Source organism: Pristiophorus japonicus, chromosome 14, assembly GCF_044704955.1.
Source record: "Pristiophorus japonicus isolate sPriJap1 chromosome 14, sPriJap1.hap1, whole genome shotgun sequence".
NCBI lineage: Eukaryota > Metazoa > Chordata > Chondrichthyes > Pristiophoridae > Pristiophorus > Pristiophorus japonicus.
Window position 1 is genome coordinate 118,969,264 of NC_091990.1, and position 121,896 is coordinate 119,091,159.

Consider the following 121,896-nt stretch of genomic DNA (forward strand, 5'->3'; position numbering starts at 1 on the left):
GCTAAGTTCCCCAGGGTGCTGGAAGCAATACAGTGCACTCACATCACCATGCGGCCACCTTCTCGGAGCTTTTTCGTAACAGAAAAGGATTTCACTCTCTGAAGGTCCAACTAGTTGTCGACCACAACCAGATCATAATGGCAGTGAATGCTAAATGTCCGAGCAGCTTCGATGAGGCTCACATCCTGCGTGAGAGTGCTGTCTCTGTCATGTTTAAGAGTCAGCCACAAGGACAATGCTGGATGCTTGGTGACAACCGATATGGCCTAGCCACCTGGCTGATGACCCCACTGTGTGACACCCACACCGAGGCCGAGAAGCAATACAAACAGAGCCACAGAGACACACGCAATGTGGTCCAGAAAACAATAACTGTTCTTAAGCAGCGCTTCAGATGCCTGGACCACTCAGGAGGGGAGCTACAATACAACCCTGAGCAAGTAGCTAAATTTGTGGTCGTGTACTCCATGATGCACAACCTGGCTATCAGGATGGGCCAAGAATTGCCAGAAGGTACTGATGCTCCAGCTTAGGAGAGAGAGGAAGAGGAGGACAAGGGGCTGGATGCTGACCTAGGGCCAGACAATCAGGCTGGCTATGCAACCATGCCCATGCCCCCCGCCAGACCACAGGAAAGGGCCCGTGGTGGCTACATAGCTGCAAGACTCTTACATCAGGAGCTGATATCGGAACGATTCGCCTGAAAGAATGTTGCTGTGAGTGACAACGCTGACACATTGCTGTGTGTGTGCAGCTCAGACCTCAATAGTGGCCATCACCTTGGTGCCAGTTAAAGTTGACGTTGATTGAAGTTACGTTTTATTTAACCCTTTCATGTTAACGAATCGCCAGTGTGCAATGGTCCAGCTATCTGAGACAATGCCCAACAAGGTTATGTTTAATTTTTAAAAATTGGTCTGAAATTATAAGTATCACGGCCAAAAACACCCCGGGCCTGCCCACGCCCCACTTTTTCGACCATTGACATCAATCAAATGGTCAACATGTCCAGCAACACAGAATACAAATGCAAAGCAGGAGGGTGGCCCCCTCCCCCCATATATTACAGCAAATTGCATACAGCCAGATGGCGATATAACACAGCCATCACCTGCAGACATGCACCTCACTTTCCTTCCCCCCTCCTCTTCTTCTCCCCACCTCTACCCTTTCCCCTCCTCGCTCCATGGTGCCTGGCCGAGGAACTCCTCAGGCGGTGCCTCATTGGGGGGGATAAAGGCAGAGGCGGTGTTTGGACGGGTACTGATGCAGAAGCAGGATCTTGGTCCTGCCTCTCATCTGTTGTTCGCAGTGGTGGTGCGGAACCTAGGGGTGGAGTGCCGCACTCTGGGACCACTGGGAGGCCTGAGCCAGCAGTGTTCCTGGCTATCGTCTCCAGGGCCTCCGCTATCCACGGAATGTACTCGATCATGGTGGCCAGCTGTCGGGATATGCTCCCCAATTGCATCGAGGATCTGGTCACCAATGTCTACAGTCCTCCTGGACAACTGTACCATCTCTCCTCTCTCATGTCGAGCTTGTGGACCAGACCAGGTTCGTCCACGAAACCTCCTCGGGGTCGGCGCTGTCCTGGGGACAAATGGGATGCCCTGTGGCGATGTGCTTGGGGCTGGTACCTCCAGAGTGGAGGCGGGAATGACCAGAGGACTACTAGAGGACCTTGGGGTGGAATGGCTTGTGAAGCGTGACGAAGTCCGCACTCTCATCAGTAGAGAACAGACCCAGTGGATTGATGGGCAAGAATCGGAGCTCCTCAGCACCAGATGTAGGATCGTCCGGTGAGTCCAGCCCCGTGCCCCCACCTTCTGGCCTCTGTGGTCTTGCCTGGGGCCAGGCTGCTGGCTGAGCTGCAAAACGCAAATGAGGTTATTAGAGGAGAAGGGGGTGCTGGGGCCACAAGGTGCTTCCAGAGCTCCACACTGCATATGCACGACAAAAGCACCACCGCTATCAAGATCATCACAGGTATCACATTTCATGACAATGACATTGTGCATTGCAATGATTTTCATTAGGCCAGCATTATTTATAGGACAATTTTAGAAATCATCGATCATATATGATTGTTCGGAAATGAGTGGGTGTGGCATCAATTGACTTTACATCATGCAATGGTGTAAACTTTACTCACGTCGCATCACTTCAGGGTCTGCAGATGCTTGTGTGGCCATCCGGGGTGCTTCCCCACGAGTGTGAGCACACGCTCCTCCTTATCAGTGATGCCGCTGATGACTGGTGGCCCCCCCCACCCATTCGCCTCTGCACGGACCTCATCGTCGATAGCTTCTTCTGTAAAAGGTGACAGGACGACATGGCATGAGATTATTGCATGAGATCATTGCTAGATACTGGCACAGAGACTGATACAACACATAACCGACAGATGTAATCATGATTATTATGATAATTATCATTCTTTACCTAAAGACGTGCACCGTGACCGCAGGCTTTGACTACAACATTCCCGGTAATAGTGCAAGACCTCACATCTGCTGATAGTCACTCATGACTGTTACAAATCAAATTATATAAATACATAAGTACATGTAAATAAATGTAATACTTACTCTTGCGGATCCCACAAGGTCATTCCATTGTTTGCGGCATTGGTTGCCCTCATGCACCTCATCGGTCGCTGTCGAGACCACCTCTGCTATCTCGGCCCATATCTTCTGGTAGGCTTTTGGGGTGGGCTTCCCACACCCTCCCTAGGTCAAATCACCCCAGCGTAACTCAACCTCCTGCAGGAGGGAGGCATTTGCCTTGTCCGAGAACCTCCTCGCTCTTTTGCGCCCTCCAATGTGCTCCTTTTCCAGCTCACTGCTCTCGCCAGCGTCAGTCTCCACAGCATGCTGTGACACCGCCTCCTCTTACTCCATTATAGGCCAAATTCGGGCAAATATCTGGCTGGTTGTTTCCCTGTTTGCTCTAAAGCTCTAAACTCTCCCTCCTTCCTCCCAAAGCAGCCACACCACACCCACATATGCCTTCAGTCCCTCTCAGCTCCCTCTCTATCTGTCTCCTCTTCTGTGCATGTCATGATGACCCTTGACCTCCTGAATCGCGGGAATCGAGCGTTGCCATGCCGTTACTAAGGTCGGCGACACTTTACAGCAGAAGGTCAGAGATATTTAATACTACCGCCCATTTCATATCGCTCGTGGTAATGCCCAATTTCAAAAATGGTGACTGGGACCTTTGAGAATGGGCGACAAGCCGGCGATCTGGAAACCCATTTTTACTGCCCACGCCAGTAATACCGCCCATTTTTGGGCAATCTGCACAAAAGTGTAAAATCTAGCCCATAGGTCTATCTTTCATTTCTTAATCATTTATTTAGTCATTCTTTGCTGGCTTCTAAAAGCTTCCCAATCTTCTGTCCTCCCACTAGTTTTGGCCACTTTGTATGCCCTTGTTTTTAATTGGATACCATCCTTTATTTCTTCAGTTAGCCACGGATGGCTATCTTTTCTTTTACACCCTTTCCTCCTCACTGGAATATATTTTTCTTGAGAGTTGTGAAATATGTCCTTAAATGTACATCATTGTTCATCAACCATCCGACAATTTAATTTATTTTCCCAGTCCACTTTAGCCAACTCTGCCCTCATACCTTATTAGGCTCCTTTATCTAAGCTTAGTATGCTGGTTTGAGATCCAACTTTCTCGCCCTCCATCTGAATTTCAAATTCAATCATGCTATGATCACTCATTCCAAGGGAATCTTTACTCAGAGATTGTTTATTAATCCTGTCCTGTACACAGGACTAGATCGAAGATAGCCTGCCCCCTGGTTAGTTCCATTACCTACTGCTCAAGGGACCCATCCCTTATGCACTCTATGAACTCTTCCTCAAGGCTACCCTGACTAATTTGATTTGTCCAATCAATATAGAGATTAAAATCACCCACGATTATTGCTGTTCCCTTTTTACAAGCCCCCACTATTTCCTGGTTTATACTCCGACCAACACAGTTGCTACTGTTAGGGGGTCTATAGACTTGACGGAGAACAGTACAGCAGGAGAACTGGAAACTGGAGAACAGGAGTACTGGATAAAAAGAGAACTGGAGAATAGGAGAACTGAAGCACTGGGAAACTTGTGAAAGGAGAACTGGAGAACTGGAGCACTGGAGAACAGGAGCACTGGAGTACTGGAGCACTGGAGAACTGGAGCACTGGAGAACTGGAGAACAAGAGCACTGGCGAACTGGAGAACAGGAGAACTGGAGCACTGGAGCACTGGAGAACTGCAGAACTGGAGAACTGGTGAATTGGAAAACTGAAGCACTGGAGAACTGGTGAACTGGAGAACTGGGGCATTGGAGAACTAGAGAACAGGAGAACTGGAGAACTGGCTAATTTGAGAACTGGAAAACTGGATCTCTGGAGAACAGGAGCACTGATGAACTGGATCGCTGGAGAACAGGAGCACTGGAGAACTGGAGAACAGGAGCACTGGAGAACTGGTGAACTGGAGAACTGGGGCATTGGAGAACTGGAGAACAGGAGAACTGGAGAACTGGCTAATTGGAGAACTGGAAAACTGGAGCACTGGAGAACAGGAGCACTGATGAACTGGAGCACTGGAGAACTGGAGCACTGGAGAACAGGAGCACTGGAGAACTGGAGCACTGGAGAACAGGAGAACTGGAAAACAGCTACACTGGAGAACTGGAAAACTGGAGAACAGGAGAATTAGAGAACTGGAGCACTGGAAAACTAGAGAACAGGAAAACTGGAGAACATATGGGTGAGCAGGACTTGGTGCGAATTAGCACATGGGCGGCAGAGTTTTGGATGACCTCAAATTTATGGAGGGTAGAACTGGCGAGGCTAGACAGGAGTGCTTTGGAAAAGTCAAGTCCAGAGGTGATAAAGGCATGGATGAGGTTTTCAGAAACAGATATTTGAGGTAAAAGCGGAGACAAGCGATATTACTACGCGTAAATGCGCAGTCTTAGTGATAGAATGGGTGAGGTAGGAAGCTCAATTTGTGATTAAATATGACACCAAGGTTGCGAACAGACTTGGTCAGCCTTAAACAGTTGCCAGGGAGAGAGACCGAATCAGTGGAATAGAGTTTGTGACGTAAACCGAAGGCAATGGCTTCGGTCATCCTGATATATAATTGAAGGAAATTTCTACTCATCCAGTGCTGTATGATGGACATTCAGTCTGATAATATAGAGACAGTGGAGGGTTTGAGAGAAGTGGAGGAGAGGTAGTGCTGGGTATCATCAGCGTACATGTGAAAGCGATGTGTTTCCGGATGATGTCACCAAAGGATTACAACTCTTGTTTGTGTAATCACTCCTTGAAATCTGGATATCATTTTGGTAAATCTATGACACACTCCCTCCAAGGCCAATATATCCTTCTTACGGTGTGGTGCAGAGAAAAGCTCACAGTACTTCAGATGTGGTCTAACCAGGGCTTTATATAGCTGTAGCATAACGTCTACCCCTTTATATTCTAGTCCTATAGAATATAAGCCTACATTAGCCTTTTGTTATTTTCGGAACCTGCCCATGACATTTTAATGATCTATGTACAGGGACCCCTATGTCTCTTTGGACCACCACTGTTTCTAGCTTTTCACCATTTATAAAGTACTCTGTTTTATCATTTTTAGTTCCAAAGTGGATGACCTCACATTTGTCTATATTGAAATCCATTTGCCAGAATTTAGCCTATTCACTTAATCTATTAATGTCTCTTTGTAATTATACGCTTCCATCTACACTCCTTACAATGCCCCCTATCTTTGTGTCATCGGCAAACTTGGATATGTGGGTCCCTAGACCATCATCTAAGTTGTTAATAAATACAGTGAATAGTTGAGGCCCCCACACAGATCCAAATGCAGCACTGTCAGAGGTGCCATCTTTTGGATGAGATGTTAAATCAAGGCCCCATCTGCCCTCTTGGATAAAAGATCCCATGACACTATTTCGAAGAAAAGCTGGGAAGTTCTCCCTGGCCAATATTTATCCCACAACCAACATCACTAAAACTGATTATCTAGTCATTATCACGTTGCCATTTTGTGGAAGCTTGCTGTATGCAAATGACTGCTGCATTTCTCACATTACAACAGTGATTACACTTCAAAAAATACTTCATTGGCTGTAAAGCACTTTGAGACGGCCTAAGATTGCGAAAGGCGCTATAGAAATGCAAGTTCATTCTTTGTTTCAGCCATCCCAGTGCAGTCATTGGTATTGAATCTTTGAACAATTGCAGTGTTTGAAATGTGAGAAATTCTATTTTTATTTTCATGTGAATTCAGTGGCTTTTCTTGACCACTTTAGGGACGATCCAAGTAAAAAAACATGTTCTTTTGCATCTATTCTGCCCTTGTCTACTCTTTCTGTTATTTCTTTAAAGAATTTCAGACAACTGGTTAAACATTTTAAAAATCGATGCTGTCTGTTTTCTTATATTCTCCACCTTTAGCTGTTTTTGTTATCCTGATTCAAAGATATTGGCCTGTATTTTGCGGCCCCTTGTGTGACCCTTACGCCTGTAAGGGTCACACAAGTTCCAGGTTTTCGTATGCAAAGCACAATCATGAAAACCCTGAACTTGCGATCTGCCAAGAATCTTCTCGACAGATCCAACGTATCCCCGGGAAAAAGGCATCTACGGGCGGGCGCTACTCGCCCAACGTCTGCCCAGTGAATGCTGTTTTTACCAGCATAAGAGTTTCAAAAAACATAAAAATAAATGTTTTTCAATCATTTATACATTAAAAAACTTGCACAATAAGATAAGTTTATTTTAGTCCCTTTAAACCATTTACATTTTTATTTCAAAAAATTACATTTTTGTTTTAAATGTTTAATTAAATGGCATTCTAATTCATTTTAAATATGTAATTTTTTTATTTATTTAAGGTGTAGATTTATTTTGGGGGTACATACGGAATCCCCATAAGCATTATTGGGGATTTTCTTCTTTTATTGGTTGTGCTGACCCACATGATCCTAGGGGCGCTTGCGAACCGCATACACATCTGAGATATGTGGGCCTCTACCCGCGGAGACCTGGAGAGGTCTAGAAGTGTGAGTCTCCATACCTCCCGGACCACCAGATACGCGAGCATTTAATATGGGGATCGGAAGTCCCCGATCGTAAATTCAGGGCTGTTGTTGGCAGAATCCTAATACATTGAAAATTGTTACTAAATTGTAGTCTTGTTCGTTCTGCAGTTCCAGTTATATCTGAAGTGCCCAAACTATGGCCTGAAGGTCAATTTTATTTTTATTCATTCACGGGATGTGGGCGCGCTGGTAATGCCAGCATTTATTGCCCATGAGTCTTGGCAATCCAGCCCCGGAAACTCGGTTCTATCTGGGCTTCTATATCTTATTCACTAGTTTTTCCTGTTTTAATTGTAAGGAGACTTAATTAACTCTATAAAGAGACAGCACACCAAGCACATTAGAGACTTTACCTAGTTTTCTTTAGATGAGTACTCAAGACAACATACTTGCAATACCTGATGCATGTGAGATATTTTCAGCACTGTATATAAGGGTAATATCAATGCTTTGATATGTAAAAGTTATTAATTGGACGTCTGGATTTCCTGGTCCTCGAACTTCTTTACATGATGTGTTACATGGTATAATGGTTATATCATTACAAACCAGTTTAACCACCGATTCCCCACGAGATACACCATACGCATCAGTATAAATTAAAGACTGAACGCATTTATAGAGTACTTTAGCATGTCTTTTACAAACATTTCACAGTGGATTAATTTTTGATGTATAGCACCCTCTGTTGTGTAGGCAAATGCAGCAGCCAATTTGCACACAGCGAATGCTCACAAACAGAAAATGAGAGAAATTACAAATGAATTAGCTCCTGATGGTGTTGGTTGAGGAGGAATGTTGGCCAGGATACGTGGATAACATACTTGCTCTTTGAATAGTGAAATAGGATCATAAATATCTACCTGAACAGGCAGATGGGAGATCAGTTTAACATCTGGTTCAAAGAATGGAACCTCCCAACAATGCATCACTCCCTCAGCAATCATTTGAGGGGGTGGAGCTACCTCCGATCCTCATTCAAGTTCAATTCACCATTCTGGTTCCAGTTCTGCCACACCTAGGGTATCCTCTTTTCTTCAGTTCTTCCTGATCTTACCCCACCTGGGGTCTGTTCTACGTAGCTGTGGAATTGCGTCATTAATTTGTTAGTACCGTTAGTCTTGATTATAGATATACATTTGCCTTATGCATCAAAGTAAAAAGGGGGTTCTTTCCTTCACCTAATTTCCTTTCAGAGTTGAGGCACATCCAGCTGTTCAGTGTGGCGCTTGTCTTTTTAACATATTTTTTACTACATGGGTTACATATATCAAATACACTATCACCGCAAGCTGCAATACTACCAAAGCGTGTCAAATTATACGAACCCAAGGGTGAGCTGATATATTAAGCCCAACATCCCACCAGTATAAATCATCCCCTATACTTTCAATTTCGACATCTGTTCTCGAGTTGTCTTGCTCCAGCACATAGAAATGCTTTAGGGAAGAGTTCAGCCACATCACGAGCTCACTGAAATCCTCAGGCAACAGAGGAATTCATACCCGAATCGTGCCATATAGTGGTGAAACTCATACTTGAGTATCTCGTTTATTATTAAATTTGAGTATACTCAAATTGCAGTTACAATAATGCCAATTAGAAAACCTATACTTCTATCTCTCAGGGGAAGGATATTCCACTTGCTAGCAGAGCTCCAAGTCTGATGTCACAAGACAAATACGGATGAGGACGGTCATTTGTCCCACCTTAATTTTTCCAACCAAAAATCACCCTAAAGTCCTTCTCCCCCTACATCAGCATCCAATTGGTTCTTAGATAATCCCAAGGTTGTCACCACCATTACTCTTTCTGGAGTCCATTCCATGTATTGATCAGTCTGTGTGTGAAGAAGCACTTCCTAGTGTCAGTCTTTAAGTTGCTTTTAACTAGTTTGAGTCTGAGCCCTACTCTTGCAACTTAATTTAAAGTTATTTTCTGGATTTTACCATTGCATTTTCCTGCAAATTTCCCTTATGGGCATTCGTGATGCTGTAGGTAATAGTGATCTGCAGCTTATAGAAAAAAGACTTCCATTTCTATGGCGTCTTTCATAACCTCAGGACACCTTAAAGCACTTTATAGCAAATGAAGTACCTTTTCAAATGTATTCACTGTGGTAACGTAGAAAACGCAGCAGCCAATTTGCACACAGCAAGCTCCCACAAATGGCAATCAAATAATCTGTATTTTTATTTAGGTGTTGGTTGGGAGATTTAATATTGGCCAGGCTACTGGAATAACTCAATACAATAGCAAAATATGGTGGATGCTGGATTCCTAAACAAAAATAGAAAATGTTGGAAACACTTAGCAGGTCAGGTAGCATCCGTGGTGAGAGAAACAGAGTTAACATTTCAGGTCTCAGACCTCTGACTACCATGTTAGCTGACATTGTTAACGATTCTCTTTCCTCAGGTACTGACCTCCTTTCCCTCAAATCTGCCATCATCACCCCTCTATTTAAAAAAACAACCCTCGATGCCTCCGTCCTCACAAACTACTGCCCCATCTCCAACCTCCCCTTCCTCTCCAAAATCTTTGAACATGTTGTTGCCTCCCAAATTTGTGCACACCTTTACCACAATTCCATGTTTGAATACCTCCCATCTGGTTTCCGCACCTATCACAGTACCGAAACAGATCTCATCAAAGTCACAAATGACATATTTTGTGACTGTGACTAAGGCAAACTGTCCCTCCTTATCCTTCTTGACTTGCCTACAGCCTTTGACATGGTTGACCACTCCACCCTTCTCCAACGCCTCTCCAATTGGGTGGGACTGCACTTGCCTAGTTCCATTCTTATCTATCTAATCGTAGCCAGAGAAACAACTGAAGTGGCTTCTCTTCCTGCCCCGCATCGTTACCTCTGGTGGCACCAAAGGATCTATCCTTGGCCCCTTCCTATTTCTCATCTACATGTTGCCCCTTGGCGACATCATTTGAAAACAACAGCATCAACTTCCACATGTACGCTAATGACACCCAGCTCAACCTCACTACCACTTCTCTCGACCCCTCCTCGATCTCTAAATTGTTAGACTGCTTGTCCAACATCCAGTTCTGGATGAGAAGAAATTTTCTCCAATTGAATATTAAGAAGACCAAAACCATTGGGGTTGGAATTCCGATGACCCGGGCCCGTACGAAATTTCTCCGGACCCGGGAAGGCATTGGAAAAGCCGGTTTTCAGCGTGTAATGCGCATGCGCTGAAAACTGGCTTTTCCAATCTGTCAAGCAGTCTAACAATTTAGAGACTGAAAAGGGGTCGAGAGAAGTGATAGTGAGGTTGAGCTGGGTGTCATTAGCATACATCTGGAACTTGATGCTGTTGTTTTCAGATGACTTAGACATCTCAGGAGCGAGGACATTTGCATGGGCAAGGTTGCGGGATTTACCCATATCTTGCCCGGCAAATATCCTCAAAACTATTGCGCCTGATAAAAGCAGGCGCATAGCCTACTTTTACAGGTGTAAGAGTTTAAAAACCTATTAAAAACATGATTAAAATAAAATTTTTAAAACATATTTATGTTAAAACCCTGCCCACTCAGGTAATGTTATTTTAAACCCTAACCCTAACTTTTTTTTTAAATCGGCAAATTTTTATCTTTAAAAAACATGTATATCAACTTTAATTTCTATTAGTGTATTATGTGAGGTGTTGTTAAAATGTTTTATGTAGTGTTTGTGCATTTTGGGGTTTTTCTCATTCATAGTAGTAGGAGATTCGTAACTTAGAAATCTCCTATTGCTATGAATGAGAAAATAGTTGTGATTGGGTGTCCAGGCCCAGGTGACTCCCTAAGAGCACGCGCTGCGACGCATAGGGAGACGAGGCCTGTGGACCGGGATCTTGAGTGGGCGCAGCAACTTCAGGTAAGTGCGCATTTTATCTCCATTATTTAGTGCTTTGCCTGCAGGAAGTCCTCGAGAGGAATTTCTGCTCCATTGTTTTCAGTCCCCACCACAAATTCCATTCCCTAGTCACTGACTCCATCCCTCTCCCCAACTTCTGTCTGAAGCTGAACCAGACTGTTCGCTACCTTGGTATCATATTTGACCTTGAAATGAGCTTTCGACCACATATCCACAGCATAACTAAGACCACCTCCATAATATCGCCTGTCTCCGCCCTTGCCTCAGCTCATCCGCTGCTGAAGCCTTCATCCATGCCTTTGTTACCTCTAGACTTGACTATTCCAACTCACTCCTGGCTAGGCGCCCACGCTCTACCCTATTTAAACTAGGTGATTCAAAACTTGGCTGCCCATGTTCCAACTTGCACCAAGTCCTGCTCACCCATCACCCCTGTGCTCGCTGACCTACATTGTCTCCTAGTTGAGCAATGCCTCGATTTCAAAATTCTCATCCTCATTTTCAAATTCCTCCATGGCATCGCCCCTCCCTATCTCTGTATTATAATCACTCCACCATTGGTGGCCATGTCTTCTGTTGCCCAGGCCCCAAGTTCTGGAACTCCTTGCGTAAACCTCTCTGCCTCACTACCTCTCTTTTCTCCTTCAAGACGCTCCTTGAAACCTACCTCTTTGATCAAGTTTTTGGTCATCTGCGCAAATTTCGGCTCGGTTTCAAATTTTTAATCTCATTATACTCCTGTGAAGTCCCTTGGGATACTAAAGGCATTATATAAATATAAGTTGTTGTTATATAGCACCTGGGGCGTAGATGGTCATGGATTTGGGAGTTGACAACAAGTTCAATGATTTTGGAGAGGAAAGGGAGAGTTTGGAGATGAAGCACTAGTTTCAAGGATAGCGGGCTCAAGGGTGGGGTTTTGAGGAGGAGGATGATGATGGCAGTTTTGAATTTAGGGGGGGGGGGGAACAGGTGTGATGGTTCCCTCCCCATCAGGTATATCCTTTCGCCATTATAAACGCGGGAGTGACAATGAAATAAATCTGCGGCTCTCCAGAAATGTTGCATGATGACTGAGGAAGCCCCCACACCCCGCGCATGCGCGTTGGAAGGATAAAAGCGCCTGTCGATACACTGTATCAACAAAGAAACACGTGATACAATGTATCAACAATGCACTTGCCGGTTGATACATTGTATCCAACAAACAATTGAAACAAAGGGCAGCGCGAGGCCGGGGGTGGACGGAACTGCAGCCGCGCCTGGGCAGGGGAGGAAGCGCTGCTCCAAACCCTTCCCTCCCTCAATCACTCCTCCTCCAAACCTCCCTCAATCCCTCCCCTAATCAATTCTCCTCCAAATCCTCCCTCCCTCAATCCCTCCTCCTCCCTTAATCACTCCTCCTCCAAGCCATCCCTTCCTTAATCCCTCCTCCTCCAAAACTCCCTCAATCCCTCCCCTCCCTTAATCAATTCTCCTCCAAATCCTCCCTCCCTCAATTACTCCTCCTCCAAACCATCCCTCCCTCAATCCCTCTTCCTCCTCCAAACCTCCCTCAATCCCTCCTCCTCTAAACCTACCTCAATCTCTCCTCCTCCAAACCTCCCTCAATCATTCCTCCTCCAAACCTCCCTCAATCCCTATCCTCCCTCAATCACTCCTCCTCCAAACTCCCTCAATCCCCTCCTTCAATCACTCCTCCTCCAACCCCTCCCTCAATCCCTCCCCTCCCTTAATCACTCCACCTGAAAACCTCCCTCAATCCCTCCCCTCCCTCAATCATTCCTCCTCCATTCCTCCCTCAATCCCTCCTCCTCTGAACCTCCCTCAATCCCTCCCCTCCCTCAATCATTCCTCCTCCAAACCTCCCTCAATCCCCTCCCTTAATAACTCCTCCTCCAAACCCTCGCTCAATCCCTCCCCTCCCCAATCACTCCTCCTCCAAACCCTCCCTCAATCCCTCCCATTCCCACGGCCTCCAAACCATCCCTCCATTCCCACTGTGTGCAAACCCTCAGCTCCCTCCAAACCCTCCCCTTCCTCCTCCCTCCAACCCCTTGATCAATCCCTCCCCGTCCCATTGCCTCCAAATCCTCCCTCAATCCCAACTTCCTCCAAACCCACCCTCAATCCCTCCCCCTCCTACTGCCTCCAAACGCTCCCTCAATCCCCACTTCCTCCAAACCCTCACTCAATCCCTCCCCTTTGCACTGCCTCCAAATCCTCCCCCAATCCCTCCACTTCGCACTGCCTCCAAACCCTGCCTCAATCCCTCCCACTGCCTCCAAACGCTCCCCCAATCCCTCCCCTTTACACTGCCTCCAAACCCTCCCTCAATCCCTCCCCTTCGCACTGCCTCCAAACCCTCCTCAATCCCTCTCCTTCATACTGCCTACAAACCCTCCCTCAATCCCTCTCCTTTGCACTGCCTCCAAACCCTCCCTCAATCCCTCCCACTGCCTCCAAACCCTCCCCTTCACACTGCCTCCAAACCCTCCCTCAATCCCTCCCCTTCGCACAGCCTCCAAACCTCCCTCAATCCCTCCCACTGCCTCCAAACGCTCCCCCAATCCCTCCCCTTCACACTGCCTCCAAACCCACCCTCAATCCCTCCCCTTCGCACTGCCTCCAAACCCTCCTCAATCCCTCTCCTTCATACTGCCTACAAACCCTCCCTCAATCCATCTCCTTTGCACTGCCTCCAAACCTTCCCTCAATCCCTCCCACTGCCTCCAAACCCTCCCCTTCGCACTGCCTCCAAACCCTCCCTCAATCCCTCCCCTTCGCAGCCTCCAAACCTCCCTCAATCCCTCCCACTGCTTCCAAACCCTCCCCCAATCCCTCCCCTTCACATTGCCTCCAAACCCTCCCTCAATCTCTCCCCTTCACACTGCCTCCAAACCTTCCCTCAATTCTCCTTTGCACTGCCTCCAAATCCTCCCTCAATCCCTCCCCTTCGCACTCCCTCCAAACCCTCCCCTTCCTCCTCCCTCCAACCCCTCGATCAATTCCTCCCGTCTCGCTGCCTCCAAATCCTCCCTCAATCCCAGCTTCCTCTAAACCCTCCCTCAATCCCTCTCCTTCGCACTGCCTCCAAACCCTCTCTCAATCCCTCCCCTTCATACTGCCTCCAAACCCTCCCTCAATCCCTCCCCCTCCAACTGCCTCCAAACCCTCCCTCAATCCCTCTCCTCCGCACTGCCTCCAAACCCTTCCTCAATCCAGCTCCTTCGCACTGCCTCCAAATCCTCTCTCAATCCCTCCCACTGCCTCCAAACCCTCCACCTATCCCTCCCCTTCACACTGCCTCCAAACCCTCCACCTATCCCTCCCCTTCACAGTGCTTCCAAACCCTCCCTCAATCCCTCCCCTTTGCACTGCCTCCAAATCCTCCCTCAATCCCTCCCACTGCCTCCAACCCCTCCCCCTCGCTGTGTGCTGGGTTGGCATCGCGCTGATTTGAAAGCTCTGTGAGCGGGGGTTGGCTGCCTCCCGGAACCGCCCATCTGCGAACCGCTGCACTCTGCACCAGCTGCTGTCGACGAACGGCTCCGGGGCTCACTGGCCAGGTGAGTGCAGACGGGCCCCGGCGGATCGGAAGGGATATGGGGTGTGGGTGTGGCTCGGTATTCCCCTCCTTTCCAGGATAAGAACCGGGAAGATGTCCAAGTGTCGCATTTACAGGCTTTCTATTCAAGGGAAAGCCATCAAAGAATCGCGGGAATTCGGGAAAGCTCTCTCCCGCCCATATTCTTTGTTAAATTATAATTGGGTTTATTTTGTGTCATGGTTTGGTGTGTTTGCAAAGTGGCGTAAATTCAGAGAGCGAAACCCATCTGCGTGGATAATCGCCTCTTCACCTCTAACGCACAGTGCAAATGGCGCACATCTAAACTGCAGTGTCTGGTTTCCTTAACAACGCCGTGTACATCTGGCTGGAAGTGAAAGGAGCCACTTTTCTAAAGTGCCGGAAGCCTAAGTGAGGTACAAGCTCGGAATTATTTTGCATTATCGAACCCTTCTGGCAAAGCCGTGTGGGAATTTCAGAGTCCACTTGCAGTCCAGAACTTAAGCATCCGTGGAAAGTACTATCGGTTTCGCATTTAACTTGCAGTCTAAACCCGGTATTAGCAGGAGTGACTTCCAAGTGGAGTGAGACTTTAATACAAAAGCAAATATGGGGTGCGGTGGCACAGTTTTTATCAGAACATAAGAAATAGGAGCAGGAGTAGGTCATTCGGCCCCTCGAGCCTGCTCCACCATTCAATAAGATCTTCTACCTCAACTCTACTTTCCTACACTATCCCCGTACCCCTTAATATTCAAAAATCTATCGATCTCTGTTTTGAATATACTCAAAGGCAGAGCCTCCACAGCCCTCTGGGGTAGAGAATGCCAAAGGTTCACCTGAGTGAAGAAGTTTCTCCTCTCCTAAATGGCCAACCCCTTTTTCTGAGACTGTGGCCCCTGGTTCTAGACTCCTCAGCCAGAGGAAGCATCCTTCCTGCATCAAGCCCTGTGAGAATGTTGTATGTTTCAATAAGATCATGTCACATTCTTCTAAATTCTACAGAATATAGGTCTTGTCTACTCAATCTCTCCTCATAGAATAATCCCCCTATCCCAGGAATCAGTCTGATGAACCTTTGTTGTACTCCCTCTATGGCAATTATATCCTTCCTTCGGTAAGGAGACCAAAACTCTGCGCAATACTCCAGGTGCGGTCTCACCAGGGCCCTATATAATTGCAGTAAGACATCTTTACTCTTGTACTCAAATCTTGGACTCAAATGTTACAGGACTGGTAATTCAGAGACCTGGACCAATGATCCAGAGACATGAGATCAAATCCTGCCACAGTAGCTGGGGAAAACTCATCTGGTTCACTAATGCCCTTTAGGGAAGGAAACTTGCTGTCCTTAGGTCTGGCCTATATGTGACTTCAGACCCACAACAATGTGACTCTTAACTGCCTTCTGAAATGGTGGCTCACCACCACCTTCTCGTGGGCAATAAATGCTGGCCTTGCCAGCGATGCCCAGCACGAATAAAAAGAAAATACTGCAGATGCTGGAAATCCGAAATAAAAACAGAAAATGCTAGAAATATTCAGCAGATCAGGCAGCAACTGTGGAGAGAGAAACAGAGTTAACGATTCGGGTAGATGACCTTTTATCAGAAATGGAAAAAGTTCGAGGTTTTAAGCAAGGGCAGGAAAAGGGGGGAGGAAACAACAAAAGGGAAGGTATGCAATAGGGTGGAAGGTTAAATGACAACAGGGATGATGGAGCAAGGCAAAAGGGGATGGTAATGGGACAAGTAAAGAAACAAAAATGTATCTAGAGGAGGTATAAATGGGAATAGCAGAATTAGCAATAACAGCCGTCCGAAAAAAATGGGGGAAGTGGTTATGATCTGAAATTGTGGAACTCAATGCTGAGTCCGGAAGGCTGTAAAGTGCCTAATAGAAAGGTGCTGTTCCTCGAGCTTCTGTTGAAATTCATTGGAACTGTATAGGAGGCCAAGGGTGGAGTGGAGTGGAGCGGAGAATTAAAGAGAAAGGTGACCAGAAGCTTACGGACTGAACGGAGGTGTTCTGCAAAGCGGTCGCCCAATCTGGTTTTGGTCTCTTCAGTGTAGAGGAGACCACATCATGAGCAGTGAATACAGTATACTAAATTGCAAGAAGTGCAAGTAAATTGCTGTTTCACCTGGAAGGAGTGTTTGGGGCCCTGAACGGTGGGAAGGAGGAGATAACAGCAGGTGTTGCATCTCCTGTGCTTGCGAGGGAAGTGGATGTTGGAGTGATTGTTCAACACCCTGGTCCGCTCCTCCGAGAGCGGTCCCTTTGGAATACTGAAAGAGGTGAGGAGGGGAAGATAGATGCATTTGTTTTTGTATTATTCTCAGAAGTTTCTCTTGGAGATTCCCCATGGGCTGGAATTGTATTTTTTTAATCTATTATGTGGCAGCAAATGCCTTCTGCCCGCTTCTTAAAACCTCCTGTTTGAACAAGCTTTTGGTCATCTGCCCTAATTTCTCCTTGTGTGGCTCAGTGTCAAATTTATAATGCTCCTGTGAAGCGCCTTGGGACATTTTACTATTAAAGGCGCTATATAAATGTAATTTGTTTCTTAAATCTGATCCCATGCCAGAAAAATGTAAATAAAATAAAAGGGGAATTGGACATTATCCCCTCCCCCTCACCTGAAGGAAAATAAAATGTTCTCTAGAGGTCATCGCACTGTAAGGTTAAAGAAAGAAAGAGAATTTGCATTTATATAGTGCTTTTTACAACCTCGGGTCGTCCCAAAGAGCTTTACAGCCACTTAAGTACTTTTTGAAATATTAGCCACTATTGTAATCAATGCTCCCGCTAATGTTTTTTTGTGCACAGCACTTTTAGCGGACTACATGGCCCATTCAGATTATCGCGCACATTTAAAAACCAGTGAGCGGGACCTCCAGATCGCTGTGCAGCTGCGCAGCTTAGCGTAAAAGTTGGTTGTAATGTAGGGAAACACAGCACCCAGTGGGTGCACAGCAAGCTCCCACAAACGGCACTGAAATAAATGACCAGGACATCTGTTTTTAGGCGTTGGTTGAGGGCTAAATATTGGCCAGGACACCGAGGAGGAACACATTTGTGCACATAGTTGAGTAGCTAATATCCAGATGTGTTGAAGTACTGAAACTGCAAGAGAGTTGCAAGATAAAAGTAAATAGCTCGAAGTGCACAATAAGTGCATGGTATTATCTAGTCAGAAGAATGGCACCACTGTATTATGGAGCCTCTCGAGAGGGTCAGTATCAGGAGCAGCCTGCTGTAAAAGCGCTGCTCCGAGCTAGCATGGTTGAATGCCCATATAGTCATACTGCGCAAAATTCATCCACTTTATCAAAAGATTTTAACACATTTTTCACTATTTAGAATTAAAATTACAAATATTTGTTTTAACTTTCATTTATATAAGGGAATTGGATATACACTTAAAGTTTTTGTTTAAAACTTGCAGGGCTATGGGGAGAGAACAAGGGGAATGGAACTAATTGGACAGCTCTTTCAAAGAGCTGGCAAAAGTGCAATGAGCCGAATGGCGGCCTCCTGTGCTGTATGATTTTATGATATAATGCCTTTAATTTACTAAAAAGTCCCATGGAACTCTTGCTGAGCAGCAGAAGGGATAGGGAGGTGTCGGATGGCATGGTCAATAGGGTATGTCTTGAGAGGACCGTTTGAAGGTGAGAGAGTTAGTGAGACGGAGGGGTTGTAGGGAGCACTTTGCAGATGCATTTCATACATTGGTGATCAAAGAGGATGCGAGATTTATTAATCTGCTGAACTGTCTGGCATAAAAACATAAGAAATAGGAGTAGACCATTTGGTCCCTCGAGCCTGCTCCGCCATTCAATAAGATCATGGCTGATCTGATCTTGGCCTCAACTTCACTTCCCGCCCGCTTCCCATAACCCTTAACACCCTTTTTTTGGATGCGCGGCAAGCACATTCTCCATAAATGTCACTGTTGCAAAAAGATTTTTAAAGCATTTTTGCTCTATAAAATTAAAATGTGAACTTTCCATTTTTTTTTTAAATGTTCTGTATACATTTCTAGTTCTGGTTCCCAACATGTTGTGTTCAAAAAATATTTTTATTAGAAACTGTTTCACTCTGTATGCACTTATAAATCTATGGCTGTCTATTTCTGTTTAATTGGTGAGTTTCCCTGATATCGCTCATCGCCAATCTGTACCTCGCGTCCATTTACATCCCTTGGCTCCATGTGCCTCGATAACAATGTCCCCTTTAATTTTGTTTTGATTCAAAATACCGCGCATGCCTGGCTTTTCCTAATTAAAAGACAGTGAGCCAGCTGCATGGGAACTGCAGAGCGTTGCACAGCCGCATGGGAATATTTCTTGATACCCTTGCCTAAAAAAAAATCTAGCGATCTCAGTCTTTAAATTTCACTTATCTCAGCATTTTGGGGGAAGAGAGTTCCAGATTTCAACCACTACATGGGGGGGAAAAAATGCTTCTTCTTTTCACTCCCAAATGGTCAAGCTGTGATTTTAAAATTGTGTTGATTTGGTCGTAATTCCCCGGTCAGAGGAGATAGTTTCTCTATCTACCCTATCGAATCCATGATCAGGCTCTAATTGAATGGCAGCGCAGGCTCAGGAGGCTGAATGGCCTACTCCTGTTCCTATGGTGTTCCTTTTTATTTATATCTAGCTGGTATTGTCCTTGGAACAACGAGAAAGTGATATTGGTGTGTAGTTGTGTCAATTGTTTTTTTTAAAATATTTGTCAATCATATTTATAGATGTAATATTTTGGTGTTAATGCAGTTCTCTGTTAGCAGGAGTACAGTCATGTTCCATCTGCTGTTGCTCATCGGTCAGCTGCCTATCCTGACTAATGGACTAGCTGGATGTACTGACATGTCAGAAGCACAAACCAGTAATACTCCAAAACCACAAAGAAAAGGTACATTTTTATTACTAATGCAATTGTAATGACTGTTCTACCTCTTCCAGTATTGTAGTAGACTCTTGTCCAATGTAAGAATGTTAAACACCTATCATCATCATCATCATCGGCAGACCCTCGGAATGAGGAAGACTTGCGTCCACTCTTAACATAAGTTCTTAGGTGGCTGTACAATCCAATACGGGAACCACAGTCTCTGTCACAGGTGGGACAGATAGCTGTTGAGGGAAGGGGTGAGTGGGACTGGTTTGCCGCACGCTCTTTCCGCTGCCTGCGCTCGATTTCTGCATGCTGTCGGCGACGAGACTCGAGGTGCTCAGCGCCCTCCCGGATGTACTTCCTCCACTTAGGGCGGTCTTTGGCCTATAAGCCATCCATGATTATCTGTTTCTATTTAATTGGAGAATTCCCATGACAATGTTCATGGTTGATCTGTACCTCAATTCTACTTACCTGCTTTAGCTCCACCCGGTTTATTCAACAACAGGTCATTAAATTGTTGCCTTAAAATTAACTTAATATTCTTGCCCTGGTGTCCAATTTTGATAAAGCCTGAAAGATTAACTCATCTTTTTATTTACACATCATGATGGACCTGCTGTGTATTTCCAGCATTTTTTCATTTTATGTCCCACTCAAGATTCTTGAACACAAAATTTAGGCTGACAATCCCAGTACAGTGCTGAGGGAGTGCCGCACTGTTGGAGGTGCCGTTTTTTGGATGAGATGTTAAACCAAGGCCAGGTCTGCCCTCGCGGGTGGACGTAAAAAAATTCCATAACAGTATTTTGAAGAAAAGCGGCGGAGTTCTCCCTGATTTCCTGGCCAATATTTATCCCTCCGCTAACATCACTTTAAAAAAAACTGGTCATCTTGCTGTGTGAAAATTGGCTTCCTCATTTCCTACATTACAACATTGCCTACACTTCAAAAAAATTACTTAATTGACTGTAAAACTCTTTAGGACGTCCTGAGGTCGTGAAAGCTGCTATAGAGATGCAAGTCTTTCTTTAATTTTATTTTAGCTTTGCGGTTTTTATTTCAGTCAAAATTGCTGCTTGTGGGCGGAACACAGTTCTCTACCCGAGGCAGTGCTTTTTGGCATTAACTATTTCGGTAGCCGTTTCATATAATGGCAAATAAATATTAAGCAGCCAAGTATCTGCTCTTGACACATATTTTCATCGGTACACCAGAATTCCGTAGCAGTGAGTGGGAGGGAGTGGCTTTATAATACAGAGCAAACATTCCACATTTCCTTCCGAAAGTTAAGGGGTATGGGTTTAAGTTTAAAATACGATTGCTTTCTAGATCCTATTTGGGTCAATTATGTGTAAAAACACTTTTCATTTTTTTTTTAAATTGTATGTTTGTAGTATCTGACCTAAGTTATGTGAGCGGCGTTTCTGTGGAATATTGGCAGTGCTGCTGCAGGCGGGATGCTAATGTGAAAGGAATCAAATTCCACTAATAGTGTGTGGGCACTGCTTCACTGTGAACTCTGCACCCTCCTTTCATTGTACACCAGAGGCAGCTTAGAAACCGGGGGTGGATGCCAGGGAAGGAATTCACAGTCCGCTCATTGATTTGACCCAAGGTACAAATGCGCTTGTGCTACAAATGCAACGCAATCCATTGAAGGTGCAAACTTGGCAAACTGTTGTACCTGCAGTTTTCTCGTAAAAGCTGGCATTAAAACAGCAACTGTTTTTATCGCTTTTATTACAGTGCAGTAGGGCACCAGTAATTCCAAGGAAACTTTCCAAGTACAACACATGTTTTTTGTGACTCTTGCATCACAAGTTGGTTATCAAAGTACTGCAGAGCGTCAGTAACTGGTACGCAGGCCCACTTGTGGTTATCTTCATTTCCAGTGTAAATAATGTTTGTAACCCTAAAGATAAATGATTTAAGATCACTGGCCCACTATTTCCTGGTTGAGGTTTAGGGAACCATTCTGTTCCCATGCCTGTAAAAGAAAGACTTGGATTTATACAGCACCTTTTACTGCTTCAGGATGTCCAAAAGTATTTTACAGCCAATGAAGTACTTTTGAAGTATTGTCACTGCTGTAAAGTAGGAAAACATGGTAGCAATTGTGCGCACAGCAAGATCCCACAAACAGCAATGAGGTAACAACCAGATAATGTTTTTTTTTGTGATGTTGATTGAGGGATAAATATTGGCAAGGACACCAGGGAGAACTCCCCTACTCTTCTTCGAAATAGTGCCATGGAATCTTTTAGATCCATCTGAGAGGGCAGACGGGGCTTCAGTTTAATGTCGTCTCCGAATGACTGCACCTCCATTAGTGCAGCACTCCGTCAGTACTGCACAGGAGTGTCCGCCAAGATTGTGCTCAAATCTCTGGAGTGGGACACGAACTCATAGCCTTCTCAAAATCATGAGTGGTCGAGACAGAATAGATAGAGAGAAACTGTACCCATTGGCAGAAGGGTCGAGAACCAGAAGACACAGACTTAAGGAGATTGACAGAAGATCCAAAGGTGACATGAGGGTTATGATGTGGAATGCACTGCCTGAGAGGATGCTGGAGGTAGATTCAATCGTGGCTTTCAAAAGAGAATTGGATAAGTACCTGAAGGAAAAAGAAGTGCAGGGCTATGGAGAAAGGGTGGGGGTGTGAGACTAGCTGAAGTGCTCTTGCGGAGAGCCTGCACGGGCTCGACGGGTGGAATGGTCTACTACTTACTGTGCTGTGACAGTTCTATGATTCTGACTCGGAGGCAAGAGTGCTACCCACTGAGCTACGGCTGACATCAAAGTGGTGTAGTAGAGCAGATGAAGGCACATTTACCATGGACTTCAGTGTCTGTGCTGTTAAGTTTTGAATAAAGCAATGTGACTGAGTACTATAGACGTGAGTAAGTGTGACCTTAGTCTTTTTATTCTAACTCCAGAGTACTGGTACATCATGGGAGGCCTGCTAATATACAGTGCTCCCAAGGGACTCAAACAGATACGCCCTCTGGTGGCAGTAGTGTGCATAGGGTTGTATACATAACATCACTCCCTCCCAAAGTCAATAGTATGCTTATTTACAGAGCGAGACGATCTGGGGCTTTCTGCTCCCTAGTCGATCGTCTTGGTGCAAATACAGGTGCAGATGAGTTGGTTAGGCCTTTGCTGGGCTGCTGCGCAGCTGGCCTTGCTGGGCTGCTGGGGATGATGAGTTCAGCTTCGTGGTCAACCGTGATGTCGGTTGTGTGTGTGTGTGTGTCGGAGGGTCGAAGTTCACGATGTCCTCTTCAGGTTGCTCGTGGCAGTCTGTGAATCGCAGTTCGGTTTGGTCCAAATGCTTTCTGCAAGTTAGTCCATTTGCAAGTTTGACCTGAAACACTCTACTCCTTTCTTTGGCTATGACAGTGCCAGCAAGCCATTTGGAACCATTTCCATAGTTGAGTATTGACTTCAATATCGCATGACAAATTTGCACGATCATGGTACATGCTTTGTTGATGCCGCCTGCCCTCGACGTGATCATGGAGATCAGGGTGGACTAGAGAGAGCCTTGTTTTGAGCGCCCTTTTCATGAGCAGTTCGTCTGGGGGATCCCCGGTGAGCGAGTGGGATCTTGTGTGGTAGCTGAGCAGGACTTGGGACAGGCGGGTCTGCAGGGAGCCTCCCAATACGCGTTTCAAGCTTTGCTTGATGGTTTGGGCTGCCCGTTCTGCCTGGCCGTTAGATGCGGGCTTGAACGGGGCAGATGTGACGTGCTTGATCCCATTGTGGGTCACGAATTCCTTGAATTCAGCACTGGTGAAGCACGGCCCATTGTCGCTGACAAGGACAGCGGGCATGCTGTGCCTGGCAAACATGGCTCGTAGACTTTCGATGGTGGCAGTGGACGTGCTTACAGACATTATTACACACGCAATCCATTTTGAATAAGCATCCATAACAACCAAAAACATTTTGCCTAGAAACGGGCCAGCGAAGTCAACGTGGATCCTAGACCAAGGTTTGGAGGGCCAGGACCACAAACTTAGCGGTGCCTTTCTGGGTGCATTGCTCAGTTGAGAGCAAGTGTTGCATTGGCGCACGCAAGACTCCAAATCTGAGTCGATGCCGGGCCACCACACATGGGATCTGGCGCTAGCTTTCATCATTACTATGCCTGGGTGGGTACTGTGTAGGTTGCGAATAAACGTTTCCCTGCCTTTCTTAGGCAAAACCACGCGATTACCCCATAAAAGACAGTCCGCCTGTATGGACATTTCGTCTTTGCGCCATTGGAACGGCTTGATCTCTTCTTGCATCTCCGCTGGGACGCTGGACCAGCTCCCATGGAGGACACAGTTTTTTACAAGGGACAATAAAGGATCCTGGCTGGTCCAGGTCCTGATCTGGCGGGCCGTAATGGGTGACTTTTTTTGTTTTCAAACGCATCCATCACCAAGAGCAAGTCTGCAGGCTGTGCCTTTTCTACCCCGGTGGTGGGCAATGGTAGCCGACTGAGGGCCTCAGCGCAGTTCTCTGTGCCTGGCCTGTGGTGAATTACATAGTTATATGCAGACAGCGTGAGCGCCCATCTTTGGATGTGAGCAGAGGCATTGGTATTGATGCCTTTGCTCTCTGAGAATAGCAATATGAGCGGCTTATGGTCAGTTTCTAACTCTAACTTAAGCCCAAACAGATACTGATGCATTTTTTTACCCCGTAAAAGCATGCCAGAGCTTCTTTTTCAGTCATGCTGTAGGCCCTTTCGGCCTTGGACAAGCTCCTGGATGCATAAGCAACCGGTAGCAATGTTCGTAGCAATGTTCCTGATTCGTTTGCTTGTTGCAACACACACCCGACTCCGTCCGAAGATTCATCGCAAGCTAGCACTAAATGTTTACAAGGATCATACAGGACAAGCAGTTTGTTGGAACATAACAGATTTCGGGCTTTCTCAAAAGCCTGTCTCTTGTGATTTCCCCCGTACCAAGTCATCTCCCTTGCGTAGCAACACATGTAGAGGTTCTAGCAAGGTGCTTAACCCAGGTAGGAAATTACCAAAATAATTGAGTCCCAGGAACGACCGCAGCTCCGTCACGTTCTGTGGTCTCGGCGCGTTCTTGATGGCCTCCGCCTTGGTGGGTCTGATGCCATCTGCCACGATTCTTCTCCCTAAGAACTTGACCTCTGGTGCCAGGAAAACACACCGAGCGTTTCAACCTGAGTCCCACACAATCTAGCCGACTTGGAACCTCTTCCAGGTTCTGCAAGTGTTCGATGGTGTCCCGACCTATGATCAATATGTCGTCCTGGAAAACCACAGTGCGCGGAACCGACTTTAGCAGACTCTCTATGTTCTTTTTGAAAAATAGCCGCTGCCAATCGAATCCCAACCAGGCATCTATTGTAGATGAACAGACCTTTGTGCGTGTTGTTGCAGGTGAGGCCTTTCGAGATTCCGCCAGCTCCTGCGTCATGTAGGCCGAGGTCAAGTCCAACTTGGTGAACGTCTTCCCTCCTGCCAGCGTCGCAAATAGGTCGTCTGACTTGGGTAGCGGGTACTGGTCCTGCATTGAAAAACGGTTAATCGTTACTTTATAGTCCCCACAAATTCTGACCGTGCCATTGCCCTTGAGAACTGGAACAATCGGACTGGCCCACTCGTTGAACTCCACTGGCCTCTCGTTGCAGCCTGTCTAGCTCGATCTCCTTCTCTCGCATGGCACCTTGTGCCTTGTGGTGGATGGGTCGTGTCCCGGGAATCAAGTGGATCTGCACCTTTGCCCCCGAGAAACTTCCAATGCCCAGCTCAAACAACGACGGGAACTTGCTCAGAACGTGGGCACATGAGGCGTCGTCGACGGACGAAAGCACTCGGATGTCATCCCAGTTCCAGCGGATTTTTCCCAGCCAGCTTCTGCCGAAGAGTGTGGGGCCAACTCCTGGTACAATCCATAGTGGTAATTCATGCACTGCTCCATCATAGGAGACTTTTACTGCTGCACTGCCAATTACAGGGATCAGCTCTTTAGTGTAAGTTCTCAGCTTGGTATGAATAGGGCTCAGCTTGGGCCTGTGTGCCTTGTTGCACCACGGCCTGTCGAAGGCCTTTTTGCTCATGATGGACTGACTTGCACCCGTGTCCAATTCCATGGATACTGGAATGCCGTTCAGTTCAACTTTTAACATGATCGGTGGACATTTCGTGGAGAAGGTGTGTACCCCGTACATTTCTGCCTCCTCGGTTCGAGTCTCTAGTTCAGTTTGATCCGCTATGGATCGGACTTCCTCTGCAACTTGGTGGTTTGCAGCGTTTGCAGCTCGTCTGCACATTCGCTGGCGGTGTCACATTGTTCCACAGCCTTTGCACGCATAGTGTTTGAAGCGGCATTGATGGGCTCGATGATCACCTCTGCAGCGCCAACAAGGTGTCAATTGCCTCGCATTAAAGCTTGATGGCAGACTCTGGGTCTTCTGAGGTTGTGCAGCTGCAGGCGTGTACATTCTGCCATATGCATTCCTGCCTGTAAACGACGTTACTTTGTGTACAGTACTTGCCGAAACATCTTTATGCTGCGAAATTTGTTTGGTGTTATCGCTGGTGGACATAAATGCCTGGGCTATCGTTATGGCTTTGCTCAGATTCGGTGTTTCAACAGTCAATAGTTTGCGGAGGATAACCTCATGGCCAATGCCAAGCACAAAAAAGTCTCTTGGCATTTGCTCCAGGAGTCCATCGAATTCGCAATGCCCTGCAAGGCGCCTTAGTTCGGCGACATAGCTTGCCAATTCCTGGCCTTCAGACCATTGACATGTGTAAAATCGATACATTGCCATCAGAACGCTCTCCTTCAGATTTAGGTGCTCCCGGACCAGCGTACACAGTTCTTCATACGATTTGGTTGTTGGTTTCACCGGAACAAGAAGATTCTTCATGAGGCCATAGGTTGTTGCTCTGCAGACGGTGAGGAGGATCGCCCTTCGTTTGGCAGCATTCACATTCCCTTCCAGCTCATTGGCCACGATGTATTGGTTCGAGTCGCTCCACGAAGGCCTCCCAATCGTCCCCTTCTGAGAATTTCTCCAGGATACCAACATTTCTCTGCATTTTCGCGTGATGGTTCGTTATCTCATCGCTAGTTGTTAAGTCTTGAATAAAGCAATGTGACTGAGTACTGTAGACGTGAGTAAGTGTGACCTTAGTCTCTTTGTTCTAACTCCAGAGTGCTGGCACAGAATGGGAGGCCTGCTTATATACAGGGCTCCCAAGGAATGCTGGGATTCCTTGGGACTCCAACAGATACGCCCTCTGGTGGTGGTAGTGTGCAGGTTACATAGGGTTGCATACATAACATGTGCGAAGCGGGTATAAAAGCTAAGTCTTTGGAGAATTGGTGAGAGACTCCTTCGAGAGGATGGTCTCATACCATTTTGTTTTGACGTAGTGTCAACTTTAACTTCAGTGTGGTGTCAACCCAGGTGTGAAAACCAGGTGCTCTTCCAAACATCCTTGCATTCAGAGGTCTGGGAACAAGAAGTCCCTTAAACTGTTGAGACCTACCTGCAGTTAGACAATGCCGAAAACCCAATTTATTTAACTGTGGGGAGGAGAGTTCGACACGTGCAGAACCTTCCCTGGATTTTACTTTAAAATGCTAGACTGGCATCTCCATAAGGAGCTCTGGAGATTTTCATTTCTATCCATGGAAATCTCCAGCCATCCTCTGCCCTTTCCCTCCCAAATCTCATTGCTTCCACTTTCAGGTTCCCCTGACTTCATCAGTTGATGCATTTTAGCCCCAACTACATTAACTACTTTAAACTGTCATCACCCATCCTCCATCCCCCATCCCTGCTGTCTGCTTCTCAAATTTGGTTTCTGAATTCCTGGACTTCAAGGGACAACAAGACTACGTTCCTACATTGGACTACACCACTACACTTCAACACTGGAATACATCATAAGACTCATTTGCTGTGTGAAAAAGTCTGCTGCTAAAACAAAAATTAGCTTCCTCATGGTGGCTGTTTCTCTGCTGAACTGGATGACTCGTTCCATTGGTTTTCCAGCCCTGTTGGTCACTGCTCAACATCATAGGCAGTCCCTCGGAATCAAGGAAGACTTGCTTCCACTCTTAGCATGAGTTCTTTGGAGGGTGTACAGTCCAATACGAGAACCACAGTCTCTGTCACAGGTCGGACAGATAGTCGTTGAGGGAAAGGGTGGGCGGGGAGCCTGGTTTGCGGCACGCTCCTTCCGCTGCCTGCGCTTGATTTCTGCATGCTCTCTGCGACGATATTCGAGGAGCTCAGCGCCCTCCTGAATGCACTTCCTCGTCTATGGCCAGGGACTCCCAGGTGTCAGTGGGGATGTTGAACTTTATCAGGGAGGCTTTGAGGGTGTCCTTGTAACATTTCCTCTGCCCACCTTTGGCTCATTTGCCGTGGACGAGTTCTGAGTAGAGCGCTTGCTTTGGGAGTCTCGTGTCTGGCATGCGAACTACGTGGCCTGCTCAGCGGAGCTGACAAAGTGTGGTCAGTGCTTCAATGCTGGGGATGTTGGCCTGGATGAGGACGCTAACATTTGTGCCTCTGTCCTCTCAGGGGATTTTCAGGATCTTGTGGAGACATCGCTGGTGGTATTTCTCCAGCGACTTGAGCTGTCTACTGTACGTGGTCCACGTCTCTGAGCCATACAGGAGGGCGGGTATTACCCAGGCCCTGTAGACCATGAGCTTGGTGACAGTTTTGAAGGACTGGTCTTCAAACATACTTTTCCTCAGGCAGCCAAAGGCTGCACGGCGCACTGGAGGCGGTGTTGGATCTCGTCGAAGCTCCCGAGATAGGGGAAGTGGTCCACATTGACAAGGGCCACGCGGTGGATCTTGATGTCTGCGGGGCAGTGCTGTGCGGCGAGGACAGGCTGGTGAAGGACCTCTGTCTTACTAATGTTTAGCGTAAGGCCCATGCTTTCATACGTCTTGGTAAATACGTCGACAATGCCCTGGAGTTCAGCCTCAGTGTGTGCACAGACGCAGGCATCGTCTGCGTACTGTAGCTCGACGACAGAGGTTGGTGTTGTCTTGGACCTGGCCTGGAGATGGCGAAGGTTGAACAGCTTCCCACTGGTTCTGCAGCTACTTGGATGTTGTCTCTGCTGAGTTGGGTGACTCGTTCTACTGGTTTGTCTGCTTTGTTAGTTGCTGGCTTATGTGGTTTTACATTTGTTCGGCTACTTCTGATCGACAGTCACCTCCAACTTCGCATGAACTTCGCCGTCATCATCCTGCACCGAAACAGACTTTCATTACCATGGCAATAACCTCCATCCTTCAATTCTCTAACCTTCAAATAGTTTCTGGATTTCTCTCGCCTGCTACACCTGTCTCCAAACTTGGATAACAGTTTGTTGATGCTCCATACTAACTCCATCCCACCGTGTCAACTTTTGCCCTCCACGGGACCTCCAACGTTAAATCTGGACTCCTTACTATTGTCACCAACCTATTCCCTGTTGCTACCAGGAAATATGTATCCCTATAATTGCTACCAGGCCTATAACGTGAGTTTTTCCCTTTGTCCATTTGTGTGCGCATTTTGGCTGCCACTCCGGACCCGAGTTCACCACTTCTATTTCCATTTCTTTCGCCCCCTTTTTCTTTTCTCTCTCCCTCCCTGACCACTCTCTTTTGTCGTCCTGCTGCATTTCATTTCTCCTCTCAGATACTCTTCCCTCTCAAATCCCTAGGCCAGCCCTTCATTACTCATCGACCTTCCTGCTCTCCTGCCATAGTCCCAGACTTGACTCCCTTTTAGACAAGCTTGCAACTTCCCTCTGTGCAACTTCTCTTGGCATTCCCCGAAGGGCTCACCGTGGCTCTTGCCGCTGTCTCACAAGCAGCAACCCCAACTGTCCCATCCTACTCTCTCACCGACCTTCCTAACCAGCGTGCGGTGGGGGGGCTAAACTTGCCAATCTCCTCCCCGTCCAACTCGCCCCCCCAAGCAATGACCATGTGTATGCTGGCAGTGGATCAGCCATCATCAATCCTCTCCGCATCTCCTTGCAGAATGTCCATTCACTTGAGAACAAGGCCCTTGCCATCTATGAGCTTATCGTGGATGATTGCATCGACATCATGGCTCTGACGGAAACTTGGCTGAGGGATGTTGACACCTTACCCTTAATGAAGCCTCTCCACCTGGCTATACCTTCCACCACTTGCCCTGCTCAGACCGCCGTGTTGGCAGTGTGGCTCTCATCAGCAAATCATACCTTGGTCTGTCCCCCTACTCTTCCAGCACTTTCTCCTCCTTTGAGCATCTTGGCTTATTCCACCCCTCTCACCTCTCATTTAAAATTCCAGTTCTCTACCACCCAACCAAGTATGATAAAAATGTTATCATCGGGATATCTTCACTGCTTTCCTACCTCAACCTCTGCACCGAGCGACTTCTCATCATCGGTGATTTCAACCTCCATCTTAATTCATAGTGCTCTCTCTCCTCTGAGTTCACTACCCTCCAATCCTCCCTTTAATCTCTCCCTCCATGTGAACTCCCCACCCCATATTCACGGCCCTGTCCTTGACCTTGCCCTTTCAATCTCTCGTGGTCTTGCTATTCCTACCATGTCAATTGCAGATAAGGCTACATCTGACCATTTCAGAGTATCGCTCTCCACCCACATCGCCCTTCCCCCACCCAATCCTACTTCCTTCTGCGTCCGCCTCTGGAAGAAACTCTCAACATTCTTGCAACTGCACTAATCAACTCCAGCCCTTGGCCCTCCATTCACCACGATATTTCTGCAGCCATCGATCTGCTCAACCACACCCTCACCACCACCTAGTCCCTATTAAAACCATTACTCTCTCTCACCCAGGCTGTTCCCCCTGGTACAGCCATCATCTTTGCTCCCTCAATTTTGACTGATTCCTGGGAATAGGGGATTGTCCTAAGAGGACAGATTGAATAGATTAGGTCTATATTCTCTGGCGTTTAGAAGAATGAGAAGTGATTGAAACATATAGTTTCCTGCCAACCTCTCTCCTGTCCCTCCCTGCACTCTCACCCCATGTGTCCACCTCTCCACTCCTACCCTACCACTCCACTCCTTCACCCCCACCTCACCTCTCCACCCCACCCCTGCAGTTATTGATTAACTCCTTCAACATCACAAAAAAATATATTATTTGGTCATTACCTCATTGCTGTTTGTGGGACTTTGTTGTGTGCATAATTGCTGCCATGTTTCCCTACCTTGCAACACAAGTTCCTCAAGGCAACAGCTGAAATTTGGAATCAGTACAGCACTGCACTGCATAATCCGATGCTCCATTTTTTGTCATCAAAAAGAAATCTAGTGGAGACTTTGTATCCTGTGGACGGCTATTTTCAGCTGCAGAAGTATTGTCGCAACCCATTTATCTGTAGGACCAGGACGACTGGGGGCCTGCTCTGCTGCACGTACCTAATGTGTACATATCTCACAGTGTGGGCTGGCCTGTGCTGGTTAACCCTTGCCATTGGGTAAAGTCTAGCTCTGTCAAGCCTGTGTGATGACTGATGAGCAACGGTCACCACACGTTTAAAAAAAAAAAAAATCCAAACACGGGCATCTCCCACCCCTTCAGTCAGAGTTCAGGACTGGAATATCGGGTCCTTCATTGAAACATCTGTGAGCTCATGTGGAAACAAGTCATCCTTGTTCGAAGGACCGCTATGATGATGATCTTTAGGAACAGAAATAAGCCAGTGGTATATCAGTGACACTTACCTGGCTGTCTCTATGTCTCAGTCCCTCCTTGTCTCTTTAACGCTTCAATAGCCTGTTATCCTTTGGGTGAAAATGTTCTGCCCGTCCTCCCTGCTGGCTCTTAACTTCCTAATTTAAACTTGTGGTGTCCACTGTTTGAACTCCCAACCAGAGTGAGCAATTTGCTTGGATCAACTTTCTCAGCTTCCCTCCGTAATCTTGAAAACTTTAATTAGATCATTTCAACATCCCTTTTCCCAGGAAAATGAGTACGGAAATGTTGGGGTGAATAGGGGAAAGACTATTTCCTCTGTTTGGAGTGTCTGCGATGAAGAGTCATCCATTTAAGATCACGACTGAGAGGCTAGGAGAAATCACATAGGTGGTTGTTGGAGTATGGAATGTTGACAGACGGGGGCTGGTTGAAGCAGAGACCACTGCATCTTTTGAGGGAAAATTACATAAGTATTCGAAGCAGAGGCATAAACAATGCAGCCGGGGAGAGCAGGGCAGTGGGATTAGCTTTAGATTGCCAACAAGAAGGCAGCACAGACATGATGGGCCAAATGGCCTCCTCTAGTGCAGTAAGCTTCTATAGTTGCTGTATAATCTCTCCTTGGCCTTGCCCCTCCCTATCTCTGTAATCTCCTCTAGTCCCACAAACCCATGAGATGTCTGTGCTCCTCTAATTCGGCCCTCTTGAACAGCCCTGATTATAATCGCTCAACCATCAGTGGCCGTGCCTTCTGTTGCCTAGACCCCAAGCTCTGGAACTTCCCACCTAAACCTCTCCGTCTCCCTACCTCTCTTTCCTCCTTCAAAAGACGCTCCTTAAAACCTACCTCTTTGACCAAGCTTTTGGCCACCTGCCCTAATTTCTCCTTGTGCGGCTAGGTGTCAAATTGTTTATCTCGTAATACTCCTGTGAAGCGTCCTGGGACGTTTCACTACACTAAAGGAGCTGTGTAAATACAAGTTGTTGTTGTGTTTGTATTAGCTGAAGTGATTTATCGTGTCTCTGTTCATGCTGATGGTTTTACTTTGTTACTTTGGTAGCGTTTATTCGGGGAAATGAAGCTCGCAGTTTTCTGGGACGCCGCCTCCTGTACAATCGATGGGATTTTGAAATATTTACTCAAGGAAATCTCGAAAGGGAGTGTTATGAAGAAATATGCAGTTTTGAAGAGGCACGAGAAGTTTTTGAAGATGATAAGAAGACAGTTGAGTACTTCGTACTTGTATATGTATCCAGAGCGGTATAAATTATTTCCCATCATACAGAAGGAATAGCACTTAATAATTGATGCTCTTTTCAAAATTTGGTTAAAGAAATTACTAATTCAATGCAATCCATTAATTTTTTTAAAAGAATCTCCCCGCCTACCTCCTAAAGGTTACTTGCGCCACGATACAGCGTTAAGTTGCTGGCTGTTCTCCGATGATCTGCCCACGTGCGTGCAAGAGGGACTGGACAGCAGCGTCGGCAGAACATAAGAAATAGGAGCAGGAGTAGGCTGTTCGGCCCCTCAAGCCTGCTCCACCATTCAGTAAGATCATAGCTGATCTCTACCTCAGCTCCACTTGCCTGCACTATCCCCATATCACTTGATTCCTTTAATATCCAAAAAGTCTATCGATCTCTGTCTTGAATTTGCTCAACAGCCCTTTGGGGTAGAGATTTCCAACGATTCACCATCCTCTGAGCGAAGAAATTTCTCTTCATCTCAGTCTTAAATGGCTGCCCCCTTATTCTGAGAATGTGATGCCTGGTTCTAGACTCTCCTGCCAGGGGAAACATCCTCCCTGCATCTACCCTGTCAAGGCCTGTAAGAATTGTGTATGTTTCAATGAGATCACTTCTCATTCTTCTAAACTCTAGAGAATCTAGGCCTAGTCTATTCAATCTTTCCTAAGGACAATCCCCTATTCCCAGGAATCAGTCTGGTGAACCTTTGTTGCACTGCCCCTGGCAAATATATCCTTCCTTGGGTAAGGAGACCAAAACTATACACAATCTCCAGATGTAGTCTCATCAGGGCAGGCTATTTAACCATGCGAGTATCACAGCCTAATCCAATCACATCCTCGTCTCCAACATCCACATTTTGCAATTCCCATCAAGGGGCACAAAATATCGTTTGGAAACTCCAGCATTGACCTGATTGAGGTCACTCCAAACTCAGCACAGAGCAGGGATCACACCTGGACCTTTCTTGGTCTGTACGGTTGAGTAAAATGAAACACTTTACTGAGTTGTTTCAATTGTGATTTTAATTGCATCTCCTGATATCGGAAAACTGATTTTTTTTTTCTTTTAGAGTACCTTTTGGAAACAATATACAACAAAGGGTCCTTACGCCAAACCAGGTAGGACATTTTATTTTTACAAAAGTGATTTATTACAGTATGGGATTATAACTCATTCTTGTTGAAAAGGGACTGTACGGTTTCTCACAAGCCTGTGAATTCCCAAGCTTGTCGCTACCTGAAATGCAATTTTGATGACCTGATATGAAGCTATTTTGGTGTTGAAATTAAATTCTTGGCCTAATTGAATCATGGTGAAGTACACTATAAATCTGCCCTGCTTAAAGTTAACCATAAGATATGTAGGATTATGTAAAATGATAAGCACAGAAACAGGCCATTCGGCCCAGCTGGTCCGTGCCGTTGTTTGTGCTCCACACGAGCCTCCTCCCATTCTATTTCATCTCAGCCTATCCGCATATCCTTTTATTCATTTCTCCCTCGTGTTTATCCAGCTTCCCCTTAAATGCATCAATGCTATTCACCTCAACCACTTCCTGTGGCAGCAAGTTCCACATTCTCACCACTCTCTGGGTAAAGAAGTTTCTCCTGAATTCCCGACTGGATTTATTAGTGACTGTCTTGTATTGATGGTTTCTAGTTTTGATCTCATGCCAGTGTAACCCAAATGAACTCGAGTAGAAAAGTGAATTTACATCACTACATTTGGATGAAGATTTGAAGGATTATGTTTGAGCAAAATTGGGAATATTAGGACGGCTTTGTATCACATGAGTGTTGTGTGTGAAAAGGAATCAAAACTCTCCGTATGTAAAAGTTGTAATTCAGACAATTCTGTATATAGTTTAGGGTGTAAGGAACTGCTGGATCGCGACTGTTTTATAATTTCAGTGAATACCAAAACATTTAAACTTTGAAGCTCTATTTCACTTCTTCCCTTTGGTGTGGCTCACTGACTGTGAGGTCTTGTATCTCATTTTCCCAATTTCCGTTACAGAAGTCACACTGCAGACATCACATTTTTATTTTACATCTGCATCAATCTTAAATTGGTATTTGTTTTTTCACTGGAGCCTGAAATTATCATGCACATTGCAATTTGAAAGAAAGACAGACAGACAAACTTGTATTTATAAGAACATAAAAGCATAAGAATTAGGAGCAGGAGTAGACCATACGACCCCTCGAGCCTGCTCCGCCATTCAATAGGATCATGGCTGATCTTCGACCTCAACTCCACTTTCCCTCCCGATCTCCATATCCCTTGATTCTCCTAGAGTCCAAAAATCTATCGATCCCAGCCTTGAAAATACTCAAAGATTCAGCATCTACAGCCTTTTGGGACAGAGAATTCAAGAGATTCACAGCCCTATGAGTGAAGAAATTTCTCCTCATTTCAGTCTTAAATGTCCAACCCCTTAACCTGAGACCGTGCCCCCTAGTTCTAGACTTTCCATCCAGGGGAAACAACCTCTCGGCATTTACCCTGTCAATCCCCCTCAGAATCTTGTATGTTTCAATATAGGCCGAATCTACTCGATCTCTCCTCGTAAAACTGCCCTCTCATCCCAGGGATCAATCTAGTGAACCTTTGATGCACTACCTTCCTCAGATAAACAGACCAAACCTGTGAGCAGTACTCTGGGTGTGGTCTCACCAAAGACCTGTACAATTGTAACAAGAGTTTCTTACTTTTGCACTCCTATCCTCTTGCAATAAAGGCCAACATGTCATTTGCCTTCCTAATTGCTTGCTGTACCTGCATGATAACTCTGTGTATCCTGTACAAGGACACCTAAATCTCTCTGAACACCAACATTTTATAGTTTCTCGCCATTTAAAAAATATTCTCTCTTTCTACTCTTCCAACCAAATGAAGAACCTCACAGTTCCCCACATTATACTCTTATCTGCCACCTTATTGCACACTCACTTAACCTGTCTATATCCCTTTTCATTCACTCCTACAGCTTACTTTCCCACCTAACTTTGTATCGTCAGCAAACTTGGATACATTACACTCGGTCCTTTCATCTAAGTCATTAATATAGATTGTAAATAGCTGAGGCCCCAGCACTAATACTTGCAGCACTCCACTACTTATAGCCTGCCAACCAGAAAATTACCCGTTTATCCCTACTCTCAGATATTTGTCCGTTAACCATGCTAATACATTATCCCCAATCATGTGCGCCCTTATCTGGCGTAATTACCTTTTGCACTTTACCAAAAGCCTTTTGGAAATCCAAAAATACTACATCCACTGGTTCCCTTTTATCTACCCTGCTCATCACATCCTCAAAATACTCGAATAAATTTGTCAGACATGATTTTCCTTTCATCATAACATGTTGACTCTGCCTAATCATATTATGATTTTCTAAGTGCCCAGTTACCATTTCCTTAATAATGGATTCCAGCATTTTCCCAACGACTGATGTCAGGCTAACTGGCCTGTAGTCCCCTGTTTTCTCTCTCCCTCCTTTTATATAGCAGCTTTCACAAATTTGTGATGTCCCAAAATGCTTTGCAGCCAATGAAGTACTTTTAGAAGTACAGTCACTGTTGTAATGTAGGAAACCTGGCGGACATTTTGCGCACGGCAAGATCCCACAAACAGCATTGAGATAATAACCAGATAATGTGGTTCAGTGGTGTTGGGTGGGGTGGGGGGGGTCAAAGTTGGCCAGGGCACTGGGGATAGCTCCCCTGCTCCTCTTCGAAGAGTGGCCATAGGATCTTTACATTCACCTGAGAGGGCAGAGGGGTTCTCGGTTTAATGTCTCATTCAAAAGACTGCAGCACCTATTGAGAATTTGCAGCAGTGTTGATGGCTGCGCGATAAGTCCATATTTGAGCTCTCTGAAGTTTTATTGGCAGAAAAACTTGGCTCATTTAACTGTCTCATCTGGCTATACCTTCCACCAGTTGCCCCGCTCAGACCGCCATGGTGGTGGTGTGGCTCTTGGCAGCAAATCATACCTTGGTCTGTGCCCTACTCCTCTAGCACTTTCTCCTCTTTGAGCATCTCGCCTCAATCTATCCCTTTCACATTTAAAATTCTCATTCTTTACCACCCACCCAAGTACCATAAAAATGTTATTACCGATATTTCTTCACTGCTTTCCTCCCTCAGCCTCTGCACCAAGCGACTTCTCATCTTCGGTGATTTCAACTTCCATCTTAATTCATAATGCTCTCTCTCCTCTGAATTCACTACCCTCCAATCCTCCCTTAATCGCTCCCTCCATCTAAACTCCCCAACCTATATTTGTGGCCTCCCCCTCGATCTTGCCATCTCTCATGGCCTCGCTGCTCCCATCGTGTCAATCGCAGATAAGGCTATCTTTGATCACTTCCTTGTATCACTCGTCACCCACATTCCACTTTCCACCCCAACCCTACCTCCTTCTGTGTCCGCCCCTGGAAAAAAAAAACTCTCCTGAATCTCTTACAACTGCACTTATGAACTCTCAACTCTCCAGCCTTTAGCCCTCCATTCACCATGACATTTGTGCAGCCACCGATCTGCTCAATCACACCGTCAGCACCACCTTTGATGCCCAAGTCTCTGTTAAAACAATTACTCTCTCACCCTGGCTGTTCCCCTGGTACTGCCCTCATCTTCGCTCCCTTAAGTCCAAGGGAAGCAGACTTGAACGGATCTGGCAGACAACTGGTTTAGCCATTCACCTCCAGATCTGGCTGGACCACATAAAACACTGTTGGGTTCTCCTTTCGTCTGCCAAAATTGCTCACTATTCCAGAATCATTCTAGAATGCAAAGATAAACCCTGGCTTCTATTCTCCACTGCAAACCGTCTTCTTACACCCCCCTTCCCAGTCTCCACCCTCACCTCCGACAATAAGTGTGAGGAGCTCATGGACTTCTTTGTCTCTACGATTGAGACCATCCGTTCAGCTGTCTCTTCCCTTCCCTCACCGGGCCAAACCTCCTCTAAGGATCCCCCTGCCCTAGTCCTAACCTCGCATCTTTCTCCGATCTCCCCTCATGATACCTCCGAGCTCATCTTGTCCATGAGACCCACTTCCTGCTCCCTTGACCCTATTCCCACCAAACTACTGACCACCCAACTTCCTTTTCAGGCTTCCATGTTAGCTGACATTGTTAACAATTCTCTCTCCTCAGGTACTGTCCCCCTCTCCCTCAAATCTGCGGTCATCACCCCTCTCCTCAAAACACCAACCCTCGACCCCTCCGTCTTTGCAAACTACCGCCCCACCTCCAACCTCCCTTTCCTCCAAAGTGTTGTTGCCTCCCAAATCCGTGCCCATCTTTCCCACAACTCGCTGTTTGAAAGCCTCCAATCTGGATTCTGTGCCTGCCACAGAACTGACATGACTCTCATCAAAATCACAAATGACATCCTTTGCAACTGTGACAAAGGCAAACTATCCCTCCTCATCCTCCTTGACTTTTCTGCAGCCTTTGTCACGGTTGACCACTGTCCTTCTCCAACACCTCCCCATCATTGTCCAGCTGGGTGGGACTGCACTCGCCTGGTTCTATTCTTATCTATCCAATCTTAGCCAGAGAATCGCCTGCAATGACTTCTCTTCCTGCTCCCGCATCACTACCTCTGGTGTCCCCCAAGGATCTATCCTTGACTCCCCCCTCTATTTGTCATCTACATGTTGCCCCTTGGCAGCATCATCTGAAAGCACAGCATCAATTTCCACATGTACGCTGACGACACCCAGCTCTGCCTCACTACCACCTCTCTCGACCCCTCCACAGTCTCTAAATTGTCAGACTGCTTATCCGACATCCAGTTCTGGATAGCAGCAAATTTCTCCAATTAAATATTGGGAAGACCAAAGCCATTGTTTTCAGTCCCTGCCACACACTCAGTTCCTTAGCCGCTGACTCCAGCCCTCTCCCCAACTTCTGTCTGACACTGTTCACAACCTTGGTGTTATATTTGATCCTGAAATGAGCTTTCAACCATATATTCGCAGCATAACTAAGACCACCTATTTCCACCTCCGTAACATCTCCACCCTTGCCTCAGCTCATCCTCCGCTTAAACCCTAATCCATGCCTTTGTTGCCTCGAGACTTGACTTTTCCAACGCACTCCTGGCTGGCCTCCCACATTCTACCCTACCTAAACTAGAGGTGATCCAAAACTCAGCTGCCCGTGTCCTAACTCGCACCAAGTCCCACTCACCCATCATTCCTCTGCTTGCTGACCTACATTGGCCTCCAAACTCCATTTTCTCTCAAGTCCTTGAACGTGTTGTCGCCTCCCAAGTGTGTGCCCATCTTTTCCTGACCTCCATGTTTGAATCCCTCCAATTCGGATTCTGTGGCTGCCTCAGTACCCGATTAAGCAACGCCTCGATTTCAAAATTGTTTGCAAATCCCTCCATGGCCTCGTCCCTCCCTATTTTTGTAATCTCCTTTAGCCACCCCCCCCCCCCCCCGGAGATGTCTGCACTCTTCTAATTCTGCCCTTTGAACATCCCTGATTATAATCGCTCAACCATTGGTGGCCTTGCCTTCTCTTGCCTAGGCCTAAGCTCTGGAATTCCCTGCCTAAACCTCTCCGCCTCTCTACCTCACTTTCCTCCTTTAATACGCTTCTTAAAACCTACCTCTTTGACCAAGCTTTTGGTCACCTGCCCTAATTTCTCCTTCTGTGGCTCAGTGTGAAATTTTTTGTCTCATAACATTCCTGTGAAGCACCTTGGGATGTTTTACTACATTAAAGGCGCTATATGAATACAAGTTGTTGTTGACTGTACAATAATGTTTGCAGGTTGAAATATCTGTGCAATGTTAGCCCCCCCCAACTATCATAGAATCATAGAATAGTACTGTCTGCGCCAGCTCTTTCGAAGAGCAATCCAGTTAGTCCCACTCCCCCCAATCTTTTCCCCATATCCCTGCAATTCTTTTCCCCTCAAGTATTTTTCCAATTCCCCTTTGAAAGCTATTATTGAATCTGCTTCCACAAGCCTATCAGCAAGTGCATTCCAAATCCTAACCAGTCATTGTGTAAAAATGTTTTTCCTAATGTCGCATCTGGTTCTTTTGCCAATCACCTTAAATCTGTGCCCTCACACTATCGACCCTTCAGCCATTGGAAACAGTTTCTCTTTAAAATCAGGAAGGATTTAGCTAGTGTAAATAAACACCTCTAACAGATTGAGCCCACAATCAAAATAGTCTACCTTTGGTCTATACTTTGTGAATGTGCTGGACTATATATTGAGATTGTGTAAGCAAGAAAGAAAGACTTGTATTTATATAGAGTCTTTCACGACCACCGGTCTCAAAACGCTTTACAGTCGGTTATGAACTTTTTTGGAGTGTAGTCACTATTATAGGGCCCAAGTTTCCACACGATAAAAAACGGGCGCCCCTCCGAGCTGGGCGCCCGTTTTTCGCGCCTAAAATGGCGCCTAAAAAAAAAAATCGCGATTCTGGAGCGTTCTGCAGCTCCTTGTCTGCCTGGCGCGGCGCCCAGGGGGGCGGAGCCTACACTCGCGCCGATTTTGTAAGTGGGAGGGGGTGGGTACTATTTAAATGAGTTTTTTTCCTGCTGGCAACGCTGCGCGTGCGCGTTGGAGCGTTCGCGTATGCTCAGTGTGAAAAAAACATTGGCACTCGGCCATTTTTGTAGCTCTTTGTAGCTGTTTAATTTTTGAACATTTTTTAAAATAAAAGCACATTGCCATCAGCACATCTCACTGCAGCCTTCTCACTGTCTCCTCCCCACCCGGCGGGAAGAACGGGCGCCTCCCCCCCCCCCCACCCCCTCCCCCCGGCGGGAAAGAACGGGCGCCTCCTCTTCCCTCCCCCCCGCCCCCCACGGGAAGAACGGGCGCCTCAGGCTGACTGCAGAATTCTCCGTGCCTGAAGCACTTTCACACAGGTAGGAAGATGGTTTATTTAATCTTTTCTTTGCTTATAAATGTTTATTCAGGTTGGATTTATTTGTATAATATTTGTAGAAGTATAAATAAGGATTTATTGTAGAATTTAATGAGTTCCCTTCCCCCCCCCCCCCCCCCAACCTCGTTCTGGACGCCTAATTTGTAACCTGCGCCTGATTTTTTAATGTGTAGAACAGGTTTTTTCAGTTCTACAAAAATCTTCACTTGCTCCATTCTACTTTAGTTTGGAGTACGTTTTCACTGTGGAAACTTTGAAATCAGGCGTCAGTGGCCGGACACGCCCCCTTTTGAAGAAAAAATTCTGTTCCAAAGTGGAACTGTTCTACCTGACTAGAACTGCAGAAAAAAAAAATGTGGAGAATTGCGATTTCTAAGATAGTCCGTTCTCCACCAGTTGCTCCTAAAAATCAGGCGTAAATCATGTGGAAACTAGGGCCCATAATGTGGGAAACGCACAGCCAATTTACGCGCAGCAAGCTCCCACAAACTGCAATGTGATAATGACCAGATAATCTGTTGTTGTTATGCCGATTGAGGGATAAATATTGGCCAGGACATCGGGGATAACTTCCTTGCTCGTTTTCAAAATAATGCCATGGGATCTTTTACGTCCATCTGAGAGAGCAGACGGGGCCTCGGTTTAACGTCTCATCCGAAAGACAGCACTTCCGACAGTGCAACACTCCTTCAGCATTGCACTGGGAGCATCAGCCTAGATTTCTGTGCTCAATTCTCTGACATGGGACTTGAACCCACAACCTTCTGACTCGGGCGAGTGTGCTATCCACTGAGCCACAGCTGACACTTCCAAATCCTAACCACTCGTTGCATAAAAACAGTTTTTCCTAATGTCGCTTCTGGTTCTTTTGCCAATCACCTTAAATCTGTGCCCTCCCATTATCGGCCCTTCAGCCATTAGAAACAGCTTGGAACAGGAATAAGCCATTCAGCCTTTCAAGCCTCTTCCGTCATTCAATGAGATCATGGCTGATCTGCAATCTAACTCCATATACCCGCCTTTGGCCCATATGCCTTAATACCTTTGGTTAACAGAAAACTATCAATCTCAAATTTAAAATTAACAATTGATCCAGCATCAATTGCCATTTGCAGAACATAGTTCCAAACTTCTACCAACCTTTGTGTGTAGAAGTGTTTCCTAATTTAAATCCTGAAAGGTCTGTCTCTAATTCTTAGACCTTTATAAAACACTGGTTAGATCCCAGCTGGAATATTGTGGCCAATTCTGGGCACTGCACTTTTAGCAAGGCATTGGAGAGGGTGCAAAGGAGATTTACTAGAATGGTACCAGGGATGAGGGACTTCAGTTACATGGATAGACAGGAGAAACTAGGGTTGCTCTCCTTGGAGCAGAGAAGGTTACGGGGAGATTTAATAGAAGTGTTTAAAATCATGAAGGATTTTGATAGAGTAAATAAGAAACTGTTTCCAGTGGCAGAAACATAGAAAAACATAGAAAATAGGTGCAGGAGTAGGCCATTCAGCCCTTCTAGCCTGCACCGCCATTCAATGAGTTCATGGCTAAACATGCACTTCAGTACCCCCTTCCTGCTTTCTCTTCATACCCCTTGATCCCCCGAGTAGTAAGGACTTCATCTAACTCCCTTTTGAATATATTTAGTGAATTGGCCTCAACTACTTTCTGTGGTAGAGAATTCCACAGGTTCCCCACTCTCTGGGTGAAGAAGTTTCTCCTCATCTCGGTCCTAAATGGCTTACCCCTTATCCTTAGACTGTGACCCCTGGTTCTGGACTTTCCCAACATTGGGAACATTCTTCCTGCATCTAACCTGTCTAAACCCGTCAGAATTTTAAACGTTTCTATGAGGTCCCCTCTCATTCTTCTGAACTCCAGTGAATACAAGCCCAGTTGATCCAGTCTTTCTTCATAGGTCAGTCCCACCATCCCGGGAATCAGTCTGGTGAATCTTTGCTGCACTCCCTCAATAGCAAGAACGTCCTTCCTCAAGTTAGGAGACCAAAACTGTACACAATACTCCAGGTGTGGCCTCACTAAGGCCCTGTACAACTGTAGCAACACCTCCCTGCCCCTGTACTCAAATCCCCTCGCTATGAAGGCCAACATGCCATTTGCTTTCTTAACCGCCTGCTGTACCTGCATGCCAACCTTCAATGACTGATGTACCATGACACCCAGGTCTCGTTGCACCTCCCCTTTTCCTAATCTGTCACCATTCAGATAATAGTCTGTCTCTCTGTTTTTACCACCAAAGTGGATAACCTCACATTTATCCAGATTATACTTCATCTGCCATGCATTTGCCCACTCACCTAACCTTTCCAAGTCACTCTGCAGCCTCAGAGCATTCTCCTCGCACCTCACGCTGCCACCCAACTTAGTGTCATCCGCAAATTTGGAGATACTACATTTAATCCCCTCGTCTAAATCATTAATGTACAATGTAAACAGCTGGGGCCCCAGCACAGAACCTTGCGGTACCCCACTAGTCACTGCCTGCCATTCTGAAAAGTACCCATTTACTCCTACTCTTTGCTTCCTGTCTGACAACCAGTTCTCAATCCACGTCAGCACACTACCCCCAATCCCATGTGCTTTAACTTTGCACATTAATCTCTTGTGTGGGACCTTGTCGAAAGCCTTCTGAAAGTCCAAATATACCCCATCAACTGGTTCTCCCTTGTCCACTTTACTGGAAACATCCTCAAAAAATTCCAGAAGGTTTGTCAAGCATGATTTCCCTTTCACAAATCCATGCTGACTTGGACCTATCATGTCACCATTTTCCAAATGCACTGCTATGACATCCTTAATAATTGATTCCATCATTTTACCCACTACTGAGGTCAGGCTGACCGGTCTATAATTCCCTGTTTTCTCTCTCCCTCCTTTTTTAAAAAGTGGGGTTACATTGGCTACCCTCCACTCGATAGGAACTGATCCAGAGTCAATGGAATGTTGGAAAATGACTGTCAATGCATCCACTATTTCCAAGGCCACCTCCTTAAGTACTCTGGGATGCAGTCCATCAGGCCCTGGGGATTTATCGGCCTTCGATCCCATCAATTTCCCCAACACAATTTCCCAACTAATAAAGATTTCCCTCAGTTCCTCCTCCTTACTAGACCCTCTGACCCCTTTTATATCCGGAAGGTTGTTGGTGTCCTTCTTAGTGAATACCGAACCAAAGTACTTGTTCAATTGGTCTGCCATTTCTTTGTTCCCAGTTATGACTTCCCCTGATTCTGACTGCAGGGGACCTACGTTTGTCTTTACTAACCTTTTTCTCTTTACATACCTAGAGAAACTTTTGCAATCCGCCTCAATGTTCCCTGCAAGCTTCTTCTCGTACTCCATTTTCCCTGCCCTAATCAAACCCTTTGTCCTCCTCTGCTGAGTTCTAAATTTCTCCCAGTCCCCAGGTTCACTGCTATTTCTGGCCAATTTGTATGCCACTTCCTTGGCTTTAATACTATCCCTGATTTCCCTTGATAGCCACGGTTGAGCCACCTTCCCTTTTTTATTTTTACGCCAGACAGGAATGTACAATTGTTGTAGTTCATCCATGCGGTCTCTAAATGTCTGCCATTGCCCATCCACAGTCAACCCCTTAAGTATCATTCGCCAATCTATCCCAGCCAATTCACGCCTCATACCTTCAAAGTTACCCTTCTTTAAGTTCTGGACCATGGTCTCTGAATTAACTGTTTCATTCTCCATCCTAATGCAGAATTCCACCATATTATGGTCACTCTTCCCCAAGGGGCCTCGCACAACGAGATTGCTAATTAATCCTCTCTCATTACACAACACCCAGTCTAAGATGGCCTCCCCCCTAGTTGGTTCCTCGACATATTGGTCTAGAAAACCATCCCTTATGCACTCCAGGAAATCCTCCTCCAACGTATTGCTTCCAGTTTGGCTCGCCCAATCTATGTGCATATTAAAGTCACCCATTATAACTGCTGCACCTTTATTGCATGCACCCCTAATTTCCTGTTTGATACCCTCCCCAACATCACTACTACTGTTTGGAGGTCTGTACACAACTCCCACTAACGTTTTTTGCCCTTTGGTGTTCTGCAGCTCTACCCATATAGATTCCACATCATCCAAGCTAATGTCCTTCCTAACTATTGCATTAATCTCCTCTTTAACCAGCAATGCTACCCCACCTCCTTTTCCTTTTATTCTATCCTTCCTGAATGTTGAATACCCCTGGATGTTGAGTTCCCAGCCCTGATCATCCTGGAGCCACGTCTCCGTAATCCCAATCACATCATATTTGTTAACATCTATTTGCACAGGATCGGTAACCAGAGGACATGGATTTAAGGTGATTGAGAAAAGAACCAGAGGAAGCATTTTTTTACATAGCAAGTTAAGATCTGGAATGCACTGCCTGAAAGGGTGGTGGAAGCAGATTCGATAATAACATTTAAAAGAGAATTTTTGAAGGGCTAAATATTTGAAGGGAAAATATTTGCAGGGCTATGGGGCAAGAGCAGGGGAGTGGGACTATTTGGATAGCTCTTTCATAGAGCTTGTCGAAATCTCGACTCTCAATTTAACTAAAAAAGTGAAACTCGGACATAAACAGCTCGGTAGATGTTCCTTTAATACTATTTTATTTGCTACAAGGAAAAGCCTTGCTGAGTCAAAGGCTCTGCGAAGACTTCCACAATTGTATGAAATTACATTATCTTTATACAGAAGAACAAACAAAGAAATTATGGTTCCATCACGTGTATCAGTTCTGCCCTTGCGGTCAGCAAATACAGATGAGGAGTTCTTCAATCACTTAATTAACATTACATCCTTGTTTTAATTTCCTACTTATCTATACAGCCTTTATCTAATACTTCTAAGGTTCAGCACAGCGACAATTATTTAGTAGGGAGTATAGTTTTAACAAGACAGGGAGGGTAAATTCAAGGTTCCCTCGCTCACACAGCTCTAAATTAGTTGGCTATCAATCAACGTTAACATGTTTATTCGGAGGCAGGCTGTCTGCTGTAGGGACTTCTGGGAGAATTGAGATTCCATTTTGTTTTATTACAAAAGGGTACATTTAACAGAAAATGTAACTTTAAAAGTAAATTTCCACAAGCTGGCACAGACATGATGGACCAAATGGCATCTTTCTGTGCTGTATCATTCTATGATTCTATCTACTCTATCAAAACATTGATAATTTTGAACAATGAATTGTTACATCAATTACTGATGTAGATTTCTCAAGTTGCAGAATGTGTTGTAAATGAAGACCTTATGATACAGTACTGTTAACAAAGTTAATAAATGTCTTGCTAATATATGAAAAGAAGGACAAGAAAAGAAAGACTTTCAGGCCCAACAGTGCTCACCCATGTGCTTCAGTGTAATCTGGTACATCGCCCACCCCCACATCTAATATTGTTAACTCCTTCAGTGCGGCATGGAGGGAGTGCCAGACTGTTGGAGGTGGAATCTTTTGGATGAGATGTCAGGTGGACATGAAGAGCAGTATTCCAGAAAGAGTAGAGGAGTTCTCCACAGTACTCTGACCAACAGTTAGCCCTCAAGCAACATCACTTTTATAAAAAAAAAAAAAAAAACAGGTCATCTGTGATCATTATCACATTACTGCTTGTGGGATCTTGCTGTGCATAATAAGGCTGCCATGTTTCCCTACATTACAACAGTAAAACACGTCCAAAACAAATAAAGTACTACAGCTGTGAAGCACTTTGGGATGTCCTGAGGTTGTTGAAAGGCGTTACAAAGATGCAAGTTTGTTTGCTTGTTCAATATTTCCTGAGGCTAGGCAAAGTAGCGAAGGAAAACATAAGAGGTTTCAGGAAAATCTCTGGGGAAATTCCACCTCGACTTTATAAAGCAACCAAGCCAGCTCCGGGAGACTACAGTCATTTTTGACGCATCACTAGGTCAACTTAACTAAACCACAACCTCTGCTGTACTGCAATCTCCCTCGACTCGGGAACTTGCCAAGTCCTTGCTTAAAATATTGAGTGGTATACTCCCACCTACTGTGGTGCACGCCTACATACCAAAGATTCTGGCAGTGCGATCAAGGGAAACGGTTACACATAATGACATGCATTTTATTGAGTTTGAGGGGGGGGGGGGGGGGGCTGTGTTTACAAAGATTGCTGACCCACGACAGAAGAATAATGCAGAATCTGTGAGCGAGCCAAAGGCCAAAAATTGGACAAGTGAGAGGGCTTTAAAACTTGAACTGCTGATTTTGCAGTCGGAGGTAACTCGAGCAAGCGAATTCCAATCCTGCCTTACAACAAACAAAATGTGTGTCAGCCGTGGCTCAGTGGGCAGCGCGCTCGCCTCTGAGTCAGAAGGTTGTTGGTTCAAGTCCCACTCCAGAGACTTGAGCACAGAAATCTAGGATGACACTCCCAGTGCAGTTCCAAGGGAGTGCTGCACTGTCGGAGGTGCCGTCTTTTCGGATGAGATGATAAACCGAGGCCCCATCTGCTCTCTCTGGAAGACATGAAGATCCCATGTCGCTATTTCGAAGAAGAGCAGGGGAGTTCTCCCCGATATCCGAACCAATATTTGTCCCTCAATCAACGTCACCAAGTAATCGATTACCTGGTCATTATTACATTGCTGTTTCCGGGAGCTTGCTGTGCGCAAATTGGCTGCCGCATTTCCTACATTACAACAGTGACTACACTCCAAAAATACTTTATTGGCTGTAAAGCGCTTTGAGACGTCCTGAGGTTGTAAAAGGAGCTTTAGAAAGGCACATCTTTCTTTTTTTAACACAAAATGGCATATAATTAATCACGGATTTTACCAGAATCTCATCTCAAGCATTGATTGTTTTTTTTCTCGCCGATTTTTCTCCTGACTTCTCCTATGCCAAGTTCCACAGGCACCTTTTCTGTGGCCAGTGTTCAGTGTGAACCTGGTCAGTGAGTGTTAAAGTAATCAACGCCAATCCTGACCTTGGTCTTAACCGATGTCGACTCGTGCATAATATTTATGCAGATCGATAGATTTCTCCAGAATAGAGAAGACTGAGCGGTGACCTGATGGAGGTCTTCATGATTATGAAAGGGTTGACATGGTGAAGATGTTTCCATTTGTGGGTGAGACCAGAACTAGACGGGGGTAACGATGACTCCGGGATAGTTACTGTAGCTGGGGGCGTTTTTCGTGTTCTCACCATGCTCAGTGAGTCGTACCTCCTTGCTGGTCCCGCTGGTAACAACGATTTATCGTTGGCAAAAGCGACCACGAAAGGAACACGAGGTGGATTCTGATCTGCATAGATCGGTGACCGATCAGACTAGGGCAAAACCCAAAATAATGCATTGTGGTTAACCTTGAGGGGTTGAACCATCTGGATGGGACTGGGCCCAGGTAAAAACCTGTGGATGTGTTGGCAGAGACACAAGTACATCTGCTGCACTATTGCTAGATCCATGTATGACGGACTAGACAAAACATCCTCATCCACTCCGACATAAGAAACATAAGAAATAGGAGCAGGAGTAGACCATTTGACCCCTTGAGCCTGCTCCACCATTCGGTAAGATCATGGCTGATCTGATCTTAGCTTCAACTCTACTTCCCTGCCTGCTCCCCATAACCCTTTACTCTGGAGATGAGGATCAGAGACACATAACCTCCTACTACCTGCCCTATTGGCAACAGATTCCCGCAGCCAGAGTCCAAGGAACAGATGAGCCAAAAGGCGATGGGGATGGAATGGCGGATGAAGAAGACCCCATTTATTCAAAAGTGCAGCGGGAGATGGGGGAGCACCACCTAGCATCCAAACCCAATCATACTATAATAAAAACCTATATGCAAAGGGGGAACAGAAGCATGTACAGTCGCAAGCCATCGCCTCATGGGTCCCGGCAGGTACATCTGACAATAACGCCTATCGCGAAGGTGTACGGATCGAGCCCTCTTGTGACCGTAACAGCCCGGCAGACCCAACGATCCATTACCCAACCCATGGCTTGTTCTGCTGCGGATGCAACAAGGTGTATCAAACCATCGGTCTGTTCAGAACTCTCCTCCAGAGACAACACCAGATCAAGTCTCGAGAAATAGCGTGCTCTAAATGCAGCAAATCCGACCACTACGCCAAAGGCCAGGTCTCTGCCCAAACAAGAAGGCAGTTTCTCCTGCGAGGAATGTCAGGCGAAGTTCACAACTGAAAGGGCTCTCTGTCAGCATGAGAGCCATGAACTTACTGCTCTGAGGAATAAGAAAAGAATAGCAGCACCCATTCCCCAGGAGAAACCCGGCAGAAAAGACTATTTGGTTGGAGGAGGAGACAGCCCTGCTAATGCAGCTAGAAGAGTTGTTCCAAGGTTACTGAGACTAGAGAGTCGGCAGCCTACTGAAATCGAAGACCAGCAAACGGATTTTAGATAAATGTCACCTCCTACAAAAAGCGGCCGAAAAAGCAGCAACAATGTCTCTGAACAACCCCACACGATGGTTGGTGACGATCCCAGGCGCCCAGCCGCGGAGGCAAATGCTGACACCGACCAAACTGAAGTGCAACCCGTCCGGCAGAAACAGGGTACTGCGCCCACTGGGGGGGAGAGCCCCTAAACTCTTCTGTGACAGCAAGGCCTTGGGTCTTGGTTTAATTGAAAGAGTCACTGAGTTGGCGATGGAGAAAGCGACCACCAGGACAGAAGCGGGCACGAGAAGAAAAGCACTGAGACAGGACAGCTTTTAACTCCGGCGCTAACAAAAGATGGGCCGGTGAGAAGGCTGCGTACAAAAGGATACAGGCATTGTATCAAAGTCCGTAACAGGTCAGTGCAACCAATCACTGGGGCACCAGCCGCAGCAAGCTGCCTTCTAAAGAAGAGAAAGACTTGCATTTATATAGTGCCTTTCTCTACCACCGGACATCTCAAAGTGCTTTACAGCCAATGAAATATGTTTGGAATGTATTCACTGTAGTAATGTGGGAAACGCGGCAGCCAACTTGCGCACAGCAAGCTCCAATAAACAGCGATGTGATAATGACCACATTTTGTTATGTTGATTGAGGAATAAATATTGGCCAGGACACCGGGGATAACTCCCCTTCTCCTCTTCGAAATAGCGCCAAGGGATCTCTTACGTCCACCTGAGTGGGCAGAAGGAGCCTCGGTTTAGCGTCTCATCCGAAAAACGGCACCTCCGACAGGGCAGCACTTCCTCGGCTAAATCAGTCTATATTTTTTCATGCACAAGTTCCTGGAGTGGGACTTGGAGGTGAGGGTGCTACCCACTGAGCCACGGCTAAGCAAGCCTAATAAGGCAACAACTTTGCAGCATACACAGGCCGGAAAAATCAGTGAACTAATGAGAGCCATAGAGAAAAGGAAGATTGAACAAGCACTCGTGGACATAAATGGAACAAGCGCAGCCGGGCCTGATGGCATGAAAATCAGCAACATCACCGATATAACGGGAGACAATGAAACCCAACTCCCTCGACTCTTCACTCTATGCAGTAATACCGCAGACAGTGAAGAAAAGTCGCACAGTGTTGATCCCCAAGGCCGAGAATGCTGATGACTCCTTAAAAACATTGACAACTGGTGGCCGACTATTATCACACCAATGCTGCTGCGACTCTTCACTAAAATGAAGGCCAAAAGGCTAAGCAAAGCCAGGGAACTCCACCCTCAGCAGAAGGGCTTCATAGCCCCGGATGCAATGAAAATATTGCCGTCCTACAGAACAACATGAAAGGGAGCAAAGAAGGAGCTGGCAATTGTCTTTGTTGATTCATAGTGCACAAAATGGTTCCCAAGGCACTTGGGAGGATGGGCCTGCCCAGAGGGTTCATTCACCCGGTTGAGGACCTATATACACCGATATTTCAACAGTGATAGAGAATGACCGATCCAAGACTGATCCAATCCCCATAAAGAAAGGCGTCAAACAAGGCGATCCCCTCTCTCCAATACCGTTTAATATGACGATGGATCCCCTCCTATGCTCGCTAGATCAAGCTAATATGGTGAAGAGATTGAATAACAAGTCTACTGCTCATAGCTTGTTTTCACAGACGATCTATCGATCCTCCGTGACTGCTACGCCGGAATCTCCAGTAACCTTAAAATTGTCCAGTCATTCTGTGAAAACATGAGGCTCGATATCAGGCTTCCACTTCATCAGTAAAGCTAAGACCTTCCTGTACCTGGACAACCACCGCGATGAACGGAAGCCCTGTGAACTACATCCGTGCCCCCTCCACCAGGGGAGACTGAAAAATACCTGGGTGGACGAATAGATCCATGGGCAAGAGTCGCTGAGGCTAAATGGGCTGACAAACTCAGTACTTGGATTGAAAGAATCCGAACTGAAACCCACCCAAAAATTCAAGATTCTGAAGACTGACTTCATTCCAAGCATATGCTACCATCTTATCCTTACTGAGGTGTCTCAAAACACCCTCACCATAGGAGGCGGTCCATTGTCATATTAAACGGTATTGGAGAGAGCGGATTGCCCTGTTTGACGCCTCTCTTTATGGGGATTGGATCGGTCATCCTCTATCACTGTTGAAATATCGGTGTATATAGGTCCTCAACCGGGTGAATGAACCCCCTGGGCAGGCCCATCCTCCCAAGTGCCTTGGGGACCATTTTCAGCTAGATCAGCTGATTTAAAAAGGCGATACTGCACCTCCCTACCGAGGTCAAGGATGGAATCCTGTTCTCCGCTAATGGAGACAGAGACCTGGACCCCACCAAGTTGGAAATTCAAATTCCTTCTGCTATCATCCGGAAGCTCGAGTCACTTGAGAGCTCCAACGATGAGGTAATAAAGTCATCTTTCCAATTCTGTGCAATGTGTCAAAACTTAGGAAGCTGAAAGCCCTTGGGGAGGTGGAGAAATTTCGTAAGAACCAAGCAATGTAACACCACAGAAAGCAGCGATCTGCCACCCATACCTGAAGAAGTAAGGTACATGCGTGCCTGCATCCGTCCTCCTAGTGAGAGAGCAAAGCCCGGAAACAGATATGCAAGTTGGAGAGAATGGGAGTTTGAGAGGTGGGCGAACCTCCCAAGATATCACGGTTCATTAAAGGACTGCTACTGAGGTGAAAGCTATCCCACGGCCGAGTGAACACGATTAAAACATGGAGGTGTAACCGGGCAAATGAGACTCTGGCGAACATCTCCGGGAGATGTCTGTCCGTCAAGAATGCCAGAATTGAGCACCTTAACAGGATCTTGGTAAACCTGAAAGACCTATGGGGGGGAAAATTTGGTCGGGCCTCTGTTGCGGCATTAATCCAGGGGGAGCGGTACTTTTAGCGCCTTGAAAAAGTTTGGTTGAAGAGCCGACGGGCGATAAATCAGATCAGCCATGATCTTGTTGAATGGCGGAGCAGGCTCAAGGGGCTAGATGGCCTACTCCTGTTCCTAATTCTTATGTAATCAGCCGATGCTCACCAGACTTGGGGGGGGGGATGCTAACAAAAAATACCGGCGCTAAAATTAACCGAGTCATTGGACATGCGCCAAACTCCGATTCAGATCCTGGGAAAAGCCGAGTCTTAAAGGTGTCGCATAGTAATGCACCCATTAAAGTTTTCAAAATCACTTTCTCGAGCTGAATTCTTATGTCTCTCTGCTGCTGCAAACTCACACACCATGCATGTTGCACTGACTGACCTCTGAGAGAAGCGCTTCCTCATTCTTTAAGTAGCCACCAGTTAACGACTCTGCAAACCTGTTTTTCCAGATGTTGTTCTTGGCGGCCGCTAAATGTGGCAGCCACGCCAAATTTACCAACCGGTGCGCAAGCATGGGCGTTTCATCCGGAAGACATTAGAATCGCACTAACCGTCAGTAGCCAGGCGCTAATGGTTTGCCTCTAATGAATTTTCGGTCGGGGCGCTAAAAGTTGCGCTCCCGATCGGTAACCTCTTATGCTCCCATTACCGCCCCCTCTGGCTGCTAACTGAACTGAGGCATCAGGCAACCGCAACTCTAGCCCCTAATATCTAAATACGGATGGACGGCATATGTGGATCATCACAATGGACGGAACAGTGTGGAATGCCGGACATAATATTCAAGGAGGAGTCAGAGGTGGTAGTGGTCAACGTTGTGGTGAGATTGGAAGACAACAATATGGCACGTGAGAAAGCGTGGGAGGAAAAGAGCGAGAAGTATGGTCACCTAACTCAGCAAATCATAGACCTAACCAAAGGCACCACAGTCAAGTACTTTGGCTACTTTATGGGAGCCAGAGGGAAATGGCTCGAGAAAAATAACCCACTCATGAAGTTTCTGAAAATCGAGAGGTACATGGCCTCCTTGAAGAAAATATCCAGGCTTACAATAGCACTCGCCCTGGAAATATTACAAGTCTTCAGTAAGGTCTGCACCAGCAATTAGATAATATGCGCACTAACCGAGTCAGCAAAACACATCAAATGATAAACAGGGGTGATGACGGCTCCCCAACTTGAAGGTATACAAGGCCCCATAACTCTCCACCCCCTGCTTGTAGCAGGCCCTGCCTGCCCCAATCCCCCGCCCCTGCTGCCAACGCCCCTGCCCCTGCTGTGGCACTGACTGGACTTGCAATGTGGATGAGCCACTTAAAAATTCCCAAAAAAAAGCACTCGCGTAATGGTCTGCCGACCCAGAGTGTTCTTAAATAGTCACTAATAAATCCAACAGGGAATTCAGGTGAAACCTGGAGAGTGGTGAGAATGTGGAGCTCACTACCACAGGGAGAGGTTGAGGTGAATAGCATAGATGCATTCACTGAGAAGCTGAGTAAGTACAGGAGGGTGAAAGGAATAAAAGGATATGTTGATGGGCTGAGATGAAGAGGGGTGGGAGGAGGCTCATGTGGAGCATGGACCTGCTGCACTGGATGGCCTGTTGCTGTGCTGTAAATACTTTAAGATGCTGTCTTGTACATAATAGGTCTATTATATAAAATATCTGCAAAATGAAAAAAAAACACAAATTACACAGCTAAACTTGATGTGAATCAAATGTCTTTCCATAAAGTACAAAAATTCAATTAAAGATATCTCTCAAATAATATTGTGTGTGGGCGATTAATTCAAAATGCATGTTAAATCTCTATCTCTGTCTAATCTCCCACCTCACCGCCCCCCCCTCACTTAACCCATGGGTGCTGACCTCAATTGGAGGGCACTTACTGCCAACCGGACTGAGATCAGATAACTCTGCGTATTCTGCAGTTAATCCCAGGTCAGCTGCTGCTTGCTGGGTAAACATGCTGTGAGCCATCAGAAGGGACTCATCAACTGATCGCTTTGTGTTCCAAATCTGTACTGATCCTGCCATTTGCTGATTCATTTGATTTTATAAACAACTGGTTATTTGCAGGCCTTTGTTCTATTTGATCTAATATTTTGAATGGAGCAACATAAATAACATTGCAAATTGGAAATGTTGCGCTTTTGAGGAAAAAAAGGAAGTAATGTGAATCAAATAACTTTGAGTTGCGAGAAGTAGACTGCATAAGGTAGCACTTCCCGAACCCGTGACCTCCACCATCTAAAAGGGCAAGGGCAGCAGGTGCATGGGAACATCACCACCACCAAGTCACGCACCATCCCGCCTTGTAAATATATCGGTCGTTCCTTCAGCGCCGGGTCAAAATCCTGGAACTCCCTCCCGAACAGCACCTTCACCACACAGACTGCAGCGGTTCTCGAGGGCAATTAGGGATTGGCAATAAATGCTGGTCTTTCCAATGACGCCTACATTCTGTGAATTTTTATTTTTTTTAAGTGGCAAAAGTTATGTACAAAGTTAATGCTTTCAGTACTACAATGGTTGAATGGGCCAAGATAGTGACCCTGAAATTCCGGTCGGAAACTTCCCACGGGCATTTGCCTCCGGCCAAAGAATTTTTCTAAAAGTACCGGGTGGTCCCGGAGGAGCGTGAGATTCCGGTGGGGGAGGCCTTCTCTTCCCGCGCTGCAAAGTGCGCTCCCGTCCTCGAGGTTTTCCCACACAAAAGATGCGGTCACGTGTGACTGCTCAACCAAAGTATTCTCAATTGATAGCAATGGGAACTCCATATCTACGAGTTCTCATTGCTATTAATTGGAAAAAAAACAAACACAATAACGCCAATTAAAAAAAATAAAAAACACACCTCATATAATTAAAATTAATTGAAATTAAAATTAATAAATATCTTGGAGAAAATGTTTTGAGTTTTAAAAAGTTTTTTAAATTATGGTTTAAAATAAATTTAGTGAGCGGGGTTGTTTAAAAAAATAAAATGTGTATTAATTTTATTTTTTATGTTTTAAGTGTGTTTTAAGACGCTTACGCCTGTAAAAGTAGGCTATGCGCTTGCTTGCGCAAGAGTTTTGAGGACATTTGCTGGGCAAAATATGGGCAAATACCGCAATCTTGCCCATGCAAATGCCCTCACTCCTGAGATGCGGATGATCTGTCGAGCTGGTTTTCGGCGCATACACATTGTGCACTGAAAACCGGCTTTTCCGATGCCTTCCTGGGTCCATAGAAATTCCGTACGGACTCGGGGAGGCCGGAATTTCTGGGCCATTGACCTCTGACGCCCATTTGTAAGAGTAAAAGTATCACCACTTGATACAAACCACTGAGACACACAAAGGGAAGAGCTCAAATCATTCATAACGGTGGTCACTAATTGTATAGCGGCTTCAAAAAATAGGGTTCAATGACGAAATGAGAGTTGCTATTGTTCATATTGCCCATTTCTCTCTCTCTCAGGCATTTCAACTGATATAACTACCATTCTGACAGCCTTCTTTGGCACCGTGATATTTTTACTTGCACTGGGGTTGTTTATCTGGTATTACTGCAAGCGGAGATACAAAGACCGAAGTCGCTCAAGGTAAGTTTCCCCACGTTGGATTATTCTTTGTGTTATCACGCGCAGTGGCTTTTTGTAAAACAGTCACAATAAAGTTTTCGATTTTACGACAGTCTCGGTGCAGTCGTTCTACATGTATTGAAATGTTGCGATGGGGGCGAATCTACGCTCGGGTTTGTATGATATATGAAATGTTAGTGCTGAGAGATAGAGGAATGATTTCCAAGCCTGTGCTCTTAATCCTCAATTGCCCAGCCTGTCCTTACTTGGAAGACACAACTTTCTTCTCAAATAAGATGTTTGTGCGCCCCCAGGTTTGCTATGTACAATCTAAGCCAGCACAAACAGACCAGCCTACACCGAGTATTCACGCTAATATGTTTTCTGTCTGTTTTTCTGTGAACGACAGCAATTTTCATTTATATAGCGCCTTTAACGTAGTAAAACATCCCAAAGCGGTTTCACAGGAATCATAGAAATTTACAGCACAGAAGGAGGCCTTTCAGCCCATTATGTCTGCCGGCCGACAAAGAGCTATTCAGCCTTATCCCACTTTCCAGCTCTTGTTCCATAGCCTTGTAGGTTATGGCACTTCAACTGCACATCCAAGCACTTTTTAAATGTGCCTCCACCACCCTTTTGAGGCAGTGAGTTCCAGACCCCCATCACCCTCTGGGCGCGCAATCAGATAAAAATTGACACAGAGCCAAAGGAGGATACATTAAGACAGGTGACCCACAGGCTTGAGCAAAGAGGTAGGCTTTAAGCAGCTTCTTGAAGAGGTTTAACATAAGAACATAAGAAATTTTCTATGTAAATAGGAGCAGGAGTAGACCATTTGGCCCCGTGAGGCTGCTCTATCATTCAATAAGATTTTGGCTGATCTGATCTTGGCCTCACTTCCCTGCCCGATGCCCATAACCCTTGACTCCCTTATCATTCATAAACTGTCTGTCACCACCTACAATATATTCAATGACCCAGCCTCCACAGCTCTCTGGAGTAGAGAATTCCAAAGATTCATGACACCCTGAGAGAAGAAATTCCTCCTCATCTCAGTTCTAAATGAATGACCCCTTATTCTTAAACTATGCCCTCTGGTTCTAAATTCCCCCAAGAGGGGAAACATCCTCTCTGCATCTACCCTGTCAAGCCCCCTCAGAATCTTCTTTGTTTCAGTCAGATCACCTCTCATTCTACTAAGCTCCAATGAGTATAGGCCCAACCTGTTCAACCTTTCTTCATAAGACAACCCCTTCATTGCTGGAATCAGCCTTGTGAACCTTCTCTGAACTGCCTCCAATGCAAGTATATTCCTCTATAAATAAGGAGACCAAAACTGTACGCAGTACTCCAGGTATGGTCTTGACAATGCCCTGTACAGTTGTAGCAGGACTTCCCCACTTTTATACTCCATCCCCCTTGCAATAAAGGCCAACATTCCATTTGCCTTCCTAATTACTTGCTGAAACTGCATGCTAACTTTTTGTGTTTCATGTACAAGGACCCCCAGATCCCTCTGTACTGCAGCATCTTGTAATCTCTTCCCATTTAAATAATTAGCTTTTTTCTTTTTCCTTCCAAAGTGGATAACCTCACATTTTTCCACATTATACTCAATCTGCCAATTTTTTTCCCATGCACTTAGCCTGTCTATATCCCTCTGCAGATTATTTTAGGGAGGGAATTCCAGAGCTTGGGGCCTAGGCAATTAAAGGCATGGCTGCCAATGGTGGAACGATTGAAAATTAGGAATGGACAAGTGGTCAGAGTTGGAGGAACCAAGAGATCTCGGAAGGTTGTCGGGCTTGAGGTTACAGAGATAGGGAGGGAACACGAACATGAGAATTTTAAAATTGGCACAGCGATTTAAGAGCAGCAATATCACAAATACAGGACCTTCCAGCAATCAGATTGGCAAGGCTGAGTTTCAGATTAGGCCCAATAGGGCGTTTCTCCGACCAATAGAATGCTCTCCCTAAGTAGGATGCAAAGTTGCTGCAGCCTGAAATATTTCACTACACTTCTGCCAATCGCTGTCAGCTATTTGAAAGTCTGTGGCATGTGCTGCCTGAATGAAGGAGGCTGCTTTTCATGTGTAACTGTGTGAAAATATATTTTTAAACTTCTGTTGTGTGTGTGTGTATATATATATATGTGTGTGTGTGTGTGTGTGTGTGTGTGTGTGTGTGTGTGTGTGTGTATAGAACTGTTCACTAGAATTTAAATGAAATTCTAGTGGAAGGCATGTATGTGTTGGTAATTTTAAAATTCCTTTAAGAAGCTAAGATGTAGGCCACCCCGACATGCGAGAGGACACCACCGCAGGTCGGGGGGATAAAAGAGCTGGAGCGCAGGCCCTACAACATCATGGCATACCACTACAACTTCCAGCGCAAGCTGTTCCAAGTATGCAACAACTTCGAGGTGGGCGACTGGGTGACATCATCAAGACCCAGTTTGCCATTTGGAGCATGGGCAGGAACATCGGCCAGTGGTGGCCCAGGCAGAGCGGAGGAGAGAGAAGGCCATGGCGGATGAGTGGCGAGAGATTGTGGTGGAGGAGCAGCGAATGCTTGTGGCAGAGGAGTGGTGAGAGCTCGTGACTGAGGAGCAGCGAGAGATCGTGGCGGAGGTGTGGCAAATGAGGGTGTGGGGCCCAGGGCAGCACGGGCCAGCCCACACTGCGATATGCGTACGCACTAGGTCTGTGCAACAGAGCAAGTCTCCAGTCATCCTGGTTTACCCTTGCCACTGGATAAAGGCCGAGCTCTGTCAAGCCCGTGTGGTGGCTGATGTGCAACGGTCAGCACACGTTTTAAAAAAAAAAAAAATCCACGCACAGGCATCTTCCACCCCTGGAGTTCAGGACTGGAAACATCAGTGAACTCATGCCTTTTGGTATGGAAGCAAGTTATCCTCGTTCGAGGGGCTGTCTAATATGATGATGAAGATGTAGGATTTTTAAAATTCATTTCTGGGATATAGACGTCACTAGCAAGGGCAGTATTTATTTGCCCATCTCTAGTTGCCCTTTAGAGAAGGTGGCAGTGAGCCGCCGCCTTGAACTGCTGCAGTCTGTGTGGTGAGTTGAGATGGTGTGTGACTTGAAGGGAATTTGGAGGTAGTGGTGCTCCCATCCACCTGCTGCCCTTGGAGGTCACCGGTTTGAGTGGTGTTGAAAAGAAGACTTTGTGCGTTGCTGCAGTGCATCCTGCAGATGGTACACACTGCAGCCACGGTGCGCCAGTGGTGGAGGGAGTGAATATTTAAGGTGGTGGATGGGCTACTGAGCAAGCAAACTGCTTTTTCCTGGATGGCATTGAGCTTCTTGTGCGTTGTTGGAACTGCATTCATCCAGGCAAGTGGACGATATTCCATCACACTCCTGACTTAAGCCTTGTGGGTGGTGGAGAAGCTTTGGGGAGTCAGGATATGAGCTGCAGAATACCCTGCCTAGTAGGTATAACATTTATGTGGCTGGTCCAGTTGAGTTTGTGGTCAATGGCGACCCCCAGGATGTTGATGGTGAGGGGATTTGGCGATGGTTGTGCCAACAGAGTGTCAGCCATGGCTCAGTGGGTTTCACTCTCGCCTCTGAGTCAGAGGATTGTGAGGTTCAAGTCCCTGAGAGTTGTGGGTTTAAGCCAAGAGTCTTGAGCACAAATATCTGACTCATACTCCAGTGCAGCTCTGAGGGAGTGCTGCACTGTTGGAGAGGTCACCTTCAGATGAGACGTTAACCTGAGGATCCGTTTGCTCCCTCAGGTGGACATAAAAGTTCCGATGGCACTATTTCAAAGAGCAGGGGAGTTATCCCTGGTGTCCTGGCCAATATTTAACCTTCAATCAACATCACTAAGATGGATTACCTGGTCATTATCACATTGCTGTTATTGGGAGCTTGCTGACTGCAAATTGGCTACTGCGTTTCCTACGGTACAACAGTGACCACACTTCAAAAGTACTTCATTGGCTGTAAAGCACTTTGAAACATCCGGTTGACACAAAAGGCACTATAGATGTGTAAGTCTTTTCTTTATTCGAATTAAAGGGGAGGTTGGTTAGAAAATGGGCTGGATTTTCTGGTCCTTTGCACTCCAGGTTTCGCCCCCTGATGCAGGGCCCAGATGCCCAAACTTCTTTACCGAAGCGTAAACTATTTCCGGCCGGTAACTTTCCCGCCCCGCTTCAGTTTTCACCCCAAAAACAGAAAAGCTTAAAATCCAGCCCCCTTACTCATTTGTTGGAGATGGTCATTGCCCGGTGCTTGTGTGTCGCAAATGTTACTTGCCACATAACAGCGCAATCCCGGATGTTGTAACTACAAGCCACTATAGCACTGTTTAGGCTATATAGAAGGAGTCAATGATTAACTTTATAGATCTGAATTGGAAGTGTAAATCAGATCGAAGGAATGGATACACTCAGTCCAACTTGGGTTGCAAACAGAAAATGCTGGCAACACACAGCAGGCTGGTCAGCATCTGCAAAAGACAGGTTAACACTTCAACTGTGAGCCTCATTGGAACTGAAAACTAAAAGATAAAGAGAAATTTTATAAATTGTAGACAAAAATAGAAAGAAAGGATGAGGGGAAAAAAACGCAGTAACTATTTGTACTAAATCTCCCTTCTGTGCATTGTCCCCCGCAGCGCCATTCCCACTAACCTTTTTCTGCACACGCAACCAACACCACGTTGCCTCCGATCTATCCAGTAGCAGCCCCGAGGCCCAAGCAGCCGAACGCATCTGCCGAGCCTCCCATGGCACCTAGCCCCAAGTCTCCCGCAGCACTGGGGAGAGCAAGAGCTGGGCGGGGGGAGGGGTGAGGGAGGAGTGAGGGAGGAGAGAGCTGGGATGGCGGGGGGGGGAGAAAGAGAGCTGGAATCAGCCTTGTGAACCTTCTCTGAACTGCCTCCAATGCAAGTATATTCCTCTATAAATAAGGAGACCAAAACTGTACGCAGTACTCCAGGTATGGTCTTGACAATGCCCTGTACAGTTGTAGCAGGACTTCCCCACTTTTATACTCCATCCCCCTTGCAATAAAGGCCAACATTCCATTTGCCTTCCTAATTACTTGCTGAAACTGCATGCTAACTTTTTGTGTTTCATGTACAAGGACCCCCAGATCCCTCTGTACTGCAGCATCTTGTAATCTCTTCCCATTTAAATAATTAGCTTTTTTCTTTTTCCTTCCAAAGTGGATAACCTCACATTTTTCCACATTATACTCAATCTGCCAATTTTTTTCCCATGCACTTAGCCTGTCTATATCCCTCTGCAGATTATTTTAGGGAGGGAATTCCAGAGCTTGGGGCCTAGGCAATTAAAGGCATGGCTGCCAATGGTGGAACGATTGAAAATTAGGAATGGACAAGTGGTCAGAGTTGGAGGAACCAAGAGATCTCGGAAGGTTGTCGGGCTTGAGGTTACAGAGATAGGGAGGGAACACGAACATGAGAATTTTAAAATTGGCACAGCGATTTAAGAGCAGCAATATCACAAATACAGGACCTTCCAGCAATCAGATTGGCAAGGCTGAGTTTCAGATTAGGCCCAATAGGGCGTTTCTCCGACCAATAGAATGCTCTCCCTAAGTAGGATGCAAAGTTGCTGCAGCCTGAAATATTTCACTACACTTCTGCCAATCGCTGTCAGCTATTTGAAAGTCTGTGGCATGTGCTGCCTGAATGAAGGAGGCTGCTTTTCATGTGTAACTGTGTGAAAATATATTTTTAAACTTCTGTTGTGTGTGTGTGTATATATATATATGTGTGTGTGTGTGTGTGTGTGTGTGTGTGTGTGTGTGTGTGTGTGTGTATAGAACTGTTCACTAGAATTTAAATGAAATTCTAGTGGAAGGCATGTATGTGTTGGTAATTTTAAAATTCCTTTAAGAAGCTAAGATGTAGGCCACCCCGACATGCGAGAGGACACCACCGCAGGTCGGGGGGATAAAAGAGCTGGAGCGCAGGCCCTACAACATCATGGCATACCACTACAACTTCCAGCGCAAGCTGTTCCAAGTATGCAACAACTTCGAGGTGGGCGACTGGGTGACATCATCAAGACCCAGTTTGCCATTTGGAGCATGGGCAGGAACATCGGCCAGTGGTGGCCCAGGCAGAGCGGAGGAGAGAGAAGGCCATGGCGGATGAGTGGCGAGAGATTGTGGTGGAGGAGCAGCGAATGCTTGTGGCAGAGGAGTGGTGAGAGCTCGTGACTGAGGAGCAGCGAGAGATCGTGGCGGAGGTGTGGCAAATGAGGGTGTGGGGCCCAGGGCAGCACGGGCCAGCCCACACTGCGATATGCGTACGCACTAGGTCTGTGCAACAGAGCAGGTCTCCAGTCATCCTGGTTTACCCTTGCCACTGGATAAAGGCCGAGCTCTGTCAAGCCCGTGTGGTGGCTGATGTGCAACGGTCAGCACACGTTTTAAAAAAAAAAAAAATCCACGCACAGGCATCTTCCACCCCTGGAGTTCAGGACTGGAAACATCAGTGAACTCATGCCTTTTGGTATGGAAGCAAGTTATCCTCGTTCGAGGGGCTGTCTAATATGATGATGAAGATGTAGGATTTTTAAAATTCATTTCTGGGATATAGACGTCACTAGCAAGGGCAGTATTTATTTGCCCATCTCTAGTTGCCCTTTAGAGAAGGTGGCAGTGAGCCGCCGCCTTGAACTGCTGCAGTCTGTGTGGTGAGTTGAGATGGTGTGTGACTTGAAGGGAATTTGGAGGTAGTGGTGCTCCCATCCACCTGCTGCCCTTGGAGGTCACCGGTTTGAGTGGTGTTGAAAAGAAGACTTTGTGCGTTGCTGCAGTGCATCCTGCAGATGGTACACACTGCAGCCACGGTGCGCCAGTGGTGGAGGGAGTGAATATTTAAGGTGGTGGATGGGCTACTGAGCAAGCAAACTGCTTTTTCCTGGATGGCATTGAGCTTCTTGTGCGTTGTTGGAACTGCATTCATCCAGGCAAGTGGACGATATTCCATCACACTCCTGACTTAAGCCTTGTGGGTGGTGGAGAAGCTTTGGGGAGTCAGGATATGAGCTGCAGAATACCCTGCCTAGTAGGTATAACATTTATGTGGCTGGTCCAGTTGAGTTTGTGGTCAATGGCGACCCCCAGGATGTTGATGGTGAGGGGATTTGGCGATGGTTGTGCCAACAGAGTGTCAGCCATGGCTCAGTGGGTTTCACTCTCGCCTCTGAGTCAGAGGATTGTGAGGTTCAAGTCCCTGAGAGTTGTGGGTTTAAGCCAAGAGTCTTGAGCACAAATATCTGACTCATACTCCAGTGCAGCTCTGAGGGAGTGCTGCACTGTTGGAGAGGTCACCTTCAGATGAGACGTTAACCTGAGGATCCGTTTGCTCCCTCAGGTGGACATAAAAGTTCCGATGGCACTATTTCAAAGAGCAGGGGAGTTATCCCTGGTGTCCTGGCCAATATTTAACCTTCAATCAACATCACTAAGATGGATTACCTGGTCATTATCACATTGCTGTTATTGGGAGCTTGCTGACTGCAAATTGGCTACTGCGTTTCCTACGGTACAACAGTGACCACACTTCAAAAGTACTTCATTGGCTGTAAAGCACTTTGAAACATCCGGTTGACACAAAAGGCACTATAGATGTGTAAGTCTTTTCTTTATTCGAATTAAAGGGGAGGTTGGTTAGAAAATGGGCTGGATTTTCTGGTCCTTTGCACTCCAGGTTTCGCCCCCTGATGCAGGGCCCAGATGCCCAAACTTCTTTACCGAAGCGTAAACTATTTCCGGCCGGTAACTTTCCCGCCCCGCTTCAGTTTTCACCCCAAAAACAGAAAAGCTTAAAATCCAGCCCCCTTACTCATTTGTTGGAGATGGTCATTGCCCGGTGCTTGTGTGGCGCAAATGTTACTTGCCACATAACAGCGCAATCCCGGATGTTGTAACTACAAGCCACTATAGCACTGTTTAGGCTATATAGAAGGAGTCAATGATTAACTTTATAGATCTGAATTGGAAGTGTAAATCAGATCGAAGGAATGGATACACTCAGTCCAACTTGGGTTGCAAACAGAAAATGCTGGCAACACACAGCAGGCTGGTCAGCATCTGCAAAAGACAGGTTAACACTTCAACTGTGAGCCTCATTGGAACTGAAAACTAAAAGATAAAGAGAAATTTTATAAATTGTAGACAAAAATAGAAAGAAAGGATGAGGGGAAAAAAACGCAGTAACTATTTGTACTAAATCTCCCTTCTGTGCATTGTCCCCCGCAGCGCCATTCCCACTAACCTTTTTCTGCACACGCAACCAACACCACGTTGCCTCCGATCTATCCAGTAGCAGCCCCGAGGCCCAAGCAGCCGAACGCATCTGCCGAGCCTCCCATGGCACCTAGCCCCAAGTCTCCCGCAGCACTGGGGAGAGCAAGAGCTGGGCGGGGGGAGGGGTGAGGGAGGAGTGAGGGAGGAGAGAGCTGGGATGGCGGGGGGGGGAGAAAGAGAGCTGGGATGGCGGGGGGGAGAAAGAGAGCTGGGATGGCGGGGGGGAGAAAGAGAGCTGGGATGGCGGGGGGGAGAAAGAGAGCTGGGATGGCGGGGGGGAGAAAGAGAGCTGGGATGGGGGGGGGGGGAGAAAGAGAGCTGGGATGGTGGGGGGGGGAGAAAGAGAGCTGGGATGGTGGGGGGGTGGAGTTAAGAGAGCTGGGATGGTGGGGGGGGTTGAGAGAAAGAGAGCTGGGATGGGGGGGAAAGAAAGAGAGCTGGGATGGGGGGGGAAGAGAGAGAGCTGGGATGGGGGGGGAGAAAGAGAGCTGGGATGGGGGGGGGGAAGAAAGAGCTGGGATGGGGGGGGTGGAAAGAGAGCTGGGGGCGGGGTGGGGGGGGAAAGAGTGGAGCGGGTGGAGAAGAAAGCTGTGGGGGGTGGGGGAGAGAGCTGGGGGATGGGGAGGGTGGGAGAGAGAAGCGTGCTGGGGGTGGAGGGAAGAGAGAGCTGGTGATGGGGGGGAAAGAGAGAGAGAGAGAGAGAGAGAGAAAGCTGGGGGGGCGGGAGAGGAGAGCTGGTCGGTGGAAGGGAGAGGGGTGGGGGGTGTGGAGAGAGGGGGTGGGGGGTGTGGAGAGAGAGAGTGGGGGGTGGGGGGTGGAGAGAGAGAGAGAGTGGGGGGGTGGAGAGAGAGAGAGTGGGGGGGCTGGAGAGAGAGAGAGAGAGTGGGGGGGCTGGAGAGAGAGAGAGTGGGGGGTGGAGAGTGTGGGGGGGTGGAGAGAGAGAGAGAGTGTGGGGGGGTGGAGAGAGAGAGAGAGTGGGGGGGTGGAGAGAGAGAGAGAGAGAGAGAGAGTGGGGGGGTGGGGAGAGAGAGAGAGAGAGTGGGGGGGTGGGGAGAGAGAGAGAGAGAGTGGGGGGGTGGAGAGAGAGAGAGAGAGAGAGTGGGGGGGTGGAGAGAGAGAGAGAGAGAGAGTGGGGGGGTGGAGAGAGAGAGAGAGAGTGGGGGGGTGGAGAGAGAGAGAGAGTGGGGGTGGAGAGAGAGAGAGTGGGGGGGTGGAGAGAGAGAGAGTGGGGGGGTGGAGAGAGAGAGAGTGGGGGGGTGGAGAGAGAGAGAGTGGGGGGGTGGAGAGAGAGAGAGTGGGGGGGTGGAGAGAGAGAGAGTGGGGGGGTGGAGAGAGAGAGAGTGGGGGGTGGAGAGAGAGAGAGTGGGGGGGTGGAGAGAGAGAGAGTGGGGGGGTGGAGAGAGAGAGAGTGGGGGGGTGGAGAGAGAGAGAGTGGGGGGGTGGAGAGAGAGAGAGTGGGGGGGTGGAGAGAGAGAGAGTGGGGGGGTGGAGAGAGAGAGAGTGGGGGGGTGGAGAGAGAGAGAGTGGGGGGGTGGAGAGAGAGAGAGTGGGGGGGAGAGAGAGAGTGGAGAGAGAGAGAGAGAGGGGGTGGGGGGATGGAGAGAGAGAGAGAGGGGGTGGGGGGATGGAGAGAGAGAGAGAGGGGGTGGGGGGATGGAGAGAGAGAGAGAGGGGGTGGGGGGATGGGGGGAGAGAGAGAGAGAGAGAGAGAGTGGAGGCGTGGAGAGAGAGAGAGAGAGTGGGGGGGGTGGAGGGAGAGAGAGTGGGGGGTGGAGAGAGAGAGTGGGGGTGGGGGTTGGAGAGAGAGTGGGAGGTGGTGGTGTGGGGGGGGGTGGAGAGAGAGTGGGGGTTGGTGGGGTGGAGAGAGAGTGGGGGTTGGTGGGGTGGAGAGAGAGTGGGGATTGGGGGGGTGGAGAGAGAGTGGGGGTTGGGGGGGTGGAGAGAGAGTGGGGGTTGGGGGGGTGGAGAGAGAGTGGGGGTTGGGGGGGTGGAGAGAGAGTGGGGGTTGGGGGGGTGGAGAGAGAGTGGGGGTTGGGGGGGTGGAGAGAGAGTGGGGGTTGGGGGGGTGGAGAGAGAGAGTGGGGGTTGGGGGGGTGGAGAGAGAGAGTGGGGGTTGGGGGGGTGGAGAGAGAGAGTGGGGGTTGGGGGGGATGGAGAGAGAGTGGGGGTTGGGGGGGATGGAGAGAGAGTGGGGGTTGGGGGGGATGGAGAGAGAGTGGGGGTTGGGGGGGATGGAGAGAGAGTGGGGGTTGGGGGGGATGGAGAGAGAGTGGGGGTTGGGGGGGATGGAGAGAGAGTGGGGGTTGGGGGGGATGGAGAGAGAGTGGGGGTTGGGGGGGATGGAGAGAGAGTGGGGGTTGGGGGGGATGGAGAGAGAGTGGGGGTTGGGGGGGATGGAGAGAGAGTGGGGGTTGGGGGGGATGGAGAGAGTGGGGGTTGGGGCGAGATGGAGAGAGAGTGGGGGTTGGGGGGGATGGAGAGAGAGTGGGGGTTGGGGGGGATGGAGAGAGAGTGGGGGTTGGGGGGGATGGAGAGAGAGTGGGGGTTGGGGGGGATGGAGAGAGAGTGAGGGTTGGGGGGGATGGAGAGAGAGTGGGGGTTGGGGGGGTGGAGAGAGAGAGTGGGGGTTGGGGGGGTGGAGAGAGAGAGTGGGGGTTGGGGGGGTGGAGAGAGAGATGGGGGTTGGGGGGATGGAGAGAGAGAGTGGGGGTTGGGGGGGATGGAGAGAGAGTGGGGTTGGGGGGATGGAGAGAGAGTGGGGGTTGGGGGGGATGGAGAGAGAGTGGGGGTTGGGGGGGATGGAGAGAGAGTGGGCCTTGGGGGGGATGGAGAGAGAGTGGGGGTTGGGGGGGATGGAGAGAGAGTGGGGGTTGGGGGGGATGGAGAGAGAGTGGGGGTTGGGGGGATGGAGAGAGTGGGGGTTGGGGGGATGGAGAGAGTGGGGGTTGGGGCGAGATGGAGAGAGAGTGGGGGTTGGGGGGATGGAGAGAGAGTGGGGGTTGGGGGGGATGGAGAGAGAGTGGGGGTTGGGGGGGATGGAGAGAGAGTGGGGGTTGGGGGTGGATGGAGAGAGAGTGGGGGTTGGGGGGGATGGAGAGAGAGTGGGGGTTGGGGGGGATGGAGAGAGATTGGGGGTTGGGGGGGATGGAGAGAGAGTGGGGGATGGAGAGAGAGTGGGGGATGGAGAGAGAGTGGGGGTTGGGGGGATGGAGAGAGAGTGGGGGATGGAGAGAGAGTGGGGGTTGGGGGGGATGGAGAGAGTGTGGGGTTGGGAAGGTGGAGAGAAGTGGGGGTTGGGAAGGTGGAGAGAGAGTGGGGTTTGGGGGGGTGGAGAGAGAGTGGGGGTTGGGGGGGGTGGAGAGAGAGTGGGGGTTGGGGGGGTGGAGAGAGAGTGGGGGTTGGGGGGGTGGAGAGAGAGTGGGGGTTGGGGGGGTGGAGAGAGAGTGGGGGGTGGGGGGGTGGAGAGAGAGTGGGGGTTGGGGGGGTGGAGAGAGAGTGGGGGGTTGGGGGGGTGGAGAGAGAGTGGGGGGTTGGGGGGGGTGGAGAGAGAGTGGGGGGTTGGGGGGGGTGGAGAGAGAGTGGGGGGTTGGGGGGGTGGAGAGAGAGTGGGGGGTTGGGGGGGGTGGAGAGAGAGTGGGGGGTTGGGGGGGGTGGAGAGAGAGTGGGGGGTTGGGGGGGTGGAGAGAGAGTGGGGGTTTGGGGGGGTGGAGAGAGAGTGGGGGTTTGGGGGGGTGGAGAGAGAGTGGGGGTTGGGGGGGGTGGAGAGAGAGTGGGGGTTGGGGGGGTGGAGAGAGGGGGAGCTGGGGGGTGTGGGGGGGGTGGAGAGGGGGAGCTGGGGGTGGGAGGGAAGAGACTGGGTGGGGGAGAAGAAAGAGAGCTGTGGGAGAGGGGGTTGTGGGGCAGGTGAGAGCTGGGAGGGTTGAGGGCAAGAGAGAGCTGGTGGTCGAGGGGAGGGGGAGAGAGCTGGGGTGTGGGGGGGGGGCAAGAGAGCTGGGGGCGAAGGGGGAAGAGGAGAGTGGAGAGAGCTTGGGGGAAGGGAGAAAGCTGTGAGGGGGGGGGAGAAAGAGAGAGGTGGGGGGGTGGGGAGAGAGAGCTGGGGGTGAAGAGAAGAGAGATGGGGGGGGGAGAATGGGGGGGGTGGAGTAGAGAGGGCTGGAGGGGTGGGGGAGCAAGAGGGAGCCTGGGGGCGGGGGGGGAGAGAACGAGCTGGGGCTGGGGGGGGGGGTTGGGGAGAAAGAGAGCTTGGTGGGGGTGGGGGTTGGAGAAAGATAGAGAGAGCTGGGGGGGCGGGGAAGAGAAAGCTGGGGTGGGGGGAGAGAAGAGTGGAGAGAGCTGGGGGGGGTGTTTGTGGAGGGAGAAAGCTCTGGTGGAGGGGGTTGGGAGGTGAGCGAGCTGGGGGGGGTGGGGAGAACGAGAGCTGGGAGGGTGGGTGGAGAAGAAAGTGGAGAGAGCTTGGGGGGGGTGGTGTGGGGGAAGAGAGAGCGAGCTGGGGTGTGTGAGCTTGGGGGGGAGGTGGGGGCAGAGAGAGAGAGAGCTTGGGTGGGGGGGCAGAGAGAAAGAGAGCTGTGGGGGGGGAGAAGAGAGCTTTGGGGGGTGAAGCGTGGGTGCAGGATATGGTGGGGAAAGAGAGAGATACAGGTGGGGGGAATCGGAGGGGAGGGAGTGAACTCTGAGAAGACTGATCACGTTCTTCCAACCCCCTGGTGCGTGCAAGCTCGATGCGTGTGTTACAAGGGACATTGTTGAGGTGGATGAAATCCAGAAATCACGACACTGTCACTATTCACTTCATAACCAATAAACCTGTTAACAATCCGCACACAATGCCCCATCTATGCTGGGGTAAAGGACTTCAGCTGGCAGAGGGATGCACTTGCGCTGGGGTAAGGGACTTCGGCTGGAACTTGGTGACTTTTGGAGGGGGTGAGGGGATCTATCCTCTCTGGCTTCTGAAGTCAAAATGGATCGAATTACAAATTGGAAATTCACTCAGAACTTGGGCTGGGCAGTTCCCGTTATACATTCCAGAGGAACCTCAGTGTGTGACTGGTCCCCTTGGAAGATAAATCAGCAATAAGTCTGGAGAGCCAATCAGAGAAACGGCTGCATTTTAGTTAGTACAAATGGACGCATCTGAGAAAATAATTCTTAGATAATTCACAAACTGAGGTCTGTGATTTTACCCGTTTGACCACTAGGTGGCACCTCTGCCCCATCCGTCATAAGTTCCCGGCATAGGAGCAAATAAAATGGAATCTAGATTCGTGGCCAGCTAGTTTGTCAGTCAATACTAACACCCGTAAAAAGGACTGAATACAGCATTTTCAATCACGATTCAGCAACTGAAAATGACCCAAACTGAGATTATCCATGCACCTTGGCCAGGATTTTACGTGCGTACTGAATGATCAGTGCCTGGCAAGTTCCGGGTTTTTGCATGCTCATGCACGAAAACCCAGAACTTGCGATCTATCAAATTTTTCCTTGACAGATCGTCTGCATCCGCTGAAAATTCACTTTCACTGGCGCAGGGTTGGGCTATTTGCTCAACTGCTGCCCAGCGAATACCCACCAACCCTAAGCAGGCATAAGGCCGCCTTTTACCAGTGTAAGAGTTTAAATAAAAGTTCAAATAATTTTTTTTAATGACTTATACATTCACTTACATTTAAAAGTAGTTTAGATCAATTTTGTCCCAGTTAAAAACATTTATTTTTCAAAAAATTACATTTTTAATTTCAATATTTAATTAAAAGATATTTTAATTAATTTTGAACCTGTGATCATTTATTTTTATTTCAGTGTTGTGAAATTTTATTTGTTAGGTAATTTCTATTCTGCTCATGGGGATTCTGTGCATAAATGGAATCTCCATAAGCATCATAGGAATCCCCCTTTTTGATTGGTTGGCCTGGCCCATGTGATCCCAGGGACGCTTGCGAACCACCTGCGCCTTTATGCAAGTGTACACCCGCAGGCCCCGGACCAGAAGAACCTGAAAGTCAAGAGTCCCAAAGAAAGAAAGACCATTGGACATCTCAAAGTGCTTTACAGCCAATGAAATACTTATGGAGTGTAGTCACTGTTGTAACGTAGACAAACGTGGTAGCCAACTTATGCACAGCAAACTCCGACAACAAACGGCAGTGTGATGCTGACCAGCTAATCGATTTTTGTTACGTTGATTGAGGAATAAATATTGGCCAGGAACTCCCCTGCTCCTGGAGTGGGACTTGAACCCACAACCTTCTGACTCGGAGGCAAGTGTGCTGCCCACTGAGCCACAGCTGACACTGTGAAGGAAGTTTACTTGTGGTTTGGAGACGTACGCGGGCGGCAAGCCTCCGATCGCAGGTTCTAGGCCCTTGTCTCAACTTGCATCAACGATGTTTCTTTGCAATTTTAATCTAACACTGATCAGACATTTCTGTTCGTTGGGTTTGAAAATTATGCTGGCGATGACCACAGTACCAGCTGCTGCCTAATTAATTTAACTTTATTTGCCCATTTAAGGGGGTTGGCCTTGATATGGCCCACCTTAAGGTTGGAATTTTTCAACTGGTTTTAATTGAAATTGAGGGGAGAGCCATTGCAACGGTGCTGCCTTTTTTCAGATTTATAGTTGACCTGTGAGACTGGGATCTCAATCTCTGAGACATTTTCCTCTCCTTATCCCCCCCAGCTCCAGATGAAGGTGGTGCTTTGCGCTGCATTACCTGTTCCACAGGTTGACTAGCCTCCAGCATCTTTCCCAAATGGATCACTGCGCCTTAACTGTCTGTGTTGGCAGCAATTTGAACTGTCGTCATCACAACAGCACAGCCGGAATCACTCGATGCACCCGTGGGAATCCCGGCCCTCGGAACCCCTTCCCTCCCCACGCTAGGGCATTCGAATTTTATTCACTGTGCTTAGCTTTGGTTATAAACAACGCTTCTTGCCGAACCTGTTGAATCATGTAATCGTACAGCACAGAAGGAGGCCATTCGGCCCATCGTGCCTGTGCTGAAAGAGCTGCCCAATTAGTCCTGCTCCCCTGCCCTTTCCCCATAGCCCTGCAAATTTTTCCCCTTCCAAGTATTTATCTAATTCCCTTTTGAAAGTTGCTATTGAATCTGCTTCCGCAGTGCATTCCAGATTCCCGAAAGGGTGCAGAGGAGATTTCTGAGGATGTTGCCAGGACTGACACACTTTAGCTATGAGGAAAGATTGGATAGGATGGGGTTGTTTTCCTTGGAACAGTGGAGGCCGAGGTGAGATTTAATTGAGGTGTATAAAATTGAGAAGCCTAGATAGAGTGGATAGGAAGGACCTGTTTCCCTTGGCAGAGGGGACATAGATTTAAAGTAATTGGTAGTAGGATTAAAGGGGAGATGAGGAAACATTTTTACCCAGAGGGTGGTGGGGGTCTGGAACTCACTGCCTTAAAGGTTGGTGGAGGCAGAAACCCTCACCACATTTTAAAAAGTACTTGGATGTGCACTTGAAGTGCCGTAACCTATAGGGCTACGGAACTAGTGCTGGAAGGTGGGATTCGGTTGGGTAGCTCTTTTTCAACTGGCACAGACACAATAGGCCGAAATGGCCTCATTCCATGTTGTAAATTTCACTGGGAGGGGAGGGGAGTGGAGGGGAGGATGAGAATGAGTTGCTGTTTCTTTGTGAGCTGGCCTCTAAAGAACCTGCTCCTCCCTGTTAATACCGAGTGGCTCGTTAACATTCCATCGACAGGCTGTTTGGTCGGAGAGTAAAATGTGCCTGAAATCTGCAGCCTGCTGCAGGGGTAACAAGCCTGAGAACTGCTTCATGTGACACAAAGGTCGCTGACAATTTCCCTTCCAGTTATAGATTTCGGGTGATTGATTTACGCTCTTGCTCCTATCCAATTACCGGACCGCGGGTAGTTTGAGGGTGAAAAGCCCCGGCCAAAAGACGATTTTTATTTGCGTGTTGAGATTTGATGTTGAAAGCGGAGAGAGAGAGAGAGATCATTACTCTCTGCACTCTCGTGCACTTCCTGGCCTTAAAACTCTCCCTGGCCAATTTCCCTGTTTGTGTCGTTAAGAGTTTTGCTGTTGTGGCTGAGAGCAAAGCCCGTGTACTCTCGTCCTGCTCGCATGATTTGGTGTGATTATCTTCTTTCCAGGCCGAAAGCCCAGTTATATCAGCAATTCTCCCACTGTCTTATGTTTCCATTGAGGAACCTGTGCCAAGATTTGAAGTGGAGCAGAGTAATAATGCTTCTCTCCATTACTTTGATTTGCATCTATCAGGAAAGACTAAACAGGCTGTGGGGGCTCTTTTCTCTTATCTATTTTCCCTTTTCTTCCACCCGGCCCCACATAAATCTAGGCTGACGCTCCAGTGCTGAGGGACGTTAGACCGAGGCCCGGTCTGTCTCCTCAGGTGGACATAAAAGATCCCATGGCACTATTTCGAAGGGCCAATATTTATCCCTCAATCAACATAACAGAAACTGGGTCATTATCACATTGTTGTTGGTGGGAGCTTGCTGTGCGCAGGTTGGCTGCGTTTCCCACATGACAAGAGCGACTACACTTCAAAAAGTACTTCATTGGCTGTAAAGCGCCTTGAGATGCCCAGTGGTCGTGAAAGGCGCTATATAAATGCAAGTCTTTATTTCTTTATAGAAAAGAGAAGACTGAGGTGTGACCTGATAGAGATCTTTAAGATTATGAAGGGGTTCAATAGGGTAGAGGAGCTGTAATACTTTGGGGGTGGGTGGTAGGGAGGAGGGGAGGAAAGAGTCCAATCTAGGGGGTCATAAATACAAGATCGGCACTAATAAGCCCAACAAGGAATTCGGGAGGAACCTCTTTACCCAGAGAGTGATGGGAATGTGGAACTCGCTACCGCAGGGAGTGGTTGAGATGAGTAGCATGGATCCATTTAAGCTGGATAAGTCCATGAGGGAGGAAGGAATAGAAGGTTATGCCGAAAGGGTGGTAGGAGGCTAATGTGGAGAAAAGAAAGACTTGCATTTATATGGAGCATAAACACCGGCATAGACCTGTTGGGCCAAATGGCCAGTTTCTGTCTAATTATATGCATCAAGTCTTTCTCTATATTGCAAATTAGTATCAGAACGGATTGTTGGATTTGCTTTGTGTGTGGAATTTTTTTTTAAAAAGCGTACATAATGTAAAATGAGCAGAGTGCGATAGATCGCTGAAGGCACACATCAGAAAGAAGTTGCATTTATTTAGGACCTTCCCGCAACCTCGGCACGTCCCAGAATGGACTGGTTCTACTCCAGCTCTGTGTGCTTGTGATTTTGTTACTGTAGACATTGTATCATTGGAGGAGAGAGTCTCGCCAAAAACCCAGCTACTCTTTACAGTGGTGGGGGAGGGGAGCAATTTCCCGCATTCGTGCTGCGGTCCAGCTATGGATGCACATCTGGAAATCAAGGGTGTGCCGCCTACAATCTCTCATCCACTACAATGGATGTGTTGTCAAGCCCACTTTAGTACTTCAGCGATTTAAATCCTGGTATTCTGTCTTTCTCTAATTGGTGGTTTGCTGAATAGTCAGGGGACCTTTTTATCTTTATATATCTTAAGTTTAAAAAAAAAAATTGTCTTGTAAGCCATATTTTACCAGTTTATTTTTAGGAACATTCTTTGAAGGTATTCATCTCGAACGCAAGCATGTACGAACAGATAAGTATGTCCCGAACCATAGCCTGGCTTTATAGCTCAGAATTTCCATAGATTTTGGAACAAGTTGGCCCAGAATTTGTGACGTCCTAGGTCCGTACAAAGTTTCTACGGAACCGGGAAGGCATCGGAAAAGCCGGTTTTCAGCGCGCAATGCGCATGCGCTGAAAACCGGCTTTTCCGATCTGTCAAGATGGAGCTTGACAGATCATCCGCAGATCGGGAGTGAAGACATTTGTACGTGGAAGTTTGGGCTATTTACCCATATCTTGCACGGCAAAAGTCCTCAAATCTCTTGCGCCTGAAAAAGCAGGCGCATAGCCTACTTTTACAGGCGTAAGAGTTTTAAAAACCTAGAAAAAACATGATTTAAAATAAAAATTTTAAAAACACATTTATGTTAAAACCTTGCCCACTCAGATAATGTTATTTTAAACCCTAACCCTAACTTTTTTTTAAATCGGGATTTTTTTTTCTTTAAAAAACATGTGTAACATTTTTAATTTCTATTAGTTTATTGTGTGAGGTGTTTTTTAAATGTTTTATGTAGTGTTTGTGCATTTTGGGGTTTTTCTCATTCATAGTAATAAGGAGATTCATAACTTACGAATCTCCTATTACTATGAATGAGAAAATACTTACCTGTGATTGGGTGATCATGCCCACGTGACTCCTGCGGACTTCCCGACGTGCATGCGCTGCGCGTCGCAGGGAGAGGAGGCCTGTGGATCAGGAGTCCTGGCGGGCACAGCAGCTTCAGGTAAGTGTGCAGCTTATTCCTATTTTTTCTTGATTTTGCCCGTGGGAAGCCCTCCTCGGAATTTCTGCCCCATTATCTCCATCTCTCTCCGTCTCTCTCCGCCCTTAGTGAAAATTCATCGCAAAGTCTGTGGAAGGTTTTCAGCTCTTCCGAAATTTTCTTGGGCCACTCAGTCTGGAGGAAGTGGTACACATACTGGAGGGTAGCATTACTCTGTGATTCAGTTTTGAGTTCGTCGCAGGAGACAAGGTTTCTGATGGACTGAGTGATGATCGATGTGACGTAAGTGTCATCACCTGTGAACAAGTCAGCACCAGAGTCCAAAGCAGGTGTCGAGCGGCTGAGCATGTCAGCTACAAAGGCCTTTGACACTGTCAACCGTGAAGTCTGTGGAGCGTCCTCCTTCGTTTCGGATGCCCTCAAAAGTTTGTCAACAACCTTCGCCTCCATCACGATGACATGCAGGCCGTGATTCTTACCAATGGATCCATTACAGACCCAACCCACGTCCGGACCGGGGTCAAACAGGGCTGCGTTAACGCTCCAACCCTCTTCTCAATCTTCCTCGCCGCCATGCTCCACCTCACAATCAGCAAGTTCCCCGCTGGAGTGGAATTAAACTACAGAACCAGTGGGAAGCTGTTTAACCTACGCCGCTTCCAGGCCAGGTCCAAGACCACCCCAACCTCTGTCGTTGAGTTCCAGTATGCGGACGACGCCTGCGTCTGCGCACATTCTGAGGCTGAACTCCAGGATATAGTCAATGTATTCACTGAGGCATATGAAAACATGGGCCTTACGCTTAACATCCGTAAGACAAAGGATCTTCACCAGCCTGTCATCGCCGCACAGCACTGCCCTCCAAACATCAAGATCCACGGCGCCGCCCTGGACAATGTGGACCATTTCCCATATCTTGGGAGCCTCTTATCAAGAAAGGCAGACATTGATGCGGAGATTCAGCATCGCCTCCAGTGCGCCAGTGCAGCCTTCGGCTGCCTGCGGAAAAGAGTGTTTGAAGACTAGGCCCTCAAATTTACCACCAAGCTCATGGTCTACAGGGCTGTAGTAATACCCGCCCTCCTGTATGGGTCTGAGGCATGGACGATGTAGAGAAGGCACCTCAAGTCGCTGGAGATATATCATCAACGATGTCTCCGCAAGATCCTGCAAATCCCCTGCGAGGACAGGCGCACCAACATCCGTGCCCTCGACCAGGCTATAACATCCCCAGTATTGAAGCACTGATCAGCTTCGCTGGGCAGGCCACATAGTACGCATGCCAGATACGAGACTCCCTAAGCAAATGCTTTATGCAGAGCTCCTTCATGGTAAACAAGCCAAAGGAGGACAGCGGAAACGTTATAAGGACATCCTCAAAGCCTCTCTGGTAAAGTGCGACATCACCACTGACACCTGGGAGCCCCTGGCCGCAGTCCGCCCAATGTGGAGAAAGTCCATCCGGGAGGACGTTGAGCTCTTTGAGGCTCGACGCAAGGAGCATGAAGAGGCCAGGCGCAGGCAGCGGAAGGATCGCGCGGCAAACCAGCCCTACCAACCCCTTCCCTCGACGAATGTCTGTCCCACCTGTAACAGGGTCTGTGGCTCTCGTATCAGATTGTTCAACCATCAAAGAATTCACTTTGGGAGTGGAAGCAAGTCCTCCTCGATTCCGAGGGACTGCCTATGATGATGATGATGATGACGGTGTCAGCTACGTGGTTGCGACTGCCAGCGATGTACTGTACATCAAAGTTATACTGATGAAGGCGATCTGACCATCGGCTGATTCGTAGTGGTCTGTGCCCAGATCCAGTTGTAGCGAGTAATGTAGTTAATACTTGGTGATCCATACAGCGGGTAAATTTCCTGGCAGAGGTAAATATGCCAGCATTCACATGTGTCGATGCAAGTGAGTGCTTCACATTCTCCTGTAGAGTATTTACATTCTGCAAACAAGAGCGTGCGAGAGGCAAAGGCGACAGAGTTCCAGGCCGTCGATTCATTGCGAGAGCACAGCACCCAAGACTGTGCCTGATGCATCCATAGTGGCATTCAGATCAAAGTGCGCGAGGATAGGAAGGGATGTGATTTTCTCCTTAAGTGTGGTGAATGCCTGAGCCTGAGAATCTGTCTATTCCCAAGGGACGTCCTTGTGCAGCAACTTGTGAAGTGGTTCGGCAATGTGCGCGTAGTGTGGGACGAACTTCAGAAAGAAGTTGCAAGTGCCGAGGAATGATGTAAATTCTTTGACGTTGGTAGCCTCCTGCATTCGCTGGATCACGTCAACCTTGTACTGTGACTCTCTAGCCCAGAAAGTTTATTTCTCCAACAGCAAATGTACACTTTATCGGCATTAAGTGTAATATGTGTAGCAAGTCTAGCCATAACTGCGTGAAGTCGCTGGTCACATTCTTCCATTGTCCGTCCATGGACGACGATATCGTCAAGCAGATTGAGGGCTCCCTCTATACCTGCTAGCATAGTAGTAACAATCTTCTGAAATGCACGGTGCAGAAGATAATCCGTGGGGCATGCGTCGATACTGATACAGACCATCATGCATCGTGAATGCCGTGAGCGGTTTGCTGTCCTCCGCTCGGCGTATTTGCAGGTAACTGCGGCGCACATCAAGTTTCATAAAAACTATTGAGCCAAGGGAATCTGAAGACAGTTCGCCGATAGTAAAGAGAGTACTTGTCAGGGATGATGGTCTTGTTGACCTCTTTCAGGTCGATGCATAGGCGGATCGCCCCACTTTTACGCCAAGCAATGACTAATTTCCAGATCCAGGGTGAGGAGTTGATGCTCTCAATGATTCAAGTCACGTTATTTCTGCAGATACTTAGTCGCAAACCGCGAATGGAGACGGCGCAGTCGCTGCGTAACCGGTTTGACGGAAGGGTCAACGCTGGGATGATGGCAGAATTCTGTTGTCACTCCAAACCCTGTGAAGATTGAGGGATACTGCTCGTCAAAGTCCACCGTGTACACAGGTGTGCCGGTTGGGTTGTAAACTTTGAACCCCAGTTTGTCAAAAAGGTCAACGCCCATAAGGCTTCGTTCCTTCGTGACATGAAAGGAAAAGTTCTGAAATGTTATGTCTTTGTAGTATTATCGGGACAGATATGACCCCAAGTACCTCTATTTTGGAGTCAGAGTACGCATGTCGAGTGGAAGTTGCGGGCTGCAGTTGACAGTGCATGAAGCGGGTTTTGTACACAACCTCGCTCAATATGGAGACTTTGGCTCCAAGGTCAATGAGGAGGCAGATGGCCATGCCGTCAATGTTTTCATCACTGTCCTTGAATTTGCCAGCACCGATGTGCGAAATGTATAAACCATACTGGGTTCATCACTATCGGGGTTGTCCATATGTCGAATATGCTGCAATGAGCGACAGGCACTAGCAAAATAGTTCATTTTACCACATACAGGGCAGTTAGGACTCTTTGATGAATGTGATTTGTCCCCATAGTTAAAGCAGTGGAAGTTAGGCCCGCGATCCGTAGCGAGTGGCTTATTACTAGCCCTGGGTCTCTGCTGTGATTTCCACTTTTGACAAACGCCTTGCACATGGGCTGTAGCTGTAGTCTGCTGCACAGGGGAAACAGGGGATCTGATCGCTTTTGAATCGGAAAGCACTGATTTTATTTGGATGGCCAAATTAGTTGCTTTGTCTAATGTCAATTTATCGTCCTCCATTAGCAAGTGTTCCCGAATGTGGGGGATCGTTGTTTTCTCAATATTTTGATCCTGATCATTTCCTCTAAGTGCTCCAAAGTTACACGTAGCGGCCAGTTCAGTTCATGAAATGATATACTGTTTGATTGGTTCACTGTTTCCTTGCCCCCTTTGATGAAATTAGTATCTCTCCATCACAATACTTTTCTTTGGCCCAAAATAGTTCTCTAGGGCGCTTACCATTTGTCGTAGGACTCCGTGTCTTCGATTTGGCCAAAGATGCGTTGGCCTTCAGTGCCGAGGCAGTGGATAAGTGTTGCATGGTGGCAAGCTGGTGTTACGTTGTCGCCGTCTAACCCAGTTGCCATGATATAGGTAGAAAAACTTTTTATCCATCTCTGCTACGGAATTGGAGGATCCCTGGGTGTGGAGCGGAAAGGTGGGGGCGGGGGGTGGCGGTAGGAAGGTTAATTTGAGTCATCCTCGTCGCCAAATTATGTTGCATACACGTAAATAACTGACAAACTGAGCCAAGAGAAATATAACTTAACTGTGCTTTTATATAACCCAAAATGGTGTCCCCAAACTAGCATGAATACAGCAACTGTGAATAGCTCCCACAGGGTCCTAATGCCCCTCTCTGTCCCCTCTGTCTCTCTCCCTCTCTGTCTCTCTCCCTCTCTGTCTCTCTCCCTCTCTGTCTCTCTCCCTCTCTGTCTCTCTCCCTCTCTGTCTCTCTCCCTCTCTGTCTCTCTCCCTCTCTGTCTCTCTCCCTCTCTGTCTCTCTCCCTCTCTGTCTCTCTCCCTCTCTGTCTCTCTCCCTCTCTGTCTCTCTCCCTCTCTGTCTCTCTCCCTCTCTGTCTCTCTCCCTCTCTGTCTCTCTCCCTCTCTGTCTCTCTCCCTCTCTGTCTCTCTCCCTCTCTGTCTCTCTCCCTCTCTGTCTCTCTCCCTCTCTGTCTCTCTCCCTCTCTGTCTCTCTCCCTCTCTGTCTCTCTCCCTCTCTGTCTCTCTCCCTCTCTCTCCCTCTCTCTCCCTCTCTGTCTCTCTGTCTCTCTGTCTCTCTCCCTCTCTCTCTCTCCCCCTCTCTCCCTCTCTCTCTGTCTCTCTCTCCCTCTCTCTCTGTCTCTCTCTCCCTCTCTCTCTGTCTCTCTCTCCCTCTCCCTCTCTGTCTGTCTCTCTCTCCCTCTCTCCCTCTCTCCCTCTCTCTCCCTCTCTGTGTCTCTGTCTCCGTCTCTCTCTCTCTCTGTCTCTCTCTCTCTCTCTCTCTCTCTCTCTTCCCCCCTCCCCCCGGTCGGGGGGTCTCTGTCTCTCTTTCTGTCTCTCCCTTAATTCTTGCCTTTCTCTTTCCCCTGTGTCTCTTTCTCTCTTGCTCACCTTTATCTCGCTTTTACCCCTCTCTCTTTCTCTTTTCTCTCTCTCGCTACTCTTTTTATTCTATTGGATCCTCTGAAAAGATACTAATTAAGCCAACCTCCTATTCCTTTTAAAAAGAAGTTTGAATGAAGAATGTGCAGCCTGCAGCTGACAGCTGGTGTTGGTACTAAAACCATTAGCCAGACTTGAGCACAGTGCATGTTATCAGAATTTTTTTTAGCTGAGCCAGTAATGGATCATTTACAGATTAATAAATGTTAAACCTTGACTTGGTTCTTGCAGTATGTCTTTTTAAATCATGGTGTGTAAAACCATTTACTGAAAAGCAGCTTCTCTCCCAGCAGAGCTGAGTGAGGCTCACGGCTCTGTCCAACCCAGATTCTCTTTGATGGCAGCCATTGGAGTCTGTCAGCTCCTGCATTGCAAGTCCAACGTGTCGGAATGCAAACTTAGTATGAAAGTGCAACATGGATTTCAATATTAAGAGTTGGACTTCCTGTATTGCTAAGTGACAATTCCAAAGGTTTCTGCCAAAATATTAGGGTGAAATCTGGGCCTGTAAATATAAGTTTGTAATTCAGAGCCAGCAAGTGAGAGGGATCCATCATTCTGCTCGCATTGAGGAAATCAATCCCAGTTTATTTTTCTCTCCTCGCTAGTCCAGGGTTGTTGAAGCGAATTGTCGTACCTTAGCTGAGATCAGCTGCCTTGGCACTGATTCTTGGGTTTCCACTGGTTAAAATTCCAGAAATTCTAAGACCAGAATTTGACTTCAGTCTCACTAAACCAAGAATCATCTGTGATCCACATATTCACTGAATAAAATGCCATTCTTTTTGTATTTTTTTTTAAATAATCCCCACATATTTAATTTACAAAGAAATCCCTCTGCTCTAACAAAGTTACATGGGAATTAACTTATTTTTTAATAACCTTGATTAATGGTGGCAACAGGAAGTAAGAAAGAACGAACTTGCATTTCTATAGCACCTTTCACGACTTTGGGATGTGGCAAAGCACTTTACAGCCAATGAAGTACTTTTTGAAGTGTTGCCACTGTGTACTGTAGGCAAACACAGAGACATCCCCACTCCCTTCGCCCCACCATTGGCGGCCGTGCCTTCAGCTGCTGAGGCGCTAAGCTCTGGAATTCCCTCCCTAAACCTCTCCGCCTCTCTCCTCCTTAAGACACTCCTCAAAACCTACCTCTTTGACCAAAGGTTGGTTTCCTGTCCTAATTTCTCTTCGTGTGGCTCGGTGCCTAATTTTGTCTGATTATGCTCCTATGAAGCGCCTCAAGACTTTTTACTTTGTTAAAGGCGCTATATTAATGCAAGTGGTTATTGTTGTTGAGAGAAACTTTATTAGCAGGAGTGGAGTGCAGCCACAATGAAAGAAAAAGAAGGAAAGACTTGCATTTATATAGCACCTTTCACGACCCCCGGACATCTCAAAGTGTTTTACAGCCAATGAAGTACTTTTGGAGTGTAGTCACTGTTGTCATGTAGTGACGCCGCAGCCAACTTGCGCACAGCAAGCTCCCATACACAGCAATGTGATAATGACCAGATAATCTGTTATTAGGGTGTTGATTGAGGGATAAATATTGGCCAGGACACCGTGAATAACTCCCTTGCTCTTCTTCAACATAGTGCCATGGGATCTTTTACGTCCACTTGAGAGGTCAGATGGGATCTCTGTTTAACGTCTCATCTGAAAGATGGCACCTTTGACAGTGCAGGACTCCCTCAGCACTGCATGGGAGTGTCGGCCTAGATTTATGTGCTCAAGTCCCTGGAGTGGGACTTGAACCCACAACCTTCTGACTCAGAAGCGAGTGTGCTGCCCACTGAGCCACGGCTGACACTGCTCAGGAATTCCATTCTGGTGCTCATTTTTTGTCTTTAAAAATCAGACCTTTTAAGTTTCCCAATTTCTGATTTTCTTTCAGCTTTGTTAAGGCAGTTAATTTTATTCACATAGTTGTAATTTTTTTTTAAATGATGGCTCGGCTGTAGGTTGGGCATGTGTCTGTCGCAGGTGCTACTCAAGCTGGATAGACACAACGGCGATGGAGAAAAGGAGAGACTTGCATTCATATAGTGCCTTTCATGACCACCAGATGCTCCAAAGTGCTTCACAGCCAATAAACTACTTTTGGAGTGTAGTTATTGTAGTCACCAACGATGCCGCCACAAGATCCTGCAAATCCCCTGTTCTCGATCAGGCCAACATCCCCAGCATCGAAGCACTGACCACACTCGACCAGCTCCGTTGGGCAGGCCACATTGTCCGCATGCCCAACACAAGACTCCCAAAGCAAGCACTCTACTCGGAACTCCTACACAACAGGCGAGCCCCACGTGGGCAGAGGAAACCTTTCAAGGACACCCTCAAAGCCTCCTTGACACAGTGCAACATCCCCACCGACACCTGGGAGTCCCTGGCCAAAGACCGCCCTAAGTGGAGGAAGAGCATCTGGGAGGGCGCTGAGCACCTCGATTTCGAGGGACTGCCTATGATGATGAATGTAGGAAACGCAGCAGCCAATTTGCACACAGCAAACTCCCACAAACAGCATTGTGATAATGACCAGATAATCTGTTTTTATGTTGATTGAGGGATACTGGCACAGGAGACCAGGGATAACTCCCTTGCCCCTCTTTGAAATGGTGCTGTGTGATCTTTTATGTCGACCTGAGAGAGCAGACGGGGCCTCGGTTTAACTTCTCATCCGAAAGACAGCACCTCTGACAGTGCGGCGTTCCTTCAGCACTGCACTAAAAAGAGTGGAGATTCTGTTTAATTTCAGGATGGAGAAGCTGATGACACTGTTGAGGGTGCAGGTGACATCGACAAATGGCCTGGCGTATGGGATTCGGGAGAGACGCCATAACATGAAAGTAGGATGTGAAGCCAGCACTGTTGCCTCAGTTGCATTATTTAAAACTCAGTAAATGTTGGTGAAAATATTGCCATTACATAATGAGAGAACCTGAAATGCTAAAGGCTGATGTAGCCTGAACAGCTGTTCCAATTCTCAAGCAAAAAGAATGGTGAGAATGTGCTGATAACCTGGATTTTACTCTACATAAAATTGGAGGAACCAGGTGGCTTGCAAGTTTCGACAGGCCGATGTCGGCCGTATGGAATGACTCGGTGGTGGATCGTGTTCATTTCTTTTGTTGCTTCAAATAACAAGAGAAGACAAAGGGGAGTATCAGTCTTTACGGTAGAGGACACTAACAATATTCTGACAGTGGTTAGTCTAGGGGCTATGGGGGGGGAGGAACTTAACACAATCACAATCACTAAGGAGGTGGTACTCAGTAAGATAATAGGACTAAAGGCAAATAAATCCCCTGGACCTGATGGCTTGCATCCTAGGGTCTTAAGAAAAGTAGCGGCAGAGATTGTGGATGCATTGGTTGTAATTTACCAAAATTGCCTGGATTCTGGGGCGATCCCAGCAGATTGGAAAACTGCAAATGTAACGCCCCTATTTAAAAAAGGAGGCAGACAAAAAGCAGGAAACTATAGACCAGTTAGCCTAACATTTGTGGTTGGGAAAATGTTGGAGTTCATTATTAAAGAAGCAGCAGCGGGACATTTGGAAAAGCATAATTCAGTCAGGCAGAGTCAGCATGGATTTATGAAGGGGAAGTCATGTTTGACAAATTTGCTGGAGTTTTTTGAGGATGTAACGAACAGGGTGGATAAAGGGGAACCAGTGGATGTGGTGTATTTGGACTTCCAGAAGACATTTGACAAGATGTCACATAAAAGTTTACGGCACAAGATAAAAGTTCACAGGGTTGGGGGTAATATATTAGCATGGATAGAGGATTGGCTAACTAATAGAAAACAGAGTCAGGATAAATGGTTCTTTGGTTGGCAACAAGTAACTAGTGGGGTGCCGCAGGAGTCAGTGCTGGGACCCCAACTATTTACAATCTATATAGACGACTTTGAAGAAGGGACTGAGTGTAACGTAGCCAAGTTTGCTGATGATACAAAGATGGGAGGAAAAGCAATGTGTGAGGAGGACACAAAAAACATGCAAAAGGACATAGACAGAATAAGTGAGTGGGCAAAAATTTGGCAGATGGAGTATAATGTTGGAAAGTGTGAGGTTATGCACTTTGGCAGAAAAAAAATCAAAGAGCAAGTTATTATTTAAATGAAGAAAAATTGCAAAGTGCACCAGGACCTGGGGGTCCTGGTGCATGAAATACTAAAGGTTAGTAAGCAGGTACAGCAAGTAATCAGGAAGGCCAATGGAATCTTGGCCTTTATTGCAAAGGGGATGGAGTATAAAAGCAGGGAAGTCTTGCTACAGCTATATAAGTTATTGGTGAGGCCACACCTGGAATACTGCGTGCAATTTTGGTTTCCATATTTAAGGAAGGATATACTTGCTTTGGAGGCAGTTCAGAGAAGGTTCATTAGGTGCGGGGATGAGGAGGTTGATATGAGGAAAGGATGAGTTGGTTGGGCCTCTATTGGGAATTCCGAAGAATGAGGGGTGATTTTATCGAAACGTATAAGATTATGAGGAGGCTTGACGAGGTGGACGTAGAGAGGATGTTTCCACTGATGGGGGAGACTAGAACTAGGGCATGATCTTAGAATAAGGGGATGTCCATTTAAAACTGATGAGGAGAAATTTCTTCTCTAGGGTTGTTAATCTGTGGAATTCGCTGCCTCAGAGAGCTGTGGAAGCTGGGACATTGAATAAACTTAGGACAAAAATAGACAGTTTCTTAAACGATATGGGGAGCGGGCGGGGAAGTGGAGCTGAGTCCATGATCAGATCAGCCATGATCTTATTAAATGGCGGGGCAGGATCGAGGGGCCGTATGGCCTACTCCTGCTCCTATTTCTTATGTTCTTATGGGAGACACAGCTACATGCAATGAGACTGCACTCTCAAACAACAAAAACTTGTATTTATATAGCGTCTTTAACATAGTAAAACATCCCAATGTGCTTCACAGGAGTGTTATATGACACAAAATTTGACACCAACCCACATAAGGAGAAATTAGGGCAGATAACCAAAAGCTTGGTCAAATTGGTTTTAAGGAGCGTCTTAAAGGAGGAGAGAGGTAGAGAATTTTAGGGAGGGAGTTCCAGAGCTTTAGGGCCTTGGCAGCTGAAGGCACGGCAGCCAAATGTTGAGCGATTTATAATCGGGGATGTTCAAGAAGAAAGAATTAAGAGGAGCGCAGATATCTCGTGGCGGGGGCTGGTGTGGTTATGGAGCTAAAGGAGATTACAGAATTAGAGATAGGGAGGGACGAGGCCATGGAGGGATTTGTAAACAAGGATGAGAATTTTAACATTGGCACTCGGGTAAGCAACATTTCAATGCAGTTCAGCAAGCTCAGGGGTGATAGGTGGGCAGGACCTGGTGCGAGTTACGACATGTGCTGCCGAGTTTTGGATGACCTCTAGTTTACGTAGGGTAGAATGTGGGAGGCCAGCCAGGAGTGCGTTGGGATAGTCAAGTCTAGAGGTAACAAAGGCATGGATGAGGGTTCCAGCAGCGAATGAGCTGAGGCAGGGGTGGAGACGGGCAATGTTATGGAGGCGGTCTTAGTGATGCGTGAATATGTGGTTGGAAGTTCATTTCGGGGTTAAATATGACACCAAGGTTGTGAACAGTCTGGTTCAGTCTCAGACGGATGCTAGGGCGAGGGACTCGTCTCAGAATACTCAGCCTCTGACCTGCTCTTGTTGCCACAGTATTTATGTGGCAGGTTCAGTTAAGTTTCTGGTCAATGGTGACCCCCAGGATGTTGTTGATGGGGGATTCGGCGATGGTAATGCTGTTGAATGTCATGGGGCGGTGGTTAGACTCTCGTTGGAGATAGTCATTGCCTGGCACTTGTGTGGCGCGGATGTTACTTGCCACTTATCAGCCCAAGCCAGGTCTTGCTGCTAGCGGGCATGGACTGCTTCATCATTATCTGAGGAGCTGCAAATGCAACTGAGCACTATGCAATCATCAGCGAACATCCCCACTTCTAACCTTATGATGAAGGGAAGGTCATTGATGAAGCAGCTGATGAAGGTTGGGCCAAGGACACTGCCCTGAGGAACTCTTGCAGTGGTATCCTGGGCTGAGATGATTGGCCTCCATCAACCACAACCATCTTTCTTTGTGCTAGGTATGACTCCAGCCAGTGGAGAGTTTTCCGCCTGATTCCCATTGCCTTCAACTTTACTCGGGCTCCTTGATGCCACATTCGGTCAATTGCTGCCTTGATTTCAAGGGCAGTCACTCTCACCTAACCTCTAGAATTCAGCTCTTTTGTCCATGTTTTGACTAAAGCTGTAATGAGGCGTGGAGTTCAAGTGGTCCTGGCGGAACCCAAACTGAGCATTGGTGAATAAGTGCCACTTAATAGCACTGTCGACAATGCCTTTCATCACTTTGCTGATGATTGAGAGTAGACTGATGGGGTGTTACTTAAGAACAGAGAAGATTTCTCCTATTTGAAGAGTAAGGAGTTCTCCTCGGGTCCCGGCCAACATTCCTTCCTCAACCAATACAACAACACCTTGTATTTATATAACGCCTTTAACATAGTGAGTATTATGAGATTTTTAAAAATTTATACCAAGCCGCTTAAGTAAAAATTAGCAAAAGCTTGATCAAAGAGGTATGTTTTAAGGAGCGACTTGAAGGCGGAGAGATTTAGGTAGGGAGTTCCAGAGCTTGGGGCCTAGGCAACAGAAGGCACGGCCACCAATGGTTGAGCGATTTATAATCAGGGATGCACAAGAGGACAGAATTAGAAGATGCAGACGACTTTTGCGGCGGCGGGGCGGGGGGCGGAGGTTTGTGGGGCTGGAGGAGGTTACAGGGATGGGGAGCGGCGAGGCCATGGATGAATTTGAAAATAAGGATGAGAATTTTGAAATCTGTGTGTTGCTTAACCGGAAGCCAATGTAGGTCAGCGAGCACAGGGTTAATAGGTGAGTGGGAATTGGTGATAGTTAGGACATGGGCAGCAGAGTTTTGAATCACCCCTGGTTTATGTAGGGTAGAATGTGGGAGGCCAGCCACATCTGGAGGGAGGAAAGTATGCCGGGGGATCTTAGAGATGCAGTGATCGTGACCATCTTTAAAAAAGGGGACAAGTCTGACTACGGCAACTACAGAGGAATCTCCCTGCTATCAACCACTCGGAAAGTCTTCGCTAGAGTCCTCCTCAATGGTCTTCTCCCCGTGGCCGAAAAATTCCTCCCGGAGTCAAAGTGCGGATTTCGTCCCCTCTGGGGCACAACGGACATGATTTTTGCAGCGCGACAGCTGCTGGAAAAATGCAGGGAACAGCGCTAGCCCTTATACATGGCCGCCTTCGACCTTACAAAGGCCTTTTGACACTTTCAACCGCAAGGGTCTATGGAGCGTCCTCCTCCATTTCGGATGCCCCCAAAGGTACGTCACCATCCTCCGCCTGCTCCACGATGACATGCAAGCCGTGATCCTTACCAACGGATCCATCACAGACCCAATGCACGTCCGGACCGGGGTCAAGCAGGGCTGCGTCATCGCTCCAACCCTCTTCTCAATCTTCCTCGCTGCCATGCTCCACCTCACAGTTGATGAGCTCCCCGCTGGAGTGGAGCAAAACTACAGAACCAGTGGGAAGCTGTTCAACCTTTGCCATCTCCAGGCCAGGTCCAAGACCACTCCAACCTCTGTCATCGAGCTACAGTATGCAGATGATGCCTGCGTCTGTGCACACACAGAGGCTGAACTCCAGGACATTGTCGACGTATTTACCGAGGCACATGAAAGCATAGGCCTTATGCTAAACATCAGTAAGACAAAGGTCCTCACCGCACAGCACTGCCCCCCCCAGACATCAAGATCCACGGCGTGGCCCTGGACAACTTGGACCATTTTCCCTATCTCAGGAGCCTCCTATCAACAAGAGCAGGCATTGACGACGAGATCCAACACCGTCTCCAGTGCGCCAGTGCAGCCTTTGACCGCCTGAGGAAGAGAGTGTTTGACGACCAGTCCCTCAAAGCTGTCACCAAGCTCATGGTATACATGGCCGTAGTAATACCCGCCCCGCTGAATGGCTCAGAGACGTGGACCATGTACAGCAGACACTTCAAGTCGCAGGAGAAATACCACCAGCGATGTCTCCAAGATCCTGCAAATCCCCTGAGAGAACAGACGCACAAACGTTAGTGTCCTCGTCCAGGCCAACATCCCCAGCATTGAAGCACTGATCACACTTTGTCCGCTCCGCTGGGCAGGCCACGTAGTTCGCATGCCAGACACAAGACTCCCAAAGCAAGCGCTCTACTCAGAACTCGTCCACGGCAAACAAGCCAAAGGCAGGCAGAGGAAACGTTACAAGGACACCCTCAAAGCCTCCCTGATAAAGTGTAACATCCCCACTGACACCTGTGAGTCCCTGGCCATAGACCGCCTTAAGTGGAGGAAGTGCATCCGGGAGGGCGCTGAGCTCCTCGAGTATCGTCGCCAAGTGCAAGCAGCGGAAGGAGCGAGCAGCAATCCAGGCTCCCTGCCCACCCTTTCCCTCCACGACTATCTGTCCTACCTGTGACAGAAACTGTGGTTCTCGTATTGGATTGTACAGCCACCTAAGAACTCATGCTGAGAGTGGAAGCAAGTCTTCCTTGATTCCGAGGGACTGCCTATGAATGGGTGATAGTTAGGACACAGGCAGCAGAGTTTTGAATCACCCCTAGTTTATGTAGGGTAGAATGTGGGAGGCCAGCCAGGAGTGTGTTGGAATCGTCAAGTCTAGAGGTAACAAAGGCATGGATGAGGGCTTCAGCAGCGGATGAGCTGAGGCAAGGGCAGATTGCATCAAAAATAGATTAACTGATCATTTATTTCATTTGCTGTTCGTGGGACCTTGCTGTGGACAAATTGGCTGCTGCATCTGCCTAGGTCACAGTGGTCGCATTTCAAAAGTGATTAATTGACTAAATCACACTGGGATGTCTTCGGGATGTGATGAGGCATTATATAAATGCAAGATCCTATTACAGGAGCAAGATATGAGCATAACAAAGTGCAGGATTGGAAAAGACACTGCACTCGATCTGCCCTGTCCCAAAAATACAATAATTTTTCATCTGCATTCACTGAAATACCTGTTTGATTCTCGTTTAATTGTTCCGCCGTGTCTGCCTCCCTGAGCAGTCTATTCCACACATTCACTGTCCTGCGCATAAAATATAAACTCTGCACTTTTCCATTTCTAACCTTGAGCTCACTTTCCCCTGGTTCTAGAGTTTGCAGCGATCTCATATACGAACAGGAGAAGGCCTTTGGGCTTTAATTCTCTTAATATTCTTGAATATTTATGAAAGTTGGAACATGAGTAGGCCATTCAGCCCCTTGAGCCTGTTCAATCAGATCATGGCTGATCTGTATTTCATCACCATTATCTTTGCTCCATATCTCTTGATACTCTCCCTTAAGAAAAATCTATCGATCTCAGTCTTGAAAATATCAATTGACCCACAGTCTTTTGGGGAGAAGAGTGTTCCAGATTTAAGAACATAAGAAATAGGAGCCAGGAGTAGGCCATTTCGCCCCTCGATGTTCCCAGATGCATGCAGAGCAGAGATGCTGCGAGACTTTTTTATTGAGGGCATCGGGCATGCTGAGGTTTTCAGGAAACCGATCGAGACCAAAGACTTAACCTGGGAAGCGGCGGCTATGATAGACCAGACAATTATCTCGGGAGGAAGAGACCAGAATGATTTATGGCAAAAATCTTGACTCAAATGCAGCAAACGACCAGGGAGTCAATATTGTTAACGCGGCACACAGTTCTCTAGGCAGACAAGGGCAATCGGACATGCCCCAGCATGCAGTCGAACCAAAGGGGGAATTCAACAAAGACAATGGCTAGCTGAACGGAGATTCATGCCATCGCAATGGATAATGCGGCCAGTAATGGGGCCATCAACACCTGTTAATGGTGCACTTAAGGACAGTTACAGAGACAGTCAGAGACAATCGACTGGTAATGGACCTTTTGTTTCCAACAATGGGGCCTCTAGCTTATGCTGGAGGTGTGGAGGCAAACACCCAGCCAGAGCTTGCAGGTATCAGCAATATACCTGCAGAAACTGCAACGTCAGCGGTCACTTGGCGCGTATGTGTAGGAAGCCTGCAGCCAGGTTGATGTACGAGGAGGACGGGCCCGATGTAAGCCCTACGAGGCCAAATGAATACTGGGGGAAATCGCTGGAAGCTGAAGTTCAGCGAGCTCATGTGGAGCATATATACAGCTCATATACCAGGACGCCACCGATAATGATGAAAGTGCTCCTCAGTGGCATCCCAGTATTAATGGAACTGGACACGGGGGCCAGCCAGTCCCTGATGAGTATCAAACAGTTCGAAAGGTTGTGGGTGTCCAAGGCCAGGAGGCCAAAATTATTGCCGATTGACGCACAGCTGCGGACATATACAAAGATCATTCCGATGCTAGGCAGCGCCACGGTAGTCGTGACCCACAAAGATTTGGAGAACAGGTTGCCACTCTGGATTGTCCCGGGGGACGGTCCCGCACTACTGGGGAGGAGTTGACTTGCTGTCATGAACTGGAAATGGGGCAATGTCAATGCAATTTCTTCTGTGGAGCGAGTATCATGCTCACAGGTCCTGAACAAATTTGACTCATTATTTCAACCTGGCATAGGCATTTTTATGGGGACCAAGGTAGTGATTCACATAAACCCGGACGTCAGCCAGTACACCACAAGGCCAGAGCGGTGCCGTACGTGATGCAGGAAAAGATAGAATGCGAATTGGACCGCCTGCTGAGGGAAGGCATCATCTCGTCAGTCGAATTCAGTGACTGGGCGAGCCCGATTGTGCCGGTGCTCAAGGCGGATGGGTCGGTCAGGATATGTGGCGATTACAAGGCCACCGTCAATCGGGTGTCACTCCAATACCAGTACCCGCTACCGAGAGCGGAGGACCTCTTTGCGACGCTATCCGGTGGCAAACTTTTTTCAAAATTGGACCTGACCTCAGCTTACATGACCCAGGAGCTGCAAGTGAGTCGAAGAAGCTGACCACCATCACGACACACAAAGGGTTGTTTGAGTACAACAGATGTCCGTTCGGGATTCGTTCGCCCGCCGCGATCTTTCAGCGAAATATGGAAAGCCGCCTCAAGTCGATTTCAAGGACGGTGGTTTTTCAAAACGACATCCTCATCACTGGTCGCGATACTGAAGAACACCTCCACAACCTGGAGGAGGTGCTACGCAGACTGGACCGGGTAGGGCTATGACTGAAAAAGGCTTGGCTCCAGAGGTACAATTCCTGGGGAGGAGGGTAGCAGCAGACGGGATCAGACCTACTGCGTCCAAAACGGAAGCGATCCAGAGATCACCCAGACCCCGTAACACGACGGAGCTGCATTCGTTCCTGGGGCTCCTGAACTATTTTGGCAACTTTCTTCCCAAATTGAGCACGCTGTTAGAGCTGCTACATGTGCTCCTACTCAAAGGGTCTGGGAGGACAGCCAGGAAAGGGCTTTTGATAGAGCACGCAATTTGCTATGCTCCAACAAACTGTTAACGTTCTATGACCCGTGTAAGAAACTAGTTTTAACGTGTGATGCGTCGTCCTATGGGGTTGGGTGTGTGTTGCAGCATGTGAATGCCAATGGTCAGTTACAGCCGGTAGCTTATGCCTCCAGAAGTCTGTCCCGGGCAGAAAGGGGCTACGGAATGGTAGTAAAGGAACCGCTAGCATGTGTATAAGCAGTAAAAAAAAAAATGCACCAGTAGCTGTTTGGCAGGAAATTTGAGCTGGAGAAAGATCATATCCCCTAACGTCCCTTTTGGCTGACAACAAAGCCATAAATGCGAATGCATTGGCCCGCATACAGAGATGGGCACTTACGTTAGCCGCCTATGACTACACAATTTGGCACAGACCGGGCACTGAAAACTGTGCCAATGCACTCAGCAGGCTACCACTAGCCACCACTGAGGGGGCAGCTGAGCATGATGCTGAGATGGTCATGACTGTTGAAGCTTTCGAAAGCGAAGGCTCACATGTGACAGCCCGTCAGATTAAATTCTGGACAAATAAAGATCTGCTACTGTCTTTAGTTAAGAAATGTGTCCTGAATGGGGACTGGGCAGCCACGTACAGGGCATGCCCTGAGGTGTTTAAACTGTTTCATAGGCGCAAGGATGAACTCTCGATTCAGGCTGATTGCCTACTGTGGGGAAACCGAGTAGTCATGCCCCAGAAGGGCAGAGAGGTGTTTATCAGAGAACTTAACAATGAGCACCCGGGCATTGTCATGATGAAGGCAATTGCCAGGTGACACGTTTGGTGGCCAAGGATAGATGCAGACCTGGAACTTTATGTTCGCAGGTGCAACACGTGTGCTCAGCTGGGCAACGCACCCAGGGAAGTCCCCCTTAGCCCCTAGTCCTGGCCCGCCAAGCCATGGTCACGCATCTATGTGGACTACGCAAGCCCTTTCATGGGAAAAATGTTTCTGGTTGTAGTAGACGCCTACTCCAAATGGATTGAGTGTGCCATTTTAAATTCAAGCACATCCTCTGCCACGGTAGAAAGTCTACGGGCAATGTTCACCGCCCATGGTCTACCGGATGTCTTGGTCAGCGACAATGGCCCGTGCTTCACAAGCACTGAATTCCAGGACTTCATGGCAGACAATGGAATCAACCATGTCAGAACGGCACCGTTCAAGCCGGCCTCAAATGGCCAGGCGGAACGAGCAGTGCAGATAATCAAACGGGATGCTCAGAATCCAAGGGGGTTCCCTACAAAGCCGCTTATCACACCTCCTGTTGGCCAATAGATCCCGACCACACTCGCTCACAGGGGCTCCACCCGCAGAGCTGCTAATGAAAAGGATGCTCAAAACCAGGTTATCCCTTATACACCCTAGCATGAAAGAAATTGTTGAGAGCACGCGTCAGTCACAATGTGACTACCATGACAGGAATGCGAGGGCGCGATGTATTGATGTCAATGACCCTGTTTTTGTCCTTAATTACGCTGCAGGGCCCAAATGGCTGGCAATCACAGTGCCCGCAAAAGAGGGAAATAGGGTTTTGGTAGTTAAACTTACCAATGGACAAATCTGCCGCAAACACGTGGATCAAACTAAAAGGAGGTTCAGCAACCCCATAGAAGAAGCAGAGGAAGAACACGACGTGGAGTTTACTCCACCACAGGTGACCGAACACCGGAACCAAGTGGAGGAGAGCCCAGTCACTGTGGGCAGTTCGGACAGGCCTGAGGCACTGCAAACAGCAAACACTCAGGCCAGCGCCCAACAACCGGAGCCCTAACTCAGGCTCTCGACAAGGGAGCGTAAACCACCAGAGAGACATAACCTCTGATCCCAATAAGACTTTGGGGGGGAGGTGATGTCATGTATTAGCTGTCATTGTAACCCATGTATTAGCTGACCGTGAAAACACTGACCACAGGGGGCGAACTTGTGGGAGACACTCCTAACCTGGTCTTTCCGGTACAAAAGGGGAAGCTCCACCTACCGTCTGTCTCTTGAGGTCTTGGTAATAAAGGTAACTGGTCACAGAGTGATCTTTTCTCAAGTATGGGCCTCATGTGCATTTATACTGTATAGTAAGGACATATTAGTCCAAGTTGAAGATTATACCCTCTTGTTCTGGATTTCCGTGCCCCCCCAGCCCCACCAGAGGAAACAGATTCTCTGCATCTACCCAGTCAAATCCTTTTGCCATTTTTAACACCTCGATTAGATCACCCCTTAATCTTGTATACTCTAGAGAATACAAACCAAATTAATACATCTTTCCTTTATAATTTAACCCCAAGTGAACAGTACCTCCCTGGGCCTTTTTCCCCCAGAGTAAACAATTTCAAACTCTTCAACTTCTCAAACTGCCTTGAGCTAGCTACCCTTTTGGTTGCCCATTTTGTGTTATCCTGGCTGTTGCACAGTGACCAGCAGGATGCACACTATTCAGCTGTGACCATTCTGGTATCTTGTCCAAAGTCATGATTCCACCCACCTCCTTCCCTCTCTCCTGTGGGATTCATCCTTTATCCCTCACCCAAACATGCAGACAAGCTACTGAATCACACAAAATAAATTGGGACTGTGAAGGTAAACAGAAGGGTGGCTGGAAGTGAAAGTTGTAACCCAGGAAAGTTGGATTTTAGTTTCTAATAGAAAGGCCGTTAACTTTAACCACCAGTGATTACTTCCAGGTTTGATGAGCAACTTAAGAGCATGATTGTTTGTTTGCCATTGTTGAAGTACATGACCAGAATACCACAGGCGAGAGAGAACATCAAAGGGGTGCAATTATCTTGTTGCCAGGATTACTAGCTAGCGTATGTTTCAATTAGTTCTGGTGAGGAGTAAGTGGATTCTCTGTGTAAAAGATTTTGAACTTACTCCACAAATGATGAATGCCAACTGTGTCTGAATGTAATTTCCCCAGAGGAACATGTGCAGCTAATGAACTCTGCAAAGGTGTTCTGTGGATGAGTGCCAGTGGCTTTCGCCGTCTGAACCTAATTATCACCCCGACACGCTCTGCGCTGCTTATCAAGCATGTGTCTACCCTGATCATCAAACTTGATCGACCTCCAGTCCCCATTTGGGATCTAGATGTGTAGACTAGGCTTCAATCTCACGGGGCAGCAGACGATAGCAAAATTCGGAAGGTACATCTGCCAGCTATCACCGAATCCTGTGGAGGTTCATCATCATCATAAGCAGTCCCGTGAGTCGAGGATGACTTGCTTCCACGCCAAAAAGTTCACAGGTGTTTCACTGAAGAACCTAATATTCCAGGTTCCGAACTAAATCTTGAAGGGTGGTTCGTGGATTTTTTTTATGTGTGGTGGCCACTGCACACCAGCCACCACTTAGGCTACGGAAATGTAACAGTTATGATATTGGACTAGTAGTCTATCTGCAGTCAATTCAATTCCCATCATGGCAATTAACGAAATTAAATTCAATAAATCTGGATTTGTGGGCTGACACCAGAAACAAATGGACATAAAAGTTGTTGGATGGTCATGACAAACCCAACTGGTCTACTTGGAGTGTTGTGTGCCGTTCTGGTCACCACATTGTAGAGGGGGATGTAGAGGCACAGGAGGGAGTCCTAAAAAGATTTACATGGATGATACCAGAAATGTGAGGTTATCCCCATCAGGGAAGGATGATCAGGCTGGGTCTCTTTTTTTATCTTGAAGAGTGAGGGGTGACCTTACACAGGTCTTTAAAATTATGAAAGGTTTTGATAGAGTGGATACAGAGAGAGTGTTTCCACTTGTGGGGAAGAGCAAAACTAGAGGCCATCAATACAAGATAGTCGCTAAGAAATCCAATAGGGAATTCAGAAGAAATTTCTTTACCCAGAGAATGGTGGAGAATGTGAAACTGGCTACCACACTGGACTGATGAAGCAAATAGTATCGATGCATTTAAGGGGAGGCTAGATATGTACATGAGGGAGAAGGGAATAGGGTGTTATACTGATGAGATGAGGAAAGACGGGAGGAGGCTCGAGTGGAGCATAAATGCAGGCATGGACTGGTTGGGCCAAATGGCCTGTTTCTGTACCGTATATCCTATGTAATGCCAAGGAAGGGAGCCTGCCACACCTATACAATCTGACCTACACACGACTCCAATCCCACACTGAGGTTTACTCTGAATTGGTCTAGCAAACCACTCGGTTGTAAAAACAACTGCAATCTTACGTTCCCACCATCTCTTTTTACATGTTTTTAACTCAGCTCAATAATTATTAATCCTCTACATTGGGGAGACCAAATGCAGGTTGGGTGGTGACCACTTTGCGGAAAACCTCTATTCAGTCCATAAGCTTGACCCCAATCTTCTGGTCCCCTGTCACTTTAATTCTACGTTCCACTCCCACTCTTGCTTCTCTATCCTCGGTCTCTTGCACTGTTCCAAGAAAGCTCAACATAAGCTCGAGGAACAACACCTCAACTTTTGATTAAGCACTTTACAGCCTTCTGGATTCAACATTGAGTTCAACAATTGCAGATCATAACCTCTGTCCCTATTTTTCCACATGGCAGCTGTTGATGATTCTGCCATTCCCATTTACACCTCAAAAAAAACTCGTCTTTTGTTTCTTTACTTGTCCCATTACCATCTCCTTTGCCTTGCATCATCATACCGTTTGTCATTTAATCTCTCCTGTCTTCCATCCCATCACAGATATTCCCTTTTGTTCTTTCCTCCCATCCCCCTCCCACCGTCCCTGCCTCTGCACCTGCACAAAACCAGTTGTATCTCTAACTTTTTCCAGTTCTGATGAAAGGTCATCGACCTAAAATGTTAACTCTGTTTCTCTTTCCACAGATGCTGCCTGAGTATTTCCAGCATTTTCTGTTTTAATTTCAGATTTCCAGCATCTGCATTATTTTGCTTTTGTTTCAATAATTGTAACTTTTATCAACTCGGATTTACTTGGTAAATAATTTCTAAAAATTTGTGCAGTACCATGCACGCAGACTGTATTTTGCAATAATATTTAGTCAAGCCAGGCTGTTTGTTTGGCATTATTTCATTGTGGTGTATACATATGATGCATATGATTTTCGTGAATGTTGGGAAGTGTACTAATACTGCATCTTATAACCGTTAATTCAGTTTTACATGTACATATTTTTTTAAATCCTAATTTACTGTGAAAATATGAAGAGTCAGAAGTAATGTAGACACAAATTATCAGTCGTTTCTGCTTTGCTTGTGCCTGCTTGGTCAAGGACTACGTACAAAATGTTATTATTTTCCACTTGAGTGTATCATGTTTTGGGCCTGGCACCTCATGTCTTTTAGTGTGTGTCCGTCTCAAGCTTCCCTCATGAGACCACGTTCCAATGTATCAGGTGACTGTTTCATTCTTGTACTGTTATGAAAACATGACCAGTGAACCGAGAAGCCATTACGTCAGCTTAAGAGTGCTTATTAATGCCCTTGTCTTTATCAGGAGGACCGAGGAAACCTCCATGAATCCTGTGCCCTTTACTACAGATGCAGAGTCCGCTCTACCTTCCTATGAACAGGCACTTGTGGCAACTGGGCAATATGATGCCCCTCCACCCCCTTACCCCGGGTAGGTAATGCAGCTGTTGTCTTTTGGAGGACTGTGGAACTAATGCAGAAATCTCTAGTGGCCAAAATTGAGCCCAGAGATTTATACACACATCACTAGGTTTTCCTGTTCATGCATCCCCTTCAGGATTGTGGTGTGACTATTTCTCCCTTGTTTAGTTTTGAATTGAAATCTCTTCTTTACTGGTTTATATTTAAAGGCAAATTGTTTACTTAGTAGATAGACTTGTTATGCCTTCCAGGTCCATCATTTTCAATACATGTTGAGTAAAATCCCAAAATTTCTATCGGGCTAAGATGAAACAGTGTTTAAAAAAAATAAGGCTTGCATTTATATAGCACTTTTCACGACCTCTGGATGTCCCAAAGCACTTTCCAGCCAATTAAGTACTTTTTTAAGTATTATAATGTAGGAAATGCAGAGGCCAATTTGTGCACAGCATTGTGATAATGACAGATAATTTGTTTTAGTAATGCTGGTTGAAGGATAAATATTGGCCAGGACTCCCCTGCTCTTCTTCGAAGTAGTGCCGTGGGATCCTTTACGTCCACCTGAGTGGGTAGATGGAGCCTCAGTTTAACATCTCGTCAGAAAGACGACACCACTGACATTGCAATGCTCCCTCAGTACTGCACTGGGAGTGTCAGCCGAGTGGGACTTGAATCCACAATCCTCTGACTCCAAGGCGAGAGTGCTACTCATTGAGCCATGGCACATGTGGAAGCAGGTCCGTATCATCACTCTTTGATGGTGAAGGGTCATCTCACTCTTGAAATACAGAATACAAAAACAACAGCAACAATAGGCTGGTTAGAATTTGTTCAAGATTTTTTTTTTAAATTCTACTATATAATCTTTTCCAGCTGTTCAAACAATGAAGATTATATATTTTGTAATAGTCTTTTTTGTAACATTTTTTCACGATTGTATTGTTTGCACAGGTCATCTTCTGGCTCCTGGAAATCCCATCGCTCCCGAAAATGAACGGACGAATGAGTATTGATAAAATATTGGCACTAACTTAAATTCAATGTATTTTTAATAATGAAATCTGCACTATACAAATGATATTTAATTAAGTATTCCTTGTTTGTATTTGAATGTGATATTTGTATATATCTTTACATGGACATGTAAAATTATCAGGAAATGATAGGAAAATGTTGGCCTTTTTTTTTCATAATTTAACCTTTTTCAAACACTTTCTTAATCCATAGTATGAATGAACAACTTTGTAAAATAATGCAAATTTAAATCTCGCCGTTTGCCGGAAGTACAAGTCTGAGATTGCCAGTTTCACGATCCTTCAGTTCCAAGGGTGATTGGAAGATAGTTAAATATTTGTGATATTGGGCCCGGCTTTAGTATCACTGAGTAATCAGGCGTGTATCTTCCCTGATGTTTATCAAATGTCAATTATGAAAAAGGTGGAATTGTAGAATTACCATATTTGCCCAAAAGATCATCTAAAATTCAACGTCTATGAAAGTCTAGCAGCTAAATCAGCCAAATCAAGATCAGACACGAGAAGCATCGCCTTTAAAAGCTTCTTCATGTTTTAGCTACTGACCCTAGAGCTCTTATCAGTGAACTGGCTGGTCACCTACCTCATCAGTGTCAACTGTCCCTTTCAATTACTGCAGATCCTCCATTCGATTGAAAGACAGCAAACATGACCATCAAAGCCAAACCCCTCGGATGATTGCTGATCAGTATCCTTCCCACCAATCAGACTTGAGCTTAGTTGCCATTGTGATTGAGAAGCTCTTGTAACAACCCCTTAAAAACTTTCTTTGGAGCAAATCAGCTGACACCTCCTATATTTTTCTTTCTCTCCCTGCCCATAAATTGAACGATTCTGCCTGTTCCCACCGTGGAATTCAGTTACTAGCACTTGACGTGTAACATCCATAGTTGAGAAGCTGGCATGTCCAGTTAGCTGCTGTCCTCGAGATGTTACTTTCAGCGCATGAAAACTTTCAGATTGTGATATCGGGTAGTTTGGTTATAGTATATGGTGCACTTTATGCCATTTATTCAGCCCTTTTTATGTTCGTGATGTTGGGAGGTTTTTTTTCGTGAAATTGGGGTAAGCCTAAGGAAAATTTCAGCTCTTGGCTTTGATTGCAGGATGTACTAATTTGGAATGCAAGTACTTTCCCTTTCAATGCACAGATGATGGGATAAAGTATGTAGGCATTCTTTTATTAAGACTGCATGGAATGAATATTGGAAGATGAATTCAGGGCTATTGGGATGGTGAGGGATCTAGTCATAGGAGAAGATTGATGAAGTTAGACTGATTTCTGTTGAGTAATTTTCATCATCTGAATACTTCAACTGGCAACTTGTGTCCAATACTTAAATAGACTCTGACTTCCTGCGCACTAGTAATCACAGAGAGTTAGTTGTGACAGTTTAGTGAATAGTGAAGGAAAGGTTGTGTGTTAGGGATTTCTGATCACTGCCTCTCTCCAACAACATGTATTAGTTGGTACTGCCATGGATAGACCTGGATTTGAACAAGCCTAGTTGATGGACTGACAACTCCATACCCTACCCAACCTTTTCTCTTCTCTCCCTGTAGCAACACAGTGCTATCCTGCTATGAAAGCAACTCGACTTTACTTTAGGACTTTTGAGAAACTATTCACTGAATTGACCTATTCATATAATGAAAAATAAGCTCCCCGGTTGTTCAGCAAATTTACCCATCGAGTAGCTGAACCATTCGGACCAGGAATGTTGCAGGTTCAATCCCAGTCTATGCTGAATTAATCTGATTGGTCCGACTGGTGGTAGAGCCACTGTCTCCGAGTTAGGGAGAAATGAATTTGATTAGAATTCCTGCTCCTAATCTCTCTCCAGAGACGAATACTGGAAGTTCCATGTGAATTAATGTGATGCCACCTGCAATTGGGTAGCCCGTCAACACTATTGGGCAAGTCTCGTGCATGAATAATAGCAACCTGGATGAGCATAAGGTAACGGAGTGAGTTCGTGGAACTTTTACCCTGAGAGGGAGACGATGCCTTCAGGAAATGAGAAAATTGAAGTATAACACCACTCCAAGTTAGTCACATATTTTGGTTATGGATTCACAGTTGATTTTGCCTCTTCTGACTGATTAAACCTTGATGAAGTTAGCAGAGGAAGCCATGTTATCTTAAAAAAAAAACTGAGGAGGAATGAAAACACTCTCGTGTGTCACCTCAAGAGAACGGAGCCTGGCAAGTGACGAGGGTTTTGCAATGATGTGCAGGTCACCAGGCCTGACTGGAAGAGTAATCAAAAGAGAAGCTATTTCAATTCAAAACCTTGCAGGGGCCTAAACAGAATTATGTATATTGATTTAAGGTAGGAATTACAGGCGCAGAGCTGGGGGACCTCATTTTGATATGGTTTCCCACATCCTCTGGGGTTGTGACAAAGTAAAAGCCCTGGGAATGAAGTCCAGACGGTAGTCTCTGAGTAATCATTCCTTTTGTGTATTTTAAGTCCCTAATTGTTGTGAAATCTGAGAGGCTTAAGTTGTTAGGTATTTAGCTAACTATGACAAAAACAACTTTTTTTTTGCTGAATTTTCCAAGTTTATTTTGGAGTGTGCTGTCAAATGCAATCGTGGTTTGTCTACAGCTTAGAGACTTCTGAGGAGGTTTTGAGGCCTCTTTGGGAACTAGTGTCTCTGGTGGCCCCAATACTTTATCCCCTAACTCTTTTTACACCCCCCCAAAATAAACTTTTCTCTTACAGAGATCACACTTTTCCCAAGAAGATTTAGTTACTTGTCCCTCTGTTCCTTGTCCTCCCCTTCCCCCTTTGGCATTTCTGTCATGTTTTATCAGGCAGTCACTCGCTAGAATTTTGCTTTTTATCGATCAACTTTTCAGATTCTATACCTCTGCTGTTAAGTAATTTCTCTCCGTAGCTTTAAGTTTCTTTTTTTTTTATTCAATGCATTATGTATCTTTGTTAGTGGGTTCATAATGTTTGTAAAATGTTTTGATTCTAAATAAAACTGTTTTCATCAAAATAAATGTTCAGCCTGACTTGTCAATCACAGAAACTCAAGTGTTCTACAAAAGTTTTATCTATGTACCTGTGGAATATTGTAGCTCCGTTTGGCAGACTGCAGAGAAACCCCAGTACGACTCGAGCCCTGTGGTCTTTGTGGGTTTATTGAGGATAAGCTACCCCCAGCCAGAGTCCGCACACTTCAAAATCAAATATTACAACTGAGGCAGCGTCACGAGAGTTGCTGGTGCTTGAGCTGGAGTTCTTGTGGCAGCGACACAAGAATCTGTCTATAATGTATTAACTTTGCTACATCACAGAATCGTACAGCACAGGAGGATGCTATTCGGCCCATCGTGCCTTTGCTGGCTCTTTGAAAGAGATATCTAATTACTCCCACTCCCCTGGCCCTTTCCCCGTAGCCCTGCAACATTTTCCTTTTCAAATGTATATCCAATTCCCTTTTTGAAAGTTACTATTGAATCTGCTTCCATCTCCCTTTCAGGTAGTGCATTCTAGAGCATAACAACTCGCTACGTAAAAGAATGGCAATGCCTAAATATGGAGCGCGTGACATACAAAGGATGGGTTATGGAGGTGCTACAGAAGAAGCCTTGGCAAGTTACTGCAGTGCACCCTGCAGGTAGTACATGCTGCAGCCACAGTACGCCGGTGGAGGAAGCGATGATTCTTATAATTGTTGGCAACAATAACTTGTATTTATGTAGCGCTTTTAATGTAGTGAAATGTCCCAAGGCGCTTCACAGGAGTATTATGAGACAAACAATTTGACACTGAGCTACATAAGGGAAATTAGGGCAGGTGATCAAAAGCTTGGTCAAAGAGGTATGTTTTTAAGGAGCAACTTGAAGGAGGCACTGAATAACCACTGAATATATAAATAAAAACCTTCTAATCATGCCAAGGAATCTTTTACCTGAAAGGTGTTGGCCTAGTTTATGTGCTGAAGTCCTAAATTGAGACTTGAAGCCATAATCCTGCAGCAGCGATTAGTAATATGTGACTTTATCGGAGAGTGGCAACGATCCAAAATTTCAATTCTCCTTGAAATAGGGAGTCTCACCATCAAAGTTGTTTGTCCTCCCCTCCTTAAAATACTCATGTCATGCACTGTTCCCCAGCTGAGAGTGAAATTCGGTATCTGCTTCCTTAGCCTCTGCTGCTCGGAAGTGCCCTGATATCAACCCCTCCAGTTTCCCCTCTGTTTGTGGATGTGTGTATCTTTGATGCTTTGATTATATATGGTTTCTTTTGGGGCATGGGGGAGGAGAGAGACGATTTGCTCACGCAATTGCTTTGCAGGCCAATGAACTGCTTTTGAAGTGTAGTCACTGTTGTAATGTAGGAAAAGCAGATTAATCTTGAGGCGAGTATGACACGAAGAAAGACTGGATCGACTAGGCTTGTATTCACTGGAATTTAGAAGAATGAGAGGGGATCTCATAGAAACATAGAAAATTCTGACGGGATTGGACAGGTTAGATGCAGGAAGAATGTTCCCGTTGTTGGGAAGTCCAGAACCAGGGGTCACAGTCTAAGGATAAGGGATAAGTCATTTAGGACTGAGATGAGGAGAAACTTCTTCACTCAGAGAATTGTGAACCTGTGGAATTCTCTACCACAGAAAGTTGTTGAGGCCAGTTCATTAGATATATTCAAAAAGAAGTTAGATGTGACCCTTACGGCTAAAGGAATCCAGGGGTATGGAGAGAAAGCAGGAATGGGGTACCGAAGTTGCATGATCAGCCATGATCATATTGAATGTTAACCCGCACCTGTCATACTCTCCTCAGGATTGACCCGCACGGTGACTTTGCTGTCGGTGCAGAGGGACGAGGGGGACCATGGTGCTGTTTGCCCCTCTCTGTGGCCCTGAGGAACTGTGTCTGGGCTGAAGTTCTGTTTCCACCATACTATCCTCCTCACGGATTGTTCTTTGAGCTCCAGCCAGGTGGTGGGGGGGCGGGGGGGGGGGGGGGGAGGAGACAAGGGGCTACAGCAGTGTGTTTAAAACAATGCTGATTTATTTGCCATCGGGGGGACAATAGGTGAGTATATGAGGAGCGGCGAATGTTTGTGGCGGAGGAGCCGTGAGAGATCGTGGCGGAGGAGCCGTGAGAGATCGTGGTGGAGGTGCGGTGAATGTTTGTGACGGAGGAGCAGTGAGGCACGACGAATGAGGGTACGGGGCCCAGAAGAGCCAAGGGCCCAGGGGCAGCACAGGCCAGCCCGCACTGCGATATGTGTACGCACTGGGTCCATGCAGCAGAGCTGGTCTCCAGTCGTCCTGGTTAACCCTTGCCACTGGATAAAGGCCTAGCTCTGTCAAGCCTGTATGGTAGCTGGTGTGCAACTGTCACCACGCGTTTAAAAAAAAAATCCACGCACATGCATCTTCCACCCCTAAACTGAAGTTCAGGACTGGAACATCGGGTCCTTCATTGAAACATCTGTGAACCCATGTGGAAGCAAGTCATCCTGGTTCCAGGGACTGCCTATGATGATGATGTAGGAAAAGCAGCAGCCAATCTGCACAGAGCAAACTCCCACAAACTGCAATGTGATAATGATCAGATAATCTGTTTAAGTGATGTTGATTGAAGAATGAATATTAGCCGATGCCATCGGGGATAACTCCCCTGCTCTTCGAAACAATACCATGGGATCTTTTGCATCCATCTGAGAGAGCAGACGGGGCCTCTGTTTATTGCCTCATCTGAAAGACGGCACCTCCAACAGTGCAGTGCTCCCTCAGCATATGTTTTTGTGCTCAAGTCTCTGGAGTGGGACTTGCCTTCTGACTCCAATACAAGAGCCCTACCCACTGAGCCACAGCTGACAAACAGTAGCAATAGGCATGTACGTCAATGATAAATTGCATAAGTAAGGTGCCAAATTATGCCGGGGGGGGAACAAAATCAGTATTCAAACATGAAATAAGACTTTTTTTCAGACTCAAATATCTTTGGCAAACTCGTAACCTTGTTGGGTCTTGCACATTTAAAATTTTATATTTCCCCAGTAAATTGCAGGTTGCATGTGCTGATGTGATGAATAGGTTTTTCTTTGAATTAAACTGTAATGATAAAACATTATTTTATTGGTAAAAGGAGAAAAACTATCTTGTCTGTCTATTTTTCATGAAGTGTTCTGTCACTGAGTGCAAGGAGTCATGTGTCTCCCCCAGGTGTGCACATAATTATATGGCAGTGTGGGGCGGAAGGTGAAAAAGGAGGAATTCTAAATTTCTGTGTAAATCCAGAAGCCAATGCATGCTTATTATTAAATTCAACCAATTTGTAAATAAATTATTTGGTAAATTTCCTATTCCTGAGCTCTCCCCTTTGCTGGGGCACGTCTGTCTCAATTAATATTCTTTTTTTATTTAGCACAAAAGTAGGATAGTCTAGAAGGTAAAAGAAATGACAGGAATGCCCCATGTCAGTTTATGCAGAGTTATTTGATCTCTGCTAGGATGGTGATGAATCACTATAGTTGCCCCAAGCGTTCTTGTGTTAGGGGAGGACTGGAAGTATCTAAGTGTGGATGTTAGCTGAGCACAGGAACTAATCTCGGCTGTGGTGTCTCCTGTGATCAAATTGTTCACCTAACCTCACTGCCTACACTTGCTAATAAATAATGGCCACTTGGACAAGGTACCTGAGGGTGCCTGCTGCCCCTGTAAGGAGTCGACGCCTTCTGGGGAAGAGGAGAGAAAATTGGTGAGGGACGAGAATGTGAACACCCGTTCACCTCCTTTTATTGAAAAGCGGTGCACGCTCTGTTTATTTGTGCCCTGCTGAGTCGTGTAAATATCTTTAAATATTTTCTCTGCTCTTGAATTCATGCCGGGATGTGCTTTGTTGGGTGCTGCCTGCCATCTTTTTCTACTGTCTTAGGTAGAGGTGTCAGCCAGTGGCTCAGTCGGTAGCGCTCTCGCATCTGAGTCATGAGGTTGTGGGTTCTAGTCCCACTCCAGAGACTTGAGCACAAAAGTCTAGGCTGACACTCTAGTGCAGTACTGAGGGAGTGCTGCAGTGTTGGAGGTGCCTTCTTTTGGATGAGATGTTAAACCGAGGCCCCGTCCGCTTTCGGGTGGACGTAAACGATCCCATGGCACTATTTCGAAGAAGAGCAGGGGAGTTATCCCCGGTATTATGGCCAATATTTATCCCTCAATCAACATCACCAAAAAACAGATTATCTGGTCATTATCACTTTGCTGATTGTGGGATCTTGCTGTGTGCAAATTGGCTGCCCTGTTTCCAACATTACAACAGTGACTACACTTCAAAAAGTACTTAATTGGCTGTAAAGCACTTTGCGACATTCAGTGGTCATGAAAGGCACTATAGAAATGCAAGTCTTTGCTGCCCGTGCTTCATATGTAGACCTAGCCAGTAGTCTATTCGATGGTGGTTGTCATGGCAAGCCTGGTCCTGTCCTAACCTGCATCTACACACGCACTTTCTAGTAGGGATCACTGGCTAGCATTCAGGAGTGGGAACACTGACTGATGTTTCCTCTCCCTAATTGGATCATCGAGGGCACTATAGTGCCCTCTACCTTTACCCTTTCTGAGATAAACGATAATCTGATACTGCACTACGTACTCCAATTTCTCTCAGCCATCAGGGAAACTGTGCATGCCTCTTTTATTTGAGTCTTTAAGGAGACACTCGGCTGCCACAGTGATGTCAAACAAAAAAATGTAACAAAAGTGTGCTTTTTTGAGAGGTACAATTAATAAACACCAGATCGTACAAAAGAAAAGGGAAACTTATCCAATTAAATAATATAATTTCCACTTTTGACTACACCCTCCAGTCCTTGCGGTGGCCACCGGCCGCAGAAGAACCCAAGCTTGCCAGCAAACGCGCCCCCCCACCCCCCACCGTGCTCCTTCACCAGGGCCACCCAGGCGCGGGTGAAGCCGCGGAAGAGAGGCAGACAGAGCCACAGCGACCACGGGCCGCATCCAACCTGGACCTGTGGGTGGCCACACCTTGGCCAGGCCCAGGAGCAGACCCCTGGAGAGGTTCTTTAACTTGGAAACCGTGCGTGTTGGTCTTAAAAAGCCGGACTTGAAGCTTTTCGTAATTGGGAATTGTTGATAACTCGGGGATGTTGGGTGATGTGCTGTACTTTTTACGCAAATATGAAATAATGCTGGTTCCATTCTAGAGGTCTGCAAATGAACAGGAACTAAACAAATGAAGAAAACAGAAACTTTATTGTATAACAGCCGGTTTTGATCCGCAGTGATTAATAGCCTCACTGCTTTCAGGAAATCTCCATCCGACTCTGAACCGATACACACGTTCAGCTGCCTACTTCAAAGATAGATAGGCTGTTTTATGGACTTTTCATGTATTCAGACGGATGTAAAATTGCATAGTGCCACATAAATGATTACGCTTGCAAAGTTTCTAACTTGGATCTCTGGACTATTAAATTAAGTTCTTTTTAAAAAAATAACAGTTTATTAATATTAAATTGAGGGTTGTCAATGCCAAGAACACTTTCCCATTTCAGATGTACAGTGTCGATATCTAGTACCTCTACATTAACCATAATGCAAGTCAGGTGCAGAATAAAGCTCCTATTAAGGGGTACTAAGGCCCCAGTAATGTACCTTAACCCCAAACTCAAAAGCATCTGCTACTGCATGATTGAGAACTACCCATGTTCCACTCCAGCCATTCTCGAGTCCCCCATGAGTGAGAGTGCCAATTGGTACCAAGTTGGGAGCAGTTATGTGCTGTGATCCAAACCAACTGGGTAAACTGGACTGAGACTGCTGGTGGTTTAAGGAGCCATTTACAGCCAACAGATAGGAGATTTTCATCCTATTGCTCCTGGGTGGAATTCAAACTCGGGCCCAAGGAGGTGGTAGTACAGTGACTAACCAACTGCATCAGTCTGTCCCCATCAAGTTTTCGAAGTTTACTGAATGACTGATTTCCAAATTATTTCTGTTTGTTTTTAAATGTCAGATGAACTTCACATATTAAGAACATAAAAAATAGGAGCAGGAGTAGGGCATACAGCCCCTCGAGCCTGCTCCGCCATTCAATAAGATCATGGCTGATCTTCGACCTCAACTTCACTTACACCCCCACACCCCCGATCCCCATTACTTTGGATTAGTGTCCAAAAAAGTTAACTCCTGATTTAAGAGTAAATAAAAGTAAAACATTCTGTTTTCATTATTTTAACCAGTTAAATTGCTTATTTCCCTTTTGATTTTGCTCATTTACACATTTTGCACACAAAAGAACAATGTTATGCTTTTGTCAGTATCATGCAGTCATTTAATTGCAACCTTTTATACAACGTCTGGGATTTTTTTAAAGAAAAAGATATAGAGACCTTCCCATCTTTATTAGATTTTCTTTTTAAACACTGACAATTTTTCATCTCCCTTCTAACCAACTCCAAGCGCAAACTGTATTTCACCACTGGGGGTGGGGGGGCCATCTTTTCCAACGCCTCTCCCTGATTGCATATTAATTCAAGGTGCAAGCTATGAGGAAAAATTGGATAGGCTGGGTTTGTTTTCCTTGGAACAGAGGAGGCTGAGGAGAGACCTTATTGAGGTGTATAAAATTATGAGGGGCCTGGATAAAGTGGATAGGAAGGACCTATTTCCCTTAGCAGAGGGGTCAATAACCAGGGGGCACAGATTTAAAGTAATTGGTAGGAGGGTTAGAGGGGATTTGAGGGGAAATGTCTTCACCCAGAGGGTGGTGGGGGTCTGGAACTCACTACCTGAAAATGTGGTAGAGGCAGAAACCCTCACCACATTTAAAAAGTACTTGGATGTGCACTTGAAGTGCCGTAACCTACAGGGCTATGGACCAAGAGCTGGAAAGTCATATTAGGCTGGATAGCTCTTGGTCGGCTGGCGCAGACACAATGGGCCGAACTGGCCTCCTCCTGTGCTGTAAATTTCTACGATTCTATGAAGTGTAGTTAAGTATGATATCACAGAAAATGACAAAAAAAAAGCATTGCCTGCTCATTCTCCTCTTACAGTTTTTCATAACAGCTTGAGGGAAAACAAAGAATAATGAAGTTACCAAGTCCTCTGCTGGCTGTGAATATCTGTGGTGAGATGTGTTTGGGCGGTCTGAGACTAGCTCATAGTAAACTCAGCAACGCTGTTCTGAAATTAACGCAAATAGCATTAATTTGACAATCTCTTCCAAGAAATTCACTAGAAAGGCTGGCACACCAAAAGAAAGAAAAGATCTTTATATGCATTTATATAGCACATTTCATGATCTCAGCACATCCAAAAAGCGCTTTACAGCCAATGAAGTACTTTTGAAGTGTAGTCACTGTTGTAATGTCGGAAATACGGCAGCCAATTTGGAAACAGCAAGCTCCCACAAACAGCAATGTGATAATGACCAGATAATCAGTTTTAATGATGTTGATTGAGGGATAAATATTTGCCCAGGACAATGCTGACGACATCCAGCTCTACCTCTGCACCACCTCGCTCGACCCTCCCAGTGCCTTGGTGTTGTCAGACTGCTTGTCCAACATTCAGCCCTAGATGAACCACAGTTTCCTCCACTTACACATTGGGAAGACTGAAGCTGTTGTCTTCGACCCCCACCACCAATTCTATACCCTTGCCACTGATTTAATCCCCCGCCCTCCACGCCGCGCCCCAGCCATGGCCACTGTCAAAGGCTGACTTGCCTATTCCCAACCTCGACATCCAATTTGACTCCAAGCTGAGCTTCCAACTCCATATCCTTTCCATCACAAAAACCGCCTACTTCCACTTCCATTCCGTTGCTTGACTCCACTCCTATTTGGCCCATTTGTGGCAGGAATTCTCAACTATATGTTTATTACTTGCTGACTCCACCATTCCAATGCTCTGCTGGTTGGCCTCCCATCCTCCGTAAACTACAATTCATCCAAAACTCTGCTGCCCATATCCTATCCCACCCATCACCCCTGTCCTCACTAACCTTCATTGACTCCTGGTCCCCCAGTGCCTCAAATTTAAAATTATCATCCTTGTGTTTAAAATCCTTTCATGGCCTCGCCACTCCCTATCTCTGTAACCTCCTACAACCTGACCACCCTCTGCCCCCTGCCCCCACCTGCCCCCTGCCCCCACCTGCCCCCCGCCTCCCCCCCCAGAGCTCAGCATTACTCTCATTCTGGCATCTTGTTCCATCATTGACTTAGTCACAAGCCCCTTGCTCTGGAATTCCTTGCATAACCCCTTTGCTTCCTACTCCTTTAAAACCAACCCTTTTTGATTTGAGATTTTTTATGGTCACACCTCCTAATAATCTTCTTCTTTGGCTCGGCTTCCATTCCTTTGATAGCACCTCTGTGAAACGCCATGGAGCATTTTTCTATGTTAAGTGTGCAATATAAATGCCAGTTTTTGTTTTAATTACTAAAAATAGATAACGCAGCAATAGATGCATGGTTAAACTTGCTAGAACAAATCATGCAAATTTATACATATACACAAGCAGTGTTTGAATAACTTTTGAAAAGTTATTTTTTCAATCTTGCTCTGGGTGCCATGTCCTGTGACTGGCTGAGAAAGCAGGCCCTCATCCAATTCTGCTCTTGTTGCAGCTGGTGGGAAGTGATTAAAAGCAGCTTGTTGTGACTGGCCTTATAAGCTTCACTGCTTCCCTGTGAGGTAGTGATGTCCTACACACGCTTTCAGATGGTAATAAAATGTGGCATATGCAGTCAAATAACAAAAACAAAACCTAAAGGTGGCACCAGCTGCAGCTGATTCCTGCTGACATCATGTCATACGTACATCCTCGTGTGTCACAAATGGCAGTCTGAGTTTTGGAGGAAAGCCAAAACCAATAAATCCCCAGGGATGGATGCTATATACCTGTTGGGGTATTGAGACTGAGGATGAAGCACATTAAGTGCTGACAGTCATCATAAAGAATATAGGTAAATATAGGTGAGATCCCACTGGATTGAAAACAAGCCAGTGTAGCACCTACTTTCACTAAAAGCAATAAAACAAACTTGGGTAGCAATAGCCTTACATCAGTCACTGCCAAAATAATGGATTCGATCATCAAGAACAAAGCTGGGAATTATCCATACAAAATTAATCTTGTAAGTGGCAGCCAGCACTGCTTTCAGAAGGGGCAGATCCTGAGACTAAACTCCTTAATTTCTTTGAGGAAGTAACAAATTAAATGGTTTTATGGTATTGTATGCCTGGACTTCCAGAAAGCCTGTGGCAAAGTTCAATATGAAACTCAAACACAAGCTTAAAGCATTGGATATCCCAGGGTAAACTTGAAGGTGGATAAGGAATTGCAGAAAGAAAAAAGCAGCTACCAGTTAGAAGAGTGATGTCAGGCTGGGAGATACTGACTGCTGCACCCTAGGGATCAGTGTTCTGGCTCCTACTTTTTCCGACCTAAATAAGTGACCTGGATTCAGAAATTTAATGTAAGTTGGTCAGACTTGAATATACAGTAATACCAAACTAGGGCAGGTAGTAGAGCCTGCTGAAGCGGCGAAGGAATTATAGAAGGACTGAGACAGTATTTGCAAGTGGACGGAGCTATGACAGATGAAAGTTAATACAAATGTCTGCAGGGTATTACACAATGAAAAAAAAATGGGGAATATGGTTCATGAATGGTTCTGAATTAGCTAAGGGGAGAGGTTTAAAGTGATCTGGAAGTCATAGTAGATTCAACACCAATCACGTTTAGTCATTGTGGCTTAGTGGTAGCGTTTTCACCTCTGAGTCAAAAGGTTGTGAGTTCAAGCCCCATTCCAGAGACTTGACCACAAAATCTAGGCTGACTGTCGAGGTGCCATCTTTTGGATGAGACGATAAACTGAGGCCCTACCGGCTCAGGTGTACATAAAAGATGCGCGAGCCTGGAGCAGCTACGAGGTCGCCACCGAGGCCGGATCTGAGCTGACCTAAGGGAATGGCGGTGGCCGCTCTGACTACTCTTACGACCCTTCAAGAAGCTAAAATGGAGTAGGGCCCCAGCGTCTCTCATCCCCACCCCTCATCACACCTCAGATCTCCCACCACCTCTCCTGAAGGTGCTGCTCAGTACCGAGCTTACGGCTCACATCCCACCATAGGCAACTAGTAGAGCCTGGTCTCCAGTCGTCTCGGACCCCCTTGCCACTGGACCAAGACCTTGCTCTGCTAAGTCCATGTGGTAGCCGTTGTGCAATGGCCATGGCACATTAAAAGAACTCTCACACAGGCATCTTCCACCCTTCAAAATGAAGACAGCGACAGACCGGAACATCGCACTGCTATCATTGCCCGGGAACTCAGACGCTTTGATGCTGACATCGCCGCCCTAAGTAAGACCCAGCAGGCAGGGGAAGGCCAGCACAAAGAACAAGGTGGTGGTTACACCATCTTCTGGAAAGGCAAACCAGAAGAAGAACGCCGTTTCTATGGAGTTGGCTTTGCCATCAAGAATGAGCTGGTGGGCTGTCTCAGAGACTTCCCCTGCGGGATAAGTGAACGTTTCATGACTCTCCGGCTCACCCTAGCCCGGAACCAGTGGGCCACAGTCATCAGCGTGTACGCCCTAATATGCGACGCAATAGATGAGACCAAAGAGGAATTCTACTCCAGCCTTGAACAATCCCTGTCTCGAGTCCCTACGGACGATAAGCAGATCCTCTTTGGCGACTTCAATGTCAGAGTCGGTAAGGACACAGACCTCTGGGGAGGCGTGATCGGCAGAGAAGGGTTAGAGAAAACCAACTCCAGCGGTACCCTGTGTAGTGTATATAGGCACCTTTAGTAATGACTCCACGAGGCAGGGTATGATACTTAAACTGTGTAGACCTGTAGTCCTTTATTTGCAGCTCCTGAGTGAGGACAACAAGCTGTGTGTTCCTTTTTATACTGGGTTACCTGCAGTGTGCAGGCAACCCTTAGGTCTCCAGCAGCAGCACGCTCTGGTGTATAGGCAAGGTGTGTACAGTGTAAGGGTACATTCAATGTTGCATAACAGTGTTACAGACATCATACAGTAAACAGGCATGCATACACAACAATACTTCCCCCCTAAGCATTTTTCATATCTTTATTGTCATGCCCAGGGGAGGTGATCAGTGGTGGGTTATGGAAGGTTGTGGTGAGGGTTGTGTGGTTGCCAGGTGTGACCCCTGTGCTTGAGGCTGGCCTCGTACGTTTCCCCTCCCTCACACACAGACCATGTGGGTGTTACTGTTGTGGGATCCCTCGGTGGGGTAACCACGGCAGCAGTGGGTGGTGTGTATACACTGTGATGTGGGTAGTTGTGGGCAGGGCCACAAGACTGGGTGGGCTCCTTGTCCACTGTTGTTGTGGGGTGGTGGGCAGGGCCATGGAGCCCGGCGGCCTGGAAGCAACTTCGCTTGGACAGGATGCCGTTGTGGTCAATTGGCGGAATTCATCCAAAGTTCTTCAAAGATCGCTTGGCTCATCACAGACTGGCTCACCATAGAAATTGGGACCCCCTCGACATCTACTTTCATCGCCCACGGAGAACTTTCGGTGGAGCAGGTATGAGTTCCATACTCTTCTTCCAGGGGTTGAGTAACTTCACCTTCCTCTGTGTCGGAGCCCCAGTGATCAGCCAACTCATTAGAGACGCGGTGAGTAAAGCTTTTTCTGCACGTCCTTTGAAGGTGCCTTTTTTCTTTGCATGCATAGTCTTTGTAGTGACACTGGTGGGCCCTGTGGTTTCCTCCACAGCGCCAGCACGGGGCTAGCCGGTTTGCCCCATGTGGCGGACTGAGGATTCCGGGACTCGGGGCAGCGTTTCTGCCCTTAGAAGTATCAATGCGGTGCACTGCTCTCGTTGGTTTAGAGTCCCTTAATGCTTCATTTAGGTGGTCGCTAAAGTCAGCCAGTCTCCTTAAGTGTTCCAATCTTTCTACAAAAGCGCCCCAATCTTCCCCATCAGTAAATTGCTGAAAGTTGCTGAGATTCAACATGCTGAGCGTGTGGTTCGTGACCTCGTATTCCCGTCGCCAGTTGTAGCTTATGTAGGCACCTTTAGTAATGACTCCACGAAGCAGGGTAGGATACTTAAACTGTAGTCCTTTATTTGCAGCTCCTGAGTAAGGACAACAAGCTTTGTGTTCCTTTTTATACTGGGTTACCTGCAGAGTGCAGGCAACCCTTAGGACTCCAGCAGCAGTACCCTCTGGTGTACAGGCAAGGTGTGTACAGTGTAAGGGTACATTCAGTATTGCATAACAGTGTTACAGACATCATAAGTAAACAGGCATGCATACACAACATCCTGCTCCTGACAAAACGCCTAGAACATAACTTTGTCATCAGCAACACTTTGTTCCATCAGAGGGACAAGTACAAGCATCATGGCAACACCCTCGCTCCAAGCACTGGCATCTGCTCAACTACGTCATCGTCCAAGCAAGCAATTGCAAGGACGTGTGCATCACCCGTGCCATGACATGAGCCGACGACTGCTGGATGGACCACTGCCTAATCCGCTCCGGCATTGACATCAATATAGCCCCAAAACAGCGACAGCAACAGAAACAATGCCGCAGGAAAATCCACGCTGGGGCACTCAAAGCCCCAGCTAAAAAAGTCCTATACAGCCAGCGCCTCACTGCCAACCTAGCGACCCTCGATGACCCTGAGATGCAGAGTGCCCACAACGCCTGGTCTGCCTGCAAAGAGACGCTCAGTTACTCAACCAGGAAACACCAAGACCGTTTGACAAGAATGACCAGGAGATCCAGGAGCTAATAAGCTGCAAGCATAAGGCATTTCTGAACTTAAAGCAGCAACCTAATTCGGGAGCAGCAAAGCAGCTCTACAGGCGGCTGAAGGCCAAGTTCCAACAAAAGACCCATGACCTAAAGAATAGATGGTGGAGAAAGCACAGGAGAGCCAGCAGCTGGCCGACAAACATGATGTGTGAGGATTCTTCAGCACTATCAAGACCACCTACGGCCCAAGCATCCAAGGCTCCACCACACTGCTGGCCAAGAATGGAGAAGCACTCATTAAGGACACCGAGGCAGCCAGTGCTCGCTGGAAGGAGCATTTAGAAGATCTCCTTAACTGAGATTCTGCCTTCGACGCAAGTGTCCTTGACTCCATCCTATAGCATGCTACCCGCCACCATCTCAGCAAAACCCCAGCCCTGCACGAGATAGAAAAGGCCATCCGTCAGCTCAAGAACAACAAGGCATCAGGATCAGATGGAATCCCCGCCGAGGCACTAAAGTATGGCGGTGAAGCACTATTGGCACGAATGCATGACCTCATCTCTCGTATCTGGAAGGAGGAGAGTGTTGGTGTAAAAGGAAGACTTCTCTTCCTTGAGGTGGGCTCCCTGATATAAGAAGTTGACACCTGCCCTTTGACATAGCGACCACGGAATCACTCAGACGAAAACTTTGGTTCAACCGGTTTTTATTCAAGCATGCAGGGGAAATGTTCCGATGAACACTTCCCAGAACAACAGTTTGTAATGACAGTTATATGTTTTCTGAGGTGTGTGACCCTTCTAGAAAACCATCGATTGGTCTACTTCTATCAGCAAAGTTACATTGATTTGTTGACTCTTATCAGACTAGCTCTGAGTGGTTCTTCCCCACCTGTCCATCTCTCACCACATGTCACCCTTCTGGAATGTGTTCAACTTTGCCTCAGTTTCTCATGACGTGTGAATTAACCTTGCTTCCCAGAGTTTGCTGTCTTGTTCTCAAACACATGCTTTCTTATCCTGTTCCCAAGAGAACTTCAGTCATAATGTTCTAGTTTCTTATGAGATTTAGATGCTCTTATAATCTATGTTCCCAAACATTTGTGTCCTTGTTCTGTACTGAATATATTTTCATCTTCTATCAGTCTGTGCTAAGGGGCAATCCAACGGATGGTTCATTTACCAGCAAGCTTTGCTTTTTAGCTGTTCTCCATTTTAAAACCCATTTGTAAGTGAGTTTTATAAGTGAGCTTTACATGCATGTAAGCAAATGTCTACTTCCACTTTGGTGACAGTTTTTTTATCCCCTTACAAGAAAGAGCATGCCAGGACATCTCAGACATGCCGTAATTGTGACGATCTTCAAAAAAGGGGACGCCCGACTGCGGTAACTACAGAGGAATCACCCTGCTGTTGGCCACTGGGAAAGTCGTCACAAGAATCCTGCTCAATCGTCTTCTCCCTGTAGCTGAAGAGCTCTTCCCAGAGTCGCAATGCGGATTCTGTCCACTTAGGGGTACAACGGGCTTGATCTTCACCATGCGGCAACGACAAGAGAAATGCAGAGAACAGCATCAACCCTTGTACATGGCCTTCTTTGACCTCACAAAGGCCTTTGACACTGTCAACCGTGAGGGACTATGGAGCGTCTTCCTCCGTTTTGGCTACCCCCAAAAGTTTGTCACCATCCTCCGCCTGCTCCACGATAACATACAAGCCATAATCCTGACCAACAGATCCACCACAGAACCAATCCACATCCGGACCGGGGTCAAGCAGGGCTGCGTCATTGCACCAACCCTCTTCTCAATCTTCCTTGCTACATCTCACTCTCAACAAGCTTCCCGCTGGAGTGGAACTAAACTATAGAACTAATGGGAACCTGTTCAACCTTCGCCACCTCCAGGCTAGATCCAAGGTCGTCCCATCCGCTGTCATCGAACTATAGTACGTGGGCGATGCTTGCAGCTGCGCACACTCATAGGCCGAACTCCAAGTCATCATCAACACCTTCACCAAGGCATATGAAAGCATGGGCCTTACACTAAACATCCAAAAGACAAAGGTCCTCCACCAACCTGACCCCGCCACACAGCACTGCCCCCCCCCCCCCCCCGGTCATCAAAATCCATGGCACAGCCTTGGACAAGGTGGACCATTTTCCATACCTCGGGAGCCTACTATCAGCAAGGGCAGACATCGATGAGGTCCAACACCGTCTCCAGTGTGTCAGCGTAGCCTTCGGTTGCCTCAGGAAGAGAGTGTTTGAAGACCAGGACCTCAAATCTGGCACCAAGCTTATTGTCTACAGGGCAGTAAGGATACCCACCCTCCTATATGGCTCAGACCTATGGACTATATACAGCAGACATCTCAAAGCGCTGGAGAAGTAACACCAGCGCTGCCTCTGCAAGATGCTGCAAATCCACTGGGAGGATAGACACACCAACATCAGTGTTCTCGCTCAGGCCAACATGCCCTCGATCGAAGCACAGACCACGCGCGATACGAGACTCCCTAAGCAAGTGCTCTACTCAGAACTCCTACACAGCAGAGGAAACGTTTCAAGGACACCCTCAATGCCTCCTTGATAAAATGCAACATCTCCACTGGCACCTGGGAATCCCTTGCTCAAGACCGCCCAAAGTGGAGGAAGAGCATCTGGGAGGGCACTGAGTACCTCGAGTCTCATCGCCGAGAGCATGCAGAAATCAAGCGCAGACAGCAGAAGGAGTGTGCGGCAAACCAGGCTCCCCACCCACCCTTTCCTTCAACCATTGTCTGCCCCACCTGTGACAGAGACTGTAATTCCCGCATTGGACTGTACAGCCACCTGAGAACTCATTTTTAGAGTGGAAGCAAGTCTTCCTCGATTTCGAGGAACTGCCTATGATGTTGACATAAAAGATACCATGGCCCAGTTTCCATAGAAGAGCAGGGGAGTTCTCCCTGGTGTTCTGGCCAGTAGTTAACTTTCAACCAACACCACTGAACAGATTATCTGGTCATTATCATATTGCTGTTTGTGGGACTTGCTGTGCACAAATTGGCTGCCGCGTTCCCTACATTACAACAATGACTATATGTCAAAAGCACATTGGCTGCAAAGCACTTTGGGATGTCCTGAGGTCATGAATGCGCTTATATAAATGCAAGTCTTTGCTTCTTTTTAGTTCTCATACCATCTTTAACAGACGTGTGGAAAGTCAGTTAAAACCAAAGACAAGATTTCCCGCTGCCCAATATGCTGTGTTGGAGTAGTGGATTGGACTATGCACCTGACTGACACACTGCTGACCCCAGTGAATTTTCTGGGGTCACCCTCATTTAATTTATTTTCAATGGGCTCGCGATGGTATGCCCACTTGGGAGCTCACTGCTATAGGGGGTGGGAGGGGGGAGGTGGGAAATGGCTGTGGTCGCAAGATCCAGATATTTGCAACAGCTTCAATGGTGGGACAGTACTACCAAAATTTTTAATCCAGCTGCTTCCACTAAAGAACTGCCTTTGCTGGATTTATACCTTTTCTCTGCTGATTAAAGTCCAAAAGCACTTTATTCTGGATTTCCTGTCGCAATATAATTACTCCCAGGGGAAAAGCCTTAAGATGGGCGCAAATCCAGCAGAATGAGAGAAAAATCCAGCCTCATATATCAGATGCACAAAATTGCTGCTTTGTAGAATTTCCTTATATTCCTCCTTGTATTAAAGGAGATGAAGGCCCCAGACTAAGGTTTCAATCACTGAAAGTGCCCAGGTAGGCAATGATTGCAACAGAAACTGGTAGAATTAGAAATCTAGCTGTGAAACTGATACTTCCTTTATCAGACTTCTGCCAATTGTAATTGAGCCTTTCAAAGAACTCAGTCTGGATAATTATGTGATCGCAGGTGAATATTATGAAATGGAGGTCACTGGAAAGGCAAATGAACAGCAATGAATCAGGAAACTTGGAGGCATAGTTTTGTCTGAACGGATTGTGCTTCACAGCCAATCCAACATTAGTTTAACAACATCTGGGAACCATTTTTTTGAATATTGGAATTTGTTCCAATGCCAGTTGTAACTTGTTCATTTCTGAATCTTTTGCTTTCAATGTGAAGACTTCCTGAGTCTCTTATTGGATTTATTAGTGATTATCTTATATTTATGATATTTAGTTTTGGAATCCCCCACAAGCGGAAACCTTTTCTATACACCTACCTTATCAAACCCCTTCATAATTTTAAAGATCTTTATTAGGTCATCCCTCAGCCTTCCCTTTTCTAGAGATAATATTGTATATTATGTAAGATAAAATAGTAGATTGTACTATCTTATTGTAGTCACTATCTTGAAAAAAAATAGAAATATTACCTTAAACTTCTTTAAAGTTAAATAAGATTCTTTTGTTCCAAAATTAATGATAAAAATTGTTTATAATATAACCTTCAGTGACATAGTATGTTAAGCATTAAAGGCTGTTTATTTCTAAAATAAATTTTTTTCATGCAGGAATGTATTGTTTATGTTAGTCTGCAATATGTACAACAAAAACATGTAGCGCATTATCCAAACTTGATCAGCGGAGGGCAAGAAGTGACATTTTTTCAAGTATCAATGTTGCTGTTCAAACAGAACTTAAATAGTTACTAATTCACTTACAGACATGTTACTTGGTTGTAAATATTTATTGTGCATGTTTTGTCATTGTGGTTTATTTGTGGCTAAAATGTTTTTCACTTTGTGTTGTGGTCTTGTATGTTTTTGATGTATTTTTGGATTTCCTGAGATATACCATATACCTCCTGCGGATGTCCTTTGTGAAATGACTGGAGGACCTGTTTTGTTTAAGCATTGTAAATAAAATCTGAAATTTTCACCTTATAGTTTTCTTTTTGAGCAATTATGCCAGACTGAGATTTTGTATCAGAAATTGTTTACAGGAGTGTGTTGCAGTTTGTATATTGGTCTGAAATCATTAGTTTTTATGTAGATATTTCTGTCTTGCTATTTCAGAGTCTCTGTTAAATATTGAGGCAAGGCAAATAGGCATCACTTTCCTCCTTTAATATGAATCCAGTGTTGGGTTGGGTTTTTCACTTGTTCTTGGCATTTGACTCAGATAGGTGTTTTCTGGGTAGTTTTCACCTTTGGTTTGATGGAGATGGTTTCAGCAGTGATTTACTGAAAGTACTAACGGTATTATTCAATCATGATTAAAGAAACAGGCAATCTCCTTGGATCATTAGATAGTGAGTACAGAAGAAAAATACTAATACTGTATGTGAGTCATCATAGATTGCTGTCTGGGCAGTATTGTTGGAGAACTGTCTATGATGTGGGAAAACCAAAGCAAAAACAAAGAATTAAGCAACCAACAATCCCATCAGTAAACAATTTATTTAAAACACATTTTCGTAACAGTAGAAAATATTCTTTGGGCAGGGTATGAGTTGGTCCATGTCCTTTTTATGTAATCCCATGATCATAGAATTATATGGCATAGAAGGAGGCCATTCAGCCCATTTAAAATTTTTTACAGACAGCTTTTATGACAGTCCATTAAACAAGGAATACACTTTAATTTCATTTTGCATGTTAGGTAGCATAGAAAAAAGGTAAAGCTAGAGACAAAAATAACACGGGAGATGTCTTTTAAAATTAACTCCATTGAATTGCTGACAACAACAACTTGTATTTATATCACGCCTTTAACGTAGTGAAACATCTCAAGGCGCTTCACAGGAGTATTATGATAAAAAAAATTTACAGAGCCGCATAAGCAGAAATTAGCAAAGGTGACCAAAGAGGTTGGTTTTAAGGAGTGTCTTGAAGAAGAAAAGAGAGTTAGAGAGGCAGAGAGGTTTAGACATTAGTTCCAGATCTTGGGGCCTTGGCAACAGAAGGCACGGCGACCAATGGTTGAGTGATTATAATTAGGGATGCTCAAGAGGGTAGAATTAGAGGAGCGCAGACATCTTGGGGTGGGGGGGGGGCTGTGAGGTTGGAAGAGATTACAGAGATAGGGAATGACAAGGCCATGGAGGGATTTACAAATAAGGATGAGAATTTTGAAACTGAGGCGTTGCTTAATCAGAAGCCAATGTAGGTCAGCGAGCACAGTAGTGATGGGCGAGCGAGACTTGGTGCGTGTTAGGACACGGACAGCCGAATTTTGGATCACCTCCAGTTTATGTAGGGTAGAACGTGGTAGGCCAGTCAGGAGTTCGTTGAAATAGTCAAGTCTAGAGGTAACAAAGGCATGGATGAGGGCTTCAGCAGCGGATGAGCTGAGGCAAGGGCGGAGACGGGCAATGTTACGGAGGTGGGAATAGGTGGTCTTAGTTATGCTGCGGATATGTGTCGAAAGCTCATTTCAGGGTCAAATATGACACCAAGGTTGCAAACAGTCTGGTTCAGCCTCAGAAAGAAGTTGGGGAGAGGGATGGCTATTGAATGAAGTTTGTGGCGGGGACCGAAAACAATGGCTTTGGTTTTCCCAATATTCAATTGGAGAAAACGTCTGCTCATCCAGAATTGGATGTCAGACAAGTCTGACATTATAGACACCGTGGAGAGGTCAAGAGAAGTGGTAGTGAGGTAGAGCTGGGTGTCATCAGTGTACATTTGGAAACTGACGTGTTTTCGGATGATGCCGCCAAGGAGCAACATGTAGATCAGAAATAGGAGGGGGTCAAGGATAGATCACTGGGACACCAGAGGTAATGATATGGGGGCGGGAAGAGAAGCCGTTGCAGATGATTCTCTTGCTACGATTAGATAGATAAGAATGGAACCAGACAAGTGCAGTCCCACCCAACTGGACAATGCTGGAGGCGTTGAAGAGGGAAGGTCAACTGTGTCAAAGGCTGCAGACAAGTCAAGAAGGACAAGGAGGATAGTTTACCTTTGTCACAGTCACAAAGGATGTAATTTGTGACTTTGATGAGAGCCGTTTCGGTACTGTGGCAGGCGCGGAAACTGGATTGGAGGGATTCAAACATGGCATTGCGAAAAAGGTGGGCACGGATTTGGGAGACAACACATTCAAGGACTTTGGAGAGGAAAGGGAGGTTGGAGATGGTTTGCAAGGATGGGGGGGGGGGGGTTGAGGGTTGTTTTTTGAGAGGGGTGATGACAGCAGATTTGAGGGAGAAGGGAACAGCACCTGAGAGAACCGTTAGCAATGACAGCTAACATGGGATCCAGAAAAGGAAGTTGGGTGGTCAGTAGTTTGGTGGGAATATGACAAGGGAGTAGGAAATGGGTCTCAAGGGCAGGATGAGCTCAGAATGGTCATAAGGGGAGATTGGAGAGAAACTGGAGAAAGATGTGCGGTCAGGGGGCAGGGGGCTTTGTTACTGGAAGTTTGGCATAAACGGTCATGTAATTTATCGTGGCACGCCATGGAAACATCCAGGAAAATGTTGTGCCTACTAGAGTAGGTCAGAGGCTGAGTATTCTGCAGCGAGTAGCTCACCTCCTGACTTCCCAAAATCTCGCCATCATCTACAAGACACAACTCAAGAATGTAATGGAATACTCCCCACCTGCCTAAATGGGTGCAGCTGCAACAACACTCAAGAAGCTTAACTTCACCCAGGGCAAAGCAGTCTACTTGATCAGTAGCCCATCCACCAGCTTAAACTTCGACTCCCTCCATCACCACCACCATGGCTGAAGTCCGTACTATCTATAGGATGCACTGCAGCAAGTCGCCAAATCATCTTCGGCAGCACCTCCACAACCCGCGACTTCGACCATCTAGATGGACAAGGGCAGCAGATCCATGTGAACACCATCACCTCCAAGTTCCCTTCCAAGTCACATATCATCTTGAACATATATTGCCATTTCTTCATCATTGTTGAGTCAGAATCCTGTCCAAAAACATTGTAAGAGTACCTTCACCACATGGACATCAGCAGTTCAAGAAGGCAGCCCACCGCCACCTTCTAAGGGCAACTAGGAATGGGCAATATATGCTGGCCTTACCAGCGACGTCCATATCCCAAGAATGAATAAAAATAAATTCAAGGAGTCCAAATCTTAATTTTTGATTGGTAGATGTGTTGCCAATGAGACTCCAACTTCTTACTTGTTCCAATTTTCCCCATCAAGCTGCAAAACTTTGCATGGCATATTTTCCAAGGTGCAATAAAATGGTGGTAAAGTGCACCAATTTTGCTTTGTTGAAACCGCCAGGCCATCAGTCAATGTTAACTCTCATTCAGAATTCCTGCTGGTTGGACAGCAAATCAGATGAGTGAGTCAATGCCCACAGTGACATTTTTTATTTCTTTGCCAATTATCACTGTGACAATTGACTTTCCAGACCATAAGAAAAGTTGTATAGATGTTAATGATCAATAGGATAAGTAAGGTAGAACTGCCAAAGGGTGACAGATGGTAAATAGATGCTAAGAACACTTTATAATCACCTGAGCAGTACTTCAGTTCAAAGGATTTCAAAGGTTCTGGATTCCAAATCTTGCCTGTGGTATGGAACCTGTTCTTAGCCCTGTATCAGCTGTAATCACACATCTATTACATCAAATAGTTTATGTAGTACAATTATTCAGTGTAGTTGCGAAGTAAAGGTTACATGTACAATGGAATCTGTTATATGCAACAAATTTGAAGTACAGATTGAAAGTACAGTAAGCAGGCTAGCAAAGAAACAGTACAGTTTTACGATAATTACTTTTTTATCAGGAACAAAATTCAAAATGTTTAACCATTTCTATGCATCAAGGCAGCATTAGGAATTTGTTAAGAGTTGATTTTAGATAAACGCATAATTGATCCAAGCATAGAATTCCGATGTACCAAACTAAGTCCCCATCAATTAAGTACAAAAT

General features: G+C 46.6%; 1 protein-coding gene across 5 annotated transcripts; it reads left to right on the forward strand.

Moving 5' to 3' along the window:
* The first annotated feature begins 14,468 nt into the window (after positions 1-14,468).
* prrg4 (proline rich Gla (G-carboxyglutamic acid) 4 (transmembrane)) lies at positions 14,469-100,018 on the forward strand. Of its 5 annotated transcripts, none has more exons than XM_070899548.1 (7): positions 14,475-14,580; positions 19,378-19,502; positions 32,281-32,444; positions 33,543-33,591; positions 55,176-55,299; positions 96,149-96,274; positions 97,216-100,018. In XM_070899548.1, exons 2-7 carry the CDS (start codon positions 19,388-19,390, stop codon positions 97,256-97,258), a joined length of 621 nt encoding a protein of 206 aa, XP_070755649.1. In that variant the 5' UTR covers positions 14,475-14,580; positions 19,378-19,387; the 3' UTR covers positions 97,259-100,018. The 5 variants fall into 5 exon arrangements, with proteins under 5 accessions (XP_070755652.1, XP_070755653.1, XP_070755649.1 ...); XM_070899550.1 differs by lacking the exon at positions 14,475-14,580 and adding an exon at positions 14,588-14,995 and having other exon boundaries at positions 19,375-19,502; XM_070899549.1 differs by lacking the exon at positions 14,475-14,580 and adding an exon at positions 14,588-14,995.
* The last annotated feature ends 21,878 nt before the right edge of the window (positions 100,019-121,896 follow it).

Excerpts from the sequence above, each read along its gene's own strand:
- prrg4 (XM_070899548.1), top strand. The coding sequence starts at position 19,388 with ATGTTCCATCTGCTGTTGCTCATCGGTCAGCTGCCTATCCTGACTAAT. Across the intron at positions 32,445-33,542 it reads TTGAAGATGATAAGAAGACA|AGTACCTTTTGGAAACAATA; the intron begins GTTGAGTACTTC and ends TTTTTCTTTTAG. Across the intron at positions 33,592-55,175 it reads GGGTCCTTACGCCAAACCAG|GCATTTCAACTGATATAACT; the intron begins GTAGGACATTTT and ends TCTCTCTCTCAG.